The 144,179-nt window shown below is 43.0% G+C and overlaps 2 protein-coding genes across 2 annotated transcripts; one reads left to right on the forward strand and one right to left on the reverse strand.

The window, feature by feature from the left end:
• Positions 1-30,077: 30,077 nt before the first annotated feature.
• Positions 30,078-84,080, reverse strand: INTS7 (integrator complex subunit 7). The gene is made up of 20 exons (XM_063124028.1): positions 83,888-84,080; positions 79,546-79,675; positions 78,656-78,802; positions 77,724-77,861; positions 75,801-75,847; positions 73,747-73,946; positions 73,364-73,486; positions 64,396-64,513; positions 62,887-63,021; positions 61,444-61,541; positions 59,137-59,376; positions 55,952-56,089; positions 54,491-54,697; positions 50,152-50,346; positions 48,424-48,527; positions 46,572-46,640; positions 44,259-44,391; positions 40,141-40,239; positions 32,443-32,628; positions 30,078-31,740 (listed from the first exon to the last, which is right to left on the reverse strand). The coding sequence occupies exons 1-20, from the start codon at positions 83,976-83,978 to the stop codon at positions 31,429-31,431; spliced, it is 2,910 nt and encodes a 969-aa protein (XP_062980098.1). The 5' UTR covers positions 83,979-84,080; the 3' UTR covers positions 30,078-31,428.
• Positions 84,081-84,497: 417 nt separating this feature from the next.
• On the forward strand, positions 84,498-119,113 carry DTL (denticleless E3 ubiquitin protein ligase homolog). The gene is made up of 15 exons (XM_063125570.1): positions 84,498-84,543; positions 86,922-87,047; positions 88,339-88,437; positions 88,634-88,695; positions 89,810-89,930; positions 92,041-92,106; positions 92,413-92,528; positions 93,748-93,821; positions 94,846-94,949; positions 96,274-96,378; positions 103,071-103,183; positions 110,285-110,374; positions 112,137-112,272; positions 116,026-116,849; positions 118,945-119,113. The coding sequence occupies exons 1-15, from the start codon at positions 84,498-84,500 to the stop codon at positions 119,011-119,013; spliced, it is 2,151 nt and encodes a 716-aa protein (XP_062981640.1). The 3' UTR covers positions 119,014-119,113.
• Positions 119,114-144,179: the final 25,066 nt, after the last annotated feature.

A 144,179-nucleotide genomic window follows, 5' to 3' on the forward strand; every position in this document is an offset into this window, starting at 1 on the left:
GTACCCTAAAGGTGGGTCTGTGTGTATAAGTAAGCAAAGGTATGAGATATGGTTACTTGCCTCCCTCAGGGAGAGAATGCCTATTGCCTGTTGCAGAGGCAAGGAGGAAGAAGAAGGGGAGGGCGAAGGAGAAAGGAACCGATCAAGTTACAGGACAAGAAAGGGGATGAACAAGGCAAGCAGCTGTTGATACAACACATTCTCTATCACTCTGTATCTGGAAGCATGTGGAGTTGTTCCTATTATCCAACAACCCCAAGGTTGTTGGATAATACCACAAATCGCAAGGGGGAAAATAATGTAAAGCAAGTAAGGGAAAAAGAACAGCCCAGTGAACATTCAGTGGCATGGAATGTTGACAGACTGAGGTGGGAGCAAAGCAGAATGGAGAACTGAGCAGGAGTGGAATAGAATGGAGTGGCTGGACAAGGAAGACATAGAAATAAAAAAGTATAGACAGAACCATCTCATTATCTGGATAGACATAAAAGACATAAAAAAGACATAAAAAAAGTATTGAGAACCATCTCATTATCTGGATAGTTCATTTCCTGATACACATTAAGAAAAACTTGAAGTGCCTGGAATCCTGAACAAAAGAGCTCCACAATGCAATATTTTGCATTGTTTATAGTAATAGCAAGCACAATTATCCAATTGCCTATCCCGATTTAGCCAAAACACACTCTCCACGCAATGAAGAACTCAAAAGCTTGTTCATAACTTTATGACAACTTGGTTGTTTCTAATAAAGGTATTTCCTACTGTGCCTTTAAGGTGGCCAGATGCAAAAAGAAGATAGGGGCCCTGCACCTTTGGCATGCAAGCTGCACCTTCTCTCTTCAACACAATTATTAAAGATATAGGAATCCTGTATTATTTTGCATCTGTCCACCCTATGTGCCTTTTGAATTTTTTTCCCCAATGGACCAACATGGCTGCTGGTCATGTTTGTGTTTCCCTGGACCGTGTTCACAGCTGTGTTTCTTTTAAGCCCCTAAATGTTGGACTGAGGATGTTTTCTCAAATGACCCTTAGGCCCAAATCACACTTGCCTGGTAATGATAACAGAGCTGCTTTCCTGAAGCTTCTTCCATAGGGCTTTTGGGGGTTAAGATACAGAAATCACATGGGTACAGCCAATCATCTACTTCTTTCCAACATGGTTCTGGTGGAGCCATGAAATTGGATCTGTCCATGTTATTCCTTCGTGCCAGGGGTGCCAAACCTCCAGCCCAGGGCCAAATTTAGTCCACTCAGGGGCCAAGTCCTGCCTCCGGAATCCCCCAGGTAGATGCAGCCCCTTCCCATGGCCTCATCCACCCCGTTCTCCAGATGGTATCCCCTTCCCCACAAGCACTGATGGTTCAGTGGTTTCTAGGCTTTTGTCCAGTTTCCCCTTGCCACATTCTTAAAAGGTTGAAGGCTTAGTTACTGGCAGTAAGAACTTTAAACTAAAATATGCTCATATTTTAAGCCCTCCTCTTTTGCCTTCAGCCCCACCCATCCCTGGAATGCGCCCCCCCTAAAGCTTCTTCAAAATGTCATCCAGCCGTCAAGCTGAACAGGGTTCAACACCCCTTCTGTATTAAACAGTCTGTGAGCAGTGTGGGGAAAAGCCATGTAGAAGCAGCTCCCACCCCATTGTCAGGTAACTAGAACATGCCCCTAAGAATTATTTTTAAGCCTAGAATTTGTGAATGCACTGTGGCAGGCCTGCACAATTGATGACCCAGCCGACCAGCCATGTACATTTTGGCCTGCAAAGTGCTTATTAGCTCCCCTTTGCTACAATCTTAAGGCAGGCTACGAAACAAGGAGGCTTACTAAGTCATGCATGAGGCTGCTGTAGATAACCGGTGGGCTAACTACAGCTTGGTGGGTCACAATCATCATCATCATCATCATCATCATCATCATCATCATCATCATCATCAGTTTTCTCACTCGTGGTGGTTTTTCTAGATGGGCATGATGGGCTTTGCCAAGTCATGCTGTCTTTTACAGATTCAGAAATTTCCTGTCTATTGAACATGTTTTAAGTATGACTGCTTTCTGGATGTCGGTGTGGATTTATTTTGGTAGGCCCAGTTTCTGAAGGTTTTCTGTGTAGTTTTGATGTGATACCAGTGACTGATGTGAGTAATGGAATAATTGTGACCTTTTCCTGTTTTCATAGTTCTTTAACTGCAATAGCCAGTGGTGTATATTTTTTATCTCTTTTCCTCTTCCTTTACTACAACATTTTTGTCATAAGGTGTTGGTATGTTTATGAAATAAGTGTGTTTTTTCTTTTTTGTCTATAACTGTTACGTCATGTTTTAAAATTATTATTATATTATTGTTATATTATTATTTCTATACCACCCCATAATTGAAGTTCTCGGGGGAGTTTACAGCAGTTCATGTTGTCCGTGGCTGCACTATAGAAAGCAAAAGAAACCTATTAAAAACAAATGTAACTTCCAGGTGAAATAATTCCACGGGTAGCCAAGGCATGTTCTGCAAATAAAAAGTTGTGAGCAATGCCAAAACAGCTTGAATCATGCTTTGATTCTAGTAAGTTTCAGAAAAAAGAATCTGCATTCTTTCCCTTAGAAAAGGCCCATGCACTGTCCAAGCAAGTTCAAATTTGCATGGATACATTGTGCATGGAGTATGAACCATACATATTTAGATGGGATAGGAACTATCCACAAATAGAAATACTTCGCATAGTCAATCAGATGGTACACAATCTGAATTTAGTGCCTCCTGTACAAATAAGAGATTTGTTCACTGTGAAAGTGGGACTAAGCTGTATGGACCAGATTTTTACTGTGCCTTTAAATCTGGCCTGTAGGTTCACATATGCAGTGTCACATGCAACGCTTCAGTTGCTTTACACAAAGCTGAGAATGACTTTACCTATTTGGATGTTTTTCAATACTTCCGATAGGGAAAAGAGACTATTTATCTCTTCTAGCATACAGCTTAATATTAATGCAGCCTTTCCCAACCTAGTGCTCTCCAGAAGTGTTGGATTACAAACCCTATTGGTCAGGCTGGGGATGATGGGGGTTGTAGCCTAATATCTTTGGAGGGCACCAAGTTGGGGAAAGCAGATCTATAGATAGAGTTGAATGGAGAGGAGAGAACAGCCTCAGATTAGGATAAGTGTTGGCAATTAGCTGTTTTAGTCATGGTAGTTATGTGGGACCCCTATATTCAGGGATAGTCTACCTTGGAATACCAGGTATTGGGCTTATCAAACTCCAGATGAAGCCATCACCTTCATAAGCATCTGGCTGGGCATTGATGGAACAGAATGCTGGACTAGATGGACTTTTGGTACAATCAGACAAGGCTCTGTTTATGTTATTAAGTCTGGATTGTTACTTTAATTAATAGAAGATAATTATTTGACTTGCATTTTATAATTTCTGTCAAACAGCCTCTTAAGTTAAATTTGATTTCATTTTGGATAGTTAGCTTCCAAGTCAAAATCTTTTCCCCATACTAAAGCTAAAATACCCTAGGGTCATACAGCCTTTAGTTATTTCCTTTTTCTAAATACCTCAAGCAAATACCCTCATTGGGAGGTTGATAAGAGGCAATGATTTGTAATGACTTCCCTTGTGGCAATTACCACTGGAAATTTAAATGCATGAGCTCAATCAGGTATACTTAATCTCTGAACCACCCCATAGCAGCCTTCACCAAAGTGGTGTCTTCCAGATGTTTTGGATTACAACTCCCAGTATTCCAGACCATTGGCCATGCTGGCTGGGGCTGATGGAAACTGAAGTCCAAAGCAACTGGAAGTGGGAGTAAATGCACACAACCACATAGAATCATGCTGCTAATGATGACAATAACATAGTGATAGTATCCTATCATGATATCCTCAGAGCCACACAGTCAGGTCTCCCAGGACTAGTCATCTGCAGTGGGCTCCCTATTCTGCCCCCATTACTGAACTCACAAAATGTGCACAGACACAGAGAGTCAACAATGTACAATAATAATGCAAAAATGTGGTTATCATCTTCCATATTTTCCTGGAAACAAAAGACTAATATCTTCTCCATGCTAGAGAACTCAAATACAAACACAAGCTTTCCTTATTACAGCTCACAAACCTAACCACACACCAAGGAGCTCAGTGATAGAGCATCTGCTTTGCATGCAGAAGGTCCCAGGTTCGATTCCTGGCATCTCCAGATAGGGCTGGAAAAACTCCTGCCTGAATCCCTGGAGAGCCACTGCCAGTCAGTGTCAACAATACTGAGCTATATAGACCAAGGTTCTTACTCAGTTGAAAGTAGCTTCCTATGTTCCTCTCTCTCTCTCATGCACTCACTCAAGAAAGAGACACAGCCTGACTCATTGATCCAGTTCACACCACACAAGTGTGGTTAATAAACCATAGTGGCTTCTTAACCACCTCTGCAAGCGCCAGTCACATTCTGACTCATTTCCATAATTTCCTTCACCTGACATGGGTTGCCATGCTGACCAAACCCAGCAAGGGTGGCTTGTTGGGATGATTAACAAACCACAAAAACCCCGGCCTGTGATAAAGTTGTGGAGTGCTTTGTTAACCACAACAAGCCACCATCATCAGGGTCACATGACACAACAAGCTGTGGCTGAGGGCGTGAATTGGCAATCTGGCACCCATGGGCACCTCAACCCATCATGGTTTAAATAAGCCATGGTGGGTTGTGGTGATCGTGTGAACCCTGTCACTGACTCATTTAGACACAACAGCCAAACAGGAAGTGCCCATACACAGCCAGTGCTGGCCAGGTCATTTTGCTGCCTGAGGCATATGCTTCCATCTTCTGCATAAATATCAGCTCAAAGGAACTTTATTAACAACAAAAGGCTTGTGACACTTCAAAGACTAACAAAATTTATTCTGGCATAAGCTTTCATGGACCATAGCTGACTTGGTCATATTCATGGAGTATTATCAGAATCTTCAGGTTTCTATAGGGTACATATAGGGGGCGTGTGTGTATGTTCGTAAACAGTGAGGTCAGAAGGAAATTACATGCAGAAAGTATTTAATGAAATAAATGAAAGTATCCTTCTTTTCATTAAATACTTCACATCCCCCCTGACTTCATTTCTCTTAAAAACAAAACAAACAAAAAAACCAACCCACTAGCAGACTAGATAATAACTCTGGACTATACTGCTGTGATGTCATTTGCTACTCTCCCTCCTACAAATGTAGGTATAGCAACTATGAACTATTTTGTAGTGCTGACATAATCTGCAGTCAGACACAGCAGCAAGTTCTCAGAGCATTCAAAATGCATCCTTTTGCATGTTGTAACTGTGACACCCTGCCCCATCTCAACTTCACCTGAGACACCCACAAGCACCTGGCAGGACTGTCCACGCCACTAGCACCCAGGACCACTTTAATCCCCCCTGTGCTAATGACATGTTTGAGGGTTTAAGTCTACTGCTGCTGCTCCTGTCTTGCCTCTCCTTCAGGCCCCACAGCCCAGCAACCTAGCCCTGTCTCCCATTCCGCTGCTACCATTTGTTGTTTTCGCCTCAGACACCTCCACAGACCATACCAGTTGTTTGTAAATAGAGTTGGAATTTATTTATACACGCATTTATTAAGTAAATGTGTGTATAGTCTTAATGGTTTCATAAATTTTCCTCCTCTGCTGAGGAAACTGCACTGGCTGCCTATTCGCTACCGGGCCAGGTTTAAGGTTCTTGTACTTGTGTACAAAGCCCCAAACAACTTGGGACCAGGATACCTGAGAGAGCGCCTTCTCCCTTACCAACCTGCCCGGTCACTGAGGTCATCCGAGGGCCTGCTCCTGGTAGTTCCACATAGATCCATCCTCCGATCGGAATCCACCACCTTCAGCGTGGTGGCGCCCCTCCTGTGGAATTCCCTGCCTCTGGAGGTCAGACAGGCTCCGACCTTGTACTCCTTTCGGAGCCTCCTGAAAACATCTTTATTCCAAGAAGCCTTTCTTTAACATGCAGCCTTGGATTTCTGTTTTTGCTTCTTTTTAAATTTTGTTTTAACTGTTTTATTCTGTTTTTATTTTCATTTTACCTTGTACACCGCTCCGAAATTTTTCAATGGGGAGCGGTATATAAATATTCTAAATAATAATAATAACAACAATAACAAGAAGAAGAAGAAGAAGAAGAAGAAGAAGAAGAAGAAGAAGAAGAAGAAGAAGAAAAAGAAGAAGAAGAAAAAGAAGAAGAAGAAAAAGAAAAAGAAGAAGAAGAAGAAGAAGAAGAAGAAGAAGAAGAAGAAGAAGAAGAAGAAGAAGAAGAAGAAGAAGTTTAAATGCATAAGGTTACAAGGTTCAAAGCATATTGGTTTCAGTCACTTCTTTCTTATAAGGTTCCAGTAAAGAATACTAAAATCATCCACTTCTCTCATAACACTGAAGCTCTTATAATCCAGACTCATCTCACACTGACACTTCTACAAACTCATCTACCCCCTCCACTCACTCACTATATACGGTAGATACATTTCTCTAGTTCCTCCCACTCTTACTCAACCAATCTGCACTCCCCCTCAACCAATCAATCAACACTCAGGCATTCAACCCCTCCCCCTCTTCAAATTGTAAGTACCTTGAGGCCTACTTATTTCCTGAACCTTATACATATAAACAATAACATATACATTTATAACATATGAGGCAGCTGTACATCACATTAACAATAATAACAATAGCAATAATAATCCACACAAAAGCACTCGTTTGGAGCCACTTCCCCCCCCCCTCCAACAACATCCCAGGTTGCACAGAGAAGTAAATGGACTCAACTGCCTTTGAAATCATGTCAAGTGTGTGCGGAGGAGGGAGAATTAGGCAACACAGCCTACACAAAAGCACTTCTTTAGATCCGCATTCTTTCATCCAGCAGCAACTCCCCATTGCACAGAGAATCAAGTGATTTTAAGAACACAAGTGGGAGGGGGGAATCCACATAGCCACACATCATCTTTAATAATAATTGTAACAACAATAACAATGACAATAATACCCTCAGAAGCACACAGAAAATCAGCCCTTGGAACACAGCAGCAAGTTCTCAGAATTTCAAAAAAATCCACCCTTTTCCATACCCTCCACAAAGCCTACTCAGAAGATAGAGCACTGAGAAATAGTATAATACAAACATCCACCTTATGCATCATAGAAGCATAGAATCAGAGTTGGAAGGGGCCTATAAGGTCATTGAGTCCAACCCCCTGCTCAATATAGGAATCCACATTAAAGCACCTTGAAAACAATGCAGTGATTACTAGAAGCCAACATGGATTTGTCAGGAACAAATCCTGACAGACTAATTTGATCTCATTTTTTGATCGGGTAACCTCCCTTGTGGACTGTGGGAATGCTGTGGACGTCGTATATCTTGACTTCAGCAAAGCTTTTGACAAAGTGCCCCATGATATTCTGATTAACAAACTAGCTAAAAGTGGGCTAGATGGAACAACTATTAGGTGGATTCACAGTTAGCTACAGAATCGGACTCAAAGAGTGCTTATCAACGGAACCTTCTCAAACTGGGGGGAGGTAACGAGTGGGGTACCGCAGGGCTCAGTCCTGGGCCCAGTGCTCTTCAACATTTTTATTAATGATTTGGACGAGGAGGTGCAGGGAATGCTTATCAAATTTGCAGATGACACCAAATTGGGTGGGATAGCTAATACCCTGGAAGACAGAAACAAACTTCAAAGTGATCTTGATAGGCTGGAGTGCTGGGCTGAAAATAACAGAATGAAATTTAATAGGGATAAATGCCAAGTTCTACATCTAGGAAATAGAAACCAAATGCACAGTTAGAAGATGGGGGATACTTGGCTCAGCAATACTACAAACGAGAAGGAACTTGGAACTGTTGTAGATCACAAGCTTTCAAATTGTTATTTATTATGGTCGCAGACCAGCAAAATCAGCTCCAAAACATGCAAAGGATAGATAAAAAGTGACATAAAAACAAAATACAGCTTGGTGAGTTGCTTCTCTCAGAAAGATTGCAACATTACTTTTCTAATTTGCATTGAGGCCATGAGAAACTTAGAGACCCTTTCAGTAATATGGGCGGACACATCCCTTAAACGGATTAATACCAACGTTGTGAGGTTACATCCAGAAAAGGCTGTTAATAAAGGAAAGATTAACTTTTTTATGCTTTCCTCATACATGTTACAATGCAAAATGACATGTTCAACAGATTCTATTGCTCCAGAACCACAGTGACATATCCGTTCATTAACCAGGATTTTACTAAATTGTCCTAATGTGTTGCTGATGGCAACACATTAAAGCGAGCAAGGGTAAATGCTCTCCTATACCTGGGAATGGTTAAAGCATACCGATATGAAGGTGCAGGGAGTCCATAGTTATTAAAATTATTGTAGAGCAGTGGAGAGCAAGATTTGTTAGCAGCAGTTCTTAAATGCTGTAGATCTAGATCTATTGGTCTTTGAACAACAAGAGATTGGGCCTTCTGGAGCCCATAGTTGCCCACAGATTCCACAAAGAAACACAGCCTAAGTAGCTTCTTCTCCATCTCTCTCATCCAACGAGTGACATAGGAATCTGAGTGCAGTAAAAAGAGATAGCTACCAGAAGCTGCAAGGAAGTGTAGCCGTAGCCACCATTTAAAGGCCTCGATCCATGCCTTGCATTCAACTGATCTAATACCCACTTCCAGATAAATAGCTGCGTTCCCCACACAGGAAGCGAGGCCCAGTAGTTTTCTAAGGAATACAAATTGGACTCTTACAGTTTGGGCATTAAATCCCAGTATCCAAATAGGAATACCGTAAGTAAGTTGGGCCAGAGTCCTAGCTTTGTAAATTTGAATTGCAGAAGGGATGAATTGACCACCTTTCATGAAAAAGAATCTTAGGATCAGCTGTGGACTAGAATTTGCTGAATTAATTGTCTGCCCTTGTTATGGAAAAATAACTGATTTCCCACTACTCCCTTTGCCCATCTCTTCTCTCCCCTCCTTCTTCCAAGATCCCTCATTTCCCTTTCCCAAAATGCCATCCTTGGGTGATTTCTAAGTGATTTAGATGAGTAGAATAGACCCTCTACTCCCAGGTAGGAGAGAAAAGTCCCATTTACCTATTTGGGTAAGGTCACTTACTCAGGTGTAAAGGATGAGCCCTAGCCACTGGTTAAATTGCCAAGCGCTTGCTTGCGCAGCTGGCATACACACACACACCTCTTATTTCCTTTCCCCACAGCTCAGCGGGAAACCAGGGAGAGAAATAAGAGGTGGGAAGCTCACCCATCGAAAGAAATGTCAAGCGCCATCTTGAGGGCTGGGGGCTTCTTCTTCACCTTCCTTTCCACACGCTCCGGCGGGAATTTGGGAAGGGACAGTGAATACTGATTGGATGGAAGGCAGGTGAAGTGGGAAGTTTCTGCCAGGTAGGCAAGGTGGGACAGGAATGTCCCAGGGGACATTGCGAAAGGGGGGGAACCAGGGAGGGAGTGGTGAATGGGGATTAGTTAAAGACAATGGAATACGTGACAGGAATGTCCCAGGATTCATTGCTAAGGGAATCATGTGATAATGGACTTTTGCAAGGTCAACGGGTCTCTCCCCATCTGGGCATGTCAAGAAAACAGGGAGGAGGATCAGCTGTGAGGATTTGAGCTAGCAACCAATTATTTGTGTACAATGTTTCCCCCTGTATAAAATGAAACGTAAACTTCTTTTCCTCTACATTGGCAAGGGAGAGGGACCTTTGTGCAAAGAGATTTTTGGTACTTGAGGTGGAAAATAAACTTTCCTTTTGAAACTGCATCCGGATGCCTTTTATTTGATTTAATTGGGTTGTAATCCACAATTTTTCTAACACCGTCTTTGTTCAGACCAAGCTCCGGTGCTCTGCATTTGTATGCCTAGATATTTCATATGGGCAACTTGTTTAATGATATTACCATTTAAAAGTCCAGCTGTATTGCTTCAGAGCTGTAGAGAACACCAAAACTTTCGACTTACTATAATTGATAGTCAAACTATTCTCAGAGCAATAGGTCCCAAATGCAGAGAGTAATCGTTTTAACCCAATTCTAGAAAGTGATAACAGTACAGCATACAGCATACCTTGGTGTTGGACAATTTGGGAGCATGGGAATCAACACTACCAAGATAGGAAGCCAAATTTTAAATGGATACTGTTGTATTTATACTGTTTTTATGTGTGTGTGTGTGTGTGTGTGTGTGTGTGTGGTTTTAAATTGTATACTTTTAATGTTTACTATTTTTAAATGTTGTAAACCGCCCAGAGAGCTTCGGCTGTGGGGCGGTATATAAATGTAATTAAATAAATAAATAAATAAATAAATCATTTAAAAATCAATTAAAAAGAAAAGGGGCCAAAATACAGCCCTTACACCTCTTGTAACCAGGATTGAATTGGAAAGTTGTCCCTGCTGCCCACTTCTGACTTGGCTAGAGGTCTGATTATACAGACATCTAATGAGAAACAGTAGCGCTTGTCCATAGAAGTTTTGTATAATTTGGACCATAGCAGTTCCCTTGAAACTAAGTCGAAGGCAGACTTAAGATCGTTGAAGGCAGTAAAAAGCTTACCATCAGGAAATGAGGTATATTTCTCTGCCAGGTGAGCTAATATACAACAATGGTCTAAGGTTGAGCAGCCAGCTTTAAACCCAATCTGTTCCTCACCTATTATATTATTATCCTCCATCTAATTTAGAAGCTTACATTTTAAATACCTGGCATAAAGTGTCCCAATGACTGAGAGAAGGCTGATAGGACGATAATTTGCTGGATTGGTCCTGTCACCTCTTTTAAAAATAGAGACTATACGCTTTACTCCAGATATCTGGGATCTTTCCAGAATTATTAATAAAAGTGAATAGAGCTGCTAATAGGGGAGCCCACCATTCTGGATTAAATTTTAAAAGATCAGGGGGTATAGAATCTGGACCTGGAGCTTTACCAGATTTAAGTTCAGTGATCAAATTGACAATTTCACAATGAGTGACAGATTGCCACTCTGGGACATCAGGGGACAGTTGGAAACTGGACACTAAGAAATTATTTGGATCCTGAAAATTGCAGAAAAGTATCTTTCCCACTCACAGTTGGAGATACAACAAGCAGGATGTTCTTGTCGCTCTGACAGAGTCCCTATGACAATTTGCCAGAATACTTTGCTATCCTTCTTTTGTGTAGCATATGGTAGTTGATTCCATTTTTCTCTCTTTAGCTCTTTTCTTTCGAATAATAAGTGCTTTGTATTCTCGTTTCAGTTTATAATACACTTCAGGAAGACATTTATCACTCCTATTACGGTATATAGAATAAACCTGGCTAATCTGTTTCTTGAGCAACATATAATCATGGTCGAACCAGGTCTTGTTCCTATAATATTTAGCACCAGCCAGAGAGCTATCTGTCCCTAGATTCCTTTGGATATCAGAAATAAGCGCCTCATAATGATACAGCTTTCCTTCACCAGTAGAGGCTAGAATACTTTCATATAATTGAAGACAGGCAGAGGATTTTATAAAAGAGACGAGCTTACCCTCTGTCCTATTAGTCCATTTAATCCTTCTCACACAAGACAGAGAGGAGTGCAATAATAGAGATCCAGTAGGCAAGTGAATCTTTGAGGGAGGGTTAATTAATGTCACTAAAGGATAGTGATCACTATCTGTATAATCATCAACATAAAAAGCTTGAACTGCCCTTCTAAATGACTGAGTAACAAGGACATAGTCAACCACACTACTCCCTAAAAAAGAACTGAAGGTAAACTCACCCATCTTATCGCCTGGAGTGCTTCCATTCAAGACTGGAGTGCTTCCATTCAAGAGGATAACAAGCTGAATATGAGCCAACAGTGTGATGTGGCTGCAAGAAAGGCAAATGCTATTTTGAGCTGCATTAATAGAAGTATAGCTTCCAAATCACGTGAGGTACTGGTTCCTCTCTATTCGGCCCTGGTTAGGCCTCATCTAGAGTATTGCATCCAGTTCTGGGCTCCACAATTCAAGAAGGACGCAGACAAGCTGGAGCGTGTTCAGAGGACGGCAACCAGGATCATCAGGGGTCTGGAAACAAAGCCCTATGAAGAGAGACTGAAAGAATGTCTCCCCTCAGTCTTCTCTTCTGAAGGCTAAACATGCCCAGTTCATAAATACTAGTCAGCCATCTTCAGCACAGGATTTCTTACAGATATGAAATTTGTCACAGGTTTTTTTTTTACAGAGGCTATCAGGCTTTTAAAAAGACAGATAGTAAATTAATCACAAATCCTTTTTAAAAGATAAATTATGTGGTCTAGGGAGACACACACACAATTAATTTTCTGGACAGCTGGACACTAGAGGCAGCTGGACAAGCATCTGTCAGGGATGCTTTAGGGTAGATTCCTGCATTGAGCAGGGGGTTGGACTCAATGGCCTTGTAGGCCCCTTCCAACTCTGCTGTTCTATGATTCTATGATTAATTTTGTAAAAGATAAATTAATGTAGTCCAGAAAGAGACACAAAAGTTGTTTTTAAGATGGGCAGCCACATTATTAACCTAACAGAGAACAAAACAATGATGCAAAGCAAAGAGAAATGTGTCTGGTTGCCCAACACACTGAGACACACACAAAGGCTTTTTTAAAAAATATATACACAGTCAAAGACTTAAAAAAAAAAGAATTAATGTGGCTTTTAAAAAATCACCTTGGCCTTATTTTTTAAAATGTATCTGACTGCCTGAAAAACAGGAGTTGTTTTGAATTGCTTTGGCACCCCACAAATAAGCAAAGTGCCAAGATACCTGTTGTACCAGATTGATGGCTGAAGATAGTTGCAATTGCTGGGCTGGCTGGCTGGCTCCCTGTCCTTCTACTACCACCTCTTCTGTCATAAGAAGGGCTATGCCCAATCAGACCAAGGGGCCATCAAGTCCAACATTCTGTTCATACAGTGTAGGGTGACCAACTGTCAGGATTTCCCCGGATTTGTCCTGGTTTTTGTTCTTTCCATGGTGTCAGGGGGGATTTTCTATAATTTTCAATAATGTCCTGGAATGACACACCTTCCCCTTTAAGGCTGCCATTAGCATGGCAGGAGGGAATGACATGCTTTCTTGAGGCACATCATTCCCCCACCCCGAGCTCCAATTGAGGTCTTAAAGGGGAAAGTGGGTCATTTGTGGACATTATAGAAAAGGCCCCAATTGGAGTGGATGGTGGTGGTGCAGAATGAAATCCTTTCCGGTCCTCCACTCCAATCAGGTTCTTTAAGGTGGCGGGGGAATAACGTACTTTCTGCAGGACTCAGAAAGCTGCTTCCCCACACACACACTAGGTGTCCTCTTTTTTGGTTTCCCAAATATGGTCACCCTAATACAGTGGCCAACCAGTTGTCGACCACAGACCCATGAGCAGGACATGGGTGCAACCGCACCGTCAAACCAATGGTCCCTATAGTGGCATTGTTATCAGTATATGGAGAATTGAATTGTAATCAAGTGACAAAAGAATTGATAACGAATTTGTTAACAGCAGCAAGATTAATGATATCTAGGAGCTGGAAGGTTCAAGGGGATTATCATATAGAAGACTGGTATAAAGAAATATGGGATATCGCTATTAATGATAAACTAACATGTAATATAAAAGTTAGAAGAGGAATGAGAAAAACGAATGACTTTGAAGGAATATGGAAACAGTTTTTAGAATTTGTATTATTAAAAGGGAGAGGGAAAACACCCCCAGAAGAAGTAATGAGATTTTGGAAATATGAATAAGATCCCGTGGTTGGAGGGAGCACTTTTACGTGAATTATGATTATGTTAAAGAGAATTAAATCAGAACATATGTTTATCAAACTGTTTACTTTATAGTATTGTGTATTATGTGGTATTGTTTTATATTGTATTGTTGTATTGTTTGGATTATTAAAAAATAATAATAATAATAAAAAGAAACCAATACTCCCCATCAAGTGGTATACATAGGATTACTGCCACGAATACTGGAGGTAGCACATAGCCATCAGGACTAGTAGCCGCTGAGAGCCTTCTCCTCCAGGAATTTATCCAAACCCTTTTAAAACCATCAAAACTGATAGCCATCACTACGTCTTGTAATAGCAAATTCCATAGTTTAACTATGCACTGTGTGAATTTCTTTTGATTTATCCTGAATCTCCCACCAATCAGCTTCATGGGATGACCCTGGTTTCTAGTATCGTGAGAGAGGAAGAAAAATATCTCCTTATCCACATTGTCCACAGTATGCATGATTTTGTACACCTCCATCGTGTCTCCCCTTAGCCTCCTTTTTACCAAGCTAAACAATCCCAGCTGTTCTTACATTACTTTATAGGGGAGATGTTCCAGCCCCTTGATCATTTTAGTTGTCTCTCTCTGCACTTTTTCCAGCTCTACGATATCTGAAATGTTATAGCTAGCTTCAAAAAGAGGTGCGTATGGAGAGACATGGTAGAGGTGTACAGAAAGTATGGAGAATACTAGAACCTGGGCTCATCCCATAATGCTGAATGGTGCAAGTTTCACGACAGATAAAATAAAGTACTTCCTCACATAGTGCATTATTATGGAATTTGCTACCACAAGACATAATGATAGCCACTAATGTGGATGGTGATAAAAGAGGATTAGACAAATTCATGTAGGTATATCAATGGGTACTAGTCATGATGGCTATATACTACCTCCAGTATAAAAGGTAGATATCTCTAGATATCTAGTACTAGTTATCTCTGTACTTAGGTCCTCTGACAGGCAACTGACTGCCCACTGTGGGAACAGAATCCTTTATTACATAGCCCTGTGGTCTGATACAGTATTGTTCTTCTTATGTTCTTAAGAAGATGCCTTATACCAAGTTATACCTTTGGTCCATCTAACTTAGTATTGGGTATGCCAGGGGTAGGGATGGTGTGACCCTCCAAGTTGTCATTGGACTGGAACTCCCACCAGCCCTAACCAGCATTGCAGCAGTGAGTGATGACAGTAGTTGCAGTCCAATACCATCTGGATGGCCACACGTTCGTTCCCCATCCTTGGTCTGCAGTGACTGGAAGCAGCTCTCTGGGGTCTCAGGCAGGAGACCTTTCCAGCCATACCTGTGGATAGCAGGGACGGAACCTGTGACCTTTTGCCTCCAATTCATGCTCTCTTGTCACTCAGCCATGGCCCCTCCCCAAGGGACAGGCCTCTTCTCCCTGCTTGCATGGGCTTGTCTGGAAGGAGAATGAGCCATGACCTTGGCTGCCCTTCCCTCTTCCTCTTCCTGTCACATGCCCGAATTGAGAGGAGACTTCTTGGTTTGTTAATGTCCAAACTAGGAAACCCATTTAAGCCCTCCCTATGATCCTGGTTTACAAATGAGGATCAAATCGTGATTTGCGATCCTGGTACGTCTTTTGGTCGGTCCTGAACCTACTGACAATCAGTGAACCTACCAACTGTAAGAGTCTTTCATACATCAGGTACATCAGGCTGAGCACCAGAATGGCCGTCTGTTTGGGCTCAGATTGTGCTGCTGTTCTTTGGTCTCTGTATACAGTTCCTCTCTTTGGTTTCACGAAGCCGTGATTGGGCAACTGTATCACCATCTGGCGTCTCAGATTCCTGTAACCTGTACATCAGGTTTGTCATTGGAGGCTTTAATATTGCATAGTGGTACAAATGAGTCATAACTCCGAGCCCTGCTCCTTCCTCAGGGCATAAATTATGTACATGGCTTTGAGGAATTATGAAGCAAAACAAAGAAGCCCAGTTTTGGAATTCATCAAGACATTTTGCCATCATGGCAAAAACACAGGAGCAGACATATCATTTGTCCGATTTGAACTCCACAGAGGAAAATTGATCTCTTACCTGGAAATGCAACACTGTTCCCATTCTTTTGCATCCATCCTAGCTGTTGAGTTTGACAAATCATCTGTCAACAAGATAGAAAGTACCAGCTAAAGAGTATGTACATGAACCTTTACAGACAAAGCGGACAAATATCCTAGAAATGTAAATTCTGCTAAGCTTTTTCTTGCCTAGGAGCTCAAATGTATTCAAGGAGATCAGTTCCTCAGGTGCAATTATGACGCTTTCCACAGGGGCAGAAGAAAGCCTTGGGGGTGTCATCTTGTCCCCTAGTAGGGTACCCACTTACACATTACCAAAAGCGAGGAAATGCATCACCAAGAACAAAGCAGGGGGGCAAAAGAGGCCCCAGATATGCACAGAATTTGTACGTGCCAATCTATACATACAGATGCCAATGTAGAAATAATTACACTAATTTAAATAGAAATACACTCTATCTCACCATAGTGGAGAAGACTGTGTCCACGGGTGGCTCATTTCTTTACTGTCCTCCAGCAACTTTTGCTTATGTCCAATGTAGAACCTCTCTAAAACATGACCCTTCATGTGGAAACAGCTGCAAACAATTTGCTGTTTGAAAAGCTCCAAGATGCAAAGACGGGTGTGCTTTCCTCTACTGCAGGGATGGGGAAGTTCCAACCTATAGGCTCATGTGGCTTTCTAGGTTGGCTCATAGGGCCTGCTGGTTTACAGATGAGGTCCCTCCCCCTCCCCAAGCCTCGCTCCTTTAGGGGTAGGAGGGAGAGGAAACCCTGCTGTTATCTCCTATCATTAATCAGAGATAACAATAGGGATTCTTTTATCATGCTACTGTTGTCCCAATTGGGCGAGTGAGCAGTGCATTGAGAGCTTCATCCACCCTATTCCCCAAAGGGGGAAGGCATAGGGCAGGAAAAGCTGGGTCCCTAACTTACCTGGGTTTGATTTAATACAGTGTACACATATATACATTAATTTGGATAAAACATGGCAAGCATTGTGGTTTTGCTACTTTGCATTTATAGAGGGATGACCTTGCTCAGAACAGCTAGTTTTCAAAAGTCACATAGAACAAGGTTGCCCAAAACACAATTAACATTTGTGGCAAGCAAAATGAATGAAGGCAGTTGCAGGAAGAGTGCAACGACAGACCAGCTCAGCCAACACATGTAAATTGCGTGGATGGGCATCTTCGCACATTTTATGCATTTCAGTTCAGCTGGCAACATTTTCCATTCTTTGAAAAGCTGCAACATGAACTGTGGAAGCTGAATTCCCAGGCTACCTGCTCCAACAGCCAGCTATTAGTTAAATCAATTTCAGCTTGGACATGATCTGCATGATAACCAGAGTAACCCATCATTGCTACTTGAATCAGCTTTTCACACCAGAAATACTTTGCAGTTTACAAATGTAGTCACACGTTTTGGAGAGGACCTATACTAGACCCAAGCAGAGGTTGTAAGAGGACACTCAAGAAAACACAGGTGAAGAACTGATTGTCAAGAAATAAATTCCCAGGCATGTTTATTCCTTTCATTTTGTAATCAAACTGAACGTCTACCTGTGGGTTAATCCTGTTGGGCTTGTCTCTTCCAATGACTTAGTGCTCCATCACACCTTGGAAGAAACGGTGGCTAACGCTGGCTACTGTCGCTTCTACGTGGACACTCAGTTACTTCCTCTTTTCAAACAGGAAGTAAATAAGGTGCACGAGGGCCATTCAGTCCCTCTTTGTGAACACGCCGCTTCTCCCACACACAGCAGGAGAGAGCAGCGACTTTGGTTTAAAAAATATTTCAGAGTTTTTCTGGTTTTTCTTGCGGCGCAAGGAACACCAGAAGGGGCGGAAGGCATGCAAGAGGCAAACGACGTCATGTGAGCAACCTCCGAGGAATCCGTGAGTGCCCAGTAACGAGCATACAATAAAACGCTCATCGGACGGAGCTTTTATTCAATCTGCAATCATTGTTCTCTGACAAATTGGGGAATTAACTGAATCAACTTGGTGATTTCAGGAGTGTGTGTACATTATTAACCCCATTATCTTTCTATCTCTCTCAATCTGAGTGTCATCAGACGGTGGGGAGGGGGGGATCGCATTTCCCTACCATCGCTTTGTCTCCTGCTTCTGTCTCACAATAGGGACGAGCAGCTTCCTCTTTCTTCACATGGGAAAGAAAGAATGAGGAAGCAAGCAATGACCACGTGGCCCATTCAGGTCTTTTTCTGTGAAAGAAAAATGAACAGAAGGAGCGGGAAGCGCACAGGAGGCGGATGGCGTTGTGAAAAGGCCCTGTGAAAATCCATGAGGGGCCAGTAATGCGCATACAATAAAATGCTTGTCTGATGACACTCTCGTTCTCTCCCTCTTCTTCCATGAATGGAGGTCAGAACCACCAAAGGCCCTATCCAAGAGAAATTTAACAACATTAAATACATAAAATTCATAGAAGGAACATTTGCCAGCATTACCTGCTAATAAAAATATTCTCACCTCAGTAATAGAATCATAGAATAGCAGAGTTGGAACGGGCCTACAAGGCCATCAAGTCCAACCCCCTGCTCAATGCAGGAATCCACCCTAAAGCATCCCTGACAGATGCTTGTCCAGCTGCCTCTAGTGTAGCAGAGCCTACAACTTCCCTAGGTAACTGATTCCATTGTCATACTGCTCTAACATTCAGGAAGTTTTTCCTGATGTCCAGCTGGAATCTGACTTCCTTTAACTTGAACCCATTATTCTGTGCCCTGCACTCTGGGAGGATCGAGAAGAGATCCTGGCCCTCCTCTGTGTGACAACCTTTTAAGTATTTGAAGAGTGCTATCATGTCTCCCCTCAATCTTCTCTTCTCCAGGCTAAACATGCCCAGTTCTTTCAGTCTCTCTTCATAGGGCTTTGTTTCCAGACCTTTGATCATCCTGGTTGCCCTCCTCTGAACACGCTCATGCTTGTCTGCGTCCTCCCTGAATTGTGGAGCCCAGGACTGGACACAATACTCTAGATGAGGCCTAACCAGGGCCGAATAGAGAGGAACCAGTACATCACGTGATTTGGAAGCTATATTTCTATTAATGCTGCCCAAAATAGTATTTGCCTTTCTTGCAGCCATATCACACTGTTGGTTCATATTCAGCTTGTGATCTACAACAATTCCAAGATCCTTCTCATTTGTAGTATTGCTGACTGTGCATCTTGTAACTGTGCATTTGATTTCTATTTCCTAGATGTAGAACTTATTTATTTATTTATTTATTTATTACATTTTTATACCGCCCAATAGCCGAAGCTCTCTGGGCGGTTCACAAAAATTAAAACCACAATAAAACAACCAACAGGTTAAAAGCACAATTACAAAATACAGTATAAAAAGTATAACAGTATAACTTGACATTTATCCCTATTAAATTTCATTCTGTTGTTTTCAGCCCAGCACTCCAGCCTATCAAAATCACTTTGAAGTTTATTTCTGTCTTCCAGGGTATTAGCTATCCCACCCAATTTTGTGTCATCTGCAAATTTGATCAGCGTTCCCTGCACCTCCTCGGCCAAATCATTAATAAAAATGTTGAAGAGCACTGGGCCCAGGACTGAGCCCTGCGGTACCCCACTCATTGCCTCTCCCCAGTTTGAGAACGTTCCATTGATAAGTACTCTTTGAGACCGATTCGGTAGTCAACTGTGAATCCACCTAATAGTTGTTCCATCTAGCCCACTTTTAGCTAGTTTGTTAATCAGAATGTCTTGTGGTACTTTGTCAAAAGCTTTGCTGAAGTCAAGATATATGATGTCCACAGTATTCCCACAGTCCACGAGGGTGGTTACCCTATCAAAAAATGAGATCAAATTAGTCTGACAGGATTTGTTCCTGACAAATCCATGTTGGCTTCTAGTAATCACTGCATTGATTTCAAGGTGTTTACAGATTGACTTCTTTATAATCTGCTCCAGAATTTTCCCAGGGATGGATGTCAGACTGACTGGACTGTAGTTCCCAGGTTCCTCCTTTTTGCCCTTTTTGAAGATAGGGATGTTAGCCCTCCTCCAGTCGTCCGGCACCTCACCCGTCTTCCATGATTTTGCAAAGATAATAGACAAAGGTTCTGAGAGTTCTTCCGCTAGCTCCTTCATTACTCTAGGATGCAGTTCATCGGGCCCTGGAGATTTGAACTCATTCAAGGAAATTAGGTGTTCTTTGACCATTTGTTTATCAATCTCAAACTGCAATCCTGCCCCCTCAACTTCTGCTTCACTTTTTCCAGGGGGGTCATAGACCTGCTTTTGGGAGAAGACTGAGGCAAAGTAGGAATTGAGCACTTCAGCCTTTTCTTTGTCATCTGTTATCAATTTGCCATCCTCATTAAGCAGTTGAACCACCATTTCTTTCCTCTGTCTTTTACTACTCACGTATCTGAAGAAAGCCTTTTTTATTGCTTTTAGCATCCCTCGCTAATCTCAGCTCATTCTCAGCTTTAGCCTTCCTGACGCCATTTCGGCACTTCTGTGCCACCTGTCTGTACTCTTCTTTTGTAGCCTGGCCTTCCTTCCACTTCCTATGTGTATCCTTTTTTGTTTTCAGGTCATCTCTAAGCTTTTTGTGGAGCCACATTGGTTTCCTCTGTTGTCTTCTATCTTTTCTCCTTGTTGGAATTGTTTGTAACTATGCATTTAAAATTTCCTTTTTTAAATACTCCCACCCATCCTGCACTCCTTTTCTCATTAGACTCACTTGCTGTGGGACCTTATCATAGTTCTGAGTTTATTAAAATTAGCTTTCCTAAAATCCAGAGTACGTGTATGGCTACACTCAGCTTTTGTCTCCTTTATAATCAAGAATTCAAGTATGACGTGGTCACTTTCCCCCAGAGTTCCCGTAACTGCCACTTTATCCACTCAGTCATCCCTATTGGTCAATATCAAGTCAAGGATTGCTGATCCTCTAGTTCCTTCCTCCACTTTCTGTAAGAGAAATTTATCACCCACACATGTCAGGAATTTCTTGGAAGGGCCTCTTTTGGCAGTATTTGTCTCCCAACAGATATCAGGGTAATTTGAAGTCCCCCATCACTACTACATCACACTTCCTTGAAACACTGGCAATTTGTTTCTCAAAAGTTTTGTTCATGTCTTCTCCTTGATTGAGTGGTCGGTAGTAGACTCCGATTATCATGTTCTTTTTATTCCTTGCCCCATTTATTTTAATCCAGATGCTCTCAATGGGGCTCCCAGTCTGATCCGCCTGTATTTCTGTGCACGGATAGGTATTTTTAACATATAGTGCAACTCCGCCTCCCTTTCTATTTCTTCTGTTCTTTTTGAATAAGTTATATCCTTCAATTGCTGTATTCCAGTCATATGAATCAGTGATGGCAGATGTTTGCCCTCGTGAAAAGTTTGTCTGCCGTTATTGATCTTTCTTGAAATGCGCAGTTATAACTTCTACTCGTGTGGGTCATATGGGGCTTAATTAGAACAAACTTGCAAAAAAATATAAGTTCAACAAAATATGTCTTTAGTATTTATTTATTTATTACATTTATATACCGCCCCATAGCTGAAGCTCTCTGGGCGGTTTACAAAAGTTAAAAACAGTGAACATTAAAAAGTATACAAAATTTAAAACCATCAAAAACATAAAAACAACGGTATAAAAACAATGGTATCCATTTAAAAACAACAGTTCTGGGGGCAGTTAAAAACAAACAAACTTAGCCTTGTTAAATGCTGTTAAATGCCTGGGAGAAGAGAAAAGTCTTGACCTGGCGCTGAAAAGATAACAGTGTTGGTGCCAGGTGAGCCTCATCAGGGAGATCATTCCATGATTGGGGGGCCACCACTAAAAATGCCCTCTCCCTTGTTGCCATCCTCCGAGCTTCCCTCGGAGTAGGCAGTCGGAGGAGGACCTTAGGGGTTGAGCGCAGTGTACGGGTAGGTTCATGTCAGGAGAGGCGTTCCATCAGGTATTGTGGTCCCAAGCCTTGTAGGGCTTTATAGGTTAAAACCAGCACCTTGAATTGGGCTTGGAAACATATAGGCCAGAATCGGTGTTATATTTTCAAACCTCTTTGTTCCAGCTATCAATCTGGCTGCTGCATTTTGCACAAGCTGCAGCTTCCGAACCGTCTTCAAAGGATGCCCCACGTAGAGGGCATTGCAGTAATCTAATTTGGGCCTAAAATTAGGAACGAGCACCAACTCTACAAAAGATTGCTAGATTCATGGCTAGTTGCAAGAGCCATTCCTCCATAGGTTGACACAGTATACATGAAAATATATCTGTGGTGTTCCTTCCCTGGGCCTTCTTTTTGGATGAGTCATGACCTGTCCCTCTCTGTATAAACATTAGTAATACTGTTGTTGCAAAACTGGCCTATCTAGTCTGTTATGTCTTGAATTGCTTCTAAGAAACAGGGAAATAAATTATTCAGATCTTTAAGGAGTTATTCAATCAGCGATGAATTCAACATACTACACACAGGTTCTGCTATGTACAATCCAACTTTCTTCTATTGTGCAATCTACTGAAGTTGAACTTAAAAAACACCCTTTGGGGCAACTTTAGGGGCTATGGGGACCAATTCAACGCGCGCGCCCCCCAGAACACCCCATCACTGAATTTTCATGAGCACTGAATTTCAGCAGGAAACAGTGATAGTGGCCTAAAAGGGGCAAATTTAGCTTTAAAACAAGGCTTTAAAGCTACATTTGGCTTTTTATGCCACTGTTGCAGTGTTCTCTGAAATTTTGCTGCCACCCCAGCAGCAGATTCAGCAGGGAAGGGGCAGTACTGGCAGAGCCAGTATGGTGTAATAGCTAAAGTGTCAGACTGGGAGTCGGGGGATCTGGGTTCTAGTCCCAACTTAGCCCTGGAAACCCACTGGATGATTTTGGGCCAGTCACAGACTCTCAGCCTAACCCACCTCACAGGATTGTTATTGTGAGGATAAAATAGAGAGGAGGATTATGTACACCGCCTTGGATTCCGTGGAGGAAAAAAGGCAGGATATAAATACAATAATACATACATACAAACATACACTTAAGGCTGGGGGGGCGGGGGCGTGCATGTTGCCAATGCCTACTTGTAAAGTTTTTTGGTAAAATTATGTAATTCAGGGGTAGCAGTGGAAACTGGAAAAGATAATTTGATTGGATCACAGGAGGAGAAAAAAATGCTCTCCAGTCCTTTGTCAAAGGGCACATAATTCCTCATGTCTGTTTGTTATTTAAATGCTGTCATTTCCCAGGAAAACTGCTGTGGTGGAATGAACTCAACCGCAAACTGGGTGTTTTCCTTGAATAAGGAAGCATTCCAGGCAACCGCAGAGAAACAAAAGGTGCCGCTGGTTGGGAAACACAACCAGCAGATTGTACGGAAAATATGCCAGAGATAACAAGTGCTCAGAGCAAATTAAATTTAGAATGACAATTGGCATCCTCTTTCCAGCAGTGGAGATGTACTGGCACTAACTAGCATCAGGAAACCATTGTGACGTGCAGCATGGAATTCATTTGGGACCTGGCAGCCGTGTGTGCAGGAATATCAAATCTTGGCTCCCTTTTAAAAAAGGAAACAAGTTTTGAACTGTAGTTGTTGAAAGTCTAGTGCTTATTGCCAGTGGAGGCTGGTGGCTTCGATGTCAGCGGGGTGGTGGATCTGCACCAGGTTTCAGTCAGAACTGTTGTGACTGAAACCTGGAGAAGATTCTCTGCCCCACTGACATTGGAATCACCAGCTTCCACTGCTTATTGCAATAGGGAAACACTTGCCAGTAGGAACATAGGAAGTGGCCTTATGCCATCAGACCATTGGTCCATCTAGCCCTGTATTGTCAACACAGACAGGCCGTGGTTCTCCAAGTTTTCTGACAGAAGTCCTTTCTAGCCTGAAACCATCTGCATGCAAAGTATGTGCTTTACCACTGACCTACAGCCCCTTGTTAAGCTAAAGTCCCTCCCCAAATGAAGAGGTGGTACACATGAACATAGAAAGCTTGCAGGGCCAACTCTTCCATAAGGCAGAGTGAGGTGACCACTTCAGACGACTGATTTAAAATGTGTTGAAAGGGTAACAAATGGTTAGTTATTTGAGTTGTGGTAGTTTTACTGCCTGGGAGTGGGAGAATGCTGATGGGGTTTTGTGGGGTGGGGGTGGGGTTTGCCGCTGGTGCCAAAAGAACTTGACTGGCCTTGGGTTCTTTGAGGGCCAGAGGCTCAGACAGGCCTGCTACCTGATCCTCTTAAGTAGAGATGGCAGAGACTGAAACTGTGGAAAGGGCAAGACCAAAGGTAAATTCATTCCACCAGTGGAAGGACACCACTGATATTCTCTTTATTCTCTGGCTCCGGAGCATGGCTCAGTCCTGATTGGCGGTCTTGGGGTTCCCCACCCCCACCCCATTTCATTTGTGTACTTGTGCTAACCTTGGATTCGTCCAGAGCATGCTGAAACCTCCCTCTTTCTTAGGGCCTCATTTTGGCTTCACTTCTGTCAACATGCAACAGCTGAGCTTGCTATTAAGATTGATTCATTCAAACTAATTAGGCTTCTGCCTTTGAGTTAGACACTGAATGAGCTAAGCCCAGAAATATTACCCACGAGAAACAGGGTAATAATACTTGGTCAGATAGTAATTTGGTACAGTGCAAGCCTGTTATGAATAACCTACTGGCTAAGAGTGTAAATGGAGGATTTCTAGGTTCAAATTCATAGAAATGCCTCAGCATTCCATCTGCAAAATGAGAATACTGTATGCTTTTATCTGAGATCTTATTTATTTATTTATTTATTTATTTATTTATTTATTTATTATTACACTTATATACCGCTCCCATAGCCAGGGCTCTCTGGGCGGTTTACAGAAATTCTAAAATTGAGATAAAAACAAGTATACAAAATTTAAAATTCTAAAACACAGAACATACACACATAAAGCATTAAAAAACGTTAAAAAAACTAAACATGTGGGTGATTAAGATGCGCCGCCATATGCCTGGGCAAAGGCATATCTTATTGATATAGGGCGGGATATAAATGTTATAAATAAATAAATAGACGAATATGACTTACCTTACAACAGAGGCAGTGAACTTTTTTTTGTACCAAGGGCTGCATTGGCTCCCAGGAATCATGCTGGGGGCTGTGTACCAGTAGTAGGCCTGGACAGAGCCCAAAGTTGGGAAATGCCTTCCCCCACTTTACACCAGAGCAGCTCCCTTTTCATCTCTGCTGCTACAGTGAAGAAGCAGCAGTTACTTCAGGAACCAGGCACCTGAGACAGCTCCCAACGGAGTTGACTCCACACTCTCACCTTTCCTGAGGGGGAAGTGAATGAATTCCCGACCTACTGCTTCAAGGCACTATACCCTGAGGAGGTGGATCTTAATGAAGCTGGTTTGCTTCTCCCTCACCCATTTCTGAGGGGCAGGCCATCCACTGGGCCCTTGGCAGGCTGGATGGGAGCTGGAAGATCCTCAACTCCGCCTTAAAGGCCTCTTATAAAAGTTACCAAGAAGTGCTAATAAAGCACTAGCAAACAAACCCAGCACTCCAGTCACATAGTGGCCAAGTAATGTCAACCAGGGAGCAACAAAGCAGGACATGGTGCAACAGCACCCTCCCACCCATGTTACTGAGTAAATGGTGCACATAGGCTTCGGGCCTCGGATACTCAAAGCTAGTAGCCATTGATAGCCTTTGCCTCCAGGAATTTATCCAACCCCTTTCAAAGCCATCACTACATCTTGTGGTAGTGAATTCCATAGTTTAACTATGCACTGTGTGAAGAAGTATTTCCTTTTATTTGTCCTGAATCTCTCACCAATCAGCTTAATGGGATGACCACAGGTGCTAGTATTTTGAGATGTTTTGATGTGCTTTTGCACCATGAGGTTTTTTTTTTTTTTGCCCATCCACAAAATGGCTGCCAAGATGAGCATGGCCCATCAAAAGATACCCATTTCCCAGAAAGTGAACAGGTGAGGCTAAAAGTAACTTGCCCAAAAGCCTACTACAAGGCAGAGCTGGGATATGAGCCCCCAATGCCAAATCACGTCTTCTAAGAATCCCTTTGGAGTCCATGTGGGACCCAGAGGCATTCTTGGAAATAAAAATTATGCCATTGGCCATTGTTTTGCTTTGCAATATATCAGCCTCCCAGTAAAAAAACATAGAAATTATATTACAAAAGAAAAAAGAAAACTTTTTTTTAAAAAAGGCGAGGCAAGCAGTGAGTTTATCTTGTGCCAAAGGAGGTGTCTGCAGACATTAGTAATCCTAGGAATAGAGTAAGCTGCTTCCCACCTTAAATCAATTATTGGCTGGGGAATGCTGGGAGTTGTGGGACTTCTTGCTGTCTAAACGTGCATAGGATTGTGCCTTTAAGGTAGGTGGTATACTACTGTCCATGGAATACCTGTACTTACAAAGTTGATATAGCATGTGAGCTTGACCTTCCCCTCCCCCCAGTTCAAATCTTTCCTTAGCTACAAACTCACGAGCAAACTATAGGCAACAAACTCATGGTCTTGCTCACACCCCATCTGCAAAATGGAGATAACACTGATCAACATTACAGGGTTGTTGTAAGAATTCCTGAAATTATGAAATATTGTGGACACATGAGATGTACTATAGAAATACTGGTATTAAGCTAGAAGGGAATTTTTTAATCACCGACATCAAATAATTCAGAGCTGACTACATATCTGCCACTTTTCTATGTGTAAACAGAAAGCTGCTATCTTCTGTATGTTCCCTTTTAATGTTGATCTTTTGGACAATCAGCATATGCATTCTGAACAGCTGCTTATTTGCAAATCCTTTGGCAAACCTCTCTTAAGATACAACCTCATTTCAATGTCGTGAACAAAATTACAATCCTAAAATGCTGTAAAATGATTATTTATATGCAGTGCATCCTTCCTTCTGCAAACTTGAAATATGAAGTAAAGAAATATTTAAGGAGATCCTTAGCACAACGACTATATGTTATGGTAGTAGTCCCCCCCCCAACAGAGTTCAAGAGAGAATAGATTGGATAAATTAATCCGGATTTAATTGGGGAAAATAAGTCTTGTGTGCATATGAAGTTTTTCTCTGACCAGAACTGTGTCTAGGGATTGGATGGTTCGCAATAGATGTGGGCCATCATTAGAGAGAAAACCCCTCGATAGAACTTGCGTATGACCTAAAACATTGTACTTTTCAATAGAGGCAGTTCCCACATTTGGCTATGAATCGTCGTGCCGAGTAATCAAGTGATGAGAAATTCAAATATACACAGGCACATATGAAGTGATTTGGACTTTTGTTTGTCAGGCTGATGCCTGCAAGCCAAACAGCAACTGTTTCTACAAATCACTGCTAGTTTAAACAGGAAACTGAAATCTAGAAGGATCAACAGGGACAGTACAGAAAATATAGCACATGCACAAGTGGCGGGTTAGTGCTTCTTCCGTTGATATCATTTCCCTGCTCTCTCCACTTCCCCATTTTTATATAGATGTATTTATTAAAAAATGTATTAGCTACGGTGCAGAATCAATAAAACTAACACCATAGTACAAAACCAAGGCAATTAGCATACTAAAACAAGATACTACTAAAGTGTCATTGGCAATAAAGTGCAAGTGCAATAAGCTGGTATAATAAAATGCTGGAGTAACAAAGTGCAGATTTCAAAGAACAGGAACTGTTATAATTAGGCTAAAGGCCTAATACACCAGCACCTCATGACAACAATAAGAACCTTTCTCCAGTTCCTCCCACCTTTCACAGAGGTGGAACCCACAATTCTGTCACTCATACAGTTAAAGACAATTATCTTCTCATTCTACGAACTACATAAAGTGTTGTCCTCACCCTCGTACACACCCATGACAGGCTTTCTACACATAATTCCTCTCAGCCAAAAACAGTCAACAATCCTGCATGAGCTGGAACGCCTCATACAGGGCAATAATTAGCAGTCATCGCATTCCAGCTCACACAGGTGGTTCCAGTCTGCCCAGTTCGAATATGCTCTGCAATCCATACTCAGCACAGTAGCAGAATTGCAGACAGCTAAAAGCAACAAAATCCCCGAGTCTAGATGTTCCAGCTGCTGTGTCTCCTCTTCCTAGATTTAGATGTCTTCGGTCACTTTTCCTCTACTGCAAAGGCCCTCAAAGTGGCTTACCAGCAATAAATTAAAAACAGTATCAAGACATGCCTTAAAAAATTAACCAGTTATATAATCAAAATAGAATTTCTAGCAATTTCTCATAGCAGCAAATATATTCAAGAAGTCACAATCCACAAAAGCTTGGTGGACACACGCCCCAAGCATCTGGAAGTTCCTCAGTAGTCGTCTGGCTGATCTTCCCTGGGGAGAAAGAGCCATAGGGGAGAGGGATTGTTGCATTACAGCACTAAAAATCAGCCTTGGGGGAAGTTGCCATCTGAACACAGCTGTCATTTCTCTTCTCCTCTAAAGAGCATAACCCCATGAACCAATCACGTTTTCATTCAAGCACAAAGCTATGACAGCATGATATGAAACCCAGCTCCAAGATGGGTTTCCATCTATGGCACAGGTGGACAACACTTGGCCTATGGACCACATGCAACCCCCTCTAGCCATTTTTGTGGCCCCCACTGCCAAATTTTGTGGTGCAGAAAAGGTGGCAATTTTGCTTGAAAATAAGGTGCATGGAGAGCATGTGCTCCCCATGCATCTTGTTTTCAAGCAGAATTGCCACTTTTTTGCCACTGCCCCAGTGGCAGTGGTATTGCTACCAATAGGTCTCCCTGACCCCCTCTAAGGTTGCCCACCCCAATGCAGGATCTCTCTTCCATGTCTGAAAGGCAGCTATCAACACCTTCTTGGCAGGTGGGAGACGAGGGAGTGCCAACCATGGTGGACACTTATGTATTACCCCAACATTGATGAAACTGACTGGCACTGCCTCTCCAGGGTTTCAGGCAGGATTCTTGGTTAATCCAATCTGGAGATGCTGGATATTGAACCTGGAATATTCTACGTTCACAGCATGTGCTCGACCACTGAGCTATGGCCCCTCACCCAGCTGAAGTTCTATATGCTGTTCAAAGGCAGCTCCATGTATACAGGACATTCCAGTAAGCCAACCTTGCTGTAATTGAAACATGTGCAACCATGGCCAGGTCCACCATCTCCAGAAACAAGTGCAATTGGCACACCAGTGTAACTGGGAAAAGACAGTCCTGGCCAGAGTGACCACTTGATCATCCAGGAACAAGCTCAGGTCCAAGAGCACTCCCAGACTGCAAACCAGATTCTCCAGGAGGAGCACAACCCATCCTATTGACTGGGAGCACTTCTGTCTTGGCTGGGTTAAAGTACAGTTTGTTAGCTCACATCCACTCCATTACTGATTTCAGGCACCAATTTGGGGCTTCCTAGACTCAGGTGGAAAATGATTTGTATCATCAGCATACTGATGGCATCCAGCTCCAAATGATCTCTTCCAGAGTTCATCTTAAATGCTTAAGCAAACTCGCTATTCCAGTGAGAGGCACTAGCTTCCAAGTAAATAGCTAACCCGTTTCTAAGGACACAGCATCTTTTTTCCCCTCTTCATTCTTGTGGGTGTAGGGAATGGGTGTATGTGTGTATAAAGGAGAATTGTTTATCCAATCAGCTTCTAGAAGGCAAAGACTGGATATTTTCCCATGGTCAAGAAGTAGTATCAGCAGTTTCCTCTGGAGTGATCCCTATGTAAATCTGGGGAAAGTCTTTAGCAAAGGATTAGATAGCACCATCTAAGTCATTGCTAGATCAGGGTAGTTAACAGATCAAAAAGGGGGAACGAAGTGGGACATTTCTCTGCTGCTTAGGAGGAAATTCTACTTATCAAGGTCAGATGGGACATCTCCTGTTGCTTGATGGAAGGGGTCATTCAGCATTTACAAATTAACATGCATGCTGTGGACAGGAGAAGTGAACTGTCTCATTGGAGAGGTAGAAATGCTTAAAAACTATAGGCAACCAGGAAATCAAATGTTGGCTTTTTAAGAAAGGCTGTTTTCAATACTTTTTCCTTCACGAGAATTCCCAGTTTTGCTTATCGGATGCAAATGGAAAACAAATGGTTTATTAGAATATTCTATACAGAACAAAGAAGGTAATCTGCTTGCTAACAGTTTACGTAATAAAAGTACTTTTTCCAATATAAAAGAACAAACTTCAGCCAAAAAAGGCTATGTTGCAACTACCCTCCAAACCCATCTAAAAACACCATTTTCGATGGGAGCAATCCCCATCATCCTGTGTATACTCTCAATACCTGAGTGAACTACTGACATCTGAAAATAGAACACAAGGACACATTGAACATACAGTAACAGAAAGCAATGAGAATTCCTTCCTGCATAGAAATGGAAGACAACCCACAAGGCAGTCATGGTTTAAACAGCTCAGACCCAATGATATTTTTCATATTTGTCAGTCAGTTCTTAATTCACAAGGGAGCAATGCATAGGAGATATGCCTTCCCTTCATGGCCTTGTTAAGACCTTCACTCTTGCAGAAAGGGACTCAATAAACCATACGAAGTATATCCCCTTCAGATTAGAGAGTGCAGGCACTGGTTCCGTGTTGGCCTTCTCACACTGCTGAGTGAGTTGTTTCTTCAGAGACCTCCTCTTAAAAGTACTGGCTTGCTTCTCAATGCATACACCATTCACACTGGAGTAAAAAAAGAAGTTATTTGTCAACTTTCTAACCCAATTTTTCTCCAACCTTTCAAAGATGAAACAGATTTATTTCTGTTCTTTTTAGCAGGGGTAGGGTAGGGATGGGGACCCTCAACCAAGCTCAAAGGGTCTTTTCCTGTTAAGTAAGATAACCTCCCATTTTCCAGTTGGCATCTCTTGAGCATTCTTATATACAGAAGCAACAAAAGTGACCACCTATGAGATTCAGAAGCAGAAAGAACAGTATCTTGATAACAAGTATGACAAAAGAACCTTTTCTAGTTTGGCAACATTCAAAAGGATTACTTAGAATTATCCAGCCAGGATGTCTGGATGTTTGTGCCAAATTTTTCACATTTGGAGAAGTGTTGTATAACACTCGGGAACAGTCTCTGAGTTTTTCACAAGCACAAAGCCTACTTGGCTTGAGAGCCTAAGTGTAGTATCAGCTTAGTGCTCTCAAAACAATTCATGCTCTTCAGGAACCGGCAACTGGATGACTCAAAGACCCAATACACTGCAGTGCAACCCAGACAATACATATACACTTCCTTGCTGACTCATCGTCTCCCAAGAAGGAGCTCTAACTGGTGATGCGCATGAAGATGTATGAATGTGGGGGACCAATTTCAGCTGCTCCTAATGTACAGCATCTTTCATAAAGGCCAATTCACATGATAGTTTTTGTGAGGTGGAATGCAAGTTGCCAGGTACACAGAAAGGGCGGAAGCGGAGATAAAAGTGTTTGGCTGGGTTATGCAATGCTACCGGATTTCAACTCATCACACCATCACGATGCCCGTGACGTGGGCCACTAAACAACGAACGAGTGCTAAAAACGGGAATATGCGGTTCGCTGCTGTGGCTGTGCCTGGGGCAGCTGGGCTGGGGGCTGGGGCGGCTGCTGTCCTTGCTGCTGCTGAAGCCGAATTTGCTGGGAGTAGGGATCTTCAAGAGACTTAATCAGCAGAGTGGTTTTGGGCCCAGTCTTCCATATGATGCCATTGAGATCTCTTACAGAGGACTCCACGGTGATGCTGTGGGTGCCAACAATAATGAAGTTCAGGAGGAACTGTGTGCTGAAGTAATCGTTGTGAGGCTCAACCATCTGCTCCATCTCATTGGTCAGGCTGTCAATGGGGGTCTGAGAAAAGAAAGAAAGAAAGTAAGAGTCAGGATGCCTCTAAAGGAGTGTTCAGTGTTTCAATTGCACCATGTAAAACAGAGGCTTGGCTCCTGGAAGACAGTATTAGCAATTTCAGAGGAGGGTCAAATAAGCTGTTTTCCTATACTTTCATTCAGCATGTACGAGCATAACACAAGAAGTTATTTGCCCAGCTTTTCTGAACTATTACAAACTGCTCAGCTGTCCGTATCAGATGCCCAGGGCTTGGGAAACTTTGCTTGGCCATTCCAAGCGATCAGCATTCTCTCACGAGTAGATACATTTTCCGCTGCCAAACAGCTGTGTGTTCTTAGCTAGGACATTTCAGGCTACTTCCAGGATAGCAAGCGAAGAAAGGGATAATCTGTTCCAGCTGTCCTTTACCTCCGAGATGCAGACAGTTCTCCTAACTAAATGATGGAACAGGGGTGGGAAATTCGCCATGGGGATATCAACCTAAGATCTAAACCAGCTCAGTTCTTATTCAAGGGTCTCATGTTCAAAAGAACCCAAGCTGCCAGAAATACTGGCACTCACTTTAAAAGATTAATATGCACACACCTGAAGTGAAAAAAAAAATTCTTGCTACCCAACAAGGGCAAATGAGATCTCAGTTTCAAATCTTCCTGGGTTTCAGGCAGCATGACTCTTTACAGTTTATGGCTCCATACTTTTTCTTACCTTGTAATCTTGTCCAGATTTGCTCTGCAGCGTCGAAGACACATTTAGACAGATGGACTGGATTTTGCGGAAAAGGCCTGGCTTGGAGCCATGTTGGACCACTCCTTCCACTTTTAAGGCCAGTTGCTGGTTATTCTGAACTACGATGGGCTCGGCGGGGTTACGTGGTGATGGAGACAGGGCAAGCTGAAACAGAGGAAGTTCTACATGTAAAAAGGGACACTTTTTTAGAGGGAAAAAGCAAAACATACAAGCAGGAGCAAGCACCGCTCAACTGAAACGAGAAGCAAGTAGAAGATGGGGAGAGAGCAAGTACTGTTCTTATGCTCAAGAAAAGAAGCATTATGATGGACATTATTTATGATCAGTGCATTCACCGCATGAGTAGACTGCTAGGGTGGGGGAATACAAGTCTTCTAAGTCATCAACACTTAAAATGCATTTTCCCTAAACTCGATTACAGCGAGCTTCTACGTTTAAGCAGAATGATATTCACCCAATAAAAACTCTCCCCTTAATGGTTCCATATATTGGAGATGGTTTAATAATTCATCACAATCAAGTGGTAGCTTTTTCTGGACTGTGCCATTTCAGAGAGCTGTGGGGGGGGGGGGATAAGGGTAGGGAGCTACAAAATGCCACTCTGTCTTAAAGTAGTAAGTTCCTGCACAGACAAAATTAGCATGTCAGGGAGAACAGTATAGCCTAGTCTTCTTTGTGACATGCCAATTTAGCATATGCAGGCATTTTTTAGATGGGGGTGGTGTTCAACAAACACACCCTTCCAAGTTGTAGTCTGAAGTGGTACAATCCAAGATAATGTTTTCTGTTTAATTCTACTGCTGCATGTGTACAATGGCCATTGTAGACTGAGCTGTGAACATTTCATGCATTCACTACTTAAACATGGACTTAAACACACACACACACACACACTGAATTTCTAGTCATGACCATCTTAGAGAGGAAGGAGGGTGGGGAAGAGTGCCAGGCCTCAAAAAGGAGGCAGAACATTCTGCCTTAAAGCAGGTGCAGTTGCCCAGGATGGGGGGAAAAGATGGGAATGAGGCTTATAAAATAACGTCCCCCCACCTGGCAACTAGTGGGACAGGGCAGGAAAGCAGCTACCCAACTGCCCCCTTTTGGGCAGGGAACAATGGGATTTGGCTGGTGACTCTTTATGGGGGCCAGGAAGGATTTTTTTTCCTGCTAGCCTTGATTGGCTGTTGGGTTCCCCCTTTCCCTAGTTGGTTCCCCCCTTTCCCTGGGGTATCCCTTTGCCATTTATTGGTACTGCATTATCCGATATAATTTAGCTAAGTCAATTTTCTTCTTTTTTCATCACAGCTCTGGCAGAAGGATCAGTGTGGGCATGGAAAGTGACACCAACATTGTGGAAGGGGGAAGATGCCTGGGAGATTCATCTCGGCTGAGATGGGGGATAGCAGGGCATTCGCAAGGCTGTGGAGTGAGGCTGCTGCCCTGGGTTGGGGAGGTAAGCTATCCCCAGCTGAGCTTAAGGTGGCTAGTAAGGTTGACCGCTTCATTCCTGCCTTGAATCAGGCTCCACCTTAGAGATGCCAGGGGGACACTGCAGCTGCCAGTCTCCCTGAACAGCGTTTAGGAAGGGGTCCCCCACTCTACCCTAGTCTCAGCTGAACATGGATACTGTGTTCCTTCAATAAAGCTATGACCTGTTTAACCCATTTATGAGTGTCTGCCTTTCTTCCTCCCTCCACAAACATTGTGAACATTGAAATAAATTTTTATTCATTTTTACTACCACAAAAATCCCACGTGTCTCCTTGGCATTTATCATCTACAGTTATAAACATATAACACCCGTTCTGACATTAATTCACCATCAGCACATATAATTCACAGCACATTATTTTACTCCTGAAATTATTCCTGTTTAACCCCTTTCTCCACATAGTTTGTAGAAAGGTGGTGTTTGTCCCTCACCTCAGGCTCATAAAGAGCTTGAGCAGGGAGTGTCCACGGACAGGTCTGTTGTAAAGAGCCTGTGTTGTGGCACAGTGACTCTTTAGCATCATGCACATCTATCACTCCAAGAACTGTTATTCCTTGCCTCCTGGGCTTAGCAGCTAACTGTAACCAAAACGTTCTTTCCCAGAATCGCCCAACTCTCTACCTCTTTTGACATTTCTTGGTCCTTGCTAATTTATGTTTGGTTTTGTTTTTTAGTTTTTTTAGAAAGTATGAATCTTGGAAGCAGATGCATACAATACCAAGGTATTTTACGTTTGCATAAATCAAGTACAGAATCTTGGTTTCCCTGTTGCAAAATGTGGTGGGTTAGGGGTTGGTGTTTTTAGCAGAGAACACATACCTTAAGTTAGATAAGGGAAATGGGCTACCAGTGTCTATCTATAGGCAGCAAACAAGTAGGAAGTAAGAATGTTGCCTTTTCAGCACCACAGGACACAGGCACCCTTTACAACAAGTGTGGGAGCTGCATATCCATAGAGTGGATATGCAGTGTGATGCAGTGGCTAGAGTGTTCGATTGGGAGTTGGGAGATCTGGGTTCTAGTCCCCACTCAGCCATGAAGCTCACTGGGTGACTTTGGGCGAGTCACAGACTCTCAGCCCAACCTACCTCACTGGGTTGTTGCTGTGAGGATAAAATGGGAGTGGAAAAAGATTATGTAAGCCGCCTTGGGTTCCTTAAGGAGGAAAAAAGGCAGGATATAAATGAAATAACAATAGTTTCATCTCATAGCTCTGCTGTAACATTTAAAGGTCCAGTATCACATGGACCAAGTGGATCATATGGGTCCTTTCCACCGAACCACCATCCGGCCAAGACCAGGGAAAATGATTAGGAATATGATTTGCCTTTAAACATTACAGCAGCAGCATGGAATAAAGCTCTGGAAAGGGGGCTCATACACTACTGCTGTTGTGTATAAGGATCCAAACTGAAGCCTTATGCCCTGGGGCATACATCTTGCAGTATTCTACAATCTTTCAGGTAAGCTCTCTTACCTGTTAAGAGTCCTCCGCTTTCCACTCTGACAACCTTAAGTACACACACTTCAAGAGACTCCAAATAGATCTTAACTCAAGGGTCATTGACACAGCAAGATGGTTACCCAAAGCAGGCCAGAAACCTCATGTGGCTGCCACAAAGAGAAATGTGTCTGAAGCTGTGCTACGGAGCTCCTTTCTAGAGAGATTCATCTAGTAGGCTTCCTAGTGAATTCACAAAGCTAAAGAAGACCCTCCTTTATAGGGGGATTACTCTGGGGACCAGTCCTGGATCTTTATTCATATTGTTTGGTTATTTTTATTTTGCAGTCATTTGTTTATTATTTGACATTGTAATAATGTATTGATTTATCTGTTTGAATTTATCTTAGCTGTATGCTGCCCTGAGATCCCAATATATAGGGCAGGATACAAATGTTTTAATAAATAAAATAAATCTTGATATTGGGCAGTATCCAACTGTATTATTCCATGAGTGCAAATGACATTGCACTAGCAGAAACTAGGTTCTGAGCAAAAGGAAAATCCAACTAAAGTTATGGTTGTGCCACCGCTTGCCCATGTGTAATTCACCACAGAAACATTTGGCAGAGCTTCACTAGCGCTATTTGAATTTAAGGAAGGACAGCGGACACTGCCCACTGTGTTTATTTATTTTATTGAAGTATTTGTAACCTGCCTTTAGACTAAAAGTCAACATTGTTATTCTCCCACATGCCAGGATACAAACTTAGTAAAATGAAATTGGTTGAACAAGTAGCTAGAACATAGGAAGCTTACTCCATCTAGCCCAATATTGTCTACTCTGACTGACAACGTCTCTCTAAGATCTCAGGCAGATTCCACCCCACCCCACCCCACATCATCAGCCAGGAAATGAACTTAGAACATTCTGTGTCCAAAGCATATTCTCAACCACTGAGCCTTTCCCACAGCATAAACTAACTAAACAAACTAAACTGCACCATTATCTGATTAAAAGTCTAACTTGCTACAGAACCAACAGACCCCTTTATTGGGGATTTTTAAGGTATTGTTAGATCTGCTTCTAAAGAAATATTCTGTAGTCATGAGTAAGACTTGGGGGGGGGGGAATCCTAATGGGGGAGTACCTCCATGTGAAAATGTTATATGGGGACTGTAACATTTGTGAGATGCACATGTCAACAAGCAATAAGCCCACATACTCTAGTTGCTCAGGAACATGGGCAGGAGGGTGTTGTTGCATCTGTGTCCTGCTTGTGGGTTCCTGGTCAACAGCTGGTTGCTCACTGTGTGAACAGAGTGTTGGACTAGATGGACCCTTGGCCTGATCCAGCAGGGTTTTTCTTATGTTCTTAACAGGATGCTAGGTTTGTCAGGTCCTGTTGAGACACTATTCTGGAAGAGTTGCATGACTGATTTATTACAAGTAATGTTTCTATGTGAAGGTGTTCATAGGAATGCCTTAAATATTCTATCCATGAGCAAAGAATATTGTGTTCAACTAAGAATAGCTATTGCTAAACTGGAAATTACATGACCAACAACATCCCACAAGTCTCAGCCTCTATGCGCCATCAAGTGATGTATTTAATAAAGTGACATTTTTATTTAAATAGCAAGATATAATTGCCCCATAAGCGCAATAAGAGCTATTTTCTTTAGTGGGCAAATGGCCTTGCTTCTGTCTGCTGCTTCTGACCTCTATTTTGTCATCTATGTCCCAATGAGACATGCGTTCCACCACTTGACTTTGTGCGCACAAGTATCTCATATACAAAGTAAGTAACACAAAATTCAGAAAGGATATATAGCATTCAATTGGAGCATTTGAAAATGCATGTTAATGTTCCAAATTGTGTGACTGCAGAAAAATGTCAAAGCATGGTAGGTGGGAAGTGCTCGATCATTCAGAAAAACAATATTGTATAAAATACTGAGATTGCACTAGAATGCCTAGATTGGCAAGAGGGAAAATCACAAAATTTGATCTGCATGTTTTAGGTGCAGGAGAAAGAAGTTGTGCCACTCTTTGTTACAAGCAACATACACAAAGTGTAATGACATGATGCAGCTATAATCAAAACCACAATTCGCATACTGCCCCCTATCAACACTTCATCTAAGAATCTGCATGGCATTTCTTCCAAATATAGCACTTACACTGTGCAGAAGCTGGGCTACCCAGTGACTAAGGCACCACATGGCTAAAATATCTGTAGACTACGCATTGCATGTAGAAACAACTGCACACTGACTTCTCAAGAACAGGAACCTCACTTTGGGCCGTCAAAAGGTAAGTTCTCTTTGGCTGCACTGTGTCTGGACGGTCTCCATTGGTAAATGGCTGCCTTCAATATATGCTTCATTTATACAGAAAAGTTGTACATTTGTTCAGGAGTTTAATTATTTGATGGGCAGGATATGAGGTTAATGGAATAGCAGCGTCAGAGGCCATATGACACCAAATGGATAGTCAATAAAAACCAACCTTTAAAATGAGGCAGGAAAATGAAGCAATAAAAGAGACCACAAGAGTTTAAAAGGTACAAGAGTAAATATCAAAATCTGCCAAGCCATTCAACTGATTCCACACACACACAAAAACTGTGCACAAGCCACATCCATCTCATAAATGTTTCCAGAGTATTGGGGTGCCCTGTGTGCTGGGTGGGAAAAAGAAAAGCCAAAAGAACCAAAGCACAGACTTCCTCATGCAAGGTGCAATTTACTAGACATCTGAAGAAAACCAATATAATTACCCCAGGCAAGAGGGAGACAGCACCTCCAGTGCAAAGGATATACATTTTATTGACAGAGATCAATTCCATGTGGGAGGAAAATTACAACTGTATACACTGTCAAGTTTAAAAACTGAACAATTGTTTGTTTTACCAAAATTATGCACCTTTGTGAGGAAAGCGCTTCGAAACTAATGAATTCTAGGTTTCTCTTACTGCTGACTAATTTTTCATCATTTATTGTTTTATTTATCTAGATAATTTCTATACCGCCTTTTTGAAAACCACTAAAGCAGTATACAATAATTTAAAAAAGACAAAAACTACATCATAAAACATTAAACAGTGACATCCATCATAAAATATTAAAAATAGCATTAAAAAACCACTAAAACAATTTCAAAACTTAAGTTAAAAAGACGTATTAACACATTTTTAAAAGCAGAGAGAATGGGAACCAATCACAACTCCAAAGGTTTTCTGCTGACTAACATCACCTCCATCTTACCTGGATGTAATCTCAACTTGTTCATCCCCATTCAGTCCATTATCAAACCCAGCCAATGTTCAAGGTATCACCTGGTTTCTTGGAGTTAGAGGACAATGAGCAAAAAAGCTGGGTGTCATCAAAACATATGGGGCACCTCACTCCAAAACTTTGGATACCATCTCCCAGCGGGTTTATAGACATATGGAACCCCAGGGGCCAATAGCCCAGTGCTGAAAGATAGTCCCACAGGACCACCTTCTGGTCCTGACATGGAGAATCAGGCTACTGCAATACAGTGCTCCCAAGGCCCAATCCCACTAGATGGTCCCAGAGGTTACCATGAGTGATAGTATCAGAAGCTTCCAAGAGAACTAGATGGCTACACTGCACTCATCCAGTTCCCAGCATAGGTAATCATGAAGGCAACCAAACAGTTACACTCCCCTATCCCTGCTGAAACACCAACTGAAATGAATCCAGTAATCAGTATCATCCAGAAGCCTCTAGGACTCTGGGGCCAGCACCTTCACAATCATCTTGGCCAAAAAATATATGATTTAGACTGGCCTATAATTCTGCACATCTGCTGGTTAAAAGGAAGGTTTCTTTAACAAAGGTTTTATTACTGCTTCTTTTAAACTAGAAGAAACAAGTCCCTCCCATAAGGATCATTTTCCTCAATCATGGGATTAGTCCTTCCTGGGCTGATTTAATTAGTCAGGTAGGGTGTGGGTCAACTCAGGAAGTGGTAGCCTTCACTTCTCCAGCCACCCTGTCTACTTCCCCAAGCTCCACAGGCTGAAAGGAATCCAAACCAACTGGACAATCAGTTACCAAGGTTACATCTACTTGACTTGCCCCAATACTGGAGTCCAAAACAAGGCAAATCCAAGCAGCTCTACAGGCAAATAACGAAACAAATTATTCCCAGCAAGACTCTAGCTGCTCTATCACCCTTTCAGCATCCTAGCAAAGAGGGCCTCACACAGCTATTCAATGTGGATGTGATGGTGGCAAAGAAGGAAGCTCTTTAAGAAGTAGGTCTCCAGTTGGATTCAACCCTGTGTTTGGTCCTCTTAATTCCAGGTTTTTCTCCATTAGCGCTCTGTCAGTCATCTCTCCCATTTCATTGCCTTGTCAAACCAGGGGGGACGATCTGGCTCTACCAGGATAGGGGGAAGAGTACGCTTAGGAGCAATAGTGTCAACTGCCTAGGCCATTTTCCTATTCCACAAATCAACCAGGTCTTTGACAGTACAACTTTCGACAGTTAACTTTTGTAAACCACCCAGAGAGCTTCAGCTATGGGGTGGTATATAAATGCAATAAATAAATAAACAAATAAATAAACCAACAAACAAAGCAAGAAACCCCCTAAGTGCATTCAGGACACCATTCAGATCCATCATGTACCTAGGAATGGTCATTTTAGCATTAACTGCACTTAGAATTCAATATAACTATTGCTTACCTTAATGCTAGTTGACTGTAGCTTCTGGAAAAAATACCTCTGAAACGACATGGGGACTTTCAGCAAGGCAATGACTGCATTGCATAGACAAGCCGTGTGCTGGAACAAAACAATGCCAAGCTAGATCAGAACTAATCCTTTTTACAGCAGGGATAGGAAACAGCATGTAAGTTGGGTATTAGCACCGCAGTTGCTTCCGTTTAAGAAGCTAAGACAATGGAGGAGCCTATAGCAATGTTCCCTGACATGATGCCCTCCAGATATGTTGGATTACAACTTCCATCATCCTCAGCCATGATGGCCAAAGGAAAGCTGGCTTACAGAGATTGGGGAAAAGGTTTTTAAAATTATTTTAATGTTTTAATTGTATGCCAAAAGGCAACTTATCCATTTATAAATAAATAAAATAAAGATCCAGTTTCTTTCCTGTATCAGGGGAGGAGAAACATTAAGTTATCCCAGCAATACCTCAGTATCATAGAATAGCAGTTGGAAGGGGCCTATAAAACTATCAAGTCCAACCCCCCTCTCATTGCAGAAATCTACCTTAAAGCATACCTGACAGCTGGTTGTCCAGCTGTATCTTGAATGCCTCTAGTGTAAGAGAGCCCACGACTTCCCAAGGCAATTGGTTCCATTGTCGTACTGCTCTAACAGTCAGGAAGTTTTTCCTGATGTCCAGCCGGAATCTGGCTTCCTGTAACCTGAGCCCATTATTCTGTGTCCTGCCCTCTGGGAGGATTGAGAAGAGATTCTGGCCCTTCTCTGTGTGACAACCTTTCAAGTATTTGAAGAAAGCGATCATGTCTCCCCTCAATCTTCTCTTTTCCAGACTAAACATGCCCAGTTCTTTCAGTCTCTCCTCAGCATGAAAATTTTTTTTTAATAGCAGCACTAAACAAAATTCGGGTTATAGCATAGGCACAAAACTCCTCTTCCTCTGGGGTATAGCATGTGATGAAGAATTTATGAGAAGAAAGAGTGGTAGCCAAAGCCGCCCAATTTGTGTAAGGTCTTCAGGCAGGGGGGTTCCTGGAGACTAAGGGCCATCAGGAAGAAGAGAAGGATAACTAGACATGGTGAGGCCAAGGCAGCACTGGCTGTGGCGAAGGGTTTGGGAAGAACCAAATCACAGTAGGGTGTTGCTGCAGAAGAATAAAATGAAACAGACAGAAGGAGCTACAGGTGAAAAGAAATGGGGGGGATTCTGCAGTCCTAGAAAGAACAACCTTATCCCTGTACTGGGCAGAGCACCCATAAGCTGATTTTGTAATCAGCTACAAAATGGGGGCAGAAATGAAGATTAGAAGAGTTATGCTAAATCAGACAAAAGCCGATTGAACCCAGTTTCTGACACTGGCCAACCAGACTTTTGGGAAGCCTACAAGCGGGACATGATGCCAATAGTCCTCTCTCGCTGTTGAAATGCTATCTCTATGGTTTTTGTAGAGGTGTCCATGGCTATTTTCAGAAGCGCAAAACAGATGCAGCAGTTGCAAATAGCCAAGAAGACAATGCTAAACAGCACACAACTGCATGACGATCTGAAACAGACAGAAACAATGGGGTAAAAAGACTGTTTCATCTATTTAGTATCGAAATGCTGAGTGAGATAAGGCTTTACAGGACTCCAGATTTTACACCTGTTTCGCTGCAGCTTCCTCAGAAACTTGCTATAGTTACACCACTAATAAGCTTGTGCCACGGGAGAAGAGGTGAGGCCAATCATAAATTGTTCCTCTGTTCCAAATATCTTCAATTGTCCTCCAAGATGGATCGACTAAAAAACCAAAAGCCTTATCTCGCTCAGCGTTTCAATACTAAATACATGAAACTGTTTTTGAATCTTTACACTGTTATGAATATATGTAATTGATGTTATATGTACCTATCCTGCTGTAATTTCTTTCCTGCTTACATATTAGGAAATAGTAAGGAGGTTCGCTTGGCACCTACATTATATGCTTTTAGACGCCAGGTGAAGACCTTTTTATTCTCCCAGCATTTTAACAGTCTATAAATAAATTTTAACTTGGTGTTTTAAATTTGTAATTTTGCATTGCTGCTGTTTTTATCTGGTTGAGCTTTTATATTGCATTTTATATTATGGTTTTATACTGTTGTTTTATACTTTGAATGTTTTTAATTTTTGTGAACCGCCCAGAGAACTCCAGCTATTGGGTGGTATAGAAATGTAATTAATAAATAAATAAAATAAATAAATATAACAAGTCCTTTTACCCCATGGTTCATGGCTATTTTCATTTATGTAAGAATGCAAGTCAGGCTGTATATCACCTCAACATATATGGAAGACACCAGAATCCTGGCCTCTTCTCAAAGGGATCCAATGGAGATGCCTTGGAGTTAACGTCTGAAATGCTGGTGCCAAGAATAAGCTCATCCACAGAATAAGCTCATCTAGACATGTGGGACTTGTTCTCCACCTTGTTCTTGTAGTGCAACTGGCACATGTGTTTTTGTGACTCAATAAGAGAAACACTGTGCCAGAGAGAAGTTGTACTGAAACACAATCAGTTTTAATAAATAAAGCAAAGGTAGAGCAATGACAGATGGCCTCTAAGATGTTCCACAGATTAACTTTCTGCATGACGGCCATCACAGCATCAGAAGTTTATTAAGAAATCCAGCTCCCAGCAAACTGAGGAAAACTACAAACAGAACACATGACTTCTGTCTACACAATTGATTTATGACTCCGCATGCCAATAAAAGCTTAACCCGTGTTTCCAATTAAAAATATCTTCATCTGTTACATACAGATATATGCAGAAAAGCCTGTACTGCTTTTGAGTTTGTGGCCTTCTATTCTCCAGTCTAAGGCCAAATGCTAAAATGTTAATGTGTGGAAAAATATGCTATTTCTTATAAAATAGGCTTTAAACCCATTTTATGATAAATTTAGACTTCTTACAAAGGAAAAAAAACCTTTTTCTATTTTGCAACTTGTTTTTTAGCATCTTGCTATGAGTTTTTAGCTTAGCTTGACAATTTCTGGACTATATCTAAATAAATATTCAAAACCGATAGTGTTGATCGCTACATTCTTACAGCTTCAGCCAATGAAACACAGATTCATCCTGAAATCTTGACTTGTTACTTCTATCTTGTCCTTCTAAAATTACCACTACTAGATCTTGGGGTTGTGGTGGACAGCTCAATGAAAATGTCCGCCCAGTGTGGGGCCAGGCACACTCCATGTTAAGCATTATTAGAAAAGGAATTGAGAATAAAATGGCTAGTATCATACTGCCTTTATACAAATCTATGGTGCGACCACACTTAGAATACTGCGTACAGTTCTGGTCACCACACCTAAAAAAAACCCCGATATTGAAGAGCTGGGAAAAGGGCAGAAAAAGGCAACTAAAAAGATCAAGGGAATGGATGATCTCTCCTATAAGGGGAAGGTTACAACAGCTGGGATTATTTCACATGAGAAAAGGAGACTAAGGGGAGATATGATAGAGGTGAACAAAATTATACATGGTGTGGAAAATGTGGATAGGGAAACATCCCCCTCCGCTTTCTCATGATACATAAGCTGATTGGTGAGAGATTCTGGACAGATAAAAGGAAGTACTAGTGCATAGTTCAACTGTGGAATCCACAATATGTAGTGACGGCCACCAATTTGGATTGCTTTAAAATGGGGTTGGATAAATTCCTGGAAGAGAAGGCTATCAATGGCTACTAGTCTTAATGGCTATGTGCTACCTCTAGTAACAGAGGCAATAAGCTTAGAAACATGGAAAAAAGAGGGTGTTGTTACACCATGTCCTGCTTGTGGGTCCCTGGATGACAGCTGGTTGGCCACTGTGTGAACAAAATCCTGGACTAGATGGACCCTTGATCTGATCCGGCATAACCCCTTTTATGTTCTTGTATTCTTATAACATTGGCAGTGTGAGAGTCATTAAAAATGATTCATCTTCTAGTTTTTCTTTATATTAGAAACTTAATTCCTTCTGTCTCTATGTTAGAATGTTACTTGGGACCAATAAACAACCTGCAGACTCCAATCTTTGGATTCTTGACTCAAGGAAATGTAAAAACTAGTATTTTACAAGCCTCGATGACAGGAAGTTATTACTTGCCATGTAAGATACAGGTGCGTATTTTCTGTTCAATGATTCCACTTCCTCCAATACATGACTGAACACAGACATCATTCTCCTTTCATATTCACTTGTGACATGTGCCACTCCAGCAGAGCCATATTCCTGAAAGCTGGCAAAGAAATAAAACTCTAGTCATGCACAATATACACCTTCTCTAACCTTCCTTCAGAGCCTTGTGTATTTTTACACACTGCCTTGGGCCTCCCCATTGGAAGGGAAGCCAGGATAAAGACTATAAATACTACTACTAATAATATTTATATACAATTAACCATTTATGGGAGTACAGTATCTCAAGTTAACCGTGCAACCTGCTCTAGCAGCTGCTTCTGTCTTCTTCAGTAGTGTTGCCTTTGCACTCGGACTCATCTTTATAATCACTTTGTATTTTACACTTAGTCTGAAATCTCCAGTCCCCTTAATATCTCCTTACAGATATTCTTTTCTAAAACATCTCCGACCACATCAAGGGCACATCTGCACAGTAGCTGCTTGTTCATCACTTTTAACCATGAACTGAATACATGGGGAGTGTCCTCTGAAAAGGAAAGGAGAGTTTTTATTTTCCTAAAGCACCTCCCCCACCCTACATGGTTGCTTTACATGGAAGCCATCTGTGTGCAGTTCATTCTCTGTGCGGGTAGCCCACTACTATCAGTCCTTCTACTGCCATGTGCTGATGCAGAAGTGTATTGGTAAATTCTAGGCTGTGCTCTAAGTTGATGGCGAGACCCAACGGGGCCAAATCAGTAAACTGAATGTGTGCTCTAAAACACGCCCTGGAACTCTGTAATATTCAGGGGTTACACGGAAGACATGCAGGGGTCCCTTAGCAGATGTCAATTTCAAAAGCATTCCATGAAGGGAGAAAGTCTGAAGAGCTATAAAGGCACCTCAGTTTTGCACAGGTGCAATAGTCCCACTGCCCTCATCAAAAGGCACCTTAAAGTTAAGATTGCCTATTATTAAGATAACACAAAATGCAGTTTAACCATCATTCCCTGAATCTGCATTTTTCTAAGGCCTCAGCTAGACCTAGCGGTCTAGCGGGATGGAGGGGTGATGATCCCGTGATATTTTTATCGCGAGATCTCCCCTTCTGTTCACATGTGGCGCACGACCTCAGAGGGAGAGGCGTCGCACCCACCATTTTGTTTTTAAAGAGGCAGCAGCGCACGAGCGGTCATGCACAAAATGTAAGTCCTTTTTTTAATAAAAAAAATATCCCCGCTTCCCCCACCCCACCCCCTCGGGCATCCAGGCCTAAAGTGGAGGTCGAGATCCCAGGGCAAGAGAGGAATCATCCCTCCCTGATCCCAGGATCCTCTGTGCGTCATGTGTATGCACAGGGAAGATCCCGGGGATCGACCCAGAATAAAGCCCCGTTTATCTAAGGCCCTAAGTCTTTCTACTGCTCCCAACGAAGTTCGTTAAGCCCAGTCATCAATACACTTTAAGGCAATTGGGACCCCCTTTAATAGATTTCTAAATCTTCTGAATTTTGTTGTTGCGACAACTATTTGTATAAACAAGGATATGTTGAATTTCAGTTACCCTTTCACATTGCAATTTTATGCCTTTCATCTATGCTGCAAGTTCATACATTTAACTACCCCATGGTATACTATCAACATTTTAATTTGCGTTCATATTTATATACTACTTTTTGATTAAAACAGTGTTCAATAATATGAAGTTACCATCAAATTTACAAAACCTAAGAGGTGTATAGGGCAGTATCCAAATCCAATAGTAGCACTAACATAAATTACGTTGCGTGAGCATAAGGGACCTCTAGCACAACGGCAATAGCGTTAGCTGTTTTCCCAGGTTTTCTGGGAAATCTTATCACACCAGCTGAAGCTATCAGTATTGCACTATAGGTCTATTACGCTAGAGCCATGTAATTCTGTTAGTGCTAGTGTTCTAATGGTTACTGCCCATATAATTCTATTGTGAAGGAAAACAGAAAAAACTAAGAGAAGGACCACAATAGCAAAAAAAGAACAATTTAAACTTTTAGAATGACAACATGTAGTACCCCAGCTAAATTAATATGACCCATTTAGCCTTCATTTCCAGCTGAAGCTATAGATGAATAAACCAAAGGGCAATATGAATGGACTCCCCCATATAATAAAAAATACATGGGTAAGTTTGCATAACCTCTACTTCACATCTAGATAAACTACTAGATTTTTTCCACAATCATTTTTTTTAATTTAAATGGCCATTAGTGAAAAGATTGAGTGATAAAGGATGAAATAAGTAAGTCTGCATCAAGCTTACCTTGCAGATTCAGGGTCTAAGATCAGGGCTTCGATTGCATGTGATATCAACAGGCAACTTTGCTGTTGTCTGATATAATGTTAAAGGTGAACAAATCAAAGATGCAAAATCTATTTTATATTACACGGTACACAGAAATGATAGTCCTGAGTTATTACAATCAGCCTGACTTCATTATTGAGGAGATAATAACACAACATGAGTTCAAGGAACTGGATTCTACATATACCCAGGTTGAGATGCAATACTAAACCATACTTAGTGCTACTCAAACAAACCTGGGAGAACCTTGGGCTTATCCACTCCCCCACCCACCCGCCTCTCCTACTCTAGCATGGTTGTGAAAAGATCAGTAGAATCTGCTTCCTGGTTTAAGTGAATTGCAGTTTGTCATTACATCAGAAGCCATGATTTGATCTTGGGTTGTTTCAATAAGTCATAACTGAAATTAACCTGTTTGCCCAGCTCAGAAGTAATGACAAACAGTAGTTAATTTAAACAATGAAGCAGATGCTCCCAATCTCCACACAACTTTGCTGGAGAAAGGAGAGTGGGGAACGCATAAGTCCAAGGCTCATCCACCAGGCTCATTTGCACAGTGCTAAGTTGTCTGAACAGGCCCATTATGTGGTGGTAAACAACTTGACTACCATGTGTACACGTTCCAGGGAGCTGTAATCCCAGGCTTCCTTACTTATGTACTCGAATAATCTATATGATGGCAAATGCAAATTTGTTACACATGCATGATATTTGGGAAGTGAACATCCCATTCCCTGGAGTCTGGTCAATAATCTGAGCTTACATGTGCATAAGACATCTGTTTGTCACAACTGTGCCACAACACATGGAAAGAGGCGGACAGTTTCTCTTGAAGACAGAAAGGGTTTGGATGAACAGTTCGGGGTAGTTGGCTTAGCAACATTGGCTGCAGCCCAGATCAAACATATGTGTGAGCAAGATAGATCTACAGAGAGCTGGAGCTTCATTTGTGATTGCAATTCCCATTGCCAAAGATAGACGTTGCTCCAACCGGAGGGCAATGGAGCAAAGGAAGGAAAAAAAGGAAAGGAACCTCTCGTGCAAGCACTGAGTCATTACTGACTCTTGGAGGGACGCCAGCTTTCGCTGATGTTTTCTTGGCAGGCCTTATAGCGGGGTGGTTTGCCATTGCCTTCCCCGGCTGTTAGCCTCTTAAATAGCAGACCAGGAGGGAAATGGGCAGCTTCCCATTCCCTGGCTCTTATAGATCCAACTGCCCCTCCTCAAGCAAAATCAAACATGCAATCCTGCAGGCACTATCTAAACAAGGAAGCAATTTTACATCAAGTCCTGTTTAGTTGTAGAATGCATGTCATGCATGTAAAACGTTGTTATCCCGGTTGTGCTTTTATATTGTATTTTATATCATGTTTTTATACTGTTGTTTTATACCTTGAATGGTTTTAATTTTTGTGAACCGCCCAAAGAGCTTCGGCTATTGGCGGTATAAAAATGCAATAAATAAATAAATAAAATATTGGTATTCAACTGAGAATAAAGAAAAAGATCCCAGGTAGTAGAAGTGGAAAGCCTGAGAATGTGGAAAACTAAGCTAATAAATGGACAGTACCGGGTGGATTTTATTGAGCTAGATGGAACACAGATCTGGCTTGGTAGGAAAGGCACCTCCTTAGCAGTGAATTCTGTGTAACAAACTACGATAATGTTTGTGTATTGCCATTAAAAAGGAATTGGTATGTTGAAACAATAAGAAAGTTATGTTTGTCTCACAGATTTTGTACCTCCTAGGCTCCCAGAACAAATCATTTGGGAAAAATAACCAGGCCCTGTGCTTTAAACAGCAGGATACAACTCTACATTCCTCAGCGTTGCTGAGTCTGCATCAAAAGATGATTGATAGAGATCTCCGTATCTGGCAGCCAGGCTCCTGAATTCTTCCATGGAGAGTTTCATCTGCCGCAGCAAAGGGAGGAAAAGCAGAAACAAATCATTGCTCATGGTTGAGTATATAAGCAGACTGAACTAAACTAAGGTTGTCCCCGTTTTCTGGGAGGTTCTTGTCCTTAAGCTCACCTTCCATGTTTGTTTGTGAAAAGATGAGTGAAAAGGTCAGATACATTGCAGGACCCCTGGACTGAGCCTGCCCATCCTTAGGACAACTGGAAAGACTCTGTGCCAGAGAGCCCCCTACCCCAGCAATCCCAATGTCACGATCCGCTCCTTAACTCCACCCTGCCTTGGAACGCAGACGCACCTGAAGCCACGAGAGCTTCCTTGCTTTGGGGCTTCCCCCACCAGCCCCTCTAAATGGAAGTAGCATGAGGTTCTTGGCCTGCTGGTCACAATCAAGTTAGAACTCATTGCTTGCAAGCCAAATTGTCAACTCTCTCTTGGGTTGCTTTTGCCTTGCTCTGCCCTGTTGAAAGTCACACTTGCCTTGACTCTTGCTTGGCCTGCTGTCCTCTTCCCAGCCTATTTGCTTTAAGCTTTTCTTTCCACTACACCATCCATGTCTTGCCGTGCTCCCCTGACACCCCCACCAACAGCCCTCCAATCTAAGTTTAAGTTAGTATCCGTTCGGAGCAGGGCCTCTTCAGTTGTGGAATACTCCTTTGTAGATGGATAGATTTATAGGTTTTAGAAGGCGGATGAAAACCATCGTGCTCTGCTAGATTTTAGGAATCTGAGGGTTGAAGCTTTTTTTAAAAAAATGCTGCAGTGTTTTTAGAATTGCTATATCTGCTTCATTTTCTTGCATCTTTTAGGAATTTTTAAAGTGTCTTTTACAGTTATTTCAGGGGCTTCTTGGATGCTGGATGTGGGATATTTGTTTAAAAGATCGATATGCCAGTTTCAGTACATTTCAAACTGGCATACACTATTTTAAGAGCACAAAATGTCCACAAACTTGAAAATCAAGCAATAAAGCCAAAACTAAATCACAAAACAGCAGGGAAGAATTGTGTTTTAACAAATTGACTGCCAAAGGCACGGTGAGAAAGGGAAGTCTTTATGTTGCCTCCAGAAGGCAAATCCCCTTTCCTTTTGTGTCATGTCTTTTAGATTGTAAGCCTGTGGGCAGGGACTGTCAATAAATACTTTTGTAAGCTGCCGTGGGAGCCTTTTTTGGCTAAATGGCAGCATAAAAATGCTTAAATAAATAAATAAATAAATAAATATAAAAGTGGGGGAGGGAGAAGAGAAGGACTTTTGGGAAGGTATTCCAAATTTGTGGGGCTACAACTGAAAAGGCCATGCTCCTTATGGTGTACATTCTAGCTTCCATATAAGATGGATCCTTCAACAGGGCCTTATTAAGCAGATCTTGTGCCCAGAGGTGAGTGAGAACCTAAGCAAGCAAAATCTAAACAATAAGAACAAATATTATATGTACAGCCAGCCAGTACCCTACCAGCAGCCTATTACAAAAAGAGCCTCATCTTGCAGTGATAGCTACTGTACAGCCTAACAGTCACTTATTTTGTTCAGACAACTTATGACAGTCCTCATCTCAGCACACTGATGCAAGCAAAAGTATAAGCGCCCAATGACTACTAGGGCAAAGTACAGCACTTGCCTGGTTAGAAATGCGTCCACAACGCTGGAGGTCACTGCCTGAAGCCATAGCGATCGTTGTTGCAATGGCAGGTGGTGGACTAGTCTTCAGGCTATTACAGGTGCAAATGAGCTGAGAGAAAGCCTGAAGAAGGTCAATCCGCAGCTTGACAAACCCGCACTGAAAACTCAGAGGGTTAAGTGGTGTGCTGGCGGCCTGGGGAAAACAACAACACAGAAGCAAAACTGGGAAGTTGATAAGCTGGGTCAAAAGCACACATGCCACTCAAATCTTTCAATGGTTCCAAAGTCATGTCCCCAGAAGGAAAAGAGGAATTTGCTTAGATGGTGTAAGATTATTTATTAAACTTTAGCAGAACATAACTTATGCAATTAGCTCATGTTTATCTTTCGGATGTTGTTGCTGCAGCTGGAAGGAGATGGGTGAAGAGGGCACTTTACACTATTTAGTTTCTAAAAAATACAAACCCCAAACATTGTTTGGATGCTTCCTCTTTGAGACTGTCAGAATGGTTTGAGCTTGCTTCCCCAAACACATCTGACACACTATCCATACTGAGATGTGGCCAGTGCACCCCCAGCAGACGCTCACCCTACAGTGCGTCTTGGTGGGGTGGTGCTCCAAGTGTGGACACGCCAAAGCAGTGCAACTAGATCGTCCAAACTGTTCTTGATGCAGAAGCAAAGCAAAATTTCCTGCCTCTTGCCTAGGAGGCTAATTGGAAGAAAGCTTGGACAAATCCAAGAAACATCGACATATTTCATTGAATTTCTTACTGTGTCCTAGCAGTACCCTCGAGACACATTAATGCACCCGGATGGATATTTTGGGAATGCCAGTGGCAAGAGTATCGAACAGGTCACCTTTTCAGACATCGACTGAGAGCAAGAGTTGTTGCGTCCAAAAGCTCACAAGGTATCAGCTGCCCTTGTCCATAGTATTTTTTCAATGTAAATTCATCAGGGCTAGATTTATCATTGAGCTCAGTGTTCAACAGAGCAGGGTTCCGTACTACAATTTCTAGGAGTTTACAAGACTATCTTGATACTCAAAATGTGTCCATTGCCCCACCTCAGGCAAAGGGAGCAGCAGCTGTGCTTTCCAGTGCTGTAAATTTTAAGAAGCCAGCTGCCAAGGGAGCAGAAAATTTCAAGAGCAGTGGGAGGGCAGGAGATGGCAGAATGAAGTGTTCTGTATTTGTCCCACCTTTGTGAAGGACGGCAAGAAATATTAGGGGGCCATAATATAGTTAAGCACAGGAACTCATAATCCTTAATCCAATCGGAGAATTCTCCAGAGAATTTAAACTGGGGGCGGGGAGCAGGAAGAAAGGGAGAGAAAGCACAAGGGGAACATTGGTAAAGGACACAGCTTGTATGCCTTCTGCAGCAGCAGCATTTTCTCAATGAACATCTTCTCTATAGCTGTGCTGATGCTGATAACCGAGCTAATAATAAAAAGGCCTGTAATTTCCATATCCACTCAAAAGGGCAAAACCAAAGACACAGGAAACAACCAAATCAGTATTTGCCCAGCGAGGTGAACAAATTACATGGCCACCTTTTTAAAGCTTCATAAAAAATAAAAAAAAGGTTACTGGGTTAATAAAAGCCTCAACCTAGGGTACATACATTGCAAAAGCAACCTAGAGCATCAATTTCCTCGTACTGTGATTTTTCTATTCAAATTGGCACTATTTTTGTCACATTAAGCAATTAAATACATTTTCTGCTCTATATAAACGCAGGCACTATTTTATTTCTGCTTGCCTGAGCTGACAAATTGCCTTGTTCCGGAATCAGAAACATTCACATTGAGCAACACAAGACTGCAGCAATTCAACAGAACTGGGGAGTTAAATAAGTCTTGCGCCTGGGTCCTCTTCTCCTCACCTCACCAAGTCACTTGCTTAGAAGATATAATTTGTATAACAACCTGCCAGTTTTGAGATCAAGTATGGGCATACTGTCTCACAGGTACATAGATCTCCCCAGAGGCATTTTTCTGCAGGCTCTACCTCTTCCCTGAGGAAGCAAGCAATTTTGAGCTCTTGTGTCTGCAGAGATACATCTGAAAAAGGTGATGGCAATGCTGTACTTATTGCATTTGTATTTCATCTGAGCCCCAGGAAACTCAGGACATTTTAAGCTCACAACAAACCTGCCAGGCAGCAGTCAAGCCAAGGTCACCCCTGAGGAAAGAGTTAGGATTTGAACTCAGGTCCCCAATCCAATGTTTTAAACACTGCACCACACTGGCTCATGACTCACATCTTCAGTGAAACTTTAGGAATAAAAAAGCCCAAATGCATTGGTTTCTCCCATCTTGTGCTTCCTTAACCGATTTCAAGGTTAAGTGCATGCTTTGGTTGAGAATCAAGGTTTTGGGAGTTTACTACTCCATTCATTTATGCTATTAGCAATTTTGAGAGTATCTTTAATAAATAAAATGTATTTTCTTAGAAAGAATACCTACTATGGATAACAACAAACTTTGTTCAATCTGAGGAAAGATTAATTATTCCTCCCCTCTTCCAATGCAACAAACACTCTGAAGGTGGTGAGTTTCACTGTCTTTTACAATTGATATATGTTTGTTTTGGATATGTTTAGATTGTTTTGGTGGGGTTTTATAAGATATCATCTCTTATTATGTTTTTCAGTCTGAAGAAGCATTAAGCAAAACGGGTTTATTAAGCCGGCAGCCTCTCAAATTAAATAAGCTTCTTATTAAGCATCTCGCAACCATAAACGACTTTTGTTGATTTAAGTAAACTAAACAAGCTATTATACAAGCTTCTTATCGAGCGTTTTGCAACTATAAACGACTTTTGTTCAATTAAGTTTCTTGTTAGGTGTTTTCCAACTATAAATTACTTTTGTCTGGTCTGAGCACTAAATATTACATGCCTGATACTGTAAACAAAACAAGTGTCTTATCAAGCATTTCTCAACTCAAAACAACTTTTGTTTGGTTAAGTATCTATTGTTAACTACCTGCTGTTACACTGTTAATAAATTGCGGCAGTATTGTTATTTAAAATGTTTCTTTGAATCCATTACCCCATTTTTTGTTCATATTTAGTATTGCAGTTTGTATGCTGGGTAGCACCATTTTGTACTGTTTAGTGCTAGGTTCAATGTTTCTTGAACCAGACCACAATAAAGTTATAACATGGTAGCTGCAACACATCTGTAAGACGAACCTTAGCGTATTAAATGTCAGTGATATGCAAACTAAGTTATCTAAGTAACCAAAACCTAAATTAGTTGCAAGTCCTCTGCTTCCCACGCAACAGGACAAGTTAACTTGTTGAAAGGTTTCAGGAATGCAGAAAATAGCTTTGATGAATACCATAGTTGATTAAATAAGGTAAACAAAAGAAAGAGGAATGTCTTCATTCTATGGAACTTTGGCACTTGGCAGATTGCTCAAGCTGCAGCCAAGATTGCTATTGTTCAAACTCTTCCTCCTCCTCCGTGCTCATTCCAGGGGAAAAGTTCATGCGGGCCCCCAAGCAATTAATGAGGTCTTCATACCTTCTCTTTCAAACAGCAGTAGTTTATGGCTGACATTAGTACTGGATTAAACTGCCAAAGCTATTGCTGGAGTAAATCTCTCCACTTCTGAATTGAACAGACTGGCGAGGGCACCACTGGGTTGGCAGCACAGGCAGTACAGAAGCGAAGAGCTTCACTGCTGAAGTTACGAATGCAGTAAACGACAGCTGTTTGAGGCAGTCCATGTGTCAGAGTTCAGCCCTGCCCAAACCTGGGGTCTTAAAGGAGGAGCGGGGAGAGCAGCCCCCTCCCACCGCCCAGGACTGCAAGCAGTCATGAGACGCCTTTGAACTCTGCCACAGGACCAGAGGTCTCCGCACTGGTTGCCTGGCCAGCTCTCAGACAAGCCTCATCAGCGTCAGTTCTCATGAACCCAAGGCCCACAGAAGCAGAGAAGATGGTGTGTCAGGTAGGAACTTTGGGGGAGCCAGCAAAGTGCCCAGTTAGGTGCACAATGGTCTACTTAGGAGGAGGGCAAAACTCATGTAAGCACCAGCTCAGCTCAAGGTGTGGCAGGGAGCCAGGAAGGAGTGGAGCCACTTTATGAGCTCTCAATCAGAGCTGATGCACTGCTGAAACAGCAGCTCCCTTGAAGCTCCAAGTCCCAGCACTTAGCCTTTCCTGAACCAGGGAAACGGACAAGGAATGGACACACCACTGGGTTTTTTAAACGCATCTGAGAATTCAGCTAAGAAACAGAACACTTGAAAAGGACAACTGCTTTCACCTGAAGATCTGCAATCAGTAAGAAAGAAAAAGAGAGAAGAATTTACACTGACCGTTAAGGATGCTATTCCTCTGTGATAAGATTTTAGTGACTCAGCAATGCACGAAAGAGCTGAACTGTAATCTTCCTCTTGCAGGCCTGTTAAGCACTGCTCGGCATGGGAGAACTCCTTCAAACTGTTAAGCCAGAAGTAGAAATGTTCTGAAGCCACCTGAGTCAGCAAGCTTTGATAGAGCTCCCTTGCCATGCCATGGTTCCCCTGCAGGGGGCGACAGGAGACAGGCCACAGTCAAAGAAAGAACACAACGATATCGGCACTTAAATAAAGGGCACGACAGTAATGGATAGGGGTGTGCTCCGCTCCGTTATGGATCCCCGGATCCGGAGCGGGCCGATCCGAACCACCAAAGCCTGTTTCCAGAGCAGATTGGGGGAGGTCCGGATCGGACCGAAGTGGTTTGGACCGGTCCAAAGTGATTCTCACCGATCCGAAGCTTCGGAGCCAGGTAAGTGGGGAGGGGGGGCTTACCTGGGTCCGTCACGTTCCAGGCGGCGGCTTCAACTGACGCCCAGGCCTATGGCCGGAAACAGGCTGCAGCCTGTTTCTGGCCTTAGGCCTGGGCATCAGTTGAAGCCACCGCTTGGACCATGATGGAGCCAGTTAAGTGGGGAAGGGAGGAGGGGGGCTTACCTGGCTCCGTCGTCTGCCGCGGTCTGTGTGGTGGCAGACCGCGAAGCCAGGTAAGGGTGAGGGGGCTTATTCGGCCCCCATTTTGTCCCCCTTTCCCCAGTTACCTGCCTCCATTGTCCGCCACAGAGGCAAGTAAGGGGGGAAGAGGGGGCAAAATGGACACCGAATTCGATCCAGACGTCCGGATCTCGCTCCAGGTCAAATGCCCTGTGCACAGCCCTAGTAATGGAGACATGTATGAAATAAAGTTATTGCTTGGAATTTAAAACTTTAATATATCCATGGAATGGGCATTTGAACTTTGTTGGGAAACTTCCGCTCCCCACTGAAATGCCTGGGACATATGTGCCTATCAACAGCTGCCAATTATAGCCTTCCGTAACCTGAGGTTCACTGGATGTGTTGAACTATAACTCCCGTCAGCCAGCGTGGCCAATCTGGAGGGTGCCAAGCTGGGCAAGGCTGGTAAGCACAATAGTATTCATAGAACAGTAGAGTTGGAAGGGGCCTATAAGGCCATCGAGTCCAACCCCCTGCTCAATGCATCATCCAACTTTTTTTTGGTATAACACTTTGATTTGGCAAACAGCTGAAGGGAGTTCATTTTCATTCGGCACACAGTCACTTATTCTAACTCTGTTTTAAAATTTTGCTTTTCCTTTGAGATGGAGCAAAGGACTCCAGTCCAGCAAAAATGCAGCCACTCCAATATAAGGTTCACTTAAAAAAAATCTTTTTAAAGTACAAAGAATTAATTTTGACTAGTTGATTAGCTTTGCCTATTGAAAAAAACCCTGAGTCATACCCATTGATCCCACATACCATTCTGGAAGCTTGCCTGGCTATCCTGTACGCTGTCCATCCATTAGACACATTTTCAAGCTGGTGTTTGATAACAGTTTTCACTTCAGAGGATAAAGTCTTTTGACTGGCAACGAATATCACAGTAGCAAGTGAGACCTAATGAAGAAAGAATTAATAGGCCAAGGCTGAATGAAAAATAAATTCCACAGAGGCTATTGAGATACAAGGCTGAACTAGTTTAGCATTAGCAGCACAAATTTCGAGCTTATATGCTCCCTCCTCCACATTGCTACCATCACACAGAGCAATTAATACTTGTGTTCCTGGTTTAGCAGCAAACCATAATTTGCTCCCTGACCAGAATCATGATCATAAAACAGGATCTAACTGTGATACGCAATCCCGGTTTGTTAGAAAATCATGGTTTACACCACCACCACCACCCACAGCAGCAAAAAACTTTTCTTCACACAAGAAATGGCCATGTTGGCACTACAAAGCACTAAACCAGCCAAATTTACTTTGCTCTAAAGCTAAATTGGACCTGTATAGTGCTCCATAGCCACTATGGTGCACTATAGAGGTCAAATGTAACTTCAAAACAAGCTAAATTTGGCCAGTTTAACAGTCTGTAGCGCCAATGGAGACTTCTTTTTTAAAATGGGCATCCCTGTGGTGAAAAGGGGGGGGCTAATGGTCCCAGGGTCCCCCAAAGTTGCCCACCACTGGTTTATCCAAACCATAGTTTGCAAAGGTAGAGACGAAATACTTTCAAAGAAAAGCAGATTTTTTTTATTGATGACGATAAAAGAATTTAATATATCCCAATGTGAAACATTATTTTTCTCTACATTCTTCTTGAATGGTTTATATTAACAAATATGGTATCTATTTTGTAGTATTTCCCCCCTCATAGTTCACTGAAGTTTATTCTTGTATCAGACTTTATTCTCAGGATATTGGATGAAGTTCGATTTTTCTGCATATTGTATAACCGCCCAGACAACTTTGGCTATTGGGCGGTATAAAAATGTAATAAATAAATAAATAAATACTTCTTATGGGCTGGGGGTGCGCTGGGCTCTGGTCTGCACATGAAAAGCCCAGCCAACCCAGGTTCACACACAGCTGCGATATCACGCCTTCAAGGGCAAGCCCTGACATGCACAAAAACACACGTTTCTGGAAGGGCAAATCCCTAAACTATGATTTAGGTTTACAGCTGAACCGTCTTCTATAACTTTGGTTTGAAAGCTTAACCACTCTGATCCCAAGGTCACTTCCAACGGAGCTTCAGGCCCAACAGTCCTGATCTTGAAAACACTTTCCACTGTGCTTGCGGAGGCCAGGCAGGGCTGTTCATGTAAACCAAGCGCCATCTACTGGACTGAACAGGGATTAAGAATAACAAGGCTGCAACTTTCTTTAGCAGAAAGTCATATTGAAGAAGATGAATGCATTTTAGGGTTAAAGCTACAGACTTTTCAGTCTCCTTTGTTGGATGAATAGAACATCTTCTGTTCTATACAGTGCACTGGCTTCTTTTCATGCACGCCTACAGCATTACATTGAAAATGCTTTCATTTTTAAGCCCACCTGTTTCCTTGCTCCTCCTGATCTTTCATCATTTCTTCAGTTATATGACCTCTTCCTATTCTTACATGTGCCCTCGCTAAAGCCACGCAGTAGATCTGTGGTCTCTCCTACTTTTCCTTTCTTGGTTATGTGCCTTAATCTTTGGAATGGTCTTCCTACTGGCATTAACCCCCGCCCCCACCCCTGTAGGCAAGAAACTTCTGAAAACGAATCCTTTCTCTCATGCTTTCCCAGACTGATTTGCTTGGATTGCTGATCTCTCCTTGTGCTGAACTTTGAACTCCCATTCCTCTCTTTACACTTCTTGCGTCTTTTTGACTGTACACTTCAGGAAGAACCCTTCTGATTCCCCCCCCCCCTCTGGTTGTAAAATGTCAAGTGTGCAAAGCACTATATCGGGGTGAGGAATCTCAGGTTCAGGGGCCATATCTGCCCCCCTGAGATTCCCCAGAGGGCGACCACCCCTTCCCTGGGTCTCACCCCCTTTCCCTCAACCGTCGATTGATGGTTTCCCAGGCTTTGGTACAGTTTTCCCTCCATTCTTAAAGGTTGGAATGGCTCTCCTTACTTACTGGTAGTAAGAGCTTTAAGCTAAAATATGCTGGTATTTTTATTTTATTATTTTGCTGTTTTGGACCCCATCTCTGTTGCCTTTGGCTTCACACATCACTGGAATGTGGCCCCTGAGAGCTTCTCCAAAGTGAAATTTGGCCCTCTGGCCGAAAGAGTCCCCCCATGATATAAATAATTTCACTCTTCCATTCATCACATTTATTTCATGGCACTCCAAGGGATATAGCAACATCATCCATTAATTTTAAAAGCCAACAGTCCATCAAGCTCCTCATTCTGTCTACTGACTGAACACTTAGATCAGCCTTCCCCAACCTGGGGCCTTCCAGATGTGTTGAACTACAATTCCCATCAGCCCCAGCCAACAAGGCCACTAGAAAGTTCACAAGCAAAGTAGGCAGGCAATTAACAATCCCTCATATCTGTTAGAAGGAGCACCAGCTTTGAAAATATAGGTTGCGCTTTTGAGCTTCATGGCAAGTAGCAACCACTGGAAGATCTGTCCTTGACCTAATACATTGGGACCTAAGATGTGCTTTCAACCTTGCAGCAAGATGATGGTTTGCCATGGGACAATTTTAGCTTCTTGTGAATTCATAGTCACATTCCTCTAGTACCACTGATAGACCAGGAATGATTAAACTCGTATATAAAATTAATACCTAAATATACTATACATTTATCTACAGTTGCTTTAATAAGCAGAAATTGGAAGAGAAGTGAGCAGCCTTGCAAAAATGGATGTCGAAGATATGAAAGAATTAAACAGAAGGAAACATGGCAAGGATGTGTATTTTCGCCCTTAAAGGGGGGAAAAAAAACACATCCCAGGATGAGAAAAGGTGCCCAAAAGACACCAACCCTGTAAAGACATTTTGCTTTCCACTCCATTTATTAATACAGAAAATGGACTTTTATGCGCGCTCTCGGGCTACAACGTGTTCTGGTAGTAGTTTACTAAAGGTTTATTCCATCTGATTCCACAAAGGCCCAGTTGCTATCAAGAACAATTCCCTTGAATCAAAGTTTCTTACCAAAAGCTCTTGCTGTTTATCAGAAGCAGAACATCCAATCATTTTATAGAGATCCATCAGGTCTCCCAGCATTCCATCCCCTAAGACAGGTAACTGTATGGCGATGGCTGCCAAGCAATGACACATGAGAATCCTGGCAGCATCTTGAGCGCTGTGCAGCTGTGTCAACAAGGACTCAACAATGGACTGGCTCAGAACGGGGCGACACTTGGCTAGCTTCACCATGCAAGTGAGGGCTATCTGCAACAAAACAAACAACAGTTTTTCAGCATTTATTGCATCGCGGCCATTTTCCAAAAGGCACTAATTTTTGGTCACAACAATCCTGTTCCTCAAAGGCGACAACAGCAAGCATAAAATACAGAGGCATTCGGCCAAATCATCAAAACTGAAGAACATGCAGGGAGGATTCAGGGAAATAATTCTTTCCACCATGGGCTAATTTTTATAGCTTAAGATACAGAAAGCTCTTAAACTACTCATTCCTCACCCACCTAATCACTGGGAAGATCTGGCCCAGTTTGGACCCAATGCTAAATCAGTTTAGTGCTAATGTTAATGACCTCATGCTCATGGGTTCCCCCTAAACTTCTCCTCCTCTAGCCAGACATAAAGGAAATACGGAGCATTTGCTTCCTGATTTAGAACTAACCACAGTTTATCTTTACAACCAATAAGGACAAACAGTGGTTTGTTTAAATGATAATTTATTAAAACAAGCCAGAATTAAACTGCCTTGTTTCCAAAACACATCATTTAAACTTTCAACTCACTGGAGTTCCCAGTGTGAATGTAACGGGAAACTGATGCTTATAATCTCCTCCTCACAGCCACACCAGAAGAGGGGAGCTTTCAATTACAATCACATCCAAACTGGACTACTGAGTAAATCAGATTTAGTCAGATTAACTTAGAATCAATTTCCATTAAAAAAGGTGTCTAGTAAAGAAGCCTAAAGCTGCAACCCTATGCATACTTGGAAGTCAGTCCCAGTAGACTCAGCAAAATGAACTTCTGAGTAAACATGCAGAGGATAGCACTGTAAGTGTCACTTCAGCTCCAGCCCTCCACTGCTCGGTTTTTACATGGGCCAACTCTGGTTATGTACAGCCAAAGCCTATAACACTACTTCTTACCATTGCACTGAACACCTAACCCAGGTGAACAATGTTTCTGCATCTTAAGTATTTTTATCTCCACTTGATCCAATAAAGGCATTGGTTAGGTTCACACATCATGCTGACCCATGGTAGGTGGCAAGCTATGCTGGGTAAGTGGTTGAGCAAACAACCTACGGTGCTCCTGTGAGACCATCAGGTAAACAAGCTATGCTGGGTAAGTGGTTGAGCAAACAACCTACGGTGCTCCTGTGAGACCATCAGGTAAACAAGCTATGCAGAGTAGCTTATATCACACACCCTTGCCCCTCCTCCTCTTGTAATTCTCCTGCCCAGCTGGGCAGGTCTCCCAGTTTCCTTTGCAGTGAGATCCCTTCAGAGGAGCAAAACTGGGGCAGCATTTTGGCCACTCTTGCTGAGCAGCTACATAGGCGACCTCTGTAACCCATGCTGCGCAACAGACAACACACTAACCCACCATAGGTAAAATAACCCTTACTGCAGACTGTGGATTTTCAGGGCAGCTTATTTGGAGGAGAAAATAACGCACTGGGATTAGGTGGGACACACACACACACACATCCTACCTGAGTTGTTCTGGTGGGGAAAAAACATTTTGGGTTAGCATGTTGTGTGAACCATCAGTATCTCTATTTGCCTGTCAGCCCTCACTCCTTGGTTATATAGGGCGGTAAGTTCACAAGAGTACAGTGAGGCAAAAGCTGGGTGAGACTAGGAGCAGCCCAGGCAAAAGCCCAGGCAAAATGTTGGCAGGGTGGGATGAAGCACCAGCAGCTTTCTGCCAGGGAAGAACAGCAGCATCTTCTTGTTCAGACTAGGAAACAAGCCTCATCTGGAAACTTTGCTGAGGGCAGAGTTTGTCAAATGATCTGCTCTAGCATATTAAGGCTCCAGATCTGGTTGTTTTCTTGCCATTCTCTCCTTTGACTAGGGCCTAATCTACACTAATCCTCCTGGATGCCTCCCAAAGTCCTACATTCAGGACTTGCTAAGGTCTGGAGTCTTCAATTTGTAATGCTTGGGTATATGCTTTCACTTTTAATGGGAAAGGTGACTAGTAGTGGAAGTATTTAAAACAGACCACGAACAAAGGACCTCCACTAAAACCTGCAACTCCTCTTACATAAATTAATAGAACAGGCAGTAAGAGGAGAAATACATTATTTACCTTTAAAGTTGCTTGGGTACTGGGACTGCTGTCCTGGCTGCAGAGAACAAGGAGGGATTCAAGGCCACAGACTGCATCTTGCTCCAATGGCAAACGATCTAGAACAAAGATCTACACATTATTCCTTATTGTTTTAATACAAACCCCTCTGGTTACTGTGCTATTCTTGACTGTCAAAGAGGGCAAAATGTGTAAAAAAAAATCTCTTTAATAAATTTGCATAAATCTGAAAATCTGGAATGTAGAACATGCAGTGGTATAATACTACCAAAATAGCTTCACCGACAAGTACAAATCCCATCAGAGTTAAACTACAGAATTCACTCCCACAAGATGTAGTGATGGCCACCCATTTGGATGGTTTTAAAAGGGAGTTGGATAAATTCCTGGAGGGGAAGGCTATCAATGGCTACTAGCCCTGATGGCGGTATGCTACCTCAGTAGCAGAGGCAGTAAGCCTGAATTCACCAATTGCTGGGGAACTTGGGTGGGAGGGTGCTGTTGCACCGTGTCCTGCTTGTGGGTTCCTGGTCGACAGCTGGCTGGCCGCTGCGTGAACAGAATGCTAGACCCTTTGTCTGATCCAGCACAGCCTTTATGTTCTTATGGCATACTAACAGCAACTTCAGGTGAAATGCAGTCACTTCCAGTCAGCGTGTGTTTGTTATTTTTAGGAGGCAGGCCATCGCAACCATTCAGAGGTCAGGATCAGATTTGGCTCCAAACTTAAAAGCATCACCATCTTTAGAGTTCCCCTTCATCAAATTGGCACATGAGAGAAAGGCAGGATTCCTGAGCAGCCCACACAGGCGGTGGAGTGCCCTTCAATCTCAGCCTCACGGATTAATCATCAAACCAAATTGATTGAAATATTGGAGACATAGTAATTTTTCTGTAAGGGGATGACCCCCGAATCACAGGGGCTGGGGGGAGGAGTGCTTTGGGAAAGGGACATGGCCTCTCAGCGGAGGCAACCTCCAAAAAGCCACAGAAGAGGAGCATGGCAGAAGGGAAGGTCCCGGTGGGACCACAAAGGCACAGCTAGCCACTTCCATTGTCCTTGGGCAGGTAAGCAAAAGTCTCTTGGTTACAATGGCAACAGGGATGCTCTCCCTAATCCCGTGGGGGTAGGAGGCCTTATGGGTTTTCTGGGATGGGTTAGGAGCACCCACAGTCTGTGAAGTCAGATTTAGGGTTGAGGCCCCAGTGGCCGAGGACGATTCCTCCACTGCTCAGCTGGCTGCTGGGAACCTGAGTATAGGGAAGGAAGGAAGGGAAGACAAACCCAAGGGAAGACAATCCCTTAAACCACGAGTAGCTTTGGATAAATCTCAAAGGATGGGCAAAGGCTCAAAACTACTGTATGTTTTGATAAAGACTGATACACGGACACTTCTACATCTGCGTAGTGGGTTAAGCAATGGGATTTCTTTCTAGAATTACCTTCTTCCTGGCAGGAAGCAGCTATGTTTGTCAGAACGCGCACTCCGTGGGCCGCGGTGCCCTGGTTATTATGGTAACAGCACTCCTGTGCTAGTTTGACTAGATCAGATGATCTTGGTGTAGTAGCTGTTGCTCCTAAATAAGAGAGGAACATTTCTTAACAGGACGGCTGTTAATTGCATGCAGTATTTTCTTTTCCATTTTAAGTTTGTGGACCTCTGCCTGATACTGTACTGTCCAAGACATCTGAATCACCTTTTTGGCCACTAAAAAAGCTCTCCAGACCCATTGTATCCTAAATATAACCAAGCCCGACCACCGTAATATATCCTAAATTTAATCAGTATCTTCTTTTTTAAATGGAATGGTAGGAACCTCCCACCCTTGCAGGGGGAAAAAACCCCTCACCATTTGTCAGCCTACTTTCTCCCATGGGCTTATTCCAAGGTTAAAATGCTGATCCAAGGGTCTTGGAGGAAGACCTCCAAGGGGAGGTCTTAGGGGAGGAGCTGAACCTCAGTAGTGGAGCAGCTGCGTTGCATGCAGAAGGTTCCAGGTTCAGTCCCCAGCTTCTCCAAGTAACGCTAGGAAAAAAAACCTTGAGTGCTGCTGCCAGTCAGTGTTGACAATACTGGGCTAGAGGGACCAGTGGTCTGACTCAGTATAATGCTGCTTCCTATGTTCCTAAGAGCAGGATATAGAGATATCATTCAAACCCAAAAGAACCACCAAAGACAATTAGTGGGACTTAACAGGAACTGGACCAGGACACAAAACACAGAATGCATCAACTTCCTATTAAACTGGCCGTGGGAGTTACATGTGGCCCACACTCGAACACCCTGTAGCCCTGGTTCGAAACAGCCCTGCGTGTGGATGTCTTCCTCAGCCAGTAAGTACAAGCAACAAGCAACTTAGCTAACATCGAAAGGGGTGTGTGTGTGTGTGTGTGTGTGTATATATAAATATATATACACATACACATACACACACACACACAGACACCAGCATTCCTCAACCTGATGCCCTCCAGATGAGTTGAACTACATGGCAGGCTGAGGAATGCTGGGAATTGAAATCCAACACATCTGGAGGGCACTAGGTCAAGGAAGGCGGATGTAGACAGACACACACACGCATGCATGCACGCATAGGAGTGGGCTGGAAATACTGAAATTGGAGACTGCTGTAGTTCAAGATGGAATTGATCTCCACCAGTGATATATTTCATAACCTGTGTAGCCATTCCTATACTCAGTTGGCCCCTAGGCAAATTTCTACTGAAAGTCACAGAGCTAGAGACTTCAGTTCATAATTTCAGTTCACAATTTAGGTCCTATTGTGTGATTTAAATCAGCTCTGTGCTGTGTGAACTGTTTCAGTATCTTCCAAGGAAATAAACTGTACAAGATCATTAACAGTGCTCAAAAGCCCCACTTATACTAAACCTGGCCAAAAAAAAAAAAGTTGAAACCGTGCCCAAACTGGGCTGATCTAATCTAGTCATACCTGGAGCAACGCTGAAGTACTGTTTGATGGCTATTGTCCCAGACAGTGTGGAAAGTACAGATAACATGCCTAGTTTCAAGCTGTCATAAGGAGTTTGAAGAGCGCATTCACATAGTGCCTGTAAGCCAGGGGGAATCATAATTTTAGTAAAAGGAAACTATTTTCCTTACCAAACCCAACAACTTATTGACCACAGATGATTTACACATATATGAACATCACGTGAAGATTCAGAGCTGAGCCTGGGAAGCATCTCTACTGAAAAACATTGTTAGTAATATTAAATAATACTTACCCTATTTCTTCAATTCTAAGACACACTTTCCACCCCATGTAAACATCTCTAAAAATGAGGTGCGTTTTAGAATCACGGGTGTGTCTTAGGTTTTTTTTTTTCTGTTAGTGGTACTGAAATTAGTGTGCGTCTTACAATCGATGGCGTCTTACAATCGAAGAAATATAGTAGTAGTTATATAGCACCTACGCTTCCAAAGTGCTTCATACACATCTCAGTGCTCCCTACAAGGTCATTATGATCCCTATAATGTAGGTGGGTCTGCCAAGGCTGAGAACCTCAGGCCAACAGTCAGAATTTGAACTGGGGTTTTCCCGGCTTACAGCTCACACTCTTAGCCAAGAGTAGGCAACTTGGGGCTCTCAGGAAGTTTTGTCCTACAAATCCCATCAGCCCTAGTCAGTGATGAGGCATGATGGGAGTTGTAGGCCAAGACACCTGGAGGGCCACAAGTTGCCCATACCTGCACCACACCAGCTTCTTGCTTGGGGAGACAGGAAAGCGTTGCCTGTGCTGCTTCTCACCCAGAATGGCTGTTTCACCCATGCAAGCCGTTGCTTACAGTTGCAATCATCATTGATGAACACAGGTCAGCTATCAGAGATGAGAATTGTTGTTCTGTGTGCTGTCCTATGGCAAGGATCTCATCCATGTGGGGGTAAAGGAACGTATTTATATATGTGGTGGGAATGTAACTATGTTCAAAAATTTTGGAAGATGGTGTTTTTGGAGATTGAAGAAATTGTGGGAATGAAGATAGAACGAACACCAAAAGCTGCATTACTGTCACTATTTGAAGATTTTAAATGTAAAAAGGAAATCAAGGAATTGATAACGAATTTGCTGACTGCAGCAAGATTGATTGTAGCTAGGAACTGGAAGATTCAAGGGGAATATTCTATTGAAGAATGGTACAAAGAAGTATGGGATATAGCTATTAATGATAAATTGACATGTAATATTAAATGGAGAAGAGGTTTAGCTAAATCAAATGATTTTGAAGGAATTTGGAAACAGTTCCTAATATTTGTGTTTTCTAAAGGAAGTGGGAAACCACCAGCAGAAGAAAGTATGAGATTCTGGAATCAGGAATGAGATCCCGAGGTGGGGGGTGCACTTCTATGTTAATTTTGATTATGTATTTAGATAAGATATTATGTATTCAACGTTTCAATATTATGTAGTATGTTGTTGTTTTTTCTTTATGAGAGGATGTAATGTGTATGTTTAAGTATTGTAGAAAAATAAAATTATTAAAAAAAAAAAGGATCTCATCCATTTATATGAACAAAGGAAGTGCCATCCAAGTGCAAACTTACAGCTAACCATTAGAAAAAATTAAACAGCATGAAAAATCCTTATACCTCCCTGAGAAGCGCGACAGCTTTAATACTGTGCTGCAGCACAAGGCAGAATAAATTCCCTTGTAAAACCCTTCATTAAAATAGCAACAACATTTAAGGTTCAGGTATGACTGAATACATTCAGAGCCCCTGGCCCTATCTATGAGAAAGATTTCTTACTTAAACATGCATTAGGGGGTAAAGAAATAAAAATAAAATATCTTAAGACATTGCTTGAAAAGAAAAGAAAATGCTCTAGGTACTTTTCAGTCTTTGGTATATTACAGTGGACTATACATCCTTCAGAATATAGCTCTCTCTCTCAAAAAAAAGGATAGGGAATCTATTTGGCCTTAACCGTACGCAGGAAACACCCAGTCAAACCTTTTCAGCTAGTTTTAATCAGTCAAGAAGGGCAAAGATCAAGAGAGCAGCACTGGGTGCCTCCATTGGAACAGCAGTTCATGCAACATCAAGGTTTGTGGCATCAGTTCTGACCAATCTATTCTGGCTGCAGTTCTGGATTTTCACAGAGCGCTTTGGCAAAAGACTGGATGTGGTAAAAACAGAAAAGACTGCAGCAAATTTAAGGGAACTGACAGTTGTGTGGGGAAATCACAAATGAATCCATTTGTTGTTGCTGCTTTTAAAGTTTTAGTGAATGCAGTAAAGTTTCCAAGATGCTCCTGCTGTGGTGGGCAAAAGAAAACGGAAGTGAGAAGGCAGGAACCATGCCCCCTTGAGCATGCGCATACACCAGCCCTCCCCAACCTGATGCCATCCAAAAGTGTTGGACCACAACTGTCACCATCCCCAGCAGACTGGGGATGTTAAGGACTGTAGACCGAAATACCCAGAAAGCACCAAGTTGGAGAATCTTATTAAAACCCCAGCCAAGCTATAGATGCTTCCTGAACTGAACTAGCCCAGAACCCATAGATGGGACTGCACAGAGGCCATGAAGAAAAACTATACAAAAGTCACAAACAACTCTTCCCAAGTTTCTGCATCTCTGCAGATTTTACCTGCAAATTTTTAAACTACATCCATGAGGGGGAAAACTCTGGTTTAAAGACAATGTTTATTAATTTTTTAAAAACCAAACCTAGATTTTCAGAATTCCCAAACCTTTCCAAAATCCAGACTCTTGCTATCTTCATATGCAAAAAAATGAACAAGAGTGTAGAGTACAATACCCTGACTTTTAAATATTGTGTTTTAAAGTACAATTAATAATATGCAATTAACCACATCATCCTGAATATAAGGGAGAAATATCATCATTTTAAAAAATGGTGGAACTTTGTAAACCACACGAACCAAGAGATTTTTTTCCCACATATCGTTAATGAATGCGCTTTCCACTGAGTGCTGCACATCATTCTCCAAAGTAATTACATTTGTTCCATCACGACACGCCAGATGGGAAAAGCAATATTCCACTAGTAGTTTGGAACTTTCATACAATGATAAATGGGGTTCTGTTCATGCAAAACCAGGAATTATTAATGAGAAAACTAAAAGTGAAATTTGATTGTGCCCTGTAAAGAGTTCTTTTTTAAATCACTCAACTGGCTATTTTCTCTTTTGTAACAGGTAATAGAACAATGACATTAATCTCACCAGCCAGAATAAAACTCAAGGGAAAGATGAGGACATCTCATCTATCATATTTTCCCACCACTTCCTCAGGTTTTATATCAGGAAACCACATTATTGGCATTTTGCCAGAGTGATATAAATCATTAATAAATGTTCAGCATAGTGACCAAATGGCACAGTTATGGAGGAATTTAACCTCAGCGTCATTGAAAAAAATGAATACCCAAAATAAGGACATTAAGGATGCAAACCTATGCATGGTTAGGCGGAAAAAAGTCCTACAACTCCCAGCATTCTATGGGACATTTTTTTTGTCTAAACATGCATAAGACTACCCTGCCCTAACAAATAGAATTTAGATTCTATAAAACTGAGTCTGGTTTGGTGTTTCTATATTATTATTATCATCATCATCATCATCAAGAAATCAACTTTCAGGTTTGTTCCAGTCATGCTTAGAATCAGCTGCTATTAAAAACAGTTACAAGAACTGCAATCTTTTGAAGTTTTCCCAGTCCATTAGGGAGCCAGAAGAATAATTCAACGGCAGACTCAAATTAACGGCATTCTGTTAGTCAACACAGAACAGCCTTAATACGGTGGGCTGTAAAAGATTCTAACAAAAACCAACCAAGACTGATAGATTTTGTCAAAGGAAAAAGTCATCAAAATAATGAAATCTTCTTAGATCTCCCCATGGATAAATAACAGGAAATGCTACTTTCAGCAATTAATTATCAGAGAGAGAGAGATGCAGGAAGTGAAGCCTGTTAGGAACTCCTCCCCTCTAATTTTCAGATCTATGGGGGCTGGCTATACTTACTCAGTTCAGGCGGGGGGGGGGGGGAGAACAAGGCTCTAAATAAGAACATAAGAAGAGCCATGCTGGATCAGACCAAGGGTCCATCTAATCCAGCACTCTGTTCCCACAGTGGCCAACCAGCCATCGGTCAGGGACCAACAAAGCAGTACATGGTGCAACAGCACCCTCCCACCCATGTCCCCCAGCAACTGGTGCACACAGGCTTACTGCCTTGAATACTGGAGATAGCACACAACCATCAGGGCTACTAGCCATTGATAGGCTTCACCTCCAGGAATTTATCCAACCCCCTTTTAAAGCCATCCAAATGGGTGGCCATCACTACATCATGTAGTAGTGAGTTGCATAATTTAACTATGCACTGTGTGAAGAAGTCCTGCCTTTTATTTGTCCTGAATCTCCCACCAATCTATTATTATGGGATGACCCCAGGTTCTAGTATTTTGAGAGAGGGAGAAAAATGTCTCCCTATCCACAGTCAATATACAGTCTTGGGCAGCACATTCAAATAAAGCACACCATAACCCATTAGATGTGATCCAGACCCTGGCCAGAATGGGTGGGAAGCAGGGCATGGAAATGCTGTAGGGCAGGGGAGGGGAATCTCATGCTTGGGGGCCAAATCCAGCCCTTCTGGCTTCCCCAGAAGGCCACACTGCCTTCCCCTGACCACACACCCTTTCTCCCAACCACCAATCATTTGGCAGTTTCCTGGCGTTTGTCCATTCCAAATGGTTGAAGTGCCTTTCCGAAGGCTTAGCTCCTGGCAGTAAGAGTTTTAAGACACAATACACTGGTGTTTTTTAGTATTCATTTCCCAAGTGTTTTGCCACTCCCCCTTTGCCCCCACCTAACAACAGAATGGGGCCTCCATGAGCTTCTCTGACTTGGGATTCGCCCCTGGGGCTGAAAGAGTTCCCCACCCCTGCTATATGCAAAGGAATCCTTCCTGCCTCCCATCCAGCAGCCTTCGTCTGCTGCTAAGTTACTCCTGCTTAGTTCACGCATAAGTTTCGATGGGCAGCAGTCCTGGCATCGCAGCTTGGAGATGGGGCTGAATACCACTGTACAAGCATTTTACGTTGAAGGTCCAGGATACAAATTTAACCAATTAAAAATAAAAGATCAATAAATGGCAGCTGTAACTCGAGAAGTGCAAAATTCAATTCATATGCGTTGAGAATACTCCTCACCAAAAGATTTAAGTAGAGTTTACATGTGAAACTGTATTAGGAAGGCCAGAACTAGGACATGCAACAAAACGTTGCACTGCGGAATGCTCCTTCTCAGGAACACGTGCCCTCCCCTATGATACTCCATTCCATATCTCTCCCAACCCACAATAGTTCCATGGCTACAGAGTACACTCAGTCCTCACTGGAGTGATTTTGAATTCATCCTTGGGATTCCTAAAGGTATTTTGCAGTTATGCAAAGCTTGGGCTTCCCCAAACCCTACTGATACCTCCCCTCTTGCATGTGGGTGGCACAGTTTGGGCTATATAAGCAGCCAGAATGATCAGAAGCGCATTCCACAACTGAAAATCAAAAATCAAGTCACACCACAGAGAGTTGCAGTTAGGGTATCTGGAGCCATAAAAAAAATTCTGCAGAATATGCGCAAGAGCTCCTAACTGTACAGAATACTGCCAAAAGCAAGGGACAGCAAAACAGAGCTGTCAGCAGAAGGCACATCTCCAATTAATTTTTCTCCCCAGCCTTCGAACCTTAGCCCGAAAATAGCTAGGATTTAAAATGCCACCATCTGTTAGAATTGCACACCTCTTGCTAGAACTTTTCAACGCATCGCTGAGCATGGCTGAAACAACAAAGTAACCCACATTAAATAACATCACGGCTGACATGCACCTTTGTTTCACACCAGTAGCCATGAGAGATTCAGCAAAATGGAAACAATCCTCAACTCAACAAGTCATCTGTCTCAACAAATGCTTTAATAATTTTTACAAGACTAGGGCTTGGCTGGTTAGTTCAAATCACACGTGCTAGAGCTCTTGCATTTATTTATTTAATTACATTTATATACCGCCCCACAGCCGAAACTCTCTGGGCGGACTTGTCATCCCCATAGATCCCTGGCCTGAAGACCCCAGCTCCCAAATTCCTTTCATGAAAATACCACAAATCCTTCCTTCCTGCCCCTAGATGCTGAATGAGGTCCCTGCCCCCTGAGTTCTTCCTTAGCCCCCTCCTTCCCTTACAACTTTAAGGGCACAATCCTATGCATATTTAGACAGAAAAAAGTCCTACAACACTCAGCATACCAGGAGTTGTAGGATTTTTTTTTTAATGTCTCAACATGCATAGGGTTGCGGTCACTGAGATCATCCGAGGGCCTGCTCCTGGTGGTTCCACCTAGATCCATCCTCTGATTGGAATCCACCAGGGGAAGAGCCTTCAGCGTGGTGGCCCCCCTCCTGTGGAATTCCCTGCCTCTGGAGGTCAGGCTGGCTCCAACCTTGTACTCCTTTTGGCGCCTCCTGAAAACATCTTTATTCCAAGAAGCCTTTCTTTAACATGCAGCCTTGGATTTCTGTGTTGTTGTTTTTTTGCTTCTTTTTAAATTTTGTTTTAACTGTTTTATTCTGTTTTTATTTTCATTTTACCTTGTACACTGCTCCGAATTTTTTTTCCAATGAGGAGCGGTATATAAATATTCTAAATAAATAAATAAATAAATAAATAACCTTCTGTATGCTCAGACCCATGCCTGTTTTACCTGTCTTGCCCACAAATTCTTACTTGTCAGGCTATGGCCCTTAGGTCTTTTCACACAATTTCTAAATGCCTATCACCCACGTCTCCCTCCCTCCTTCCGCCACATCACAACTACCACTGCCTATCTGAGCTGAATCACAGTATGAGGTTCATTCTAGCCAAACTGACCTTTTACTTCTCTAACAGACAGTGTCTCAAATTCCGACTTTCTCCTGAAGAATAGTTGTGAACATGCTATAACAATACAGCAGCTCACCAGTTGGTTTAAGAAGCTCACAGACCATGAAGTAGGTACCAGCCAGATTTAGTCTGCTCTACATATCAGATTATTTGGACAAGTACTAAACCCTAAAAATTGCAAAAATCCCATCATTATTTAGGGTGTCAATTCATGACAAACTGCAGGCGTATTTTTGCACTGTTCACTGACTATTTCATTACTTCGGTAAATAAGAAAAATCATCTATGTATGTAACAGTTTAATTAAAAGCTGAATTTGAATGGCGAAACGATTGATTCAGTTGTATTTATTAACTAGGCAATCCATCAAGACCTTAACAAAAATCTGCTCAGAAATAAAGCAATACTAGGCCTTACACAGAAACTGACCAGTGCGATTTATTAAGCACACTGTGAAAATTCCATGCTGAGAAAAATGAGTGGTTACTTTTCCCAGGAAAAATTCAGCTATCCTGTTTGAGTACAGAAGCAAAGCCCAGTAAAGCTGCCCACTTTACACTGTACTGCAAATGTCAGATGTAGCGTGGGAATGATTGGCAAACATCACACTCCTGTGCCTGTTGTAGTTCATGAATGCTGGGAGCTGCTTTGGGGACTCCAGGCAAAAAGCAGGACAGAGTTGAAGAAAACGAAAATAAAAATTTCTGTTAGCTTATAGCCCACTTATAGCTAGCTAAGGTTAAAATGCTCTTCTTAATCAGTTCAAAGGGCATGGGTGACTGAGGGACAAACCTGTAGGCCAAATTGAACCTAGACGAACTCTTTTATATCATTTTTATGCTGTATTGTTTTATTGATTGTTTTTTTCTTGTTTAAATTGTTTTTAACTTTACATGCTCCCTAAGGTATTTTTTGCATATATTGTTGTTTATTCAATTTATATCACAAAAACAGACTTTTTTCTTGTTTAAATTGTTTTTAACTTTGTATGCTCACTAAGGAATTTTGTATATAGATGTGATATAAACAGAATAAACAACAACGGACTGCTTAATAGTTTGCCAGTCGCTGGAAGATTGGTCTGTTACACACTTGAAAATGACCTATGCAGTGTTTTCTCTATATCTACCCCAAAGACTGCAGCACACCTCTTTATCTTGTTACACCACCCTGACGTACCATGTTTCCACCTTCTTGCCTAGAGAGCACAGTGCTGGGAGGGAAACAGTCTGTATCAAGAGGACCCACCACTTTATGAGAGATGCTAGAGGTTTAAAGCAGCAGTGCGAGAGGTTGCTCCGTGTAGAACATTCAAAGCTTTATTCATCTACTGATCAATGTGACCTATAGATAAGCCTTCAAACAAAAAGCAAAAAAGGATCTCCCTCTTTTGAATGAAAGGCCTACATCTAGAGTTCCATCCTAAGCATATTTACTTAGATATACATCACACTGAGTTCAATAGATCAGCGTGCTTTGAACTGCAGCCCAAATTGTTCCGGGTCCCCCCAACCCAAAGCAGATTTAGGGGGCATGGGGGACCACAGGGGAATGGGAAAGAACTGGGCATGTTTAGCCTTCGGAAGCAGGGAGACATGACAGCACTCTTCAAGTACTTGAAAAGCTGTCACACAGAGGAGGGCCAGGATTTCTTCTCGATCCTCCCAGAGTGCAGGACATGGAATAATGGGCTCAAGTCGAAGCCAGATTCCAGCTGGACATCAGGAAAAACATCCTGACTGTTAGAACAGTACAACAATGGAACCAGTTACCTAGGGAGGTTGTGGACTCTCCCACACTAGAGGCATTCAAAACGCAGCTAGACAGCCATCTCTCAAAGGATGCTTTAAGGTGGATTCCTGCATTGAGCAGGGGGCTGGACTCGATGGCCTTGTAGGCTCCTTCTAACTCAACAATTCTATAATTCTCTTATTCCCTCCCACTGGTGGAATGAGACAATTGGATACAACCCGTGGCGTTTACATACCTGAATATTCTCTCTGCTCCAAGTATGTGGAGTTTTATTTGCAAGTAACTTTAGATCTTGGATAGCAAGCCTCTTTACAGCCTCTCTTGGGTCATTCTTCAAGTACTGCAGTAAGAGCTGTATCTGTGAGTTTAAAATGAAAATAGTTTTTGACTACATGATTGCATTGCTCAATATGCACACAAGTACAAGCAACTAAGACAGAAGCCAAAACACGAAAGCTTTGAAATTTCACACACAATCAATCACTGCTTTTCCCCGTTGTCTTTGCAAGTGTTAGTTACATTGTGCAGGCATTGGTTTAAGCTAGTGTAACATCATGAAGTAGCACTGGAGCACTACTGGATGCTACCTTATACATTCAGCAAAAATGAGTTTGTTACCTGCTTGGGAATATCAACCAGAGAGGACGCAGCAAGCAAGGTAAATGTGTGCAAAGTGACAATGACCATCTTGGTGGAAGGGTAGGATGTCACCAGCTGTTGGAGTAGCTGGCGAGCACTGGAGGCTAGGCTGGCATCATGGTGCATATGCTGCAGGATGGGGATCAACTTCAGCTTCAAGTCTACAGGAGTGGCAAGACCTGGAACATGAAAGGAAAAATAATGTGCAGGGTAATTCTTAATCAAATAACCTGGTTTTGTTTTTTTAAACATTTCAGTAGCATCATATAAAGTTTCAGCAATAAAATGTGAGAATTCGGAGATTTGGGGTAGTGGGTGGGGAGCTGATTAAAATAGTATGACTCTTTCAGTGCTTTAACCACAGGGCAAAAACCATGTCATTCAGTTTTCGTATCGACTCCCACTCTGCACACACACTGTTGAAATGTGAACTCTAAGGTCTTCCTTTTTGCTTATGTCACTCTGTAATGTACTAAGTACACAAATGGTGCTATATAACGGTCTTGTTCAGATGACTCACTAAGCCATGGCTAGGCTGCTACGCCTTTTGCAGCAAATGGTTAGTGAGTGTGTCTAAACCGTGGTTATGTAGCCACCGTGGTTAGGAATGGTTCACGCGACACACTAAGTCATGGTTCACATGACACACTAAGCCATAACGTTTAGCTCAAAATGCATAACCACTGTGGCTTAGTGTGTTGTCTGAACAGACCAAAATACGTAACATGCAATTAAGTGCGAGGCTCAGACAATCATTAAAAAAAAAATTTGGCATTAAAATGCAATGTCCTGCCACTTGTGGTCCAAAGGATTTCAGAATACGTGTTTTACAAGGAAACAAAGCAGGACTTCTTTTCATGCACTCAGACTGGACTTGTAATGCAATTCTATGGTCACCTAGTTGACACTGAGGGATCACTGACAATGCTTACTCACGTGAAGCAAGTAGCCACATGCCTTGAGAGCACTGTCACGTCATATTTCCCGAAACATCGCTAGCCTGATCCTATGCCCACTAAGACGCCCCATGAGTTTAACTGGGCTTACTCTCCAGTAAGTGTGCATAAAATTGCACCTCTAGTGGCAGCTGGGTGCCTTTATAGAAGTATAGCAGCACCAGGCTGCTCAATCACTTGTTACTATTATGGGAGAAAGATTGGAATACAATAAAGTTTTCATGTACGATCATGCATTATTTAGGAGTAAGCTCTCTCTTTTGACCTGCCATCGCAGCAGAGGAAGGGGGGGGTGTCAGAGAAAGAACACCCCTCTCTCATGAAAAGTCCAACCTAGTCTGCCTAGGCCAGATGGTGGATCAGGTTAGATATCACAATAAACCATAGTTTATCTGAACAAGAAAGAGCAAGACTTGCACCCCCCCTTCCCCTGCAACATGAACGTTCCCTCCCTGTTTTTTATTTAATTAACTGCAGCATCCAAACTCTAAACTGTGGTCAATTTTAACTATGGTTTGTTGAAACAAGCTTGTTTTAAGCCAACTATAGATTAGATAAAGCACATTTTGTTTGGTTTGGCTCCAAATAATAAAAAGCAAAAGCTTCCAAACTTGTCCTTGCAACCACTCTTGAGGAAGGGTGGGAGTCCAGGAGCTCAAGGCTTGCCATGGCTCATCCCAAGCACAATAAACCGTCATGACGTATGAACCATCTCAGCATTTCCTTCCTCTCCCACTTCTCTCCCGACACTGAACAACGAACATTTGAAAAAATAGTAAATTAAAATGTAAAAGGAAGTTACTAATGCACAGCACCAGTTCTAAATACAGAGCTTCCCTCCAATTACACAAAGTTAGAAACACTTCATGCCAAACCAGAGGAAACGCCAGCCCTTTAATATCGACCACCTCTTCAGATTGAGCTTCAGATTCAGTGGGCACTTCTAAAGTTTCAGCCAACAACCCAAAAGGTTTCAATTTTTTAAAAAGAAAGGAACAACTATTTGAAAAGCATGTGCACAAATACAACAGGCATTTTATTGGTTTTCATTCATTATTAGATAAGATGTATATATACCTTGAATCATTTCACTGATTTTGTTACATATCCCTCCGGCAAAATCCCTGTCAAGAATTAGGAGGGGGGAAACAGTTATACAGCTGAGTGAACAGCAAAAAGAGTATTATTTTTTATGACCCACTGTTAGCTTTAACATTAATTTACTGATGAGCATTTGTTTGCATACTAGGATATCGCCATCATAAAACAAAAGCGCTAATAGCATGGAAGAAAATGGTAAGCGAATGAAAAGACCCAAAGCTATATCAAGAAGTGACCTTTCAAGAGTTGTATGGACTAGACTTTTTGCACGGAATCTTCCCCCGCTTAAAGCATTCTTTTGTCAACTATCATTGGCCAAACATGATGGAATCCTTAGGCTTATAAAAATGGCCATCCTAGCTGGGAATGATGGGAGTTGCAGTCCAACACTTCTGGAGGACTGCAGTTTGGGGAAGGCTAGCTTACAAACTAAACTGTAAAACTATATAAAGCAGTGGTTCTTAACCTTTTTTGAGTCATGGACCCCTTTGAAAATCTGGTGAAAGCTATGGACCTCCTCCCTAGAAAAATGCACATAAGCACATAAACACAACTTTGCATGCAACGAATATACTTTATTTTATTGAAAAATGATTGCCACATACACAAAGTATGAATAAATTTATTTGACTTTCACGGATCCCCTGAAGCCCATCCATGGACCCCAGGTTAAGAAACCCTGCTATAAAGTATGACTCCCATGACTCTCTATCTCTGCTGGACCTTGGAAAGGCTGGTCAGAGATTGAGAAGCCCCCAAGGAATACTATACCTTAAGACAGGGGGCACTGTTGCTTCAGATTGTTATTATAAGTATTTATTAATAAATAATAATAAATTATTAATAATAATAAATTACATTTTACATCAGATACATTTTGCTTCCCAGAACAGGGTTTCCAACTTGTCTGAGTATTGGGAGCCAAAAAGATGAAATACTGATGCTCATTAGCTTCAATAAATGAGTGTCAGTATTTCATCTTTTTGGCTCCCAGTATTCAGACAAGTTGGAAACCCTATTCTGGGAAGCAAAATGTATCTGATGAGTATACTTACCTAGATGTTGTAACTCAGAGGGGAGAGGCAAGCCTGTTAGAGCAGTATGACAATGGAATCAATTACCTAGGGAGGTTGCGGGCGCTCCCACACTAGAGGCATTCAAGAGGCAGCTGGACAACCATCTGTCAGGGATGCTTTAGGGTGGATTCCTGCATTGAGCAGGGGGTTGGACTCGATGGCCTTGTAGGCCCCTTCCAACTCTGCTATTCTATGATTCTATAAGCCAGAGTTCCTAGTTTTCATGTCACAGCAAACAAGACAGGATGGAGCATCCTTGGGTTGTTTAGCCACTTCCACTTGCAGCAGGAGGGATCAGGACGCATACACCACCACACTGGTGCACTCACAGTACCCCAGTTTTTTTTTTTAAAAAAAATTGGGTTATTGTGACATGTGAAAAGGGCCCAACTATTGCACAGAGGATAACAAATAGTGCAATTCTATGCATGTCTATTCAGAAGTAATTCTCAATGAGTTCAATGAGACCTATTTCCAGGTAAGTCTGGATGGGATTGCAGCCTGAGCTATGAAAGAGGAAGTCCCTGATTCTTATTTTGCCCCTTCCTGAACTCACTATTTATTCTATAAATGTATACCCAACTCTAAGCTTAACTCTCAGGGTGATTTACTGTAAAATAAAAATCTCTTAAACAATGTCATAAAACAATACACTGGTGACCTTATGCAAGTTTATTATCTCTCACCTCAGCTGCCCACCTAGCTACAGTATAGAGGAAAATATTACTGACAGGGTGTGAAAGAAATGCTGCTATATAAAAGCCCAGTATTAACTGGGAAGTACTGCCTTAACACTAAGAACAATGGATGGCATTCTACTTACTTGGATTGGGCAGAAAAGTTAGCTGCAGCAAAGATAGCAGCTTCAACCTCCACGTTGTCATGAGAGTCCAGGCTCTGGCGAATACTGTGATGCGCATTCTTCCTCTCTGGGATGATGGATGCCATACTGCCCAACATCCTGGAGAAGAAAACAGAGGAACATCAAGCAGCAGCTATGTAAATACAACAGAAAAAGGCAGTCTTCCAGAAATAGGGGCTGTATGAACTGACCCTGCCATCATCTAAGAAATGCAGCATGCAGATAAACATAATACAAACATTGGGATAAATCCAACATTACATGAGCAGACTTCTACTCATACAATAGAATATTTCCTTTCCCTCCTTTGTCCCCCTGGAGCCCCATAAATCTTCTTCTGAAGGTCCTCCAACCCTTAGGAGCATTTCTGGGGTGCGTGAAGGGGGTGGGGAAATTCCACCTGCTGGCAGTATCTGTTCTACTGGTGGAAGAACAGCATTGGATGCACTGTATAATGTTCTATGCATGATAAATGGGGTGAAGAGCATATAAGCCCAAAATTTGGGCTTAAATCAGTGATAGAACACATACTGTTGCATCCACGTCCTGCTTGTGGGTCCCTGGTCGACAGCTAGTTGGCCACTGTGTGAACAGAGTACTGGACTAGATGGACTCTTGGTCTGATCCAGCAGGGCTCTTCTTAAGTTCATGAAGGAGATGCCAAGTTCAATCACTGGCATTTCACGTTAAAAGTGGCAGGGCTAGGAGAGACCTTTATCAGAGACTCTGGAGAGACCTTGCCACTCAGAGTAAACAGTACTGGGCTACACAGAGCAAAAGACTGACTCGTTATAAGGCAGCTTCATGTGTTCACTGGTCCCACTGTTACTATCTTAACAGAACTCTCAAGAATATAGCATCTGGGCAGGCCATTGTTCAATAAATATGCATACCTCAGTGTGATTGCTCGAGCAACTGGATCATTGCTGTGAATAACCGAGAAAACTCTTTTCACAAATTCATCCACATTCAAGATCTTTTCCAAATGCTTCTCACTCTGCTGAGTAACCTTTAGAACACAGAGCCTCAGGAAGCTGTTTCTGTTTTAAAAGATAATTTAATTTGATTACTTACAACATCTGTATCCTGCTTTTCTGTAAAAATCCAAGGCAGTTAGCAATTAAAGAACAACCAACAATACACCCACACCCAAAAAATTACAACATAGCCGAGTTAGAAGTTCAGAAGAGGCAAAAGAATTACACATCAGTTAAAATCCAAAAGCAGAGTAAGAGTTATGAGGAGAGTTAACACATCTTATGGCTCAAAAGCTTTCCTAAAATGGAAGGCTTTTGACACACCAGCCAGAACTCTGAAGGAGCTATCCAAGGTGCTGAGCCTATTTTGAGGGTAGGGTTCACCACCTTGAATAGCTTCTTTAGGGTTCTGGCTGGTTCTGACTGAAACCAAATATGGATTCAGAGGCTCACCAAAATTGGAGCCACCAGTCTCCACTGCTATACATCAGAAGGTCATTGAAGGAGCAAGGTGAGCTTCCTCAGGAAGGAGTTTCAAAGCCTAAGCACACATACCAAGTTCTTTTCCATAATCCCTATCAAACATACTGCTAATAGGTCCTCCACTGATAATTTCACTGGGAGACCAATGCTTAAATGGAAGAAGGTGGTTCTCCAGATATCCTGGTCCCAAACCATAAAGGCTTGGCGAATGGTCACAACCAGTGCTTTGAATTAAGAACAGGTCACACAACCAGCGCTTTGAATTGAGAACAACACAATCGCTTGAATTCTAACGATCAGGAAAAAAAGCAGGTTTTACTTACCCAACTCTGAACACATCAGCTAGCTTTAAAAATGCTGAGTTAATTAGAATTGGAAATGGGTATTTCTGAAATAGTCTGGGAAAACGGACAACAGCTTCACATTGCTCTCCCAATTTGCCAGATCGTAGACCTGTGAGAAATAATAATGCCATCTTAACACTTATAAATCCTAGACCTTACAATCAGATATAAGGAAGGTGAAGCAACCTATAAAGTAACAAAAACAAAAGTACACATTTACACAGCTTGCACTGAGACAAATAACTTATTTTCGCTCTATCTCATTTCTACTACTTGAACAGGGGAAATATAGGATTCACCTGACCAAGAGGCTTGGGGACAGACCCCACTCAGTGATAGATTTACAAATCTCCACCAAGTGTTTTGGACTTCAAGAATTAATGCATGGATGCAGACCCTGAAACGTCTCCAAAGCTAAACAATACAAATGTGGTATTAAGAAATATTTATTTATTGTTCAGTCTAAGAGAATAATATAAGAAGAGCCATACTGGCTCAAACCAAGATTTCATCTAGTCCAGCATTCTGTTCACATAGTGACCAACCAGTTGTCAACCTGGAAAACACAACTCCAAGATCTCTTTCTTGGTCGGTCACACCTAGCTCAGATCCTATCAGCCCCTTTCGTAAGTTGTTAGTATGATCTCCAAACCCAGGTTTGTTCATGGCTTAAGGAAAAAGACAGTTTTAACGAAGTTTTAACACATACAAACAATTCAACAACTGTATCAAACTTTTAAAGTGCAATAGCAACTGCTGTATACATCTGATAGCATCAATGTTATACAGGAATACCAAAAGTTGTTTATGCAAATCAGAAGCAGCTCATGTACAGCATGCATCCCTGTAAATCGTGAGTTAATTAACCTGTGATTTCTTGCTGTGATATGAGAATTGGCCCTGTATCTCACGATATGGAAGCTGCATTCAGTAATAAGATTTCTATCCCACTTTTCCCCAAGTCTGAAGAGCAAAGTGGCTTAAAAATACACACACTTCTCCTATATCATTTTGTTGGGTTTTCACAAATAAGGTTAGATCATCTTTTCATTTGGAAGAACAGAAGCTTGCGACACTTTAAAGCAGAGATGGGGAGAATGTGGCCTTCCTGATTATTATTATTTATTTATATAGCACCAACAATGTACTTGGTGCTGTACAGAATATACAAATAAAACAGCAATACCCTGCCTAGCGGCTTACAGCCTAAAATCACATTAAAACATGATAGTGTCAGACACCAACTGCCATCATCCCTCCCCTTTGCCTATGCTGGCTAGAACTGATAGGAGTTGCATTCTAAGAACATCTGGATGGCCACATGTTCCCACCCCTGCTTTAATGATTAAACTTGCTTGCGGCAGACATTCCCAACCTGGTGCCCAATTTTTGGTGCAGAAATATGAGGCTTTGCAAACCTTTCAAAACTTGAAGGAGTTCAAAGTCGCTTCTTGCGTCTGATCCTGGGGGTCTCTAAGTCCACCCCAGCATACTTAACCAGAGCAGAATTGGGTACAGAAAAGATCTCTGGGTTGATATATGCAAGGATGGTAAACTACTGGTGTAGAGTAAGTAACTTAACTGAAGAGAGACTCCCAAAGATTTGTCTGGAGGAACAAAGGTCCACTGTGCAAGGGAACTTTTGGCTGCAGAAACTTTTCAAACTCCTTCCAAACTTTGGATTTTCTCACCAGGCACTCAATCCAATACTGACAGCTAGCAGAAATATTTTTAAACAAAGAGTGTTGGACGTAGGAGCACAAACTGATATAACAAACTGATGAACCGCCCAGAGAGCTTCGGCTATTGGGCGGTATAAAAATGTAATAAATAAATAAATAAATAAATAAACAGCGCTCACATCCTTAAGAACAGCAAAACGGCTAGCTAGCACAAAATACCTACACCAACTTGAGAAATACCTATCAGTACCCATGAAAATGGAACACCGGAAAGGCCTTACACGTTTAATGTTTGAACAAATGGATACTCTGATGAAATGGGGGAGATTCCACGGCATACCAGTAGAAGACAGGTTATGTGTTTGTGGAGAGCCAGTTCCAGAGGACATAACACACTATGTATTTGACTGCCCCTTATATATGTTGTTGTTGTTTATTCTATTATTATTATTATTTATTTATATAGCACCATCGATGTACATGGTGCTGTACAGATTATACACAGTAAATAGCAAGACCCTGCCACATAGGCTTACAATCTAATAAAGTTGTAGTAAACAATAAGGAGGGAAAGAGAATGCAAACAGGCACAGGGAAGTGTAAACAGGCACCGGGTAGGGTGAAGCTAACAGTATAGAGTCAGAACAAACTCAATATTTAAAAGCTATAGGGAAAAGAAAAGTTTTTAGCTGAGTTTTAAAATCTGTGATTGAGTTGGTAGTTCTCAAGTGTTCTGGAAGAGCGTTCCAGGCGTAAGGGGCAGCAGAAGAAAAAGGACGAAACCGAGTAAGGGAAGTGGAGGTCCTTGGGCAGGGGAGAAGCATGGCGTCAGACGAGCGGAGAGCATGAGCGGGGGAATAGTGTGAGATGAGAGAGGAGAGATAGGCAGGAGCTAGACCGTGAAAAGCTTTGAATGTCAACAGGAGAAGTTTATATTGGATTCTGGAGTGAATTGGGAGCCAATGAAGAGATTTCAGAAGTGGAGTGACATGGTCAGAGCGGCGGGTCAAGAAGATGATCTTAGCGGCAGAGTGGTGGACCAGCCCACGCCAGAAAAGTTATTTAGAGCCTTTTTTAAAGAAAGTGAAATACTGGGGTGCTAAGGAAAAACTGAGTTATTTATTATATTCAACCAACCCATATGTGATACAAAGGGTTGCACTATTGGCAGTAAAAGCTAATGGATGTAGAGCAAAGTTTTTAGATACTATTGTTGTATGCTGTTATAAAGTTTCAGAGATATAAATGAAATGTCATTGAGAAGCAATTAAAGGTTTCTGTGTGTCCGCTGTGCTCCTATCTTACTATCCTTTTAGTAATGCATGTTACGTTTTTGATAGCTCTGTAATTTTTAACCATATGTAATTGTTATCATGTATAGTATAGCAAAATGTCAAGTTTGTATGTGTTGCAATGATCTGTGGATTGAGCAATAAACGTATTGATTGACCTGGTGCCCACTGCATCTTGTTGGACTACAAATCCCATCATCCCCAACCAGCATGGAGAGGCAGTTTGAAGGAGAAGGCTTAATTCAGACGACACGCTAATCAACAGTTGTTTCCCATTCTGTTCCTATTATTATTATTATTATTATTTATTTATATAGCACCATCAATGTACATGGTGCTGTACAGATAACACAGTAAATAGCAAGACCCTGCCGCATAGGCTTACAATCTAATAAGTTGTAGTAAACAATAAAGAGGGAAGGAGAATGCAAACAGGCACAGGGTAGGGCAAAACCAACAGTGTAAAGTCAGAACAAACTCAATATTTGAAGGCTATAGGGAAAAGAAAAGTTTTGAGCTGAGTCTTAAAAGCAGTGATTGAGTTTGTAGTTCTCAAGTGTTCTGGAAGAGCGTTCCAGGCGTAAGGGGCAGCAGAAGAAAAAGGACGAAGCCGAGTAAGGGAAGTGGAGGTCCTTGGGCAGGCGAGAAGCATGGCATCGGAGGAGCGGAGAGCCCGAGCGGGGCGATAGTGTGAGATGAGAGAGGAGAGATAGGCAGGTTCCTATTACCCACCCATCCTGTTGATCATCCAAACTCAGCTGAAGAGTTGGTTTGTGTTCAGAACATTCAGGCAAGTTGAGAGTTGCAAAGGGGTAGCTGGTTTAGGCTGAGGCAGCAGCCCAACTGTGAGATCAGTGGCGCCTTAAAACAGCCATTTCTAACTTGGTGCCTTCCAAATGTTGGACTACAACTCCCACACTAGCTGGGAACAATGGCAGTTGCAGTCCAACATCTGGAGAGCCATACATTCCTCACCCCTGCCTTAAAAGCCTACATTTGCTTACAGCATGTATTTCCAACCAATTCCTCTCCTGTCTTGATGCTGTTGGACTGCAACCCCCATCACACTCATCCAACATGGGAGTTGTCGTCCAACACATTTAAAAGGCGCCAGATTGGAAATGGCTTCTCCGAGGTGCCACAAGCGTTACAGGGTCTTTTTTGCGGCTGCCCCTCTGGACCGCTCCATTTGCGAAACCGTCTCCAAAACAACGCAACTGCCGCTCTCCTTCAAATTTCCCACCTCATAAGGAAGGGGCGGGGCTTCCCTTCCCTCCAGGAGCGGGCATCGTTGCGACACTTATCGGCGCATGCGCACGTCACTTGCGGCCGCGCTTTTCGCCTTACCTTTATCCAGCTCCATGAGAGCGGAATTGGCGTCCAACTCTTGCTCCCCGTAACCGGCATCGGCAAGGAAGGATTTGGAAGCGGAGGCCATGACGTTTTGCGCTATGCAAGAGCCCCCTGCCGTAGGGGGAGAGACACAACAGACACTTTATTGTTTTTCCACACACAACACGCGCACCTCCGTACTGTTCTTTTCCCGTCTCAAACGGCCGCTACCGCGCCTGTGCAGACGCCACACTGATTGGGGCGCCTGCGCGCATGTATTCCCGCCACGACGCTCTTACTGCGCATGCGTGCTGTACGGGAGTCGAATGAACAAAAGACGGTGAGGTAGAAATTTACGCATGCGCATTTGGGAAGATAGTGAGGCGGGTTTATATGCTAATTTCATTATGAAAGTTGCGGGCGTGGCCTCATTCTTCTGGTGGGAAAGGAGAAGCCAATGGGGGAAAGGGGTGGGGCTTCACGCTCTGCTCTATCCAATGGCTACGCGCGAGGCGACTTTGGCGCGTACTTCGGACTGGCGGGAGTTTGTGTTAGTTCAGAGCTGTTCGGTTCCCGGCTGGAGCTTCGCGGGGAGCAAGTTGAGCTTTCAGCTGCAACCGTCGTCATGCTGTGCCGCTCCCTCGTTCGTCGCTGCCAAACTGGGCCGCAGGGTAAGTTGTGGTGCGGGCGGGGAGGAGAACCTCCCTCTTCTTTATTTATAACTATTACTGTTATTTCGTTTATATACCGCCTTTTTTCCTCCTGAAGGATCCCAAGGCACGTACATAAACCTCCTTCTCTCCACTTTATCATCACAACAAATTTGTGAGGTTGGGCTGAGAGTCTGTGACTGGCTCAAAGCCACCCAGTGGGCTTCCACGGCCGAGTGGGGACTGGAACCCGGATCTCCCAGTCCAACACTCTGCCCACTACAGCACACTGGCTTTATCCCATTGAGATTGTGCTCCAGGTATCGGGGCAGGAAGGAGCGGGAGAAAGAGAGAGGGCTCTTAATTAAATCCACAAACCTCGACAACCCACCAACCTATTTTAGCCTTGGATTTCTCTGCTCTTTAATCCATAAGAACATAAGAAGCGCCATGCTGGATCAAACCAAGGGTCCATGTAGTCCAGCACTCTGTTCACACCGTGGCCAACCAGCCATCGGCCAGGGTTGAACAAGCAGGACATGGTGCAACAGCACCCTCCCGCCCATGTTCCCCAGCAACTGGTGCGCACAGGCTTACTGCCTCGAATACCGGAGATAACACACAACCATCAGGGCTAGTCGCCATTGATAGCCTTCCAAGCACTGAATTGAGACCAGGTCTGTCTGTTCATTCACATTTTTGTTAATCCCACGCATAGTTCAAAGAACTCTGTGTGGCATTTCCCCCTTATCCTTTCTTTAATCATTATGGCAATTTCTTGAGATGGGTTAGTCAGAGAGAGAGAGAGATGCCTGGCCCAAGAGAGCTTCATGGCTGAGCTGGTGGGGTGAAGGGCAGACTGCGCTGTCCATTACTCACTCCGACACACTGCTCTGTTCCCTCATTCGGGCGCCCCCTCCCCCACACACGACGACAGTTGAACGCAGTGGAGGCTGGTGGCTCCAATTTCGGTGGGGCTATGAGTCCATTCCGGGTTTCAGTCAGAACCAGCCAGAACTTTAAAGGAGATACCCAAAGTGCTGAACCTATTTTGTGGTTAGGGTTTGGCGCCATGAATAGCTCCATTAGAGTTCTGGCTTAAACCCACAATGGATTCACACTCCCACTGAAATCGGAGCCACCAGCCTCCACTGTTTTAACTGATTTTTGGGAGTGCCGGTTGTCAGGGATTTGGTAGCTAAAGAGATCCAGACTCCAAGAGGGATGTAGCGCCTGTGATGAAATATAAAATAAAAAGGCCAGAATGTGTTTAAACTTTTCGCTCCCTCTTCATGGAGAAGAAGGCTATCAATGGTTATTAGTCATGATGGCTATATGTTACATGGTATCAAGGGCAGCACAGAGAGGATGCTGCTGTTAACCTCCAGTCCTGCTTTAGGAACATAGGAAGCTCCTTATACTAAGATAAACCATTGGTTCATTTAGCCCTGTATTTTCTACCCTTGCCGGGGCTCCCCAACATTTCAGACAGGATTCTTTTCTAGGCCTACCTAGAGATCGAACCCGGGACCTTCTGCATACAGACCATGTGCTCTATTAGTAAGTTACATCCCCTGGATGAACTCCTGTTCGTTTGTTCCCCGTAGGCATCTGTTTGGCCACTGTGAGAACAGAATGCTGGCCTATATAGGCCTTTGCTGTACAGCAACTTGGCTCTTTTTACATACTCCCCTCTTTCATTTGATCTCCCCACCTGGATTCTAATAAATATTTGACAGTCTCATATACTTTCATAGCCAGACTGCGGACAAAAGGGTGCGTGTGATAAATAAGTAAACAGAAAGAGCCCATAGAAAAATCAGCACATTTCTGCGCTATTCCAAGCCGTGATGCAAGATCAGCACACATTCTCCCCTGCCATATTATACCTACCTTTTGAGAGCAAGTTAGAGTACTGCAGCAAGTACACAATGCAGGAACTATCCCCTCACCATTAGCTCCCCTTCATGTAGAATATAACCAGGTAGAAGGTGTTCCTAAACTGGAAGATAGCAGCTGAATAGTGTTCAAGTGTAGCTGTGTGAGTTATCACTCACACATTTGCAGTAAGATATCAGGTGTGTGTGTGGGGGGGGGGATTGGATGCATTAGTGAGGCAGGTGCTGTGAATGTGAAGTATATGCCCTCTGCTGCCTCAAGAAGATTTGGGAAACTAGAGGACCTCCAGATGTTGATAAACTGTTCCTATCACACATCCCTATTAGGCAGGCTTGCTCAGGCTGGTGGGAACTGGAGTCTAACATCGAGCTAAAGAGGGCACACACACCCATTTTAACAATAGACAGAGCAGATCAGGAAATGTAAGTGACAGTTGCAGAGTTCTTTTGCTTATCCTTTCAAAAAGCATTTCTTGACTTCACAATCTATGTCTTTTTTAGGTCTTCGGCCAAGGTTTTCTTTATACCATCTTTTAGGGTGCTATCAATGTACAAAGGAAGATGACCACTCCTCCCCTGGAGAAATGGGAATGCCAGTTCCTCCTTTTGGCTGCACCTTTTCAACAGGTGTGTGGGTGTAGGTTCTAATGTAGAAACATATGTTACTATTTTTGCTTTATGGCCATAATGACCATCCAGTTCGATCCACTAATAGTTTAGGATGAACAGAGAGTAAAATAACTGACATTTAAAAATCAAAAAGAAAATACTGTCTTTAAACTAATGGATGTTGTGACCTAATTTGATACAGTGGATTGGTTAAAATATTAAGAGCTATGTGTTAATATATATTTTTAATTTAAGAATTTTGTCAAATGATATCAGTAAGTACAAGTTCAGAGTTTATGTCAGCCATTGGCTATTTGAGTATTACAGAGCCAGAAGTTTCGTGTGATTTACTTAAATCTGCCAAATCCATGTTCTAAATACAAGAGAATTTTATTTTAATAACTTATAGAATTCTTGGGCCGACATTACATTTGTGCAGCCATACAAGCTGCTAGATACTGACCCAGTTCAGATATAACACTAGCAATTCCTGGGTTGTTAACCCAACAAATCATCTTTGGTTTGTTGTTGCGTTAAGCCTGGGTTTTTTAACACACAAACAACCCAGCGTTTCTAGGTTTAGATCTCACAAAACAAGACAGGAATGGGGCATTCCTGGGTTGTTGATTAAAAGTGGAAACAATGATTGTGGGCTCCACTCAGCTCACAATTGAACAACCCAGAAATTGCCAGCATTGCATGCAAACCAGATCATTGTTCTGATCCTTAAGTAATTTGCAGCTTCTACAATTACTATAAATACCCAGTATTTGCTTACAAAATTGTCTGCTGACTGCTTTGTATATGTAGGTTACCACACAGTCATGTAACCTACTTATTAGTAAATTTTTGTCCCATTAAAGAAGGTGCTTAGACAAGAATAGTTGTTTTTTTAAAAAAAATGCAGATGCATTCAGCAAAAATTGATATAAAAGGATTTGAAATTCTAGCACTGGAGAAAATTAACGTGTGCATGTATCTTTGTTTGCAAAAAGCCATCCATTATTGGTTAGCACAGATAAAGATTAAATACTACACGACCAGATAGATGCAGAGTATTGTTGTCATACTGAAATTTAGCATTCAGTGCTATGAAACCTTGCTTTTTTATTTTGAATTTTCTATTTTAGGCTGCAAGCATACCTTTGTAAATTTAACTTTTATGATTTTATTTTATTTCTCTGTTACGCTTCCATTGTGTCAAATTTCATGCAACTAAATTGCACATTTAGGCGACTACTGTCCACAACTGTTAAAATTACTCATCAAAGCTTTTAAATCACACAAATATTGCTACCTTATGATTTAGCTCCAGATGTGCAGCATATACTTGCCGTTGCAAACGAAGAGGGATTTGTTAGGCTGTACGATACCCATACCCAAACAAGCAACCAGCAGATTTTTAGAGGTAAGCAGAAGCCTTCACCTTGATTTGAATCATGAGCTGGAGTGTTTGATAAAGGCAGTATTTTTTGTGTCTTGGCAGATTAGATCACTGGCAATATTCTTGTTCTTGTCACCATTTTTCATAAACTGATGTTCTGTTACAAAAGGACTGATGTTATAATACCTGGAACTAATGTGTACTTTTGATTTCCAATCAGAGTGGCAGGCTCACTCAAATGCTGTTTTTGATCTTGCCTGGATGCCCAGTGAACACAAAATTGTGAGTAAGCTATTACTAGACCTTCCCTGTTTGGCTCTTGCTATGTCCCGTAACAAAGTCCACTGCCCTCTCAGTCTTTCTTCTCTGTCAAAAAATGGAACTACTGACATTGTTGGCTACACCTAAAGAAAAAAGAATGTTATGAGCTATTCAATAGTGTAACAGACTGACCCAGAGGGTGGTTGGCTCGCCTTCATTAGAGGTATTTAAACAGAGGCTGGGCAGCCATATGTCAGCAGTGCTGTTAAGCATGGGGTTGGAGGAGTGACTTCCAAGGTCCCTTTCATCTCTGATTCTACACTATAGTTTTGTCTTACATACCCATTGGGGTATGTTACTTACATTAACATTATTTTTCAAACACCCCAGAGTGCAGGACATGGACTAATGGGCTCAAGTTACAAGAAGCCAGATTCTCTGAACTGCAGCCCAATTTGTTCAGGGTCCCCCTGCAACCCAAAGTAGATTTAGGGGGCATGGGGGACTGCAAGGGAATGGGAAAGAACTGGGCATGTTTAGCCTTCAGAAGAGGGGAGACATGACAGCACTCTTAAGTACTTGAAAAATTGTCACACAGAGGAGGGCCAGGATCTCTTCTCGATCCTCCCAGAGTGCAAAACATGGAATAATGGGCTCAAGTTGAAGCCAGATTCCAGCTGGACATCAGGAAAAACATCCTGATTGTAAGAGCAGTACGGCAATGGAACCAATGACCTAGGGAGGTGGTGGGCTCTCCCACACCAGAGGCCTTCAAGATGCAGCTGGACAGCCATCTGTCAGGAATGCTTTAAGGTGGATTCCTGCATTGAGCAGGGGGTTGGACTTGATAGCCTTATAGGCACCTTCCAACTCTACTATTCTATGATTGAATGTGCCTTCATATCTCAATCCATACCTGCTACTGTCTGAGGTGTCACTTTTGTGTACACGTACTTGGGCACCAAGTCCCATTGCATTTGCTGGAGTTTATTTCTGAGTAAACAAGATTAGGGTTGCATATCTGATTAAACATGTTTTTGCCTTCAAATCTCACGCCTCGGGTGCCACACGGCTTTTTGCGGGGCGTGGGTGGGAAGTGTTGCTGAAAGAACTAATTGCTTTTATCTTCTCTAAGGTTACTGCTTCAGGAGACCAAACTGCAAAAGTCTGGGATGTAAGGACTGGTGAGCTACTGGGAGTATGCAAAGGACACCAGTGCAGCCTTAAGTCTGTTGCTTTCTCAAAATTTGAGAGAGGTAAACGTGATCTTTTATCCTTCAGTGAATCTTAGTTCTTTCCTTTTGAAGTAAAAAAAGGTGGAACATAGGAAGCTTTCTAAGAGCAGGTCGGACTATTTGTTCACCTGGCCCAGTATTTTCTACTCCATCTGTCAATGGCCCTCCGCAATCTCAGCCAGACATCTTGCTAGTCAGCTGGTACCTGATCCTTTTAGCTAGTGATACCACAGATTGAACCCAATACCTTCTTCATGCAAAGCAACCAGTGTACCACTAAGGTGCAGGCCCTTCCCTACATGTTGCACACAGGTTGTTGAAAAGTTGCACCTGTGTCATTGGGAACTTTCTGACACCTTGCCTTCCTTTAAAATAGATACATGATTGCTTTAGGCCCAGGGTGAGCAGATTTCAGGATTATAGAATCTACTGTGTGTGTGTTTTATTAGAATCCTGGGGTCTACCAATCAGCCAGGTGCACAACTAAGAGTTAAGAAAACAGGGTGCTCCTGAGCACATGCCCGGCACAAGTTCAGTACTAGAATCAAGATCACGAGTTCTTTCACATAAAAATCCACTCCTGGTTTTCCCCCCAAGTGCTGATCTTCAGCGATGTGATTTAGGTGGGAAAGGCTTTTTAATTGTTGCTGCTTTCGTCAGTAAGAATCAGAAACACTTGCTGGTCTAGTGCAAATAACCCAGAGATCTGCCAGTAGATCACAATCTACCTTTTGCTCACCTCGTCTTTAGATGGTAGATAGTCTTGTGTAGATGAGGTAGAGATCTAGTATCCATGTGGGTAGGTCTGTGTAGGCCTCTATCAACAGTGTTGGATGCCTCTACCTGTGTAGTGGTACTACCTCATTTTCAGATCTTTTGGTGAAAATGCAGTGACTTCAGTTTGGGTTTGTAGGATGGTTTTTGAGCCTGGGACTCTGTCCAACTATGAAATGGGTACGATACACACTTTGTATCACATGAGGAAATGTTGACTATGCTGGGTGTATTTAATCTAAAAGTTATTACTTGAAAGTGGGTGTGGGAGAACTGCTTTCTCCAGATGTTTAAGCACTTATTTACCAGGGTCATTGAGGCAGGTCCAAGACAAAACAAGGATAGGTTTTAGTAAAATAGTTTTGGAATTCCTATTGGGAAATGCTGCTTGGAATTATTCCACACAGAAAGCTTTATGTGCTAACTGGATGGAAACTTGGAGACTGCTGCTTGAAACATCTAATGTGTGCAGTAACATGACCTAAATGCTGCCGCTGCACGGTAAAATCTCTCCTCCAGAGATTTTAAATGGGATTTTTTTGTGTGTGTTTTGAGTTTTTTCTTTTGAATACTAGGCCTACTGATTTGGAATACCTAATACTTACAAGCTGTGTAGGGCTGTGTTAGACATGCTGAACCTTGTTAGGGCAGATGACAGGCCAAGAACCAGCAGGAATAAGCACAGGTGTGACAAAACACAAGCCTAAGTATTTGAGCAAAACTCCAGATAAGCTAGTACCACCTCTTTTTGTGGTTTAGCACCAAGAGCAGGGTAGGTAATCTGGCCCCTTCAGATGTTTGGGACTAAAACTCCCATAATTCCTAACAATGGACCATGCTGGCTGAGTCTGATGGGAGTTGTAGTTGAAAGAATTTGGAGGGCACCAGTTTGCCTACCCCTGACTTTAAAGTTAAATCAGCTGTGGTTTATGGTGTGGAGGCTCCCTTAGCTGAAAGGACTCTGGATAATCAGATAGACTACTCAGGGAGGATGGAATCTACTTTAGTGGCAATTTTAAAGAGGTGAGTAACAGAAAAACTATAATGAGTAATTTAGGTATTGTAATTCAGTCCAACTAATGTGGCATGTTCAAATCATGATAAAAGAAAGAGGAATTTAATGGCGTGGCTATGCAAAATGCCTCCTAAATAAGTGCAGAGCAATATGTTTGATTAGGTTGCCATGAAATCTGGTAGTGTTTGGACAGTGTGTTTGGATTTGCAAATGTAATAGGTTTCAATATTTGAAATGGAGGCTACTACTTTATAGAGGGCAGATGAAGTTCATCAGCTGGATTCTGTACTGGCGGGTTGTGCTTTTTTTTTACATGACGGATTCTAATTGTATATTTCACAGCTGTGTTTTGTACTGGAGGAAGAGATGGAAACATCATGGTGTGGGACACCCGGTGCAATAAGAAAGGTATATTATGTGTCCATTTATCACCTCACCCCCTCACAACAACTTTGGGAGCTAGCAGATCACTACTAAATCACCCCGAAAGATTTATTGGGTCACCCTGTTCTAATTCTTGAGCTGCCCGGTATGTAAACCTGGCTTAGTTCCTTAGCTTTCATCTAGTCTAACTTTCATTTAGCGTAGAGGCTTAACTGTAGTCGTCGAATTTAGTATATTTAGTAAAACTCCAAACAGAGCGTGTCAGTTACTACATGCAACTGTGGTGCTGGGGAAGGTGTTTTTAATATATATTTTTAAACTGCTTTTCAGATGGATTTTACCGACAGGTGAAACAAATAAGTGGAGCCCACAACATAATAGACAAGCAGACACCATCCAAATTAAAGAAGAAAAAGCAGAGTGTGAGAGGACTTGCGCCCTCAGTGGTAAGGATTTGGAAGCTGTAGGCTGTTTAAGGGCATCTTTTGCTAAAGGAGACTAGTTCTGTAAGATACTCTCCTTCCAGGGCAGCCCTGCCAGGTTGAGATCTGGCTTGGCTTGAAAATAAGCTGTTGAAATGGTAAATAATGGGGAGGGAAAAAGTGAGCCAATTCAGTGAAGACTCCAGCAATACTGTAACTACCCACTTTGGGATGCCTTGCTTCCAGCTAGAGCGGTGAACTTCATTATTTTTCAAGCAGGAGCCACTTTGGCTCCAGGCACTACAACTGGGGCCACTTGGGGGCCTGTACATGCAGGATTGCAGCTAACTAATCACGTGGCGCTTTATTATTATTATTATTATTTATTTTATTATTTATTTATATAGCACCATCAATGTACGTGGTACTGTACAGAGTAAAACAGTAAATAGCAAGACCCTGCCGCATAGGCTTACATTCTAATAAAATCATAATAAAACAATAAGGAGGGGAAGCATTTATATACTGCCCCATAGCCGAAGCTCTCTGGGCGGTTTACAACAGTTAAAAACAGTGAACATTAAAAAGTATACTAAATTTAAAACCATGAAAAAAATAAAAACAACCGTGTCCATTTAATAACAGTTTAAGCTAAGAAATCATAAGGTATTCCATGTTGTAGGTGGAAGTAGATAGCACTTTATTTATTATTTATTTTATTTATTATTTATTACATTTCTATACCGCCCAATAGCCGAAGCTCTCTGGGCGGTTCACAAAAATCAAAACCGTAGTAAGACAACCAACAGGTCAAAAGCACAAATACACAATACAATATAAAAACTTTACCTCGCCTTTTGTTAGTTTCTGGAATTAATTGAAAGACTTCCAAAACAATCCCATGCATGTTTACTTAGAAAGCCAGTCCTGCTGTGTTTGGTTGAACTTATTCCTGGGTAAGTGTGACTACAATTGCAGCTCTAATTACCTTACTTGGTTTTCTGTGCTTTCTTCCATGCATAACAGTTACCTGTATATCAAACAACTGTGATACAGCCGCTATTCTTTAGAGATGGGGAAACGGTTGCTAATTTGGTAGATGGGGAATGTAGAAGAAGTGCAGCTGCTGCAAAGCCTTTTGCAGGGCATTCGCAAGACGAGATGCTCAGGTCTGAAACTACATCCAATAACTTGGCCATAGTACTAGCCTGTTCAGAATGGAACTCTTTTCTTCTTTTTTAAGGATTTCCAGCAGAGTGTGACAGTGGTGCTACTCCAAGATGAACACACCTTAATCTCAGCAGGCGCAGTTGATGGGTAAGGAGGCAATTCTTTCATTAGTTCAACAGATCATTCTTAATGCTACCTCTGTTCCAACTGGGAGGAGTTAAAGCAAGGTGAGGAAGAGTACAGATGCATGGAGTGCCCCTAATATCGGGCTGTTTGTTCATAAGAATGTTACCAGAGTAGGGCCTTCTCCAATTCTTTCCAGGGTGTGTCTCCACCGCAGGGATGTAGACCTCTTGAAAGGAATAATAACAAAAGGAGAATATGAATATGACCCTCCTATTTGAGAGCACATGTCTTTACTTTAAAGCAGGAGCAGACAGAAGGTAGATCAGGGTCCGCTGGCAGATCTCTAGGCAATTTGGAGTAGTTTGCCAAAGCGGTTTCTGACTCCCAGCTGTCCAAACAATAGCAACCGCTCAAAAGCTTCCCCTTCTCCTAATTAGGTGGTGGGGTGGGGTGGAGAATACTTGGGGAAAAGTCAGGAGATTTTTGTGTGAAAAGACTTGTAAGCTTGATTCTGGTACTGATCACAAATTCCTCGACCAACCATGTGCTCAGAGACACCCTATTCCTTAATCCTTACCCTGTGTCCACCCACCTGAGCTAGTATTTTGCACCAGGCTCTGGTTGGTAGGTCTCAGGGTTCTAGTAAAACAGATGCTAGATATACAAGATCTACCGACTGCACACCTCTGCTTTAAAGTATGCAAATACTACAGAAGTAAGGTGCTCCTTCACAAATAAATCCTTGCAGAAGTGTCTAAGGGGAATCTCATTTGTCTATGAGGCTGATGTTTTTACACTGAAAGCCTCATTGGGATTGTTCTGACTATTTGAGAAAGGCATGAATTAATTGATATTGCATGTCAGCCCATGTCCTACTTGATTTAATTTCTCTTTGGAAAAATTTAAGTTCTGTCCACTGATTATACAGACAGTTATATTCTCCTTGGGGTGTGTACAGGGACAGCTGTGGTGGGGATATAGTGCATTACAAATGAGAATGGACAGCAGTATGGCATTTTGACAAGTTCTGTCTCCTGAATTGTAGTGTAATCAAAGTATGGGACCTGCGCAAGAACTACACCACGTATCGCCAGGATCCAGTGCCATCCCGGTCTTTCAGCTACCCTGGGAACAGCACTCGTAAACTTGGTATGACAAATCAGTGTTTTCAGGAAGGAAGGGACTGGTGTCTTTTATTGGTTTAGTATTTTTAGACTGATTACCTGGATCTGTTTCAGTCTGGCTTCAGGCTTTGTTTTTGGCACAGAAACTGCCTTAGTTGTCCTGATCTGTTTGATGAGACTGTTTCCCAGGAAGGACAGAGAATGTGATCCTACTAATTCTCCTGGATCCCTCAGTGGCGTTCAGTATCATTAGCTGTGGTGTCCTGGATAGGCTCTCTGCACTGGGGCTTTAAGAGCTCTGTACTACTTCAGCGATGCCATTGCTACCTGGAGGTCTGATGCCAAAAGATGTTTGAGGAATACTGTTTGGCCCTGTGGCATTTACGCTTTGAGGTCCAACAAGGTTCCATCTTGGCCACTACGCTTTTCAACATCAACATGAAGCCACTGAATGCAATCATTAGGGTATTTAGAGCGTGATGTTATCAATATGCTGATGATGCCCTGCTGTACTCATTTACATCTGATTCAGTTGAGGTGATAACTTAGCATCAGTAATGGACTGGATGAGTGCCATTAACCTGAACCTCAATCCAGATAACATAGAGGTAGGTTGTGGTTGGTTCAACTGTCTGGGTAGATGATCAACCTGGAGTTGCACTCTCCTTATTGTCTGGGTGGGTTCCTTGAATCAGCTTTATCGCTAGAGAATTGGGTTTCTCGGTGATCTTCCACCAGCTCAAGCCGATGCACTAATTGTGACTCGTCCTGGAGAGGAATAGCTTGTCCACATTGATCTGTGCTCTGTATTCTCCAGATTAGACTTCTGCAATGTGTTATGTGTGGGGCTGTCTCTGAAGATTGTCTGGACCCTGCACTTAGTTGGAAGATGCCAGGTCTGAAGAGAAGACCGCCAAAGGGGGCATGGCACCAGTGCTAAAACAATTGCACTGCCCCCTGGTCCATCTCTTGGCACGACTCCAAGGGCTTGCCTTTTTTAGAGCCGTCTACAGCTTAGGACCAGGAGACCTGAAGGATTGCCTACTTCTTCATTCACAATCAGCCTGCTGTAACCCTGAGTCATTTTTGGAGCTCCCCTGCTCCATGATCATGAGATTGGTGGTGACTGGAGAGAGGCCTTTCTCGGTTGGAATGCTGTCCCGGTGAGGGTCACCTAGTGCCCATGTTGTCTTTCTGTTGCCAGGCAAGGGCCTTTCTGTCTTCCCAGGCTTTTAATTCTTACCCTGTGGTGAAGCTCATTTGGTTGTTCCCTCTTCAGTTCTCCATAGATTTCTGATGAGGCAGCTTGCTTATGTCCCTTTTTAAATATAGAACCTTCTCTCTTCCAGGCTATTCTAGTCTTGTTTTGGACTCCACTGGTACCAGCCTCTTTGCTAATTGCACTGACGACAATATATACATGTTCAGCATGCTGAGTCTGAAGAATGCTCCAGGTGAGAATGTTATTGATGGTAAATAGATATCTATAAAACTAGGTACTTACTAAGCATCAGAGGACATGGAACATACATTTGTTATGTTTGTATTTTGACTGACACCACAATCCTATCTCTGCATGTTTCCTGGGAAGGAAGCTGCATTATGAAGCTTACACCAAAGTAAGTGTGCATAGGACTGCAGCCTAGACCAGGCAATGCGCTATATAAATATTTGGGTCTGGAGAGCTGCTTTTGGTGATAAGTGTGGAAGCTTTCAACCTTCACAGTTCTCTTCTTCAGATACTATTTGCCTTCAGATGGATAACCTCACACATAACAAAGAAAGTAGCATTTAATTTAAATGTTTAGCATCTTGATCCTAAATACATTTGCTTGGGAGGAAACAAAACTTTTATGCCTGAGCTTGTGTGTGATGCAATATGGCCCAGATGCTGCCGCAGCGTAACGTCACTACCTACATTTTCCTAGACGAAAGCCCCACTGTCTGCATAAAATCAGTACTTCCAGATGTGTGTTAGACTATTATAATAAGCCTTGTGCTTATCCAGAGCGTATCTCCTTGTAATGGGTGTTAAATAGTTAAATTAAAAAGCTATGAAATATATTCCTGAATTATTATGTATGAAGGTTTACTACCATACCAGGTTAGGGATCAAACCTAAGGGTGATCTTGTCCAGCACTCTTGTTCCCACAGTGGCCCATCAGGTGCCTATGGGAAGACCACAAGCAGGGCATAAGTACAATAACACCCTCACACTCATGTTTCCCAGCAACTGGTATTCAGAGGCATATTCGTTTCAAGTATGCCCACTCCTGTTTTAAAACTTGAGGGGAGATTGTTTGTTCAGGTGGAGGAATATGCAAAAATAACACCATGACCCATAATCCGGATTCAAGTGGCAGTCTGTTCTGCTGCTTCAGGATTTGACCTTATTCTGCTGCAAGTGCTGACCAGACTTCAAGTTCAAACAAATAACCACCACAAAAGCAGGAATATTCAGGCATCTCTCCCTTGAGTTGTAGAGGCAATCAGCCTGATCCTGCAGATGTTTACTCTGCAACAAGTCCCACTGTGTTCAATAGGACTTGCTCTTGGGTAAGTGTGCATCTGATTGCAGCTTTAGGATTGGATCCAAGGCAGATAATCTACTGTGGAATGGAAACCATTAGCAAAACAGATTTTCCCTCCCTACCCCCAATTTGGGGCACATACGGGGAGTTGTAGAGGGGAGAAGAGGATGGGGGGAATCCCACTGTACTAGTGGATGTCTGCTCACATGATATCTGTACGCTGCCCTGAGATCTTAACGATATAGGGTGGGATGCAAATGTTTTAAATAAATAAATATTTATAGCCATATATAATTTATAGCCAATATATAATACATAGCCATCATGACTAGTAGCCATTGTTAGCCTTACCCCCCAGGAAGTTGCCTAGTCCTGTTTTAAAGCTGCCTAAACCGGTGACTGTCACTACGTCTTGTGGAAGCTAATTCCAGAGTTTAATTCTGCGCTCTGTGAAGAGATTAGCATTTCTCCCCCCACCCGCCCCATCTGCTACCTTGTTGAGTCATTGGCTTTTCTTCAGAATCTCTTGTCAGGCCACCAGAGAGCAGCAAATACTGAAAGGCTGGCTTAAGTAAGTTTGAAAAGAGCAGGTGCTGCTGGCTTTCCCTTTTGTGCTTCCTCTGACTAAAATCTCTCTTTCTAGAATGTAATTATTTCTCCTCTTCCCTGTTTTGGAGGAAATGGGGTCAGAGGAAGACTTTTGATGGAAAAAAAATTGTCTACTTTCAGCTGTCTGAGCTCATACTGGTCCCTCTAGTTCTGTACATTTAAAGCAAAATCGGAAAGGGCCAATAGGCTGGTTTGGGGCATGTTGGCTATTTCAAAGGCAATTAATAAAAAACCCAAAGCATTGCTTGCAGCCTTATCCTGAGCCCCAAATCCATAATTGGAATAGTTTTAGGAGGTGGTGCAAAATTGTATATTTCTGCCTGTGGAAGCAGCACTGCTTTGGTAGCTTTGGGGATATTTTTGGGTGGGAGAAGCCAGTATAAGGAGAACATAGCATCTGCTGTCATTTTGAGAGCTAAAGGAGAGAGGCTGTAAAACCAGCTCTCCTCAGCTTCCAGATGTGTGGGACTGTAACTCCCATCTACAGTATAGCCATGCTTGGCTGTGTTGATGGGCATTGTAGTCCAACACATCTAGGGGTCACAGCATTGGGCAAAGGTGGCGTGAGAAACTTCACAGGGCATTGCAAAATGTTGGTTTGCTCTTTGCTGCCAGCTGCTATGTTGGGTCCTAGCGCATGACCAGTCATCCTGCCTGGCACCCATGGCTTGGTCTTGGCTTTCCACACCCTCTTTTGGTAGCTTTTTTCTTTTTGGCTTTTAATCTCTGTTTTCTCTCTTGTTCCGTCTGGCCAAATAGATGGTGGCACATGCTGAAGTGTAGTCCTATGCAACAGTGTACGATCAACCCTTTTAAAAAAGTGTTTTTTAACAGCCTTGGAAGCAATTCCTCCAAAGTTACTAGCCTCCCCGCGCCTACCTATGTTAGTCATTGGTGGCAGAAAATGTTTTTGGTGTTGTTTTTTTTAAAAAAGGGGACCAGGTTTGGTAAAGCTTCCCTTGCTAGTTGCTGGGAGGTAATTCTTAAGGTGAGAGGCTCTACTAGTAACCATAAATGTCCAAGCTTAGAGCCTTGGATCTATCGTCCGACCCCAGCTAGCAGAAGAGCACCTTTAATCCCAGGGCCCAGTTGCTGGACAGAGGGAGACTGAGCCGAATCTGCCTACCTTAAAGCAGCACAGAGCACCATCTTAATTGCTTCAACTGATGGCAGGAAAAGTGGAGAGCAGGACATCTGTACACCTGAGTTTTGAAAAGGATGAATGAGCAGTTCTCTGTTCACTGTATGCCTGCTGAATTCCCATACCAAAGAATACTCCAGAATCCTGCCTCCTTTAGCATGATAAAAATCAGTTCTTGCTGCAGGTTACAACGTTGACATCTGCAAGAAAGGGTGTGCTGCCGCCAGCTTCTCTTTCAGGGCTGATTGATGGAGGCCTTCTGTAACATTCTGTGCTGAGTCTAGGAATGTGCCCTTTCCACCTCCACGGCCAACCCAGAGAGCTCTGCATCTGCACGTAACTCTCCCCGTTAATGACAGGCGCTTCCAGTTCTTGACATACCAGGAGCTGCCGCTATTTGGGGCAGTAGTTCCAAGGCGTAATAGATCAGATGAGGCATTGCGGAGTCCTTAAAAATAGCCCCTTGACCCGTGTCACTGAGCCCAACGCACATCCTCCTTAAGAAATAAGATACCGGTTGCAGGAAATGACAGGAGTAGCAGCATCCCTGTCAGACATTGAAGCTTCAATGTCTTGTCTTAAAAGTACTGAATGCTAAAAGGTTTAAGGGGGTTGCCATAACTGGTGGAACCTGGAGACCAGGAAGCAAACCCAAACCGTGCTCCGGGGAATATAGAACAGCCCACCCAGGAGGAAGGAAGAGTGAGTGGGATTTATTTTATTGTAATTTCACATTTTTCATATGGTAACCTGGGATCCTTTGAAAGGTGTTGTATATAAATCCCGTAAATATGGAAATGTTATTCATTTTCTCCATATACTGCTGGCAGAACTGTCGAAGTCTTGCAGCCCCTGGTGAGCAGAAGAGCCCATCGGGCCACACATTGGTTCCTGTGTACAGTAACACATTCACGTTGCACAAGTAGATTCCGATCGGTATGATCAGCATGTAGGCACAAGATGTGAAATTTGGACTCTTGGGCAGAAGCCCGCTCAGCTACAACACAACGCGCAAGAGTTTTATTTATGTATTCCATTTCTATACCACCCCATAGCCGATGCTAGCATTCATGAGGGTCAGACGTTTGGGGCTGCTTGGTGGTGGTTGCTTACTGTTGGCCTGAGAAGGGTTTCCTAATGTCAGAGTCTGCTTCAGTGTGCTAGGTAAGCTTCCTTTTGATTCGATTCGCCCTCCCACCCACCCCCTGTGGAATCCCATGCCCCACCATTCTGAATTGGAGAAGAGTTTCAAAAACTGTGGGCTGAACTTCCACTTTGCGCTTCTCATATGTAGGAAAGCTGCCTGAACTGAACCAAGTTTCTCAACGATTTCACATATTGCTTAATTGTGTGCAGCTGTTTCCAAGCCAGGGCCAGTTTCTTCTGCTGCTGCCAGTCTTGAACAGCCTCTACTTCAGTCTTCTTAATACTAGAAAACATTTTGAAGGATTAAGGAAAGCCAATGTGGTTATTTCTGAAACACTTTGTTTTATTTCTACTCTTTGTTTCAAAGGGATATTTCTTTGGCATGCAAGAGAGTATTGCATGAATTGGTACAATGCTTTTCCAAAACGATCAAGGCTGTGAAAAGGGGGAAGCCCAATTTGGCCATTAGTAGCTCACAAGGCTGCACTCACTGGCCCCTCCCCTCAGCCACATCCCTGCTGGGCTGACCCCAGGGCAGTCCATGCATTGGTTGTGGAGAATGTGGATAGGGAGACGTTTTTCTCCCAGTGTTCTCCAATGGGGTCATCTCATGAAGCTGATTGGTGGGAAATTCAGGACAAATAAAAGGAAGGACTTTTTCACACGGTGCATAGTTAAATTATGGAATTCAATACCACAAGATGTAGTGATGGCCACCAATTTGGATGGCTTTAAAAGGGGGGTTGGATAAATTCATGGAGGCAAAGGCTATCAATGGCTACTAGCCCTGATGGTTGTGTGCTATCTCCAGTATCCAAGGCAGTAAGCCTGTGTGCACCAGTTGCTGGGGGACATGGTTGGGAGGGTGCTGTTGCACCATGTCCTGCTTTGTTGGTCCCTGGCTGATTGCTGGGTTGGCCACTGTGTGAACAGAGTGCTGGACTAGATTGACCCTTGGTCTGATCCAGCAGGGCTCTTCTTATGTTCTTATCTGAAGTAGGGACCCTGCACGTGTAGATTGCTTTGAGCCCCAGGACACAGGATACAGTGGGGCCAGCCATTAAGGATGCAATGAAGGGGGAAGCAGGGGGCGCAGTAGCAGGACTGTGAGCACAGACACACATGCTTTCATCTTTAATACAATAGTAATTGTGTGAGGGGAGAAGCCTGCAGGGGGCTTGAGAAAACGTGTTTTCCTCATATTCCTTCCACCCCCAATATTACATTCTGCTATTACTTCGCTGCCTTCTTCCAATCCAATCCTTGCCCAAAGATGCCAAATTCTGTTTAAAAGGGTTTCCTGAAAAAAGAAATAACTTACTGGGAAAACTTGAGTATAGGGACTGGGAAGTGTTTATGGCACAGTCTGTCAGTTGGGATAGGTAAGAAATTTGTTGGGTTTACACGTTAATGCGAACTTACCAAATTCATACCTCCCAAACCTAAACATGAAGCGGAACATAGGTGACCATTGAAATCTGTACATTTCCAAAGTCCGTGAAGCAGTTCACCAAATGAATGCAGTGTCCTGTTTTGTGGTTCCTTGAGGCTAATAGGACAATAGGAGGATATTGTCTCAGCATGGTGCTAAAGCCAACTGAAGCCTTATGTTGGCTGACAACACCTGTCGTTTGGCCAGCCCCACCCCTCTTGGAGGGGCTGATCGGACTGTTAAAAGGTCCTTGCCTGAGTTTTGTAGCCTGAGACTTTGCAGGCTGGGGAGATGGAGGTTCTGCTGGGGCTGATCTTTTGAGCCAGAGGTCAGTGACAGGGCTGTGTCCCCCGGCTAGGAGGGTGGTGAATAAGACACTGACTGACATCATCATCATCATATATTTATTTGTTACCTTCCGCTCCCTCTGGATCGAGGCGAGGTAACAATGCAAATGCCATAAAATACATATAATTGATTAAAACATTTAAACCTAATTCATTATTAAAATCAGCACAGTATTAAAAGGGTTAATACTTTTAATAGTATTAATACTGTTAATACTTTTAACAGTATTAAAATTCAACTGGATAGGCCTGCCGGAAGAGATTCTTGTTAGCCACAAGGAAGCAACGTGTACCTCACCCTCATCAGAATCCTCTGCTGCACACTGGAAGGTCCGAGGACTGGGGAGGTGGGGTGTCCTAACATGTACACAAAAAATGTGCGTATTTGAAAAAAAATGCTTTTGTTGGGAAATCGCTTTAAAATGTATGTTTGCAAAAGTGCACACAAAAATGTATCTTTCAAAGAACACAGAAATCCATATATGCAGGGAGAAGTCAACATCCAGTATTGAAATGAGACAGAACAAACTTAAAAGTGAAAAAATGAAAGCCTGGACAAATTCGAGCTTCGTAGATTTGCCCATCCATATCCGTGACCAGACCTGACTGTGCTGGAGCAATATGATAGCTGGTCCTATAGCTTTCAAACCCTTGTGTGGAATTCTGCTTTCTTGTGACTGTTTTAACTCTGCTTGTCCGCTGCCTTTAGCCTTTCTCCTACTTTACCCTATTGGGTAGCAACTGCCCCTCTTCGCTAGGGGGAGAAGCCCTGGGCTGTAGAGCAAAAGAAATATGCCTAAACTATTTGATCTTGAGAGAGTGCGAACAGGCGGAAAACGCCTGCATTATTAGCCTCTTGTGTTGTTTAACTTGTGTCTTTTTTTCCTTCTGCGTTCTCTGCCCACCCCACTTTTTTTTTTTTTTTTGGTTGTATCCCAGTGTCCATTTTCAGTGGACATCAGAACTCCAGTTTCTATGTCAAATCCAGCATCAGTCCAGATGACCAGTTCCTGATTAGTGGCTCCAGTGACCAAAGTGCCTACATCTGGAAGGTAAGCAGCCAAACCCCCTGGGCTGATCTAGGCCCCCAGTGCTGTTCCTGTTCACTGTGTGTAGAAAAGGTGGAGACAGAGCGGGAAAGAGGTCATAGAGCATCACTGGGGCGTGCTTCTCGCATGGTGTGCCCAGAGTATGCAGCTGTCAAGCCTGAATGCAAGCCCTGATATGAAACAGAGCTAACTTCCTGCCTCCACCTTCTCTCGTTGCTCCTGCTTGTTTCAAGTTGTTGATCTTAATCTGGTTTTAATGGGCCTTTAAAAATCCCTTTTCAGTCCTGTTTATTCAGCCAGCTACGAGAAGCTGAAAGTTCTTGCTTCGTATTTTAACAGCAGTCCACATTAACCAGAGTCTAATGGTTTAATTGTTTTGATTCTTGTTTTCCTGCCCTGGCACCTTTCCCACTTTATAAGCTCTTGCATCAGACTTGTGTCTCCCTCCTCCTCCTCCTCCTCCTCCCCCTCCCCCTCCCCCCACTCCACCCCTGGGCTGCTTAATTTTCAGGAGCTAAGACCTCTGCATTATTACGACAGCTCAGCCAGAGCCTTCAGCAAAATTCCCAAGTACCGGCTGGCAGCTGAGAAGCTTACTTGGCACATTGAGCTGATGTGTGGAGAAATGCAAGGATGGGGTCGGGGTGGGGGTTGGTATTATCTCTCCACCCAAATACATTTGTTTAGATATTTCAGGCCACCATCCAGTGTAAAATGAGCAGAATGAAGTGCCTTCCGCTAAATAAAATGTCTACAACATAACTAAAATAATCCCGATATGCTCAGCCGAACAAGAAAGTTCGAATTTGTGTAATTCTAGAGCAGCCTCCTCTTGTTTCCCCACCTGCTTCTGTTGACTTGGTGCACAGGAGGCATAATGAGATGGGCGCCCTTGTAGATGTTTTGGTAGGAACTGATTTCCAGGCTGCTCAGGGCTGCCCTAAATCTTGTATGCTAAATCCTGAAATGCTATTGCTTGGATTCATTCATTTCTCTGCTACCGAAATGTGTGTATTCCTCCCCACCACAGGAACGCTTCAAATCGTCATGGTGGGGGCGGGGGCGGGGGCAGGTTCTGAATATATCAGGCCAAAGCAAACTTGACACAGGACACCCAAATCAGTGAGACTTCTTTATTGCAGGAAATCTCATAGCAAAGCTTAATGGTTACACTCTTCAGAAATCATAAAGCTGGTGGTCAGGAGATACAGGCTCAGTGTAATTCCAGAACAGTCCAAAGCTAAATCTACAACCAGCAATTTATCTGTCTGTTTCAAAATTCAAAAAAGGACTGCTGTATTCTTTATTCTGCATCATGTCTTGTATTTCTTCCATACAAACATGAATATGTTTCTCCTCTTTTCTGTTTGCATTGGCTTCCTTTCTCAAGTTAACTTTAAATGCTATTACTTTTTTTTAAGTGTCTGTGCTTTATTGCTGCTGTCTATCTTCTTTAATCCCTTCTTACTCCTCTGAATTCAATCCCTTAGTTGGACCAAACAGTAGATTTTTCTTGTGCTCTTTCTTTTGACATTATTTATTAATTCTGGTGGATTTATGTTACTTTCAGCATCAGAGGTGGAATGTGTATGTACACCAGTTTCAGGAATGTGGTCAGGAAGGTGCTGTTGCACTCACGCCCATCTTGTTGGATTCCTACAGACACCTGGTTGGCCACCATGTGAACAGAGTGCTGGACTAGATGGAGCCTTGGTCTGATCCAACATGGCTCTTCTTATGTTCTTAAAGTTGTGGAACTGAATTCCATAGTTTAATGATGTGCTATGTGAAGGAATACTTTCATGTGTCCAATTTCCCATCATTCAGGTCCATTGGATGATCCCAGGTTTTAGTATTTGGAGAGAATGAGAAAAACTTCTCCCTAGATGCTTGAGATGCCAAGACAGGATTCTCACAAAGTATTATAAGTGTGGTTGCACCATGGATTTCTATAAAGGCATTATGGTACAAAAGTAGTTTTGAGTCCTTTTCCTAATTTTTCCCCTAACGTGGAATTGGTTTTTTCCCCCACAGCTGCCGCATGCTAGGTTGGCATTTTTGTTGCACCACCCACCACAGCCCCAGGATCCCATTTCTAGTCAGTCACTGCCAGTTCCGATTCCAGCAACATATATGTGAAGTTAGGATGTTTTTTATCCCAATGTGCATCGCTGTACCCTCAAATTGAACTACATTTGCCATTGTAATGCTTGTTCACACCGTTTGGAGAGATCTAGGTCTCTTCATATTCTTTTTCCCCCTACCCTGATATAAAACAATGATGTCATTGGCAAACTTGGTTAATTTCACTGCTTACCCCTAATTACACTTAATTTTGGAACACGTTTAAAAGCACTGGTCCCCATACAAATCCTTCTGTGAGCCCATTGTGAGCACTGTCCATTCCTTTCTCCTCTCTGCTTCCCATGCTTTAACCAGCTAAGGATCCATCATCTTATCCCTCATCTGCAAAGTTTGCTCAAGCTTTTTGACAGTCCAAGTACACAATGCCTAGGGGTGGGGAAGAATTTCATTCCATTTGTATTTCGCTAAGAAATGACCAAGTCTGTAGTTCTGGAATCAATATATGAACTGTAACACGTTTATCCTTTGATATTTGCACTTCTCAGAATGTGCACACATGCATGTGCCACTCATTGCACACATGTAAGATGAGCCTAGAGGGATCACAACAAAGGCATAGCTAGTCCAGCATTCTTGAAGATTGCTTATTAGGAGGGAAAGAAAGGAGGCAACTGTTGATGGTGGCATATTGCCTAGGCATTGAGCATAGTAGAGTCCATCACTTCTCTTGGAACAGTCTTTTCTGATAGTGCAGAGCTGTTTCCATTCAGGGATGGGCTTTTCTGGTTCAGGAATATCTGGGTTGGATCCAATGGAGTCCCTCCGCCAATGGAATGGAAACTTTTGGCATAATGGATTTCCTCCCAAATCTACACTGGAGGATTAGGAGCCTTCTGGAGCAGATGGGGGCTACGTGGGGAATTGCAGGGGTCTGCAGTGAGAGTTACATTGGTGGCCAAAATTGTGGACACTTTTAGAAATTTTCGTGTTTTGCAACTTTGCATGCTTATAGAAAACGTTCTGTTTCACGAAATTCTAATGTTTATATATCAATTGAAAGAGAATTTAATGCTGAATTCAATACAAAAAACAGAATGCAAATATCTGCAGTACAAAAAACATTATGCTTACTTTAGTCTAAAAACAAACGCAGGTGTGATTGAGTGAAGAAGCAGATTGGACACCACTGTAGATTGTGCTCTGAGGCATTCATTTTATACCTTGCCTATCTCCAAAATACCCTAGGTGGTAGGATATGTTCATGGATACTTATTACCTTTGAAAGTTAGGGGTTGTGACTAGATTGCTCAGGGCATTTTTATGTCCTTTTGCCTGTTCTCATTGATAAGGGATTAAGAGACCTTGTTCCACAAAGTGAAGGGGAAATCTGCTAAATGTAAACAAAGGTATTTCCCCTGCAAAGTGCTTTAGCTCGCTTGCTTAATAGAGCTCTGGTTTCCATGGCCCTGTTTGCTTTAGCAACGAGGTTGTATTTTGGACAGGATACTTTAAAAAAAATGTAGACAAGAAGTTGACCTAAACGTGGTGTGAGAACCTACTCTTAAAATAAGCCGACCTGCCTTAAACCAATCTTCGGTCTTCTATTTAAGAACACACGTGCGCGCGCACACATACATACATACATACATATATATATATATTTCAAGTGGCCAGAACCAGCTTCTGGAAAGGAATTAGATCAGGAAAAGTGGCGCATCCTTTCTCGCCTTCGTGTCTTTCATACATCCTTGTGAGCTTCATTTGCACACACGGTGAAGAAGCTATTAAGTTCGCTTAGTCATCGGTGCAAATCCCCATCAAATATCACATTACTGACAGTGACTCATAGCTTCAGGAAGTGGAGCTTACTGAAAAATAGAAACGAGTATCTGAGATGCTGCTGCTGCTGCTTGAGGTCAGCTGAGGTGGCTTTCTGCTCCTTAGGGGCATAATGATTCGGCGTGGGTGGGGTGGCACCTGGCGGCTTGCTCCCTCGTCTGCGCCATTTCAAGATGCTGATGATGGGGGGGATCAGGGCTCAGTCAGTACAAAATGTTGACAGGACTCCAGCCTAGAGGACTGTGCCCAAGTAGTTTTTTCTGAACCATGTGTCACCCCTGTGGCGCTTTCAGGACAGAGCATGCAAGGTCCAGAAAGAGAAGACCCCGTTTCTTGTTCCCTTCTAGGCAGAAGATCTAGAAGAAACGAGGTTTAATGCCTGCTCTTGTACTTCTGATTCATGAAAGGGCTGGCCGAGGAGGGGCAGCAGCAGCAAAGGATATCTTAACACAGTCAACCAAATGCTGCTTGCTTCTGCATCTCTGAAGTTCTGCCACCCAAGATATGTGTTGCTTTCTGTTATGTGTGGAATCGCAATAAGCAAATCTAGCTGCAGGGCTCATGGGGTCTTCTGAATGCATTGCACTCAAACAGAGCAGGCTGTCAAAGTGAAAAAGGCAAATTCCATGTTAGGCCAAAAAAAGGATATTGTAGAGTTGGAAAAACTGCAGAAAAGGACAACTAATAGGATCAAGGCGCTGGAGCAACTTTCTCATGAGGAAAAGTTACAACGTCTGAGACTGTTTAGCTGAGAGAGAAAGCCGACTGAGGGGAGACATGATAGAGGTGTACAAAATTATGCATGGAGTGGAGAAAGCAGATAGGGAGACACTTTTCTTACAATACTGGAGCCCGGGCTCATCAAATGATGCTTATTTGTGGGAGATTCAGGACAGATCAATGGAAGTTCTTCCTATAATGCATAGTTAAACTATGGAATTTGCTACCACAATTTGGAGACTTTAAAAGGGATTGGACATGTTCATGGAGGACAAAGCTGTTAGCTGTGATGGCATTTTTTCCCTTTTAACTTTTTATTGTGAATATCAACTAACAGAACAGAAAATACATTGTGAAAATGGGGAAAAACAAAAAAACCCATATATTTTGTATATAAAATTATCATCATGGCTACCTGCAGTAGTCAGAGTCAGCATGCCTATGTCCACCAGTTGCTTGGGAACACAAAGCACTCGGTCTGATCCAGCACGGCTCGTCTTATGTTCGTACTCTGTTGGCTTGACATTTTAAAAACCTATGCCTGCAATCCTGTGCAAACTTACTTAGGAGTAAATCTCATTGAAATGGATGAAACTGACTTCTGAATAGACATGCATGGGAGTTGGCTGTAATTCTGATTTACAGAGATTGTAGTGTGCAACATGAAATCTAATAAAAGAATTGGATCTTCTGGAGAACCTTAGCTTTATCTACCACAGCAAATTCCTATGCCTCGTGGTTTTGAAGAATTAGCTGGAAACTTGCTGGCAGATCAGCTGATTGAAAGGCTGGCATATTGGATTTGGGGGGACAAAATCTTGCACTAACTCCTTGTGCCCTACATGGCCCAGTTAATAGTCCGAAGGCACATGTTACATTCTGAAGCTAAGCAGATCTAGCCCTCTAAGCTCTCTGGGTGGGAGCCGGCCCGGGAAACCAGAGGTAAGCCGCTCTGAGCTCATTGGAGTTGGAGCAGGGGACATAAGTATGATTGAAAAATCAGCACTGCTCCCTTCCCTCTGCCTCACACCCTCATTCCTTCCTTTTGTCTTTGACTTTTGCCGCTCTAGACAATTCTGAATTATTTGAAAATGGAAATACCGCACTTGAAGCAAAGTATGCAGAACTGCATTATTTTGCAGATTATTGACTGCAAAATGGAAGACTTCTGGGTGCAGAAAGTTAGGTTTAGGTGGTGCAGGATATGCCCAGCATTTGTTCTTGTTTAGTTTTCCCTTATTTTTAAGTGGCAAATAATAGATGTTATGCATATTTCCTTGTACAGTCATTGACACTATTGCTCCAATCAGTGGAGAATTTCTTCTGTTACATAGCCTTTCCTCCGTGCAACATTCCCAATGCTTTGTCCTGTACTTTTAGAGTTCCAAAACATAACAAAAATAGATCACTTAAAAAAAAAAAACCTTTGTTTGCCTCTTTACCCTGTCTAATTCTAATAATATTTGCGAGTTTTAGCATAAATACCAATTCTCAGAACTGAGAGATGCCCAGTATTTGTATGCGTTTTTCCCATGCTTCAGTGACTGCACGCTTAAATTCTTCCCTATTATTTTTCTTGGGGATTTTTTTCTCCAGAACTGATTCAAGTCAGGGCTATTGTCAAAGAATGCTACAAAGGTGAGCGTTTTGCAAGAGTAGCCCTGAGTCTATGAAGAATTGGACTAATGATGCCTATCTAGCAACAGATTCCTGTGTGATCTGATTCTTCAGGAAGACCTGGGGCAGGGAGCACAGATGATGGCACTGCATGCAAAATTCAGGATTTTGAAAATATTGCCTTATTATTATTATTATTATTATTATTATTTTTAAAAGGCAAGTTCCTAGGTCTTATAGCTCCCAAGATATTCTTTATAGGGGCAGTGGCTGCTGAAATCTCAGAAACCAAGGTGGTGTTAGCAGCTGAATAATATTTCCAGTGACTGGAGGTGGGTGGGTGTGTTCTTTGCCAAAATGATACAAAATAAGAGAAGTTGTGAAAATTTTCACAATTAGCTTTTTTCAATGCAGAATTTGGATTACTTGGCCCTGGAGTCTTTATTTTTTGACACACTGTACATACCCTACATATAGCTCACTGACTAGCTGTGAGCTAACACCTTTTTAATTCATTTCCTCATCATGTGGTTGATTTCTACACTTCCTTTAAACCCACCTTGCATGCTAGGTGGCACTGTGGTTTGGTGACCACAGAACAGGCTTCCCCAATTTGGTGCCCAGATGTTTTCAGCTATAGCTTCGATCATCTTCAACCAATATAGCTATCGGCTGTAGGGAACAGCTAGAAGATATTTAGAGCTCCCAGATTGATGTGACCCACGTCTATGATTATTAGAAGTCTGGATGATCCTAGCTTCTACTTGGTCTATAGCTATTGGGAGTCTTAAATGGGCAACCATATTTTCTGATACTCTTTGAAACCCTTCCTCCTTTTTTTAGGTATCTGAACCCAAGCTCCCTCCCGTGACGCTCCATGGCCACTTGCAAGAGGTCACCTCTGTTGCCTGGTGTCCATCTGACTTCACGAAGGTTTGCTACTGCATTTTGAATTCTGTTTTTATCTCTTCCTTTTGGAAGCTTCTAGAAACTCCACTAACAAATGCCAAAATGCAACTCCTTTTGCTTTCACAGCAGAGCTAACTGGCCCCACCCTTGGTTGCCCAGCCCACCCCAACCTGGTGCTCTCCAGGTATGTTGGACTGCAACTGCTGTTATCCCCAGCCAGCATGGCCATTGACCATGTTAGCTGGGGATAATGGCAATTGTAGTCTAACACATCTGGAGAGCACCAGCTTGTAGAAGGCTGCCTTAGGTCTTTGGCTCAGGTGGCATTTCTTGCTGGCCCTTCCTTTTGGAAATTCTTACACTATCTATTCTAGTTCTACCCCTTCTCCTTGTCCTGTACACAGGGCAATCTGTTGCAGCTCTTGTAGTATAGTGGCGAACAGCGCCATTCTATACATGTCTACTCAGGAGAAGAAGCCACTGAGTTCATGGGGCTTACTCCCAGTTAAGTGTGTACAAGACTGCAGCCAAAGAGTGTGAGCTGGCATGTCCTTGGTCCAAATCTTGCCTTGTCCATTTACCTGATAGCTGCCCATAGGCTAGCCACTATCTTTCCATCCCTCATCTGCTTTATGGGGGTAATGCTGACCGGCATTACCCTCATAAAGGATTGCATACAGGATTGCTGTAGAGATTACTGTGAGATTGTGTGTGAAGCGCTCTGAACAATGGGAAATCCCTGCATAAATCATCATTTCCCCAAGCTGGTCTCTTCCAGATGTTTTGGACTCCAACACTCAGCGTTTCTGACCATTGGCCATGCTTGCTGAAGTGAATGCGAGCTGGAGTCCAAAACACCTGGAGGGCATCAAGTTGGTGAAGGCTGTTATAAGTGCTGGGTTATACAGCCAGTGCTCTCCAAGTACCCCACTGTCAGAGGTGAGGCAGGTGATAACCGGGGAGATGGCATTTTCTATTACGGTTCCCAATTTGTGGAACTGTCTCCCCAGGGAGGTTCACATAACACCTAAAACTGGTATCATCTTGGCACCAGGCAACCCTTCTTTTATTCTCCCAAGCTTTAACAAAAATTCAATTGTTCTGGGTTTTATGCAGCTTTTAATTGCTTATTCATTTATTATTAATGCAGATTTTTAAAAGATTTATACCCTGCCATTCCTAAAAATAGACAAATATTAAAAATAGACAAATATTAAAACATTAAAAATTCAATTACAAAACCTAACAAGTGAGATGAAAACATTATCTATAAAAGCATAATCTATCAAAGCAACAGCAGGAAACATACTTTTACTTTTGTGGGGCTCTCATCTTAAATCGTGTGACATCTCTTCCCTTGTAAGACAATACTGAATGCAAAAAGAGAACTCATTCTTAAAGGTTCTTAAAAATCTAACACATTCTTGATAAACCAACAAAGTGCTCCTTCGCTGCCTCTCTTCTATCAGGGCCTGTAAGTGTGTTTTTGAAGGAAAAGGTCTTCATTCCGATGTCCTTTATTCGCACCTTTAAGAACATGCTTGTTTCTTCTTCTTCTTCTTTTGCGTGCAATCTGGCTTTTGGTGTCCCATTCCAGGTTTTGCTTCCCTTAAAAGCGAGTTAAACAAACAATTAATGAGGTTTTCGATATAGAGGTAGCAGCAAGTCTCTGCCTGGCATGCATCACTTTCAAACTTTTCACCCCTTTGCTCCTCAGAGAGTCGTTATACGATCCTTTCTTTGGGAAGTGGTAGCACTTTCCAACCCCCTTGGTGCTGTTTTGCAGATTTCCACATGTTCAGATGACAACACCGTGAAGATCTGGCGCTTAAGGCGAGGCATCGGGGAAGAAAAGTGGCCAGACAGAAGCGGCTTGGCAGGTTGGAGCTGCCAGAAGAGAGTGGGAGAGCAAAGTGCAACAGGTAAGATCTTGCGTGACACTTGTCAGATATTTCTCTCCTCTGCTGTAGATTTGGAACTTGGGGGAGCTATTTTTTGCTCGTTTAATAAAGCACAGCCGTAATTTATGCTCCGTTCAAAAATGGTTTTCGCAACAGACTTATGAAACTGACAGCTTGCATGTGTGTGAGGATAAATGTCTGTCAGTGTGTGAAATACCAGCATAGCCTGAAGATAAATTTTCTCCCCCATAGTTCGTGAGGGCCTGGTAATTAAAAGCACACAAGGCTGATTCAGGTGACTGGTTTGATGTGCAACTGAGACAATGCAGCTGCCACAGATTTTTTTTTTTTAAGTGAGGCGACGGTTTGAATGTTGAAAAGCATTACAGATATGTGGCAGAACTGCTGCTCTCTTCACTAACTTTTTTTTAAAAAACAAAACACGCTTTCCAAGACAGGATAAGGCCTAGCTGCTTCATCAAGCCAAAGCATTCAGCCAGCCAGCCAGTCATCCTGTAAAAAAATAAATCACTCAGCTGTGGCTCTATACTGCAAGTTACAGCATCAAGTTGTTCCTCTGAAGCCATTCAGGTTGGACATTGTGGTTTCATTGATCATCAAAAATAGGACAACCTTCTCATACTGGCTGGGATAATGAGACCTGTAGTCCACCATGTTCAGCAAGAGTTGACTCAGAACACACACGTGCAGAATGCACAAAAAAAGTGTGTAATCTGCTATTTGAAAAACATCATGATCACTGGCTTAAGAAGGTCTAAAAATGACTGGAGTAATTCCTGGAGGATGTTTATCAGTAGCTATTAGCCATGATCCCTAACAGAGCCTCACAGGAGTAGGGGGTTGTCACATTCAGGCTCTATGCGTAGGGCCACTGGTTTAAAAACAAGATGCTGGACTCAGGTGGATACTCTGTCTGATCCTTTTGGGCTGGTCTTAGGTTGAAATGGAGGAGCCCCTGGATCAGATTTGAAAGGGGGAGGAGAAGAAAGGGAGATCCTGTTGCACAAGTGGAAGTCTGCATACCCAACATTGAGTGGAACCGGGAACGGTGCTGGCTCAAGTCTTTGTGGCAGCTGTTATACGCACAAGAGAGTGCTGAAGGGAGGCTCCTGCCCTGCAGGAAAGGGAGTGTTTAAGTATACTTAAATGAAAAAGGAATTGCATGTTGCTCAGTTGTGTGTGTGGGAGTGTCCTGCAGGGTGTTACATTCCCTACAGAGCTGGTGGAATTATGAAGTGTTTAAAGAGCTCCTAAACTTTTGCATGCTTTATAGTATGGAATTCCAGGCAGCTATGAAGTAATAGTAGCAATAGCTTTAAAGCGCTCTTGCCTGAGCAAACTGTCTTTGGGGAAGGGGACGTGATATGTTTATTACCATCTAGAACAATACAGGGACAAGGAATGTAAACGTCAAATACAGTTTTCTGGTTCTGATTGACTCGTATAATAGTAATAAAACTATCTTTATCTGAATCCTCTGGGCTTGGCATACAAGTGTTTGGCTAAACAGGAATACTAGTTATGGAGTATTGCACTGAGATGGTCCAGAACTAAGAACTCTATGGCCTCCTTCCTCCACCAACCTCCAAATCCCTGAAAATAATTGGGACCCTTAAGTCTAGTTCAGTCTTCAGCACCTTTTTAGGTCCCGCCCATCCCTGGGTTGCAGCTATAGGTAGCATTGAACTTAGTAAAGCATCATTTCAAATGCTGAAATTGTGCTGCGTACAGAATTATTATCCCGATTGGCGAAATCTATTAATTGTTTATACTGCCGGCAGCATTCAACTCAGGGAAAGGGAGGAAGATGTGGGGAAATCAACAGACTTGGTTACTTCTGTCTTGGCTTTCATTCGACACAAATAGAAATGATGCAACAAATGATTCGGGACATTGGCATTCATATGCATTCTTGTTTGAAAAGAAATAGAGGGGAAGGAAGAGGAAATGGGTGCGCACTAAGCTGGGAAGAGGGAGTTGGGGGCTGTGTCCTGTGGGGAAGAGCATGGAGCTGTGGAGGCTCTCGCCCTGAAGGACAGGCGTTCTTGTCCTTTCTGCTCTAATCCAGAGCCTCCTGGCCATGTTGACCTGTTGCCTTTTATTATACTTAGTTCTACTTATATAGGAGCTAGAGCCTTCCAAAATCATCATCATCATGAAATCTAGGAGTCATGGAGGTCCAATCGATGTCCTAAAGTAATTTTGTTTGGTCTGTATCAGCGTAGTAAATAAACAGCACCCTGCTTAGCACTTTGACTGATTGGGATAGATGTTTCCTTGACTGATTGGGATAGATCTATCCTAAGTCACCTGTGTTAACTGGCCCCAAAAATAGACCTGCAAGAGAGGGAATCCCAGCTGCATGGAGCTAGAAGGCTGGGATGAAATCTGGTATGCAAGGTTTATTTTACTGGAGGCTGTGACCCGTTTGTGTGATGGCTTTGCCATCTCCCAGTGAGCTTTTGCCTTCTCAAATGACTTCTTTCCAACCAGAGGAATGGCAGTGAGGGATTGTTTTGCCAACATAGATCTCGTTTGCAGGAAACATGCAGAACAATAGCAGGGTATGTGCCAGTTCCTTTTTGTGCTGTGTATATCTCTCTCTCTCTCTCTCTCACACACACACACACACACACACACACACACGTCATTGTCCTCTTTGGAAATCTGTTGTCCTTTTTAAAAAATTCCACTTCCTATTCCCATAGATAGAGTAGGAATTATTTAATCTCCCAGCTTGGAAAGCTCAAAGTGATGTGCATGCTGGATCTTTACAGTCAAACCCAGCACTTGTGTTAGATAAAAGGTTGTGCCTCCTTGTTCATTCTGCCTTGAAGACAGCTCAGGAGTAGAGAAGGAAGTGCATGAACCCTGCAAGCAGAAGCAGGCTTCCTGCTGACCTTGGCGCCTTGAACGCAAAGCACATGCTATGTGCATACGGGAGTTGTTTTGCACTCTGATTCATTGTAGCCTTAACCAAGTTCTATTTCAGGGCTGCCTGTATATAAAAACGTGCAGCCAAGCCAGGTCCCCACCCACTTCAGTGGCACAAACCGTGATGTTGTGGCTGTGCAGGAACTGTTCATCTGGCTGTGATGCAGAGCGAGCTCCTCTTTGTGCTTTCTTTTGAGCTATACGTATGTTTTATCGACTCTCTGAGACCCTCGTTTTTTCATGGTTCTTTTTTTTTAAAAAAAAGATTTATAGCTTTGGTGCTTGAGAATGTGGAAGTCAGGGCTGCTGCATGCTTGGATGAAAAAAGGAATTCCTTGGGCAGGGCCTCTGCGCTTGGTGCAGCTCCCAGGTCCTCTTCTGAGATCATCATTTCAGCTACTTTGTACCTTCTTTTCACTCTATAGTCCAAGTCCTTGCCGAGGTGCCCTGAATTCCTTGAGAAAAAGGTAGCATCAGTGTTTCTAACTGTATATGCACACTTCCATACCTTAGGCTGCAGTCCTAAGCATACTTACTACTTCCTGTTGCAGGAAAGCCCCTTACATTGGCCTTACCCAACCCAGTGCTCTCCAGATGTTTTGGACTTCAACCCCCATCAGTTCCAGCCAGTATGGCAGGTGCTCAGAAATGCTGGGCATTGTAGGCCAAAACATCTGGAAGGTACCAGGTTGGGGAAGGGCTGCCTTAGAATGTGAGATGCTCCAGGTTCTGTGCCATTCAAGAGCGCCCCCTTGCTGTATTTGCACTTGTGCTATATGGTCCTCATATGGGCTGTGGGCTTCTGTTTCCCCCTTTTAGGAAGTCTAAGCAGCAGGCACAGTACTCCGGCTAAAGTCCTTCCGACACGCAGCCCCCACATTTCTTCACCCCAGCCTGCGGCTTGTGCTCCAGCTTACACAGGAGATCTCCCTCTTCCCACCAATACACCAACATGGTCTTCAGTCAAGTCCCCAGCCGCCACCACTCACACCTCCACTCCAGCAGGACAGAAAGAGGCCGCTTTGGGCACTTCACCCAAGCCTGCACCACCCTCAGCAGTGTCCATTAAACAGTGGGTCTCCAAGGCTCCCCACTCCTCTCCTCCTTTGGAGGGAACACAGACGCTTCCTCCACAAAAAGGCCTGGCAGGGGGATTTGAGGCCGCAGTTGCTTCCAAATCACCACATTCGAGGTCTGAAGTGCGAGCCAAGCGGAGGCTGGAATCCAGCAAGGGAGAAAATGCAAAGTGCCTGAAAAGCTGCAACTGCGTGACTGAACTACACCACGTGTCTAAAAAATACAGGCTGGACCATAACACTTTGGGAGCAGGTTCAAAGCCTTGTGAGGACAACTGCCTGACCCACAATGGACTAGTGAGCCCGACTGAGCCTTCCCCTCCTGGAAATGCTTGTTCTTCTGCCGGCTTCCCAAATATTATCCCTCTTCTCAAGGCGTCTTGTGGGGAAACGACTGGCAAAGAGAATGGTTCCCCTGACAAAAGAAGCTGGCTGGCTGCTTTGGGGGACAAGCGACGGACTAACAAGTCTGGGAGCCCAAATGGATCAGGCAGAAGCCCCCAGTCATTGCGAAATCTGAACACAAGGCGACAGGAAGCTGGGACAGGGATAACATCACCGGGGCCGGTAAGTAAATTTAGCATGGTTGCAGCATCTTTATTTATTTATATCCCGACTTTTTCCCAATAATGGGACTCAAGGTGATAGTTTGGTCTATGTTGGCTTTCCCTAACCTGGTGCCCCCCAGACAACTCACATCACCTTCAGCCAGCTTGATGAAACTACCTGAAGGTGATGGGAGCTGTAGTCCAACACAACTGGAGCACACCAGGTTGGAGAAAACTGGTGTAATGTATTTTGTTAGGTGTTGTGTTCTACGGTAAAAGCAGCATTAATGTCCCTTTGCTTGGCAAAGGAAAGATGCCACCGTTGAACAAAGATGCCACCAGCATCCTTGCCATATATGCTGCACTCTGTGTGTTCTGAATGTTAGAGACACAACATTTCAGTTAAATACATCGTGACCAATAATTTGAGAACATAGCGTATTTCAAAACTGAATTGAATCTTTCTAGCTTAGCCAAGGGGCATCGCTGGAGTGCAAGGGTAGGTAACCTGGTGCTCAGCACAACTCGCTTCAGCCTAGCCAACATGGCCAGTGGTCAGGGATTATGGGAGTTGTAGTCCCGAAAGCACACAAGCCTGATTCAGGGGACTAAATTGATGCCACAGAATGGAGCCAACACAGCTGGAGAGCACCAGGTTGCCTTTGCCTGCCAGAGCGTATTCCAGGATTCGGAGCTTCTTTCTTCTTGCCCTACTCCCCAAATCCTAGGTCAATATATACACATTCCCCACATGCTCCCCTTTCTGAAGATAAGAGTGACGCAGCAAGTGGCTAGGAATGGTGGAGCAGTGCTTGGGGATGGAAGCAGAGGCTAAAAGGATTGAGGCCGACAAAGGCAGGGGAAATGGGGCATCCGTGGGAACTCCCAAGCGAGCCTGAAGAATGTAACGCTGCCTCTTTCAGTGCAGGCCCCCACCCTGCCCCAGTGCTCAGGGCGGCTCATCCATTTTTTAGAATGCTTTTCTGCCTTCCCTTTAAAGTCCTTGATGAGGCTCCTGGCTGAGCACAGGAAGCAACGCAGGGAAGCAAATGTAGCCATTGTTATCTGAGTTTCCTTTCCTCTCCGGCACAGCATGCCAAGCGGTATCAGTAGATGCAAGGGACTGGAGCTGAGCTGTGTAATGGAAATGGAAATGTTCCTAACATGTTCTGTCCAGCGTTAGGAGGGGTGCTTCGTGGTGGGAAATGCTTTCCCTAACGGCTGGAGGCCAAACAGGGACCCAAGCACCAACAGGGCTCCTGCTTCCTGCCTAGCCCCACTTGGCACCTAGGCCAACATCTGAGCAGTTCTCTGTGGGTGTGGCTTGTCCTCCAGATGCGTTGGGCTGCAACATCCATCATTCCCAGCCAGGATGGCCATGGCCGTCTAGTGCATCCGGAGGGCAGCAGTTTGAGGAAGTGTCTCCTGGCTTTATCCACAGGGTTGTTGTTGTTTTCTTGCTGTCATTTCTCCAGATACGTTCTCAAAAAGACACTGGTGCTTTATAGCACAGTTCTGCCGTGTGAAGTGCAGTCACGGCACTTCTTGACTCAGGGTAGTGACTCAGGGTCAAAGGAAGGGGCCAAAGGCAAAAAGGGGCCGCTGTTACTACGGAAAGGCTACCCAAAAAACCAGAGGCTAAAGGCGGGTAACCCATGGTTTGATGGGGCCTGCAGACAGCTCAAAAGGGAAATTAACAAACATAAACTTCTAAGAGATATGGATATAGTCCCGCTACCCCCTTCCTACTTGGCACTGCGTAAGAACTACAAAAAGCTAGTCAGAGATAAGAAGCGGGAATATATTAGTACGAAATGGGCAGAACTGTCTTCAGCACTTGAAAGCAACGACAGTTCCAGATTCTGGCATCTTATCTCAACTGAGACTAACGAAGCCCTAGGAGAGGGATTTCAACCTTTTAAAATGGGGAAATAACTGCACAAAAGCCAGGAAACCACCCAGTGACCAGTGGTTGAGGGGAAGTAGGTGGGATCACCGGAAGGGACGGTGGTCTCCAGGAGAACCCCAGAGAGCTAGATTACCCCTGGGATAGAATGTTTAAAAAGGAATAATTATATCTGACTTCATACTCCATTTTTTTTTTTGCCCCACAGATGTTAGCTACTTCTGTGCCCATGAGGAAGATTTGCACGTACTTCGAGCGAAAATCGCAGAAAAACTGAAGAGCAATGTCCACCTAGACCTGCTCTAATGTTGTACCATACTTTAGGCTACTGCTAAAGAACTTGGCACCACCCATGGAAAAACACAGGTGCTCTTGGACCTTAAAATTCAGTGTCATGCTAGCAGGCGTTTTGCTGGCATCATGGGACTTTCTCCCTCTCTCCCCATACAACCCTCCATGCTGCCTGAAAATCTGCTCTGGAGGTTTCCCTGTCTTCTGGAGCAGATGTTGAGGGGGGCACAGGGGGGAGAAGAGGAATTGCCCTCTTCCCAGTTCCACGGACAGAACTGCTTCCATCAGTGGGATGACACAGTTGATATAATTTTAAGACTTTATCTTTCTGGTTATTTTTTAAAAAATTCTTCTAAAACCTGTTACCCTTTTATTGCATTTAATTAGTTAGGACACTGACAAATTGAGAGACATGCTCAGTTAATGTAAAGGTTTTCAAATACAAGCTATAGTGTTGGGAGTGTTTTTTCTCCTCAAACCCTTGGTGTTTCTTGTTTGGAAATACGCTTTGCCACATCTGCTTTCAAGCAGAGAAGAGTTCAAGGACAAAGCAAGCATCTCACCTGGAATGCTGAAATAGCATCAGCAGCAGATGGCCTCTGTTTCCCATTGAAAGGAATGCCTATATTTTGTGCCACACGCTGTAGCAACAGTGTAGAAGTGACCTTGTTTTATGTAAAATACAAAGTTTCTTAACATTGCAATGACTTTCCCTTTATTTCTAATGGAGTAAGATATGAGTGGGAGGGGGAAAAGAAACATATGTAGCCAAGTACCGGACAACGCATTGCCCTCCTGTACTCTGAAGCATCTCTTGGAGTAGCTGAGCCAGAGCACGACCGTCATGCAATGCAGAGAGGTGGGGAAGGAACTCTTAATATCCCGATGAATTATGAATTCATGGGTGGGGGAACGAAGCTTTTGCTCCAGCACTCTTTATGAAGTGAAAGCTTTGTTTTTAGCTAATTTCACATGATCCGCTACATCAGGAGTGGGGAATCGCAGGTCCAGGGGTCCCCAAGCAACTGTCCTGGGGTCCCCAGATAGCTATGCCCCCCTTCCACTCACTCCACCCTCTTTCCCCCAAAGCCCCCCCCCCCCCAAGCTTCTGGTGGTTTCTCACATTTTATGCTGTTCCCCCCCTCCCCCCATTCTGAAAGGTTGAAATGCCTTTTCTGGCAGTAAGAGCCTTAAGCTAAAATTTGCTGATGTTTTGCGTGGTGTGTTTGGCCTTGTGCCCTCTGGCTTTGGGCCCACTCACTGCTGGAATGCCATCCCTGAGAGCTTCTCCAAAACTGAATTCAGCCCTTGGACTGAAAGAGCTTCCTCACCACTGCACTATATCTCTGCAGTGCAAACAGTTCAGAATCATCGAACAAGTCCACATTCCCGTCCATAACGTGTACATTTTATAAATATGCAGATGTAATTAGCTTTGTCTCTGATTATACCTATTTAAAAGCTGTCTATGCAAAAGAAATCGCTCACTTCTGGTGTCACAGTATCCAATCGCCTATATGCATATATATTTCTTGTTTACCTCCCACGTTGACCTTAACCCCTACCAGATGCATGAAGTGACCAGCTGGGTAAACAAGTATGTATTCCTGGAGAAAAGAGGAAGTTGGTTTTTTTTTAACAAAGAGTCCGAAAGGTCAAACAAGTGGAGCTTGATCTCAACAAATCCTGGAAATGGCCGGCTCTCTTCAGAAAGTAATTTGTCCCTCTTTAGGGTGCTTGTTTACAGTATTGATCTTGCTATGCCTATTCATGAGTGACCTCTAGTCAGACCACACTTACATTGATTGTATCTTGTATCCCTATGATCAAATTCTTTATTCACTTTTGCTCTGCCTAGTACTATGCCATACCTACTGCTGCCTAGTATCACTTGACCTCCTCTCTGCTTAGGGATGATCAACTCACTTCAGGTAACACTTTAAGTGCACTCTAGTCCAGACTTCTCCAACCTGGTACATGGTAGATGTTTGGGACTACAACTCCCAGCAGATCCAGCCTGCATGACCAATGGTCAAAGAAGATGGGAATTGTACAAAATCTCTGTAGGGCACCAGGTTGGGGAAGGCTGCTGTAGCCTGTAAAAGCTGATGCTACAACAAGCCTTTCCAGTGCTACTAGATTCTTGCTCTAACTGACTTAACACAGCCACTCCTCTGGGACTTCTCTTAATTCAGTTTTGCTGTATGGTGCATTCTTTTTCCAGTTTTTAATTCTGCAGCCAGGTCCTATCCATGATTACTTGGAAGCAAGTCCTACTTCTTTCAAAATGAGGCAGTTCGGAAGCGGATGAGTTCATTGTACCCTATTTCTTTTCCCACAAGCACAGCGTGTCACCTACAGTGATTTAAACCGTGTTGTTGATTAAACGGAACCTTGCCATAGGTGCCATTTCTTTAATGTCGGAGGTCTGGGAGGTGCTTTTTCAGCACTGAAATTAACATTTTGTACAGATTCATTGTGGGTGGAAACTGTCAAATGTGGAAAAAAATATTGGGCAGGAAAGAAAATAATACAGTCAGCTCAACACCAAATGCTCATGTTTCTTGGCAAAGTTTGAGAACAGAATAAGTTGAGTTTTCCTCACAATCTCAACACAGGAACCTGGATTTTACATCAGAAGCTGAAATTAGGACAACAGTCTAATTTAAAGTTGTTGTTGGCCTCAACTGCCTGGATACGCCTTTGGCATGGAAAAGAGAGCCCTGGGCAATGTGCGTCAAATTTGCAATTTCAGTTCTTTACTATTTGCATTCCACACCAGGTTTGCTGTGGAATTGTTCTTATTAAACCTCTGATACTAATATTCAAATAATTGCCATAGTACTTCATTCATACTTTCCATTTCTATACCATCCAATAGCCAAAGCTCTCTGGGCAGTTCACAAAAATTAAAAATCCTAAATTGCAATGTGATCGTGCAAATAGTACTTAATATTTTTGTTGTTGTTTAAACCTGATAAATTAATGGCACCTATCCTGTACCAACAGAGAAATAGTAATCAGATATGTGAAGCCAATAAGAAACATCTTAACTATGGAGCATAGCCTTCACAGGGATTTTCAGCAACAGAATGAACTTTCCTGCCAGTAGTCCAAAAATACCCCAAATGTGGTAAACTCTAGGGGTGCTCTGGAGTCCAATTCTATTGATAATGGGGGAAATGATTGAAGTACATGTTCAGCCTCTCATTTGCTTGACTTTCTGACAGGCATAGAAACCTGGTGCAAACAGGCAGATGCATTTTTAAGATGAGAAACGAAAGAAGAAAATATATTCAAAGGCAGAACAGAACATAATGTTCTCTTGTTTCCTAAAACCAAATTCCCACAATCCCTCACTTTGACAGCCCAGATCCCTTATTTGCAGGGTGTAATTGTTCTTCTTACAAGTATTTTTACACACTCTGTTTAAAATTTAACCTATTGAGCCTTTCATCAGCCCTTTAAAATATGGCAGAGTTGTTCAATACTATATTACCTTCACAGATACAAGTACAGGCAGCTGTGTTGGACTGATGCGAGTTTGACAAATATTACACCATAGGACTGACAGGCTGCCATTATTTTGTTGTTGTTGCATTACCTACATAAGGAGGGAGGAAAGGGAGTTAAAGTATGTACTCCAAGAACAGGAATGAGGGATAGCAATAGATTCTACATTTAAGTGGAATTGAATTGGCTTTGGAGTGTCAATCGTGAGCAATGGTGCATCAACAGGGCTCTTATGGGGAACAATACATTTAATACCCTTATGTTCAAGGAAAGAGGCCTTAATACATTAAATGCCATATTCAAGGAAAGGGGCCTTCAGTTTACTTAACATTTTCCATAGTAGGTATAGAAAAAGTACACCTTTGTAAAATGTTAAATCAGTAAAAAATGGTTCCTATTCACATTTTTAGTGAGGAGGGCTTCACACCTAACCATGCGTAACTTATAGAATAATTTAGTTTGTCTTCGATGTAAATCCCACTGAGCTCAGTGCTGCTTATTTCTTCATAGATATGCATTGGATTGCACTGCTAGGCTCCTCTGAATTAATCCACATATATTCTTAAAAATGCTTGGGTGCTCTTTTTCTGAGGAGGCGAATGTTGATGTGGTTAATGTGAATCACAACTTGATGCATCCAGTACAGGGGTCAGCAATCTAGAGTTTTAGATGATGTTGGATTTCAATGCTCATCAGCCTCAGCCAGCGTACCAAAGCTTGTTTTCACACCTTTTAAAATGCATTTTCTAAGAACGAAGTTTGTATTTATGCCGGACTCAAAACTTGCGGCTATGAAATGCCTTTTTGTATTGCAGCACCAGCTTTTTCTGACAAATGGTATCCTATGGAACTCAACAAAAACCTTTGCTTCCACCTACTTTGAACTACTGTGTTTAATCTGTCCTGAAATTTGGGCAACATGTCACAGAAGTTAAATTTTCTATATAGGACTTAGGCAAAGTGTGTGTGTGTGTGTGTGTGTGTGTGTGTGTGTGTGTGTGTGTGTGTGTGAGAGAGAGAGAGAGAGAGAGAGAGAGAGAGAGAGAGAGAGAGAGTTAAGCTGTCATTAATTATTCAGTCAAGACTAGAATTTTTATAATTCCTGAAGAACAAGTTTACAGCAAGTAAAATGATAGACTGATGTTAATTGGGACTAAACCTCACCCCTGGAACCTACATCCTTACTTGCTGCAATCCTCAGGTATGAAAACATCCCATCATAATGAGAATGCTTTTGAGCATGTCCAAAATTCCAGTGTGGTGTAGGGGTTAAAGTGTGGGAGTAGAACTGGGCAGACCCATCTTCAAATACCACTCAGGTTTAATTCTTGCTGGGTCACCCTGGGACTAACTTATCTCACAAGGGCTGTCAGGATTAAATAAGTATGGGGGAGTGAAACTGTATGCCACCTTGGGCTCCTTGGACACAGAACAGGCTTTTGAGTGTGTGTGTGTATGTATGTATGGTGAAAGCATACGAAAGACAACATGCCTTTCCCTCAGGTCTAGCTGACAGGAGTCAGTGTGATATAGTGTTAGAACATTGAATTAGGACAGGGAGATGGTTCCCATTCCAGTTTCTCTTTGACCATTAAACTCAGTGACCTTAAAGAAGCCACTATCTCTAAGTCTAACCTGACAGCTGTGTGTGTTTGTTCGTGTTCCATTATGTCACTTTAAGCACCTTGGAGAAAATGATCCAAAATTAATTTATATTTTAAAATAACTAGACACAGGCATAATACTGTGGTGTTTGTCTTACTTTTGCCAGAAATCGGATGACAAAAAACTGGTCTTGTTGCTGTACAGTGGTCTTTGAGTGAAAGGAGAGGAACATTAAATTTACTCTTGCCAAATAGCTTCTCTTAAGTCAATTACTACAGCCACAGAAGAGCTACAAGAAACCAAAACCTGGCACAAAAGCCCTCCATGAACACAGAAATGTGAATATATATTTTCGTGCCGTGGCAATCTCCTGCTAGGAATGTTGCCCCACCAGCTGGGAGTGGCCTCTTGTGAGGAAAGCTACACGTTTCCTCCTGAGGTGTTTTTATGCTCTGCACCTTATGTACAGTCTGTGGGACCAGCTGCATACAAGGACACACTATCTTCAATAGCATAACATTTTTTAACCAGCTTTGTATCCACAATCAGGGCAATAGGGAGATCTCAGGGGACGAGGGAGGGATCAATTAAAATTAGCCTCTGTTCCACCAGCAGGATTTTTCTTTGAGCTCAGAAGTTGCCTTCAGAAAGCAGTTTCTGGATCCAACCCAATGGTTTTAAAAACATTCCCAGTGCTGCTAAGTATAGGCTGACATTATATAAGCCCCAGTGCTGAAGGAAGAATCGTTCAGTCTTTGAACTATACATATTTGCTTTTCCTCTTTTCATATTTTGAAGAGGTTAAGAAGGTGCTACAGTGCACCATAACTGTTTCATTGAAGCCAGATTTTCATCTCTAGCTGCTGTCATTTCTCTAATTGGCTAAGCAGGGTTGGTAAACTGGTGCCTTCTGGATGTTTTGAACTACAACTCCCAGGATTCCTAAACATTGGCCATGCTAGCTAGGCCTGTTGGGAATTGTCATCAAAACTGACAGATGGGTCCATCCCTAAACTTGAGTGAGTACACTCCACAAAGGTTAGGGTATACCAGTCCCATGTGTACACCAGCTAAACACAAATAGCCTCCAGTGTCTAATTTAACTCCCATATGCTGGGAGTAGGGTGCCCCTATGCCCTGCCAAAAAAGAGGAATTGCATTGCCAAATAAAATTATTTGCATAGTTGCATGTACAAATTTATATGTATTTGTGCTGATTTAGAAATCATTACTTTTATTTATATAGAAATGCAAGCTATCTCACCTGTGTACCAGGTGCCAACTGTTGGGGGGCAACTTCAGGGCCTTTGCCCTCCCACCTTAGAGTTCTTTGACTTGACAGCCCATTAAACAGAGGACAACTTGAAATAGAAGACTATCCTCTGCCAGTTTGCCAAAATCTCATCTGTAAAGTAGGACACCTGGCCAATGGGAGGTTTAATCCTCCTTTCCTGGTGCACCATGATCCTGGTACGAATTGGGGCTGTATGCGCTTACTCTAGAGTTGTTGGTTTTTAAAGCCTCAGCTACACACTACATGACTAACGTAACACGTAGTTTGAAGCTCACTTTGGGCCAGTCACCATTTGTCAGCCTAACTTTCCTCACTGGGTTGCTGTGAGGATAAAATGGAGGGTGGGAAGGAACCACACATGCCACCATGAGTTTCTTGAAGGAAGGGTGGGCTATAAATGCAATTCATTCCTTAACGCTCCCAAAAGCAATTAAGTCTGGTACCATTTGTCGCTTCTGTTCCAAAGCTGGGACTATCTGTTCGCAGCGCTCAGACACTATAAAGCATGTTGGCAGGGCTGCAGAAAGTTTCATATATGGGCACAAGGAACATATTTTGTGGCCAGGGCTAACTCTTCTCTCCCACCCTAAAGAGGCTTTCCTTTATCTGAGGCCTGTCTCAGTTTCCAACACATTTCCTGCCCGTTGCCAAGCAACCGTATGCGTACTGTGGTGAACAAATGTTATGCAACCTCTACAGTTCTGCTTTTCTTATTAGGAGAGCATGCACCTTGGCCAAAAATGGAATGTTTCCTTTCTTCAGGCACCTCAGACAAACAGATCAAGTCCGAGGATATTTTTAAAATCGAACCTAAACGGTTAAGCAATTGCGTTCTGAGGCATCAGATTGCAGGATCACAGGAGGGCAGCTTGGTTGGTTGTGAGGCATCTGACTCGCTCTGCGGCAGCATTGCAACAACATCCATAGCCTACCAGTCCAGAAGGAGATGTTTCTTACTTAGAATTTGCACAACCGCCAGAATTGAGCCTCATGAATCAGCATGATATGACAAGATGTTTTAAAACACAAAAGCGGCAGATGAATTGTAATTGTGGCCAGAAGTTGTGGGTGTGTGCTTGGTGCAATGAGTTCCTTGCTCTTAGGGAGCATCTTCCTAAGCTTAGGATGACTGACCTCAAGAACATGAGAGAAAAATGCAGAGAGGTATCTAGGCGAGACCTTCAGGGACGTGGCAGGGGAGACCCATTCCCATGCTGACAACCTGCCAGCTGTTATAGGAAATAAAGGTCTCAGGGCAGGGAGACACGGATGGCCCAATACCTTTTGTTGCCTAAAGTGAAGAACATGATGGTGGCCTTTCATTCCATGTACAGAAGCTGACCAGTTGAACTCTACTTCAACACTGCTATTGGGATAGTGTTGTCTACCACAACTGAGTCAGCAGGCTAATTTTATATAGTTCAGGGTTGTGTGGCATACAGTTCTGTTTGCCAACAGAAGGGAACAGCTGGAGAGTCCAGGAAGAACAGCTGGGAAGCTCTCGTCACTGCCTCCCCTGCCAACATCTGCAACCTGAGGCATTCTCAGACTATGAACTGATATTATCTTGGGCCAAAGATACTCTTTCATGTATGTGAATCCTGCCTACGTAGGTAGGTGGGCATGATTACCTTCTAGTGGTGCCTGCCAGGTGTGAACGTTGTAGACACCATGTACCCCTGCAACTCCTCCCTTCAATTCTCAAGCTTTTCTGAAGGATTTCCAAGCCTCTGGAGAAGATTTTTGGCCAGTGGATAATGCACCATAGGGGATCATCAGCGAAGATTGCTTACAGAAACACTCCCCTTGAACAGAAGCCTTTTGCCCATAGGAGGCAGATTCTGGATCCAAACTGACAGGTTTATGTCTAAACTGGGCCTAAGATGATAATGATGATGATGATGATGATGATGATGATGATGATGATGATGATGATAATAATAATAATAAATTTCTTACCTGCCTCTCCACTTGGATCGAGGCGGGGAACAACAGCGAATGTAAAATACATAAAAACTGATTAAAAACATAGCATACATGATTAAAACATCCTAAAAATATTCATTAAGTCCACAGAGATCTATATATAGCTATAAAGAAATACAATTTTGCCTCCCACTTCTCTCCTTTTCCCAACAAAAGGATTTCTAGTTTAGTTCCAGATAAAGGCCTAGTTCTGATGTAGAGCGTTATCACATAGGGAGAAATCGCGTGTCCTTACCGTCTCTTGTTTGCACTTCCTCATTCTTCCTGGAGGGGAAAGAGGAAGTAAACAAAGACCACGTGACCCATCCAGAGGCTATTTTTATCATGACGCTTTCCCTGCAGACAGCATTCCATTTAAAAAAAAAGTCAGATTAAAAGGGGTCCATTTTGTGACGGAAAAGAGGCTAGAAGGAGCATGTGGGAGGCGGATGATGTCGTTTAAAGGACGCGTACACATCCGTAAGTGGGCAGTAAAGTGCGCCCCATAAAACACACATTTGATGAATCTCTTAGTTGCACTGTGTCAAGTTCAGTCTTGGCAAATCTAACTTCTTTTTGTAACTCTGTCCCCATTTAACTATTTCTCTCATAGGGCTAATATGTGCATGGTTCTATTTTTGAAAAAGACTTTGGGTATGTAATTCACTGGAATTAAAAACAAGCATCAACAAAAATAGATTTTAAACCCTTTCACTAGATTTCAGAAAAAAAACTTGTAGGGAAAGAGTCACCCAGCAATGAAGCATGTGAGACTTTCAAATATACATGTCTCTGCACTCTGTTGCATGAATCAAGTATGCCAGTGTAGTGTAGTGGTTAGAGCAGCTTTCCTTAACCTGTGCCCTCCAAGTGTTTTGGGCTACAATTCCCATCAGCCCCAGTCAACATGGCCAATAATCAGAGATTATAGGAGTTGTAATCCCAGTTCATCTGGTGTAGGTGTTTGGCTTTTTGCATTTCTGGGCAATGTGGAGGCATCTTTTCTGTTATATCATGAGATGGGTGGGCAGTAGCATTGTTTCTAAGGATGCTAGAAGCATGGTTGACATTTTTGGTGCATTTTAATATGTTTTTGAGCTGCATGTCCTGAGTTGGTGGCTGTTCTGCTGGCATAGCAGCGGCCTATTTCTGGTCCTGGCATAATTACACTATAGGATTGCTCTGATAGTTACCCCAACATACAATTCAAGGTTATGGGCTTGAGTGCAAGAAAGACTCAAAGGCAATTCAAACTTAATGTATGGATATGTCCTAAATTTTAGGGCAACATACTTTCTGAATGATACCAGTCACCAGGATAAATAGAAGCACTCCTTTCTTTAAATGCGAAGGAGGAGGAGGAGGTTGTTCTTGCACTGGTAACCTCATGCTTAGACTATTGTGCAGAACGCAGCAGCTAGGGACACCTAGCTATGCTCGCATAACTCCTGTGTTAAAAGAACTGCATTGGCTGCTTATTAGCTACCAAGCCACATACATAGTTACGTTATTATCATTAAGAGCCAATGTGGTGTAGCAGTTAGAGTGTTGGATTGGGACTCGGGAGATCCGGGTTCTAGTCCCCACTTGGCCATGGAAGCTCACTGGCTGACTTTGGGCCAGTCACAGCCTCTCAGCTCAACCTACCTCACAGGGTTGTTGTTGTGAGGATAAAATGGAGAGGAGAAGGATTATGTATGCCGCCTTGGGTTCCTTGGAGGAAAAAAGGCAGGATATAAATGTAATAATAATAATAATAATAATAATAATAATAATAATAATAATAATAATAATAAAACCCTAAACAACTTAGGATCAGGATACCTAGCAGACTGCCTTCTCTTATATATACTCATAGCAGAACTGATAGTCAAACAAGGTATCACACACTTCCTGGCTGTTGAGTTGGGTTCAGGTGGCGGTAGCATCCCAAATTATTTGTTGTGTGCTGATGGATTAGCCTATTAAGACTCCAGACAGCTTGTACTTTTGGCAGCTTGCTAAGCAGCTCCATTTAGCCATGTTGAGCTGGGATTTTGCTTCTTTCTGGTGTTCCCCAACCACCCACCGTGTTAGCTCACTAGCTAGCAATGGGCAATTTTTAAATCAACATTAACATTTATTATATTGCCATTTTGATTAATGGCAATATAATAAATGTAAATGTATTCAGGCAACAAGGCTACAGCAGAAAAGATTTTGGGTACCAGCACCCAGAGGATCAGTGCCAGGGATGTACGCATGATCAAAATTCAGGCATTGAGATCTGAGAGCCAGTAGATATTCCGACTCTTTTGCCAAGGCTTTGTGCATGTTGGATGCCATTATTAGCACTCAGTGACCTCCTGAAAAGCTGGGGAGCCTTAAATATAAATCTCCTGCCTTGGCAGAACTCAAACTTCTGGAAGTGGATCTGCCAGCAGTTTCTCAGAACTCTCTTATTCTACACCAAGCTTTCCTGCTCAGGGTGAGGACTGCCCAGTGAGAATGTGACTAGGGTTTGTTTCATGCTTCAGTTTATACTTCATGCATCTTTAAGATACACTCCTAATAGGGGAGCTGTCTGTGGCAAGGTGGGCCCAGAAAACCAGAGAGGGTTCTGGTCTGGAGGTTAGATGGCGTGTCTGCGGAGGTGGGGGATGGAATTTCAAGGAGAGAGGCCTAATTTGTGATTTTTGTAATTTGTACAAAAAAAGTATCTGTTATATTCCTAAACTGTCCTTTCCAAAAAAACAACCTGCTTGGCTAAGCTGCTGAAGTAGGCCCAAATGCTACATAACAATTCCAATAGGAGAGAGTATTGCATCTGAGGAAGTGGACTGTCGTTGACAAGACCTTATGGCCTAGTAAATCTGTCAGTCTTTAAGGTGCCACATGACTCTTCGTTGTTTTTGCTGCAGCAGACTAATATGGCTACCCTTCTGGAAATAGAGATTTATGATGTTCCTGCAGCATGAATGACTACAGAGAGGGGACTTTTGCACGTACATCTGTACATGCAGAGGCCTCCAGGCAACCCAGAATACAGTGCAACCTGTTGGAAGTGTAGGTGCAACTCAGCTAGCTTCAAAAGGAAAAAAAGAGAAGAGAGAGAGAGAGAGAGGACCTCCAAACTTCCTAGACTGTCCTCTGACCTGTACTAACCTTCCTTCTATTGCTAGACAAGTACTCACCTCCTACTTCCTTTTTCTTCCTGGTCTTGCCTCTCAGAGAGGAGACATCTCTTTGGGTCTCCCTCCATCCTGGGTTGGGGACCCTCCTATCCAACATGTATTTCCTGCAACAGAATGCAAGCTTTCTTATTCTTTTGACCGAGAAAGAGGCCATGGCTAGACCAGGCCTATATCCTGTGATCATCCCTGTGCATCCAAATGACACACAGGGGATCCCGGGAGCAGGCAGGGACGATCCCTCCATTTGCCTGGGATAATCCTTAGGTCTAGCTAATGCAAGAGTCTCCACTGTGATTTATTCAGGGTAAGTGGACCACAGAATGACAAGCAGGACATGGTACAACAGCACCCTCCCACCCATGTTCCCCAACAATTGGTATACATAGGCTTACTGCCTCTGCAAGTTGTGTGATGTCAAGGGCAGAGCTACTTGCTGTAGCCCTCCTTCCCATAGACATGTTTATCTAAACCAGGGTGTGTGTTTAACATCAGGCCAAATCTGACCCACCTAGGGTCACAATCTGGCCCTCTGGGATTCCCCCGACAGCAACTGCCCATTCCTCTGAAAGCCAATCATTCGGTGGTTTCTTAGCTTTTATACAGTCCTTTTCTGCACTCAGAAAGGTTGAAATTAATCGGGATAGCAAATAGCCTGGAAGACAGAAACACACTTCAAAGTGATCTTGATAGGCTGGAGCACTGGGCTGAAAACAACAGAATGAAATTTCATAGGGATAAATGCAAAGTTCTTCACCTAGAAAAAAGAAACCAAATGCAGTTACAAGATGGGGGATACTTGGCTCAGCAATACTACATACGAGAAGGATCTTGGAATTGTTGTAGATCACAAGCTGAATATGAGCCAACAGTGTGATGTGGCTGCAAAAAAAGCAAATGCTATTTTGGGCTGCATTAATAGAAGTATAGCATTCTAATTGTGCGAGGTACTGGCTCCCCTCTATTTGGCACTGGTTAGGCCTCATCTTGAGTATTGTGACCAATTCTGGGCACCACACTTCAAGAAGGATGCTGACAAGCTGGAGGGGGTTCAAAGTAGGGCAACGAGGAGGTAGTGGGCTCTCCCACACTAAAGGCCTTCAAGAGGCAGCTGGACAGCCATCTGTCAGGGATGCTTTATGGTGGATTCCTGCATTGAGCAGGGGGTTGGACTCAATGGCCTTATAGGCCTCTTCCAACTCTACTGTTCTATGATCCTATGAAATGGCTTCCCTAAAGCTCAGTTACTTGCAGTATGATATTTCAGCTTAAATATCCCAGTATCTTTAGTATTTGACCCCATCCCTTTTGCCTTTGACCCACCACTGGAATATGTTTCCCAAGAGTTTCGCCGAACAGGCTGAAAGAGGTTCTGCACTCGTAATCTAAACAGTAATAATAATGCCCAGAGATAGGGCTAAGGCATCTTTGTCCAATTTATTTTATTTACAAATATACACACAGAGCATAAGTCTTGCAAGGCAATGGATCTTTGGCCCCCACGTTGGGAAGGACCCCAAACCCCACCTACTAGTCAACTCAACAACAAGCCTTTGCTCTCTCTGTCTGTCTGTCTCTCTCTCTCTCTCTCTCTCTGTGCCTGTTCTAATTTATTGTATATTTATTGTTTTATACTGTATGCTTTTATCTGTACACCGCCCTGAGATCTTAATGATATAGGGCGGGATATAAATATTTTAAATAAAATAAATTAATAATTGCAAACTGCTGCGTATCACATATTGTCCCAGACACTCATTTCATCCCCAACCTCAGAGGTGAATTGTCCATTCAGAGGAAACATCCATAGTCATCAAAGGAACATTTCCCCCCATATCTCTGATTCCCATCTAGCAGCACTTCAGATAAAACCATACTGGTAGATCAATTCACACAGTAATCAGACAGCAAATACAAAGCAATATAACAAGCATTTGTAGCCATGTCAGTCCATCATAAAAATTCAGAAATCCACAGTTAGGCAATACCTTTATTTACATCCAACCAAAATATCACAAAATAATGTGCAAGCTTTCAGGCTGTCTAGAGACATTTCATCAGGCTTTCAACCACCTAGCCTGATGAAGAGTTATGGAGAACTTGAAAAGTTTGCACGCTATTGCCCTCATATGGATTCTGGATTTTATTTTATTTTTAAAAAAATTGTTTCAGCTGTCCTAGGGGCTATACAGGCTTCAGATTACACCTAAGGCTTCTGGGACAAAGAGACACACAATAGCTGAGTCCCATTTGTTAAAAAATATAAAATCTAGCCACTACTTAAATCTGTCTCCAGTGCTTTCATGGATACACTTATAGATTCCTTGTAAAGTAGAGAACAAATGTAAGGAGAAACATGGAAAAGCTGGAGATTAATTAATTAAGTCTGTTTCCATCTGTATCTGCCCACACACTGCTGCCCTTGTTTTCCTCTGCTTCCCCCTGTAGGACGCTGTCTCAAATGCAGATCTCATATTTCTTGACCCCTATTCTTTTCCTCATTGCCAACGAATGACTCAGGCCTCATCTACACCAAGCAGGATATTGCACTAGGAAAGTGGTATATAAGAGGCAGGAGCCACACTACTGCTTTATAGCGGTACTGAAGAGCACTGACAACTGTTGGGGCCCATGGACACATACCATATACCGCTTTCATACTGCTACATCCTGCTGGGTGTGGCTCCTGCCTTTTATATACCACTTTCACACTCTTTCATAGTGCAATATCCTGCTTGGTGTAGATGAGGCCTCAGTCTCCCTGATCTAAGCTCAGCCACCTAGATTGTCTTGACCCTGTTTCCCTAGCAAATCTTTTCCTATCAGGTTCCTGGCAAATACAAAAGGAAGCTGAACCACATTAGTCTGTATCATTGGGGTGGGTAGACAAATGTAGAGAGGTATTTATACACAGAGAAGTAAGCCCCACCAAGTTCAATGGGACTTACCCTCCAGGTAGGGGTGTGTATGTGGTTGCAGCCCAGACTTACTGGGCAAAGAGGAAGCATTGTAGCTGCGTGTGCAAGGGGAGAAACCAGCCCTACCCCATCCAGTTTTGTAAAGGAATGAGTTCCCACTATCTTTTTGCTCATACACTTCTGCTACCAGAAGCTCATAGAGAAACATAAATCAACAGAAAGCTTCCTCAGAAACATACGCACACCCTTTCCCACTAATATGGCTAAAGGAAATGGCTCTCAGTTACTTAGTAAGCACTTGAACAGAGTAAACTACTTTGAGTGGTGTCTTTAAATCAGGTCTCTTATTTGTTTACTTATTTGTTTAAAAATATTCTCATTATAATTCCAAGAAGTTTCAAAGTGGGTTAAAACAGCAACAACAATACGAAAGAAGCAAAGAAAGTAAAATGCATGAATGAATTTATTTATTACAGTCACAGAACCTTAAAAACATTATACAAGAAAACCAATCCAAGGAATTAAAACAAGAGCAGGTATCCAATCCGCAAATACATACATGTGTCGAGTGAGCAAAAAAATAGCAAAAGGCAAACCATGTTTTACATAGTTATGTCAGATCAAACCACAGGCAAGTAGGTAATGGTGGTGCTATTCTGAACCACAATACCCTGACTGGGTCATTTGTCAGTGTTGCACCAAGCTCGTCTGTTTTTCTGGTGTCAAAAAATTACCAGTGTTGCAACATAGGCAAGCTTTTAATGATAGAGTACAAAACCGATAAGAGTTTCTTCCAACATTGATCTTCGTCACAAGGGGCTGCACCAACTCCTTTGATATGTGTTTTAGTGGAGGAAGGGCTTAAACATGGCATTGATTGAACTCTTGACTTGCCACCCCGGGGGACACTACCTGTCATGCTTCCCTGCTAGTCTGTGTCATTACAGGACTACTCATGTACGCATACTTGAGCATGCCATATGCAATACCATACAAACACATGGGCTGAGTCTGTGCATAATGTGTTGTTGAATTCTGGGTTGTTTTGATGTGTGAACCCAGATGCACTAACAAGTATTGGTTTGCTGTTGGGCTGTTTAAACCATGGGTTGTCATTATATGTGAAACCAGAACCGTGGGTTTTTCATTCCCCCACCCCAGGCTACAGAGTTGGCAGCAAGAGTGATAAAAACACACACACCAGCCACTCTATATGCCAGTGTTACAGTGCCACAAAGGCACTTAGGATACAGGGAGGGAGCAACAAAGGAGGACGGAAACCAACAACCCAGGGACTGAGAAAACAAACCATAGTTTCTTTAATTATATGCCAAACAAACCCTGGATAGGGCAACAAACCATGGGTTAACTAAACTGTGAGTTAGTGTTATGTGTGACCCAGGTCATGGGGTTGGATTTAGGCTCTGCCTTCTGTGGACAGAAGAGCTCTGTTCATGGAAGTTGCCTCTGTAGCCTCTGCCTGTGTAGGTCCTATTGGGGCTTAGTTAGAATAAAACCTGCAAGGTTTTGAATTAAACAAGCTTTCTTTAGTTAGAACCACAGTCAAACATAAAACAATACAACAGTTGGCCACACTGAGCTAAATATAGTCTAAATATAAATAGACTATATAAATAAATATATTCAATACATAAAATACAGTCTAAATATAAATATAGAATAGCCTGCTAACACAATAATGATACAAACAATAGGCCCTCCTAGGAGGGGATCTACACTACTGCTTTTAAAGCGCTTTAAAGCACTTTGAAAACATTTTGAAAACTGTATATGCAGTGTGTCCTGGGCCCCAACAGTTGTCAAAACTGTTATAAAGGGCTTTAAAGCAGTAGTGTAGAACCTGCCCTTGTCCAAAAGGAAATATGTTAAGTCCTGCTTGCAAAACTTTCCAGTTAATCACTCCAATGTTCTTCTTGTTCGTCAAGGTGCTGGACACTTCAGTTACTCCTCTGCAGACAGCATTAGCCCCAAAGCAACAGCACAAGAACAGCAAATGGCAACTTATAAATTGCAGCATGAAGAACCGTAGAGATGGAAGGGGCCTATAAGACCATTGAGTCCAACCCCCTGCTCAGTGCAGGAATCCACCTTAAAGCATCTCTGACATATGCTTGTCCAGCTGCCTCTTGAATGCCTCTAGTGTGGGATAGCCCACAACCTCCCTAGGGAATTGGTTCCATTGTCATACTGCTCAAACAGTCAGGAAGTTTTTCCTGATGTCCAGCCAGAATCTGGCTTCCTGTAACTTGAGCCCATTATTCCGTGTCCTGCACTCTGGGATGATCGAAAAGAGATCCTGGTCCTCCTCTGTGTGACAACCACCTTTCAAGTACTTGAAAAGTGCTACTATGTTAGGGTGACCAACTGTCAGGATTTCCCCGGATTTGTCCTGGTTTTTGTTCTTTCCATGGTGTCAGGGAGGATTTTCTAGAATTTTCAATAATGTCCTGGAATGATACACCTTCCTCTTTAAGGCTGCCATTAGCATGGCAGGAGTGAATTACATGCTTTCTTGAGGCACATCATTCCCCCACCCCGAGCTCCAATTGAGGTCTTAAAGGGGAAAGTGGGTCATTCGAGGACATTATAGAAAAGGCCCCAATTGGAGTGGATGGTGGTGGTGCAGAATGAAATCATTTCCCCTCCTCCACTCCAATCGGGTTAAGGTGGCGGGGGAATAACGTACTTTCTGCAGGACTCAGAAAGCTGCTTCCCCCCCCACACACACACACACACTAGGTGTCCTCTTTTTTGGTTTCCCAAATATGGTCACCCTATACTATGTCTCCCCTCAGCCTTCTTTTCTCAAGCTAAACATGCCCAGTTCTTTCAGTCTCTCCTCATAGGGTTTTGTTTTCAAACCTCTGATCCACCCGTTGCCCTCCTCTGAACCCCCTCCAGCTTGTCTGCATTCTTCTTGAGGTGTGGTGCCCAGAATTGTACAGAGTACTCAAGATGAGGCCTAAGCAGTGCCGAATAGAGGGGAACCAATACCTCGCGCAATTTGGAAACTATACTTCTATTAATGCATCCCAAATAGCATTTGCTTTTTTTGCAGCCACATCACACTGTTGGCTCATATTCAGCTTGTGATCTACAACAATTCCAAGATCCTTCTCGTATGTAGTACTGCTGAGCCAAGTATCCCCCATCTTGTAACTGTGCATTTGGTTTCTTTCTCCTAGGTGCAGAATTGCATTTTCTCCTATTAAGTTTCATTCTGTACTTTTCATAGGCCTGCAATAACAATGCAAACATAAAAAATACCAGGGATACAAAAATTAATTCCCCATCACCTTGCACATCACATACATATAGCAATTCAATTTACCCTATACAAGACGATAAGAACTCATAATTATTATTCAGCTCCCCTGCAAAACAAGCTGACTGCTTTTCTGCTAATGTATTTGTTTTATGATTAGTTTATCCAAGTTATTGTTTTACTTTTGTTTTAAATTTTGGCTTTTTGTATATTATATGTGCAGTGCTTAGGGATTTTATTATATTTAGTGTTATATAAATATCACAAATAAATAAATATTACTGTTAGACACCTTGAGCACCATTTCCTTGGTGAAAAGGCGAGGTATAAATAAAATAAAACAATAAATATTGAGCAAGATGGACCAATGACTTGACTCAATATAAAACAACTTCCTATATTCCGATATTTTGAAGTAAATCTCAGATTCTGGCTAATGTGTGGAAATTGTACTTAAAAACATAAGAAGAGCCAGGTTGGATTAGACCAAGGATCCATCTAGTCCAGTACTCTGTTCTCACAGTGGCCAACCAGCTGTCAACCAGGAACCCACAAGCAGGACGTGAGTGCAACAGCACCTTCCTGCCCATGTTCCCCAGCAGCTGGTGTACATAAGATTACTGGGTCTGATTACTGGAGGTAGCATAGAGCCATCAGGACTAGTAGCCATGGTTAGCTTTTTCCTCGTTTATTTAAAGCCATCCAAATTGGTGGCCATCAATTGGGGTAGTGAATTCCATAGTTTAACTATGCCCTGTTGAAGAAGTCCATCCTTTTATCTGTCCTGAATCTCCCACCAATCAGCTTCATGGGATAACCCCGGGTTCTAGTATTTTGAGAGAGGGAGAAAAATGTTTTCCTATCTACATTCTCCAGACCATGCATCATTTTGTACACCTCTGTCATGTCACTCTATGACATCTCTATCATAGTTCACTCAATTTGGACATTTCAACAAACTATGGTTATTATGAGCCAGGAAGTGGAGAAGGGAACCAGAGGTAGCGAAAGGGAGGAGGGGGAGGGAGGAGCACACAAACCTATAGCTCACTATTCCCAATGGCCAAACCATGGCATTTGAACTGGGCCACCCTATAGAATTCAGTGGGATATTCACTGTACATTCAAACAAAGATGATAAAAACTCTCCCCACCCCTTTGCTTTTGCAAAGTTTATCTGCTGCACAGCAGCCTTAAAGAACAGTTTAAGGAAGGAAGTGATGAAAGTTGATTGTTATCAAATGCTTCATGCCAACAGCTCCTTAAGCTGGTGGAAGACCTCCCCCACTCCCTGAGGTTTGTAACATGATCTAAACCCGTATAACCTTATACAGGCTGAATTCCTATGCATGGCAAAATGACATCGCATGAAGGAACCATTTATTGTTTTGCGCTAACCTTTTTCCAGCAGTGGGATGTTCGAAACAAACCATTACATGGTCAGTTTTTCCTTTGGATGATACAGCACCAGAAACTTCCACTGTCTTACTTTATCACAATCTATTTACAAAGGTGGAGGCTGAGCAATCATTATAGGGGTCCAGAACCTGGCAGTACCAGACCCTGTCTTCACGGGTTTTTTCCTACGGCTTGGGTACGTTGTCAGGTGCTTTGCAGCAGATGACATTGTGGCCAGCGTGCACCTAACCAGTTGCTTCCATCTTGAGAAGACGCAGTATTGCAGAGTTGTTTTACTGCATTCTTTTTAGCTGAAGTGGCTCCCATGCATTTGCTCTGCAATGTGCCCCCGTTCCTCTGCATTAAATCCTGGGCGTGCCTGTGACCTGATTATAAGGTGGTCAAGGGGTGGGGCTGCCCCTTCCCCCCATCACTCCTTTCCCCATTTCATTGAGAGACGTAATTAGGTGCTTCCTTATTGCTGCCTACTTTGCTTCTCTGATGCTGCGTTAGTTCACTTCTCTGATGCTGCATTAGTTTGCTTCTCTGATGGTGCGCTATTTAGTAGGGCTGCGTAAGCTTCGAGCCTTGTATTTGAAAGTCCGAATAACGGAGGCCATTTTCTGGCAGATCTGCCATTTCCTCAGGCCCCCATACAGCCTACAACTCCCAGCATGCAGTGCCTGGGAAGGCTGGACTTACTGGTGCCCAGGAGCAGAGGCTATATGCTGGGAGTTGTAGGCTGTACAGGGCCTGGGGCTGCGAGAGGAAATGGCGGATCTTCCAGAAAATGGCCTCCATTATTCGGACTTTCCAATAGGAGGCTTGAAGCTTGCACAACCCTACTATTTAGCATCTCTGATGTTATGTTAATTAGATTGGAGTAAATAGGGCAGGAAGCTATAACTCACTGAAAGTTTGCTGGTAATGGGGTACTCTCAAGGGGTGGGCCTGCCTCTTCCTCTCCCCTCATCACTCCTTTTCCTAGCCCATTTCACTATTTAGCTTCTCTGACGCTGCCTTACTTTGCTTCTCTGATGTTGTGTTAATTATCTTCTCTGATGATGCCTTAGGTCATCCCAATCCATATCTGAACCTCTGCATTTCTGCAGGGAGCTTTTATTCTTTATTTTGCTATTGCACAGCTGCGGATCTGCTGCATTAGTTCCTTCCCATTCCCATTCATACAACGTGACGTGTGTGTGTGTGTGTGTGTACTGGAGAGGGGAGGGTAACAAGCCTCATTGATGACGTTGGTTCTACCCTGCCCCCCCACACCTGGAAGTATATTTTTCCAGGCACTGAAAACCCGGGTTTTAGGTACAGCTGGCTCTGCCGTGTAACACTGATGGCACAGAGCCGATTTCACCATACTGCTGAGAATAGAAGTAATGCACATCCCTCTTGTGCTTGTCAAGATGAGGTTGTAGTCTCAAAGCAACATTTGTCCTGTCGCCACAAGAAATCCAAAATTAATCTGCTCTCCAAAAAACTCTTAATAATCCTGCCTGTCAAACAAATTACTCATTTCAACTTTCCTTGCCTGTACTCCCTACTTATCAAGGCCTACTATGAGACCGGGAAAACCAGTTTTAGCTGCATCATGCCCTGAAGGTAGGTGAGTGACTCAAGATACCTACAGCTATCTTTTGCATTGCTTGAACTCTGTGGCTGTGGGGGCGGGTGATGTTCTTTTTATCCAGGATGGGTTGAATCCAGATTTATGCTGGGGCAACTACACTGGTGGCTGTGAACTTCCTAGATCCCTCCTTCCCACAGCAGCCTCTCCAGTCTCCTGATGATATACACACACAAACGCACACTTAGGGGCAACTTCATGCAACCACTGAAGTTGGCTCTAGCCCACAAACATTTCTGCCATAATAAATTTGTTAGTTAAAGAGCTTTCCTACACAAGACTGTTAATCCACTGCATCTACTTTCGGTTTTGTGGCAGAATAGAGCCCCCCAAACCCCACAGTTTCACTCCTGCAGGGTTGTACCCATCCTAAAGAGAAAGCATGGGGTTTACATCCATTGGAGGAGAGGGTACCGCCACTGCCGCCCACAGCCACAACAACGTCCCTCCCTCCCTGGCTTTCCCCCCCCCCTTTACCTCGTGGGGCTTTCTCCACCAAAGGAACAGAGAACTTTATTTCTCCCCACGCCAGAGGAAGCACGGGGGCATTCCGGCAGCCATATGTCTTGCTGGACCACCCCCTCCCTCCTGCCCGGTGGACGGTGACCAATCAGGGCTTGCTATCCATCCAGCCATGCCTCTGCCGTGACTCTGGAGCAGCGATAGATGGTGTACGCACCATCCTTGTCTCGCTTTGGAGAAAAAAGTCAGAGTAAGTCTTCAACTTTTTTACTTCGGAGCTTTGGCAGAAAGCCCCAGGATGGCTCTGCAGTGGCTGCTGCATTGTATAAGTGACACTGCGACACCATGGAGCCATCCCTGAGCTTTCCTCACATATAGTCAGCCCCCTTTAATAATTTCCCCCACTATAATCTCTAGGTGGCACTGTGGTATATCAGGGTAGAGCAAATATAGAAAAGGAAATTACTATCTTTTGCTTTCGCGATTGAATACTGCATTTTCCCTGCTTTAAAAAAACTTGCTGAAACTACTGGTTAGACACAGAAGCGAAACTGGAAGGTCTTGAATTAATTTAAAGACCTGTAAACAACCATGAATAGGGAATGAGTAGAAGCATTTTAGATATCTAATCCTCCTGTGCAAATGTTACCATTAAGAATAGCATCCCAAAGGTAAAAAAAATATGGCGAGCGGAGGGATGAATAAACCACACACACAAAAAGTCAAACTCGACATTTTCAGTCTTGCTTCCCATTTAAATTCCTTCAGTTAGGTCCAAGGTTCAATTAGTATGGGAGTGGGGAACATTTTTCAGCCCAAAGGCCAAATTCCAATCTGGAGAAGGCCTTTGGATTGGGAGGGAGGCACATGCCAGCCATTGGCAGAAGCAAGGGCAAATTGGAGGGTGGGGAGGAATGTAATTCTTACTTAAATTCCAAAGCACAGCACCCTATTCATCCTGAAATCCTATGCAGGACTATTCAGAAGAAGGAATATCAAATATCTGCAAGCCATCACCTCCATACAGAAGTCATTCACCATTCAGGAATAACATCCCAAATTCCAAGACAAAAGAATCTAAAATTCCTATGCATGGTTTTGGTCCAGTTCACACCGTGCCTCAGTATGTAGGTAGACCCTGGTTCCTGGTAATCAAGTGCTTCCATTTCAAAAAGGACCAGGGGCCTCCACAATCATATTTCAAGGCCTCCGACTCACCTGTGGCCCCTCCCTATAATGCTGCGATGTTGACAATGATGATTGTGCAGCAATTTATTCTAGTTGGTTTACAACTTTAGTGCAAAAGGCAGATGGCAAAAGCATAATACAGGTTGGTCCTTAGGGCTAATTCATGTGACATACCTGTTATTTGTGCATTTAGCAAAGCATGCAAATGGTGGATCACCATAAACACGTAAGTATTCTGTTTGTCTTATCCCTCTATCTTTCACAATCTGTTCAGGCCAAATGACATTTGCTGGCCTAATGGCCTGGGCTGCTGGAATTTGTTTCATATATCTCTGCATCGGTGCAAGCGGAACAAAATAGCTTGTGTAGTTTGAAATTGATTAGAGAAAGAGACAGAAGATGGAGTTTTGCAACTGGCTGTATAGAGGAACTTCAAGGGTGTATTGTTAACTATAAGGCAGGAGTGCAGAATCTTGGGCCCAAGGTCCAAATCTGGCTCTCCGGGGTCCCCCCGATGATTATATCCATTTGTCCCCCTACCACCAATCATTGGGTGTGTTCCCAGCTTTGGTGCTGTTTTCCCTCATTCTAAAAGCTTGAAATGCTTCTCTGAAGGCTTTGTTACTGGCAGTAAGAGCATTAAGATAAAATATGCTGCTGCCCACCCCTGGAATGTGGACCCTGAAAGCTTTTCTGAAATGGAATTCAGCCCTCGGGGAGCTCTAACAACTTTTGCCCCCCTGCTCAAAGGGGTTGGACCTGTTTCAAGACTTGGGGCCTTGCTAAACCTACCAGATAATCCAGTTGGGAGTAGGAGCGACGCCGCGCTGCAGCTAGCACGCGCCGTCGCCCCTAGCTAGACGTCAACACACGACAGGGCAAGGGAAAGCCCCGTCGTGTGCTCCGGTTTTCCCCCCCTTAAAGGGCCATGTGCGCAGGAGCGCACCCATGAAACAGGAAAATGTTATTTAAAAATAATAAAGGGTTCCCCGTCCCCGTTCGCCATGCCCTGTCCCCCATCCCCGTCCTTCCCCCCCCCACTCACCAGGCCTGTCCCCATCCCCGATGCCCGTGCCCGCTCGCCAGGCCCGTGCCCCGTCCCCGATGCCTGTGCCCGCTCTCCAGGCCCGATGCCCATGCACGCTCACCAGGCCCGTCCCCGATGCCCATCCCCGCTCGTCAGGCCCGTCCCCCATCCCCGATGCCCGTGCCCGCTCGCCAGGCCCGTCCCTCGTCCCCGATGCCCATGCCCATCCTTCTCCACCCCCTCTCCTGCCGGGTCCGGTCTTTCCCCTGGCCCCCATTTCCTCTCCCCCGTGATTCCCCCCCTCCGGCTGCTTGCTTACTCCTGGTAGACCTTCCGCAGCCCCAGCCTGAGGCCGGGGCTGCGGAAAAGCCGGGCCATTACCGCATCCGCTTATCCTGGTTCAAGCGAGGACTTAGCCCGGCCTGACCCCGGGAATCCCCTGTGCGTCATCTGGATGCACAGGAGGGAGACCGGGCCTCACACCGGGCTAACGCCTCGTCTAGCAATGGCCTTGGACTGCCTGCCTGGGTGGTAGGGTGGGTATGTGTCCTACTTTACAGAGGGCAGTCCTCTATTTGAAGGGCTGTCAGAGGACAGCCTCTGTTGAAGACAGCCTCTAGCTGTAGGGCTGCCCAGCCCAAGTCCAACTTAAAGACGAAGCACCGTGAGAAGAAGGGAGTCAGCAGGGGTCTTGAAGTTGCCCATGAACAGTCAGCACCTGGACAACAGACCAAACAGGTCACACATGTCCCCTGGTCACAGTTTTCCACATGATGTATCATATTTCTATTTCAATTATTGTAAAAAAAAATTTTTAATCTATATTCAGACCTGAAGGGTGGGGCACAGGAGGCAATTTGCATTTTGAATGCGTGTATGTGTGTGAGGGGCCCCTCCCCCCAAAAGTTCCATTGTCCTGGGCCCTCAGATTCCTCTGGGTGGCCCTGTTTATATTTAATTACTTATGAATAAATATATACATTGCATTTCAGCCCAAATAGAGATTCCAAGGCGACTTGCAATTAGAACATTTGGCCTTTTTCTTTTGTCGATACATAAGTGGCCACCATACTGCTTCTCTCTGCTCAACATATATATTCGTACCTAGGCAGATATTATTTATTTATTTAAGATATTTCTATCCTGCCCTATATCACTAGGATCTCAGGGAGGAGTACAGATAAAACATGCCACAAGTTTCTAGTGCTCTTTTCTCACAAGGCAACTTGACTCTGTAAGAATGTATTATTATTATTATTATTATTATTGTTATTGTTATTGTTAATAATAATACTACTATCCCGCCTAGTTTTCCTCCAAGGAACCCAAAGCGGCGTACATAATCCTCCTCCTCTCCATGTTATCCTCACAACAACAACCCTGTGAGGTGGGTTGGGCTGAGAGTCTGCGACTGGCCCAAAGTCACCCAGTGGGTTTCCATGAGTGGGGACTAGAATCCAGATCTCCTGACTCCCAGTCCAACACCTTAGCCACTACACCACACTGGCTCTCAAGAACTTGGTCTGAAAGTATCTACCTCCTGAGGAAGAAAGGGATGTGAAAAAATATTGGTTTGTTGTATGTTTTTTATGTTGCTGGGTCAAAAAGAATATTACGAGAGAATAAATACATTTTTACGTTTCTCACAGAGACGTTGGCATTAAAATACATTGAGGCCACTTTGTCA

This window comes from Elgaria multicarinata, chromosome 4, assembly GCF_023053635.1.
Source record: "Elgaria multicarinata webbii isolate HBS135686 ecotype San Diego chromosome 4, rElgMul1.1.pri, whole genome shotgun sequence".
NCBI lineage: Eukaryota > Metazoa > Chordata > Lepidosauria > Squamata > Anguidae > Elgaria > Elgaria multicarinata.

Bases quoted from the DNA above. Each gene is read 5' to 3' on its own strand.
- INTS7 (XM_063124028.1), bottom strand. From the start codon at position 83,978: ATGGCCTCCGCTTCCAAATCCTTCCTTGCCGATGCCGGTTACGGGGAG. The intron at 79,676-83,887 runs GTAAGGCGAAAA...TATTTCTCACAG, and splicing joins TCTCATGGAGCTGGATAAAG to GTCTACGATCTGGCAAATTG. The intron at 75,848-77,723 runs GTAAGTAGAATG...AATTCTTGACAG, and splicing joins AACTTTTCTGCCCAATCCAA to GGATTTTGCCGGAGGGATAT.
- DTL (XM_063125570.1), top strand. From the start codon at position 84,498: ATGCTGTGCCGCTCCCTCGTTCGTCGCTGCCAAACTGGGCCGCAGG. The intron at 88,438-88,633 runs GTAAGCAGAAGC...ATTTCCAATCAG, and splicing joins CAACCAGCAGATTTTTAGAG to AGTGGCAGGCTCACTCAAAT. The intron at 103,184-110,284 runs GTAAGCAGCCAA...TCCTTTTTTTAG, and splicing joins AAAGTGCCTACATCTGGAAG to GTATCTGAACCCAAGCTCCC.